This window comes from Pseudophryne corroboree, chromosome 6, assembly GCF_028390025.1.
Source record: "Pseudophryne corroboree isolate aPseCor3 chromosome 6, aPseCor3.hap2, whole genome shotgun sequence".
Lineage (NCBI taxonomy): Eukaryota > Metazoa > Chordata > Amphibia > Anura > Myobatrachidae > Pseudophryne > Pseudophryne corroboree.
The window spans coordinates 282,965,747-283,109,925 of NC_086449.1; the positions used below are offsets into that span (position 1 = coordinate 282,965,747).

The following is a 144,179-nucleotide window of genomic DNA, read 5'->3' on the forward strand; positions in this document are numbered from 1 at the left end:
TGGCAGGCTTGCCGTGGCCAAAATCTGTTAAGGCCCACTCTGCTCGTAAAGTGGGTTCTTCCTGGCCAGCTGCCCGGGGTGTCTCAGCTTTAGAGCTTTGCCGAGCAGCTAATTGGTCAGGGTTGAACACGTTTGATAAGTTCTACAAGTTCGATACTTTGGCCTCTGAGGACCGAAAGTTTGGTCAATCTGTTCTGCAGGAACCTCAGCACTCTCCCTCCCGTACTGGGAGCTTTGGTACATCCCCATGGTACTAAATGGAACCCCAGCATCCTCTAGGACGTAAGGGAAAATAGGATTTTAATTACCTACCGGTAAAATTTTTTCTCGTAGTCCGTAGAGGATACTGGGTGCCCGCCCAGTGCTTCGTATTCCTGCTCTGTTACTTGGTTAAGTATAGTTGGTTCAGTCGTTGCTGAATCGTTTCAAGTTGGTTAGCTTGGCTTTCCTTTTGTTATGTGTGCGCTGGTGTGAATCTCACCACTATCTGTGTATTTCCTTCTCTCAAAATACTGTATGTCCATCTTCTCCGGGCACAGTTTCTAGACTGAGTCTGGTAGCAGTGGCATAGAGGGAGGGGCCAGCCCACACTGTTAAACTCTTAAAGTGCCAGTGGCTCCCAAGGGACCCGTCTATACCCCATGGTACTAAATGGAACCCCAGCATCCTCTACGGACTACGAGAAAAGGATTTACCGGTAGGTAATAAAAAATAAGATTTTACTTACCGATAAATCTATTTCTCGTAGTCCGTAGTGGATGCTGGGGACTCCGTCAGGACCATGGGGAATAGCGGGCTCCGCAGGAGACAGGGCACATCTAAAAAGCCTTTTAGGTCACATGGTGTGTACTGGCTCCTCCCCCTATGACCCTCCTCCAAGCCTCAGTTAGGTACTGTGCCCGGACGAGCGTACACAATAAGGAAGGATCTTGAATCCCGGGTAAGACTCATACCAGCCACACCAATCACACCGTACAACTTGTGATCTGAACCCAGTTAACAGTATGATAACAAAACGAAGTAGCCTCTAAAAAGATGGCTCACAACAATAGTAATAACCCGATTTTTGTAACAATAACTATGTACAAACATTGCAGACAATCCGCACTTGGGATGGGCGCCCAGCATCCACTACGGACTACGAGAAATAGATTTATCGGTAAGTAAAATCTTATTTTCTCTAACGTCCTAGTGGATGCTGGGGACTCCGTCAGGACCATGGGGATTATACCAAAGCTCCCAAACGGGCGGGAGAGTGCGGATGACTCTGCAGCACCGAATGAGAGAACTCCAGGTCCTCCTTAGCCAGAGTATCAAATTTGTAAAATTTTACAAACGTGTTCTCCCCTGACCACGTAGCTGCTCGGCAAAGTTGTAACGCCGAGACCCCTCGGGCAGCCGCCCAGGATGAGCCCACTTTCCTTGTGGAGTGGGCCTTTACAGATTTAGGCTGTGGCAGGCCTGCCACAGAATGTGCAAGTTGGATTGTGCTACATATCCAACGTGCAATCGTCTGTTTAGACGCAGGAGCACCCATCTTGTTGGGTGCATACAATATAAACAACGAGTCAGATTTTCTGACTCCAGCTGTCCTTGAAATATATATTTTCAATGCTCTGACAACGTCCAGTAACTTGGAGTCCTCCAAGTCGCTAGTCGCCGCAGGCACCACAATAGGCTGGTTCAAGTGAAAAGCCGAAACCACCTTAGGGAGAAATTGAGGACGTGTCCGCAATTCTGCCCTGTCCGAATGGAAAATCAGATATGGGCTTTTGTACGACAAAGCCGCCAATTCTGAAACTCTCCTGGCTGAAGCCAGGGCCAATAGCATGGTTACCTTCCATGTAAGGTATTTTAAATCTACCGATTTTAAAGGCTCAAACCAATGAGATTTGAGAAAATTTAGAACCACGTTCAAATCCCACGGTGCCACTGGAGGCACTATTGGGGGTTGTATATGTAGTACACCTTTTACAAAAGTCTGTACTTCAGGCACTGACGCCAATTCTTTCTGGAAGAAAATTGATAAGGCCGAAATTTGAACTTTAATGGACCCCAATTTTAGGCCCATAGACAATCCTGCTTGCAGGAAATGTAAGAATCGACCCAATTGAAATTCTTCCGTTGGAGCCTTCTTGGCCTCACACCACGCAACATATTTTCTCCAAATACGGTGATAATGTTGTGCGGTCACATCTTTCCTGGCTTTAATTAAAGTCGGAATAACTTCCTCAGGAATGCCCTTTTCTTTTAGAATCCGGCGTTCAACCGCCATGCCGTCAAACGCAGTCGCGGTAAGTCTTGGAACATACAAGGTCCCTGTTGAAGCAGGTCCCTTCTTAGAGGTAGAGGCCACGGATCCTCCGTGAGCATCTCTTGAAGTTCCGGATACCAAGTTCTTCTTGGCCAGTCCGGAGCTACCAGTATTGTTCTTACTCCTCTTTTCCGTATAATTCTCAGTACCTTTGGTATGAGAGGCAGAGGAGGGAACACATATACTGACTGGTACACCCATGGTGTTACCAGAGCGTCCACAGCTATTGCCTGTGGGTCTCTTGACCTGGCGCAATACCTGTCCAACTTTTTGTTGAGGCGAGACGCCATCATGTCCACCTTTGGTTTTTCCCAACGGTTCACCATCATGTTGAAAACTTCTGGATGAAGTCCCCACTCTCCCGGGTGAAGGTCGTGTCTGCTGAGGAAGTCTGCTTCCCAGTTGTCCACTCCCGGGATGAACACTGCTGACAGTGCTACGACATGATTCTCCGCCCAGCGCAGAATCCGTGCAGTTTCCGTCATTGCACTTCTGCTTCTCGTGCCGCCTTGTCGGTTGACGTGGGCGACTGCCGTGATGTTGTCGGACTGGATCAGCACCGGCTGATCCTGAAGCAGAGGTCTTGCTTGGCTTAGGGCATTGTATATCGCTCTTAGCTCCAGTATATTTATGTGAAGAGACTTTTCCAGGTTTGACCACACACCCTGGAAGTTTCTTCCCTTTGTGACTGCTCCCCAACCTCGTAGGCTGGCATCCGTAGTCACCAGGACCCAGTCCTGTATGCCGAATCTGCGGCCCACTAACAGATGGGCCGTCTGTAACCACCACAGGAGAGACAATCTTGTTCTTGGTGACAATGTTATCCTCTGATGCATGTGCAGATGCGATCCGGACCATTTGTCCAGTAGATCCCACTGGAATGTCCGTGCATGGAATCTGCCGAAAGGAATCGCTTTGTACGAAGCCACCATTTTTCCCAGGACTCTCGTGCATTGATGTACTGACACAGTTCCTGGTTTTAGGAGGTTCCTGACAAGTTCGGATAGCTCCTTTGCCTTCTCCTCTGGGAAAATACCTTTTTCTGAACCGTGTCCAGAATCATGCCCAAAAACAACAGATGTGTTGTCGGAGTCAATTGAGATTTTGGAAGATTTAGAATCCACCCATGTTGCCGAAGCACTACTTGTGATAGTGCCACACTGGCTTCCAGCTGTTCTCTGGACTTTGCCCTTATTAGGAGATCGTCCAAGTACGGGATAATTAATACGCCTTTTCTTCGTAGAAGAACCATCATTTCGGTCATTACCTTGGTAAAGACCCGAGGAGCCGTGGACAAACCAAACGGCAGCGTCTGAAACTGATAATGACAGTCTTGTATCACGAACCTGAGATACCCTTGGTGTGAAGGGTAAATTGGGACATGTAGATAAGCATCTTTTATGTCCAAGGACACCATGAAGTCCCCCTCTTCCAGGTTTGCTATCACTGCTCTGAGTGACTCCATCTTGAACTTGAATTTCTGTATATACAGGTTCAAGGATTTCAGATTTAGAATAGGTCTTACCGAACCGTCCGGTTTCGGTACCACAAATAGTGTGGAATAATACCCCTTTCCCTGTTGTAGGAGGGGTACCTTGACTATCACCTGCTGAGAATACAGCTTGTGAATGGCTTCCAAAACCAACGTCCTTTCTGAGGGAGACGTTGGTAAAGCAGACTTTAGGAACCGGCGAGCAGGAGACCTTTCGAACTCCAGCATGTACCCCTGAGATATTATCTGCAGGACCCACGGGTCTACTTGTGAGTGATCCCATTGATTGCTGAAATTTTTGAGCCGACCCCCCACCGTTCCTAAGTCCACTTGTACAGCCCCAGCGTCATGCTGATGGCTTTGTAGAAACCGGGGCGGGCTTCTGTTCCTGGGTAGGGGCTGCTTGCTGCCCTTTCTTACCCTTTCCTCTGCCTCGCGGCAGATAAGACTGTCCTTTTGGTCGCTTTTTATAGGAGCGAAAGGACTGCGGCTGAAAAGACGGTGTCTTTTTCTGTTGGGAAGGAGTCTGAGGTAAAAAAGTGGATTTGCCGGCAGTTGCCGTGGCCACCAAGTCCGAAAGACCGACCCCAAACAATTCCTCTCCCTTGTATGGCAATACTTCCATATGCCTCTTGGAATCCGCATCACCTGACCACTGTCGCGTCCATAAACTTCTTCTGGCAGATATGGACATTGCGCTTACTCTTGATGCTAGAGTACAAACATCTCTCTGAGCATCTCGCATATAAAGAAAAGCATCCTTTAATTGCTCTAGAGTCAATAAAATACTGTCCCTATCCAGGGTATCAATATTTTCAGTCAGAGAATCCAACCACACTACCCCAGCACTGCACATCCAGGCTGAGGCTATTGCCGGTCGCAGTATAACACCAGTATGCGTGTATATACTCTTCAGTGTAGTTTCCAGCCTCCTATCTGCTGGATCCTTGAGGGCGGCCGTATCAGGAGACGGCAACGCCACTTGCTTTGATAAACGTGTGAGCGCCTTATCCACCCTAGGGGGTGTTTCCCAGCGCGCCCTAACCTCTGGTGGGAAAGGGTATAATGCCAATAACTTCTTTGAAATTGGCAATTTTCTATCGGGGGTAACCCACGCTTCATCACACACATCATTCAATTCCTCTGATTCTGGGAAAAATACAGGCAGTTTTTTAACCCCCCACATAATACCCCTTTTTGAGGTACCAGTAGTATCAGAGAGCTGCAAAGCCTCCTTCATTGCCGTGATCATATAACGTGTGGCCCTATTGGAAAATACGTTTACTTCCTCACCGTCGACACTAGATTCATCTGTGTCGGTACCCGTGTCGACTGACTGAGGTAAGGGACGTTTTACAGCCCCTGACGGTGTCTGAGATGCCTGAACCGGTACTAACTGGTTTGCCGGGCGTCTCATTTCGTCAACTGACTTTTGTAATGTGCTGACATTATCACGTAATTCCATAACCAAAGCCATCCATTCCGGTGTCGACTCCCTAGGGGGTGACATTACCATCATCGGCAATTGCTCTGCCTCCACACCAACTTCGTCCTCATACATGTCGACACACACGTACCGACACACACAGCAGCCACACAGTGAATGCTCTATTGAAGACAGGACCCTCCTAGCCCTTTGGGGAGACAGAGGGAGAGTTTGCCAGCACACACCAAAAGCGCTATACTGTATATAACAACCCTAGAAGGTGTTGTTTCTATATATGCGCTCTCAATATATAATTATATCGCCAATTTATGCCCCCCCTCTCTTTGTTACCCTGTTTCTGTAGTGCAGTGCAGGGGAGAGTCGTGGGAGCCTTCCTCACCAGCGGAGCCGTGCAGGAAAATGGCGCCGAGTGCTGAGGAGAATAAGCTCCGCCCCTTTTTCGGCGGGCTTTTCTCCCGGTTTTTCTAATAAACTGGCCTGGGTTAAATACATACATATAGCCTTAATGGCTATATGTGATGTATTTATTTGCCTCTAAGGTACTCTATATTGCTGCCCAGGGCGCCCCCAGCAGCGCCCTGCACCCTCCGTGACCGAGATCCGTGAGCCGTGTAGCAACAATGGCGCACAGCTGCAGTGCTGTGCGCTACCTCTATGAAGACTGAAGTCTTCTGCCGCCTGTTTCCGGACCTCCGTTCTGCCGTTCTTCAGCGTCTGTAAGGGGGATCGGCGGCGCGGCTCCGGGACGAACCCCAGGCTGACCTGTGTTCCGACTCCCTCTGGAGCTCAGTGTCCAGTAGCCTAAGACTTCAATCCTCCTGCAGGCAGGTGAGTTGCAAGTCTCTCCCCTAAGTCCCTCGTTGCAGTGCTCCTGTCGCCAGCAGGAGACACTGATTAGAAACCTAAAAAAAAACTTTTCTAACTAGCTCTTTAAGAGAGCCACCTAGATTGCACCCTCTCGGACGGGCACAAAAACCTAACTGAGGCTTGGAGGAGGGTCATAGGGGGAGGAGCCAGTACACACCATGTGACCTAAAAGGCTTTTTAGATGTGCCCTGTCTCCTGCGGAGCCCGCTATTCCCCATGGTCCTGACGGAGTCCCCAGCATCCACTAGGACGTTAGAGAAATCCTATTATCTGCTAGGGGACATCAAATTGTTTAGAGCCGGCTCTGGGCATGGCCTAAGGACGCTCCAGGCTGCCATTCTAGGTACCCACAAGCCTTGGTAGGTTGCCACTTCTGCAGCGATGGTGCAGCCGCCAGAGTCGCACATCTTGGGTATCGCCTTGTAAAAGCAGTAAATAAGCACACACCACACATACAACGCTTACACGACCCTTCAGCGATCACTTAAAAGAGAGACACCTTTGTACAACTGTTTATTAGCTTCCAGGTATCACTTCTATAGAAGACAACATGAAGAATCCGCCTCCTGGTAGCAGTGAGAACCATATGTGTTATATGTAATACCAGAAAAACCTGCGGCTCTCCAGATGTTGTTGAACTGCAAGTCCCAGCACACTATCCTGGAGAGTAACACTAAGCCGTCTTCCGGCAAAAGTCCAAGCCTCGCCTTCCACCTCTCTCTCCGGCAGGACTCGTCAGAGTCGGTGACAACAACAGCAGGTGTTCTACTACTACTTCCGCTTTCACGACGTCAGCGGCCTTGCTTTGCGGCAGCAACGCAGCCCGGGCCGGTCATGGACGTGTTAGAGGGGCTGTTCGGGAGCGATGGCGACTCTGATAATGAACAGAAGGCTGACGGTAGATCTCCGACAGGAGGTAGGAAGAGGGCACCGCCGCCCCGCACTGCAGCACCCGGCTTTACTACTTACCTCACCCGGGGACTTTCCTTATGTTACCAGCTGTATGGGCTCTGCGTGATGCCTGTAGCCCGGTGTCTTACCTCCCATCGCCGTATGCCAGCTCCGCTCTGCACACGATGGGCTCATGGGGGCCGCTCTGGGTTACTCTGTAGCCTGCCATTGCTACCTGTGGCACATGCTTCACATTACCCGGCTGGCAGCAGTAGATACCCAGCAGTATGTGGGAAGTGTAGTCTGTAGCACAGAGGGTCTCCCAGGTGTGTTTGTTATTTTTGTCTACTTTTGCAAACTAACATACACTTTGTGGGCTCAAATTCGGAACATGGGACACCCTGGGCTACTACTACTACCACCACCACCGCTAGGGTACACCTTTTAATGTTCTGAAGCAGTTTATTTATGCTAACCCAGGCGGTCCCATGCTCTGAACCCACTTTGTGTAGTGTAAGATGCTACAGATTTCAAATAGTGTTCTGCTCTGATTATATCAAGATCATATTTTATAAATTAGCTGTACTGTAATGGTGTGTAGAGTTTTTTTATACACTATTTACGTAAATTGACTATATGTTTAGTTTTATTTTGCTCTGATAAAATGTACCTAACTGTGGTTATTTAATGAAAGCAACATGTTTTTCCTAGTTGTTGACGTGCAAACCTTTCTCATACCAGCAGCCCTATGAATCAGAATATGAGGTGTTTTATTTTCCCCCCAAAAAATGGGTTATCCATTCGCTAACCGAATGCCACATTTAAAGTCTTTTCATTGTATGTGTGTGTCCTTACTGTGTATTCAGTAACTCCAAATAGTCCCTCTTGGTGCGCCAGGTCCTGTGCATGTCGGCTGCACAGGTGTTTTGTAGCTCAAAATGTGCATTTTATTTGCTTATTAAAACAACTGGGAGTGACAGAACTGCATTGCTAGCGTACACTGGGTGTGCAACATTTGTACATCTGTTTGTGGCTGAGTCTGAGATGGGTATTTGTCAAAGCTTTGCAAAAGAGAAAGTACCAACCAATCCGCTTCTAACTGCCATGTTAACAGGCTGTGTTTGAAATATGTCAGTTAGGAGCTGATTGGTTGGTACTTTATCTGTCTCCAAGCTTTGATAACTATCCCCCTGTATCTTTGTAAAAAGGGCTCAGATGCAAACAGTTGCAGTTTTTTCTCACACCGAGTTCTGTTGTTTTTCACCTGCAGCTTTGTGTTTAAAGCAAATTCCTGTGAGGCTAAAATCACAGCCTAGCTTCTCTGGTACACTGCGAACAGCTTTTCGCGGCAATGAAGATGTAAAATATAAAGAAAAGTATTGTATGCCTGTCTTGCGCTGTATTGAGTAAAGATGCCCAGTGTATGAGGACGTCTGTAAAGTAGTCTTCATTATGCAGATGTTTTTGTGCTAATATGTAGATTACATAAGCATTTCTTGTTATGGATAAAGACATTTTTAAATGTGTAATTCTTTCAAATTATTTTTTTTTGGCAGGCTCAGATTCTGGGTCCGGGTCCGACTCAGAACCAAGGAACATTGTCTCCGTTAGTACTCCATCTAGAAGCGAGAGCGAGCATGATGAGGAGGACGATGGACATGCTGCATTGAAGCCTAGCAACAAAGAACTATTTGGGGATGACAGTGAGGATGAAGCTGGATCACAACATAGTGGTAGTTACAACCGCTCAGAGAGGTCAGATAATCAGTCTGAAGCTAATGCTCACTCTGATCAAGAAGAAAATGACCAGTCAGATGCTGAACAGCACAGTGGATCAGAAAACTTTAATGATGAAGATGAGGATGGAGGGCACAGGTCTGACCACAGTAGCCATCGTTCTGATGCAGAAGGGTCAGAAAAAGATGCTCATTCGGACAATGAGAAATGGGCCAGGGAGGATAAGAGCGACCAGTCAGATGAAGAGGAGAAAATACAAAACTCTGATGATGAGATCCAGCATTCAGATGATGAAGGAAATATGCAATCAGATGAAGAGAGGCCAAGGCAATCTGATGGTGAAGAACATGAAGACCATCAGTCTGAGGGAGAGGATCACAGACGCCATCATTCCGAAGATGATGAAAATGAGAGACATTCGGATGATGAGAGGCAGCACTCAGACATAGAAGAGCAAGAACCCCAAAGATCGGATGATGAGGAACCAAGACTTCAAAATTCAGATGATGAACAAGACCACCATAGATCCGATGACGAGCTGCAGCGCTCTGATGATGAAGATGAGCGAGAGCGCCGGCCGTCAGATGATGAACGGCGGCAACATTCGGATGATGAAGAGATTGAACGGCAACATTCAGATGATGAGCAACAACATTCAGATGGGGAAGAACAAGAGCGCAAATCAGGTCACTTTTACTGTCTGTCCCCCCCATCCACTCTCTTTTGTCAGTTCTTACCAGAATGATGTGTCTTGAATAGTTCCCCTGGTTCTTATTTAGGGTGTGTACACACGGTGAGATAAATCTGTGAGATTTTGACTATATAGTCAAAATCTTATGAAAAGTTAGTGCGTATCTCATGGTGCTAGGCAGCTTGCGATACAGATTCGATCCTGATGCGCGCTCCCGTGGGGTCGGTATCGTAAGGCTAGATAGACTAGGCAGGCAAGTCAATCTTGACTATCTAGTGTACAATCTAGTACAAAGTATAATCAAAATTGGCACTTAGTCAAAATCGTACATAGACAAAATTTCAAGCACAGATAGTCAAAATCTGTACAATCTGTGCTATCTGGGCTCTGGGGGAGTTCAAGGGAAATCGCATAATCAAAATCGAACATAGCAGGGATCTCACCATGTGTACACACCCTAGAGTTTGTTGGGCACACATTCCCAAAGTTGTTGTAAAATTTTAATACAGGTTGAGTATCCCTTATCCAAAATGCTTGGGACCAGAGGAATTTTGGATATCGGATTTTTCAGTATTTTGGAATAATTGCATACCATAATGAGATATTATGGTGATGGGACCTAAATCTAAGCACAGAATGCATTTATGTTACATATACACCTTATACAGACAGCCTGAAGGTAATTTTAGCCAATACTTTTTATAACTTTGTGCATTAAACAAAGTGTGTGTACATTCACACAATTCATTTATGTTTCATATACACCTTATACACACAGCCTGAAGGTCATTTAATACAATATTTTTAATAACTGAGTATTAAACAAAGTTTGTGTACATTGAGCCATCAAAAAACAAAGGTTTCACTATCTCAGTCTCACTCAAAAAAGTCCGTATTTCGGAATATTCCGTATTTCTGAATATTTGGATATGGGATACTCAACCTGTATATGCTGTGATACATGCTTTGGGATTTATTTATTTATTTAAATTTATTTCTTAATTCATTAGTATGTTTTTATAAAGAGCCAAAATCTATTTTGCTTTTCATAGTATCTGGCAAAGGCAGCGACAGTGAAGAGGAAGTTGTGCGACATAGACATAAGAGAGCGATAGCATCAGACTCTGAAGTAGATAGTGATGGAGAGACGGCAAAAGGTACGGTGCACAGCTGTAATTGTGAAAATTGATAAAGCACACACTGACAGAACCCTGTCATCACGTCTGACAACTTTGTATTTAAAGTTGATTACAATAATTGTTAATTACTAATACATGGTTAAAACCTGTTTTTATTCACTTACATACATATGTATTATAATGTTGTTAGCAAACCAACGGGCCTTTACATGCCTTCTAACAGAAAAAAAGATTAGATCCGCACAGGCTTTATTTATAGCATGAAAGTAATCTATTAAACCAATGTATAGGCCTGTCTCTGGAATAATATTCAAACTGCACTTGATTGGTGGTGCTCCCAGATATTTTGTAGTGATATCAATGTAAACTGATTTGCGAAGGCGAAAGGAAAGTCATAATAATGTCTTACTGGGGCACTCTTTGTTTAATTCAAATGATAAGTAAATAATTAAAATGTAACTTTCTCTGGCTGGGTCCACAGGATTATCCACAGGATAACATTGGGATATTGTCGAGCGACAGCGAAAATGGCACCAACACGGTCACGAGCTTTCTGGCCTCCAAGGATGCATTGGGGCCTCCACTATATACAGATACGTCTGTATGGCAGACTACACAAGATGATACATCGGATGATGATGCGGAAACAATAGATTCAACTCCGTATGATGATCAGTCGCAGAGCTTTAGTTCAGAAGAAGTAGCTGAACTTATTAATGCAGTGAAGGCTGTGCTTTCTCTGGAAGAGCCAGCCAAGACAGCGTTAAAAGCAAAAGCACCTGTATTTAAACGAACAAAATCAGTCAAAGCTGAATTTCCAGCGTCAGACGAGTTGACGGAAATGATGGATGAGTCTTGGGCAGCGCCCAGTAAAAAGTATAAGATTCCTAAGAGATGGGATTCTTATTATCCATTTCCTGCTGTGGATTGTTCGAAGAGAGAAGTTCCTCCAAAAGTAGATGCACATGTTCTGCGACTCGTGCATAAATCTGCTTTACCACTGTCATCTACCTCATTGAATAATGTCACAGACAGAAGGGTAGAGAGCCTATTGAAAAATATATTTTTTCTCTTGTAGGAGCAGTGGTAAGACCTGCTATGGCTTCGGCCTGGGTAGCAAAGGCAATGGGCGAATTATATCCACAGGGATCCCACCCTGACGCATCTGATTTGAGGATCTAGACAATCACTAAACCTCTTCCTTCTTGTATGGAAGGGTGTGCATGTGTGTTCTTATCGCCTGTACAGGTCTCTACCTAATGTTCCTGCCTAAAATCGCTGTGGAAAGAACTGATCTGACTGAGTCAGTGGGCGGGACTATATAGTGGAGGCCCCAATGCATCCTGGGAGGCCAGAAAGCTCGTGACCGTGTTGGTGCCATTTTCGCTGTCGCTCGACAATATTCCAATGTTATCCTGTGGATACCTGTGGACATAAGAGAAATCACGTTATCAACGGTAAGTTCTTACCATAACGTTCATTTCTCTAACGTCCTAGAGGATGCTGGGACTCCGTAAGGACCATGGAAAAGACGGGCTCCGCAGGAGATAGGGCACTTTAAGAAAGAACTGAACTCTGGATGTGCACTGGCTCCTCCCTCTATGCCCCTCCTCCAGACCTCAGTTTTACACTGTGCCCAGAGGGAAATGGGTGCACTGCAGGGAGCTCCCCTGAGTTTTCTGCCTAGAAAGCATTTTTGTTTGAATTTTTTCTGTATTTTTACAGGAAGCACTGCTGGCAACAGGCTCCCTGCATCAAGGGACTGAGGAGAGAGGGGCAGACCTACTTAAATGATAGGCTCTGCTTCCTCGGCTACTGGACACCATTAGCTCCAGAGGGAGTGAACACAGGTTCGTCCTGGGCGTTCACTCCCAGAGCCGCGCCGCCGTTCTCCTCACAGAGCCAGAAGAAACGAAGTCAGAAGACGTCTCAGGCGGCAGAAGCCTTCAGAGCTTCACTGAGGTAATGCACAGCACTGCAGCTGTGCGTCATTGCTCCACACACCTCACACACTCCGGTCACTGTAAGGGCGCAGGGGGGGCGCCCTGGGCAGCAATATAAACACCTCTCTTATGGCAAAAGACTATATACATGTACAGGTGGGCACTGTACATGTATATAAAAGAGCCCCCAACATTTTTTAATAACTTTGAGCGGGACAGAAGCCCGCCGCCGAGGGGGCGGGGCTTCTCCCTCAGCACTCACCAGCGCCATTTTCTCTCCACAGCACCGCTTAGAGAAAGCTCCCCGGGCTCTCCCCTGCTTTACACATGGTGAAAGGGGGTTTTGAAGGAGAGGGGGGGTGGCACATATTTGGCGTTTAATTACTACTGCAGCGCTACTGGGAAAAGGCATTCTGTGTTTCTTTCCAGGGGTATAGCGCTGGGGTGTGTGCTGGCATACTCTCTCTCTGTCTCTCCAAACGGCCTGAAAGGGGATACTGTCTTCAGAAAAGAGTTTCCCTGTGTGGGTGAAGTGTGTTGGTACGCGTGTGTCGACATGTTTGACGAGGAAGGCTCGCTTAATGTGGAGGGGGAGTGCTTGAATGTCAGGTCGCCGTCGGCAACGCCGACACCGGACTGGGTGGATATGCTGAATGTCTTAAATGCAAATATAAATCTACTGCATAAAAGGTTAGACAAGGCTGAAGCTAGGGATCAGTCAGGTAGCCAGACCATGCCTGTCCCTGTGGCGCCAGGTCCTTCGGGGTCTCAGAAGCGCACCATATCCCAGATCGATGACACAGATACCGACACGGATACTGACTCTAGTGTCGACTATGAAGATGCAAAATTACAGCCGAGGGTGGCAAAAGGTATTCGGTACATGATTATTGCCATTAAAGAGGTTTTGCATATTACTGAGGAACCCCCTGTCCCTGACACGAGGGTACACATGTATAAAGGGAAAAAGCCTGAGGTCACGTTTCCGTCCTCATTTGAGCTAAGCGAATTGTGCGAAAAGGCTTGGGAATCTCCAGATAGGAGACTGCACGTTCCCAAAAGTATTCTTATGGCGTATCTCTTTCCACAAACGGATAGGATACGATAGGAATCTTCGCCTAAAGTAGACAAGGCGCTGACACGCTTATCCAAAAAGGTGGCACTGCCTTCTCAGGATACAGCTTCCCTCAAGGATCCTGCTGATCGCAAGCAGGAAATTACCATGAAGCACATTTACACACATTCAGGTACTGTTGTTAGACCGGCTATGGCGTCGGCCTGGGTTTGTAGTGCTGTCGTGCCTGGGCAGATTCTTTATCTACGGAAATTGACAACTTAGATAGGGATGCCATTTTAATGACCATAGAGCATATCAGAGATGCTGCCTTGTATATGAGAGATGCTCAAAGGGACATTTGTTTATTAAGCTCCAGAATAAACGCTATGTCTATTTCTGCTAGGCGGCTCTTGTGGACCCGACAGTGGACGGGAGATGCCGATTCCAAGCGGCATATGGAGTCCTTGCCTTACAAGGGGGAGGAGTTGTTTGGAGACGGCCTCTCGGACCTTGTCTCTACTGCTACGGCCGGTAAATCAAATTTCTTACCTTATGTCCCCCCGCAGCATACTAAAAAGGCACCTCATTATCAAATGCAGTCCTTTCGTTCCAATAAGAGCAAGAAGGTACAGGGATCGTCCTTTGTTGCCAGAGGTAAAGGCAAGGGAAAAAAGCTGCACACAGCTAGTTCCCAGGAGCAGAAGTCCTCCCCTACATCTGCAAAGTCGGCCGCATGACGCTGGGGCTTCCCGGGGGGAGGCAGATCTAGTGGGGGCACGTCTTCGGTTTTTCTGCCACGTCTGGGTTCACTCGCAGGTGGATCCCTGGGCATTAGAGATTGTTTCTCAGGGATACAGACTAGAATTTGAAGGCTTGCCTCCTCGCCGGTTTTTCAAATCGGCCCTTGCCGGCTTCCCCGTCAGAGAGGGAGCTAGTGTTAGCCGCAATTCAAAAATTGTATATTCAACAGGTGATAGTCACAGTTCCTCATCTCCAGCAAGGAGAGGGATATTATTCAACCCTGTTTGTGGTCCCGACACCGGACGGTTCGGTCAGACCCATTTTAAATCTAAAATCCCTGAACCTGTACTTGAAGAGGTTCAAGTTCAAAATGGAATCACTCAGGGCGGTCATCGCCAGCCTGGAGGGGGGCATTGGATGGTGTCCCTGGACATAAAGGATGCATAGCTTCATGTTCCGATATCCCCCCCCCCCCCCCCTCACCAGGCGTTCCTGAGATTTGCAGTACAGGACTGTCACTACCAATTTCAGACGTTGCTGTTTGGCCTTTCCATGGCCCCGAGAATTTTCACCAAGGTAATGGCGGAATTGATGGTACTACTGCACAAGCAGGGTGTCACAATTATCCCATACTTGGACGATCTCCTCATAAAGGCGAGATCTCGGGAGAAGTTGCTGGACAGCGTGTCTCTGTCCGTGAAGACGTTGCAGAGGCACGGCTGGATTCTCAATTTACCGAAATCCCAGCTAGTCCCTGCAACGCGTCTGACCTTTTTGGGCCTGATTCTAGACACAGACCAGAAAAAGGTTTTTCTTCCAATGGAAAAGGTTCAGGAGCTCATAGCCCTGGTCAGGAACCTATTAAAGCCAAAAAAGGTTTCAGTGCATCATTGCACACGGGTTCTGGGGTAGATGGTGGCTTCATACGAGGCCATCCCCTTCGGCAGGTTCCATGCGAGGACTTTTCAATGGGACCTCTTGGATAAATGGTCCGGGTCCCATTTACAAATGCATCAAAGGATCACCCTGTCTCCCAGGACCAGGGTATCTCTTCTGTGGTGGCTGCACAGTGCTCACCTACTAGAGGGTCGCAGGTTCGGCATTCAGGACTGGGTCCTGGTGACCACGGACGCAAACCTCCGAGGCTGGGGAGCAGTCAAGCTGGGAAAAAATTTCCAAGGTCTCTGGTCAAATCTAGAGACTTGTCTCCACATCAACGTCCTGGAGTTGAGGGCCATATACAATGCCCTACGTCAGGCGGAGGAATTGCTTCAGGAAAAACCGGTTCTGATTCAGTCAGACAATGTCACGGCAGTGGCTCATATAAACCGCCAAGGCGGGACAAGGAGCAGAGTGGCCATGGCAGAGGCGACCAGGATTCTACGCTGGGCGGAAGGCCATGTAAGCGCACTATCGGCAGTGTTCATCCCGGGGGTGGACAACTGGGAGGCGGACTTCCTCAGCAGGCACGACCTGCATCCGGGAGAGTGGGGACTTCATCAAGAAGTCTTCGCACAGATCACGGGTCGGTGGGGACTTCCTCAAATAGACATGATGGCACCCCGTCTCAACAAAAAGCTAAAGCGGTATTGCGCCAGGCCAAGGGACCCTCAGGCGGTAGCGGTAGACGCTCTGGTGACACCTTGGGTGTTCAGATCGGTCTATGTGTTTCCTCCTCTTCCTCTCATACCCAAGGTGTTGAGAATAATAAGAATAAGCAGGGTCAGAACAATTCTCATTGTTACAGATTGGCCACGGAGGACTTGGTATCCGGAGCTGCAAGAGTTGCTCACAGAAGATCCGTGGCCTCTTCCTCTAAGGCAGGACCTGCTGCAGCAGGGGCCCTGTCTGTTCCAAGACTTACCGCGGCTGCGTTTGACGGCATGGTGGTTGAACGCCGGATCCTAGCGGAAAAAGGGATTCCGGAGGAGGTCATTCCTACCCTGATCAAGGCTAGGAAAGACGCGACGTTGAAACATTATCACCGTATATGGCGAAAATATGTTTCTTGGTGTGAGGCCAGAGCTGCTCCTACGGAGGAGTTTCATTTGGGCCGTCTACTTCACTTTCTTCAAACAGGAGTGAATTTGGGCCTAAAATTAGGGTCCATAAAGGTCCAAATTTCGGCCTTATCCATTTTCTTTCAAAGAGAATTGGCCTCTCTTCCTGAAGTACAGACTTTTGTGAAGGGGGTGCTACATATTCAGCCTCCTTTTGTACCTCCGGTGGCGCCTTGGGATCTTAACGTGGTATTACGTATCCTCAAGTCACCTTGGTTTGAACCATTCAAAACAGTGGAGTTGAAATACCTCACGTGGAAAGTGGTCATGTTGTTGGCATTAGCTTCGGCAAGGCGTGTTTCCGAATTGGCGGCTTTATCACATAAAAGCCCATACTTGGTTTTTCACGTGGATAGGGCAGAGTTGAGGACTCGTCCTCAATTTCTGCCAAAAGTGGTCTCATCTTTTCATGTGAACCAACCTATTGTCGTGCCTGTGGCTACACGGGACTTGGAGGATTCAGAGTCCCTGGATGTGGTCAGGGCTTTGAAGATTTATGTGACCAGAACGGCTAGGATCAGGAAGACTGAAGCTCTGTTTGTTCTGTATGTGGCCAACAAGGTTGGCGCTCCTGCTTCAAAGCAGACTATTGCTCGCTGGATCTGTAACACGATTCAGCAGGCGCATTCTACGGCAGGATTGCCATTGCCTAAATCGGTTAAGGCCCATTCCACTAGGAAGGTGGGCTCTTCCTGGGCGGCTGCCCGAGGGGTCTCGGCATTACAGTTGTGCCGAGCAGCTACTTGGTCGGGGTCAAACACCTTTGCAAAGTTCTATAAGTTTGATACCCTGGCTGAGGAGGACCTCCTGTTTGCTCAATCGGTGCTGCAGAGTCATCCGCACTCTCCCGCCCGTTTGGGAGCTTTGGTATAATCTCCATGGTCCTTATGGAGTCCCCAGCATCCTCTAGGACGTTGGAGAAAATAAGATTTTACTTACCGGTAAATCTATTTCTCGTAGTCCGTAGAGAATGCTGGGCGCCCGTCCCAAGTGCGGACTTCTTCTGCAAGACTTGTATATAGTTATTGCTTACATAAGGGTTATGTTATAGTTTTATTGGTTGAACCGAGGCTATGTGTTGTTCATACTGTTAACTGGGTAGTTTATCACAAGTTATACGGTGTGATTGGTGTGGCTGGTATGAATCTCACCCTTAGATTTACAAAAATCCTTCCTCGTACTGTCCATCTCCTCTGGGCACAGTTTCCCTAACTGAGGTCTGAAGGAGGGGCATAGAGGGAGGAGCCAGTGCACACCCAGAATCCAAAGCTTTCTTAAAGTGCCCTATCCTGCGGAGCCCGTCTATTCCCCATGGTCCTTACGGAGTCCCCAGCATCCTCTAAGGACTACGAGAAATAGATTTACCGGTAAGTAAAATCTTATTTTCTCTTACGTCCTAGAGGATACTGGGGTCCACATTAGTACCATGGGGTATGGACGGTTCCACTAGGAGCCTTGGGCACTTTAAGAAATCAATAGTGTGCACTGAATCCTCCCTCTATGCCCCTCCTACCAGCCTCGGTTTTAGAAAAGGAGCTGGTCACGCTTATGGAAGCTCCTGAAGAGTTTTGTGCATTTATTTTCTGTTTGTTGTTTTCAGGCAGGTCTGATTGGCACCATACTGCCTGCTTCGTGGGACTTAGGGTGGAGAACGACCCAACTTCCTAAAGAGTTAATGGTCCCGCTTCTCTGCTGATAGGACACTGAGCTCCTGAGGGAGTCATTCGCAAGCCCCACCATGGCGAGCATACCCTCCCACGCTGCCACCTCTAACAGAGCCAGAATATAAAAGAGTGGTGAGTACAGCGCCGGCGTCCCGAATAGCGGGTCTCCAGCGGGAATGGCGGCACAAGGGTAGGAGCGCAGTTCTGAGTGCAGGCTGCACTCCAGGGGGGCTCAGAGGACATACACAGACGTGCGTCCCGCTGTGAGGGGCGCGCTGAGCCACCAATGCATACCCACACTGGCTATCATACCTAACAAGGGTTTTAACCCTCTGTTAGGCATAAAAATTACCTCAGGCCAGTATAAAAAAACGGGAAGCCGAACAACATTAAGGGGGCGGAGTTTCACTGAGCGGATCCAGCAGCTCACCAGCGCCATTTTCCCTCTGCAGCTTACACTGACAGGAATCACAGGGAAGCGCAGCTCCTTTACAAAGACTCCACGTCTCCTTAGCGGTACCAGGGGGTCTTAGAAGGGGGAAGAAGTGTTGTAGTATACTAAGCCCTATTAAGGGACTTAGTGTGGCGACCTAGCTAAGTTTTACTTTGCTACAAGGGCGCTGTGTGGCTGGCTCCAATTTCTGTGTCTCCCTGAGGGCTCTGTGTGAGTTAAACTGTGTTTTCACCTTCTGTATGTGGGTGTGTGTGTGTGTGTGTGTGTGTGTGTGTGCGTGTGTGTGCCCCTTCACGTTACCATGTCCAGGGACTGTTTCCTGAACAGCTGAGTGTCTTTCCTTCCCCGGAGACTCGCTACCCTATTCTCGGGTTAGTGCACATTGTGGGTCATTCCGAGTTGATCGCTCGCTAGCTATTTTTAGCAGCCGTGCAAACGCATAGTCACCGCCCACGGGGGAGTGTGTTTTCGCTTTGCAAGTGTGCGAACGTGTGTGCAGCCGAGCGGGACGAAAAATTGTTTTGCAGTTTCTGAGTAGCTCTGGACTTACTCAGTCCTTGCGATCACTTCAGTGTTTTTGGTCACGGAATTGACGTCAGACACCCCTCCTGCAAACGCTTGGACGCCTGAGTTTTTCCAAACTCCCTGAAAGCGGTCAGTTGACACCCACAAACGCCCTCTTCCTGTCAATCTCCTTGCGATCGGCTGTGCAAATGGATTCTTCCTTAAATCCATCGCTCAGCAACAATCCGCTTTGTACCTGTATGACGCGCCTGCGCATTGCGGTGCATATGCTTGCGCAGTAGTAACCTGTTTGCTGCGCTGCGAAAAACGGCAGCGAGCGATCAACTCTGAATGACCACCATTCTCAGGCTAGTGGGGCAGAACCCCCATGGTTAGCTACCATTTAAAGGGATGATATCAAATATATCTACTAAATTATCCCATAATGAGAAAGAGACGTAATTCTTAAGACAGTCTATGGATGACTTGATAGAGATTCAGTCCCCATACCAGCGTCTCAAACCCCCGCCATTTGCCCACAAAAGCGTACTCTGGCCCAGCTCATGCAGGATGATACTGAGGACAATATATCAGATCCAGAGGAGGGCGAAGTGCATGCGAGTGGGGGGGATGTGGTCCTGTCACAAGGTATGCAGGCCCTGATAGAGGCCATCAGAAATGTCCTGCACTTTCCTGACAAGACGGCGGTGGTAGAGGAGGAATCTTATTTTAATGTAAAAATAAGATTTTAAACCTACCGGTAAATCTATTTCTCCTAGTCCGTAGAGGATGCTGGGGACTCCGTAAGGACCATGGGGTATAGACGGGCTCCGCAGGAGATAGGGCACCTAAAAAGAACTTTGACTATGGGTGTGCACTGGCTCCTCCCTCTATGCCCATCCTCCAGACCTCAGTTAGAGAACTGTGCCCAGAGGAGATGGACAATACAAGGTAGGATTTAGCAATCCAAAGGCAAGATTCATACCAGCCCACACCAATCATATCATGTAACCTGGAACATACATAACCAGTTAACAGTATGAACAAACGACAGTAACGGTCCAAGACCTATTCCAACTGTAACATAACCCTTATGTAAGCAACAACTATATACAAGTCTTGCAGAGTTTCCGCACTGGGACGGGCACCCAGCATCCTCTACGGACTAGGAGAAATAGATTTACCGGTAGGTTTAAAATCTTATTTTCTCTTACGTCCTAGAGGATGCTGGGGACTCCGTAAGGACCATGGGGTTTATACCAAAGCATCCAATCGGGCGGGAGAGTGCGTTTGACTCTGCAGCACCGACTGAGCAAACGCTAGGTCCTCATCAGCCAGGGTATCAAACTTGTAGAGTTTTGTAAAAGTGTTTGACCCCGACCAAGTCGCTGCTCGGCAAAGCTGTAATGCCGAGACGCCTCGGGCAGCCGCCCAAGAAAAGCCCACCTTCCTAGTTTAATGGGCTTTAACCGAATTTGGTACCGGCAATCCAGCCGTAGAATGAGCCTGCTGAATCGTATTACAGATCCAGCGAGCAATAGTCTGCTTCGAAGCAGGTGCGCCAATCTTATTAGCAGCATACAGGACAAACAGAGCCTTTGTTTCTCTAACGTCCTAGTGGATGCTGGGGACTCCGAAAGGACCATGGGGAATAGCGGCTCCGCAGGAGACTGGGCACAAAAGTAAAAAGCTTTAGGACTACCTGGTGTGCACTGGCTCCTCCCCCTATGACCCTCCTCCAAGCCTCGGTTAGATTTTTGTGCCCGAACGAGACGGGTGCAGGCTAAGGGGCTCTCCTGAGCTGCTTAGTGGAAAAGTTTAAAGTAGGTTTTTTATTTTCAGTGAGACCTGCTGGCAACAGGCTCACTGCATCGAGGGACTAAGGGGAGAGAAGCGAACTCACCTGCGTGCAGAGTGGATTGGGCTTCTTAGGCTACTGGACATTAGCTCCAGAGGGACGATCACAGGCCCAGCCATGGATGGGTCCCGGAGCCGCGCCGCCGGCCCCCTTACAGAGCCAGAAGACTGAAGAGGTCCGGAAAATCGGCGGCAGAAGACGTCCTGTCTTCTATAAGGTAGCGCACAGCACCGCAGCTGTGCGCCATTGCTCTCATGCACACTTCACACTCCGGTCACTGAGGGTGCAGGGCGCTGGGGGGGGCGCCCTGAGACGCAATAAAACACCTTTTTGTTGGCAAAAAATACATCACATATAGCTCCTGGGCTATATGGATGCATTTAACCCCTGCCAAATTTCCATAGAAAAGCGGAAGAAAGGCCGCCGTGAAGGGGGCGGAGCCTATCTCCTCAGCACACTGGCGCCATTTTTCCTCACAGCTCCGTTGGAGGAAGGCTCCCTGACTCTCCCCTGCAGTCCTGCACTACAGAAACGGTAAAACAAAGAGAGGGGGGCACTAAATTGGCATAGAAATATATACAGCAGCTATATTAGGGAAAAACACTTATACAAGGTTATCCCTGTATATATATAGCGCTCTGGTGTGTGCTGGCAAACTCTCCCTCTGTCTCCCCAAAGGGCTAGTGGGGTCCTGTCCTCTATCAGAGCATTCCCTGTATGTCGGTACGTTGTGTCGACATGTATGAGGAGGAAAATGGTGTGGAGGTGGAGCAATTGCCTGTGTTAGTGATGTCACCCCCTAGGGAGTCGACACCTGACTGGATGGTCTTATGGAAAGATTTACGTGATAGTGTTAGCACTTTACAAAAGACTGTTGACGACATGAGACAGCCGGCAAATCAGTTAATACCTGTACAGGCGTCTCAAACACCGTCAGGGGCTATAAAGCGCCCGTTACCTCAGGTCGATACAGACACAGACACGGACACTGACTCCAGTGTCGACGGTGAGGAAACAAACGTATTTTCCAGTAGGGCCGCACGTTACATGATCACGGCAATGAAGGAGGTTTTGAACATTTCTGATACTACAAGTACCACAAAAAAGGGTATTATGTGGGGTGTGAAAAAACTACCCGTAGTTTTTCCCGAATCAGATGAATTGAATGAGGTGTGTGATGAAGCGTGTGTTTCCCCCGATAAGAAACTGCTAATTTCTAAAAAATTATTGGCATTATACCCTTTCCCGCCAGAGGTTAGGGCGCGTTGGGAAACACCCCCTAGAGTGGATAAGGCGCTCACACGCTTATCAAAACAAGTGGCGTTACCGTCTCCTGATACGGCCGCCCTAAAGGAACCAGCTGATAGAAAGCTGGAAAATATCCTTAAGAGTATATACACACATACTGGTATTATACTACGACCAGCAATCGCCTCAGCCTGGATGTGCAGTGCTGGGGTGGCTTGGTCGGATTCCCTGACTGAAAATATTGATACCCTGGACAGGGACAATATATTATTGACTATAGAGCATTTAAAGGATGCATTCCTATATATGCGAGATGCACAGAGAGACATTTGCACTCTGGCATCAAGAGTAAGTGCGATGTCCATTTCTGCCAGAAGAGGATTATGGACGCGACAGTGGTCAGGGGATGCGGATTCCAAACGGCATATGGAAGTATTGCCGTATAAAGGGGAGGAGTTATTTGGGGGCGGTCTATCGGACCTGGTGGCCACGGCAACGGCTGGAAAATCCACCTTTTTACCCCAAGTCACCTCGCAGCAGAAAAAGATACCGTCTTTTCAGGCTCAGTCCTTTCGTCCCCATAAGGGCAAGCGGGCAAAAGGCCACTCATATCTGCCCCGGGGCAGAGGAAGGGGAAAAAGACTGCAACAGACAGCATCTTCCCACGAACAGAAGCCCTCCCCCGCTTCTGCCAAGTCCTCAGCATGACGCTGGGGCCTTACAAGCGGACTCAGGCACGGTGGGGGCCCGTCTCAAGATTTTCAGCGCGCAGTGGGCTCACTCGCAAGTGGACCCCTGGATCCTGCAGGTAGTATCTCAGGGGTACAAATTGGAATTCGAGACGTCTCCCCCTCGCCGGTTCCTGAAGTCTGCTTTACCAACGTCTACCCCCGACAGGGAGGCGGTATTGGAAGCCATTCACAAGCTGTATTCCCAGCAAGTGATAATCAAGGTACCCCTCCTACAACAGGGAAAGGGGTATTACTCCACGCTGTTTGTGGTACCGAAGCCAGACGGCTCGGTGAGACCCATTTTAAATCTGAAAGCCTTGAACACTTACATAAAAAGGTTCAAGTTCAAGATGGAGTCACTCAGAGCAGTGATAGCGAACCTGGAAGAAGGGGACTACATGGTGTCTCTGGACATCAAGGATGCTTACCTCCATGTCCCAATTTGCCCTTCTCACCAAGGGTACCTCAGGTTTGTGGTACAGAACTGTCACTATCAGTTTCAGACGCTGCCGTTTGGATTGTCCACGGCACCCCGGGTCTTTACCAAGGTAATGGCCGAAATGATGATTCTTCTTCGAAGAAAAGGCGTCTTAATTATCCCTTACTTGGACGATCTCCTGATAAGGGCAAGGTCCAGAGAACAGTTAGAGGTCGGAGTAGCACTATCTCAAATGGTACTACGACAGCACGGATGGATTCTAAATATTCCAAAATCGCAGCTGATTCCGACGACACGTCTGCTGTTCCTAGGGATGATTCTGGACACAGTACAGAAAAAGGTGTTTCTCCCGGAAGAGAAAGCCAAGGAGTTATCCGACCTAGTCAGGAAGCTCCTAAGACCAGGCCAGGTGTCAGTGCATCAGTGCACAAGGGTCCTGGGAAAGATGGTGGCTTCTTACGAAGCGATTCCATTCGGCAGATTCCACGCAAGAACTTTTCAGTTGGATCTGCTAGACAAATGGTCCGGATCGCATCTTCAAATGCATCAGCGGATAACCCTGTCTCCAAGGACAAGGGTGTCTCTCCTGTGGTGGTTACAGAGTGCTCATCTCCTAGAGGGCCGCAGATTCGGCATTCAGGATTGGGTCCTGGTGACCACGGATGCCAGCCTGAGAGGCTGGGGAGCAGTCACACAAGGAAAAAATTTCCAGGGCTTGTGGTCAAGCATGGAAACGTCACTTCACATAAATATCCTGGAACTAAGGGCCATTTACAATGCCCTAAGTCAGGCAAGGCCTCTGCTTCAGGGTCAGCCAGTATTGATCCAGTCGGACAACATCACGGCAGTCGCCCACGTAAACAGACAGGGCGGCACAAGAAGCAGGAGGGCAATGACGGAAGTGGCAAGGATTCTTCGCTGGGCGGAAAATCATGTGATAGCACTGTCAGCAGTGTTCATTCCGGGAGTGGACAACTGGGAAGCAGACTTCCTCTGCAGACACGATCTCCACCCGGGGGAGTGGGGACTTCACCCAGAAGTCTTCCACATGATTGTAAACCGTTGGAAAAACCAAAGGTGGACATGATGGCGTCTCGCCTCAACAAAAAACTGGACAGATATTGCTCCAGGTCAAGGGACCCTCAGGCAATAGCTGTGGACGCTCTGGTAACACCGTGGGTGTACCGGTCAGTGTATGTGTTCCCTCCTCTTCCTCTCATACCAAAAGTACTGAGAATCATAAGAAGGAGAGGAGTAAAGACTATACTCGTGGCTCCGGATTGGCCAAGAAGGACTTGGTACCCGGAAATTCAAGAGATGCTCACGGAAGAACCGTGGCCTCTACCTCTAAGACAGGACATGCACCAGCAGGGACCATGTCTGTTCCAAGACTTACCGCGGCTGCGTTTGACGGCATGGCGGTTGAACGCCGGATCCTGAAGGAAAAAGGCATTCCGGATGAAGTCATCCCTACCCTGATCAAAGCCAGTAAGGGTGTAACCGTACAACATTATCACCGTATTTGGCGTAAATATGTTGCGTGGTGCGAGGCCAGGAAGGCCCCTACAGAGGAATTTCAACTGGGTCGATTCCTGCATTTTCTGCAAACAGGACTGTCTATGGGCCTCAAATTAGGGTCCATTAAGGTTCAAATTTCGGCCCTGTCGATATTCTTCCAAAAAGAACTAGCTTCTGTTCCTGAAGTTCAGACGTTTGTCAAGGCAGTACTGCATATACAGCCTCCTTTTGTGCCTCCAGTGGCACCTTGGGATCTCAATGTAGTGTTGGGATTCCTAAAATCACATTGGTTTGAACCACTCACCACTGTGGACTTGAAATATCTCACATGGAAAGTGGTGATGCTGTTAGCCCTGGCTTCAGCCAGGCGTGTATCAGAATTGGCGGCTTTATCCTATAAAAGCCCGTACCTAATTTTTCATACGGACAGGGCAGAATTGAGGACTCGTCCTCAATTTCTACCTAAGGTGGTTTCAGCATTTCACTTAAACCAACCTATTGTGGTGCCTGCGGCTACTAGGGACTTGGAGGATTCCAAGTTGCTGGACGTAGTCAGGGCCCTGAAAATATGTTTCCAGGACGGCTGGAGTCAGAAAATCTGACTCGCTGTTTATCCTGTATGCACCCAACAAGCTGGGTGCTCCTGCTTCTAAGCAGACGATTGCTCGTTGGATTTGTAGTACAATTCAGCTTGCACATTCTGTGGCAGGCCTGCCACAGCCAAAATCTGTAAAAGCCCATTCCACAAGGAAAGTGGGCTCATCTTGGGCGGCTGCCCGAGGGGTCTCGGCTTTACAACTTTGCCGAGCAGCTACTTGGTCAGGGGCAAACACGTTTGCTAAATTCTACAAATTTGATACCCTGGCTGAGGAGGACCTGGAGTTCTCTCATTCGGTGCTGCAGAGTCATCCGCACTCTCTCGCCCGTTTGGGAGCTTTGGTATAATCCCCATGGTCCTTTCGGAGTCCCCAGCATCCACTAGGACGTTAGAGAAAATAAGAATTTACTTACCGATAATTCTATTTCTCATAGTCCGTAGTGGATGCTGGGCGCCCATCCCAAGTGCGGATTGTCTGCATTACTTGTACATAGTTATTGTTACAAAAATCGGGTTTTTGTTGTTGTGAGCCATCTTTTCAGAGGCTCCTTCTGTTATCATACTGTTAACTGGGTTCAGATCACAAGTTGTACGGTGTGATTGGTGTGGCTGGTATGAGTCTTACCCGGGATTCAAGATCCTTCCTTATTGTGTACGCTCGTCCGGGCACAGTATCTTAACTGAGGCTTGGAGGAGGGTCATAGTGGGAGGAGCCAGTGCACACCAGGTAGTCCTAAAGCTTTTTACTTTTGTGCCCAGTCTCCTGCGGAGCCGCTATTCCCCATGGTCCTTTCGGAGTCCCCAGCATCCACTACGGGCTATGAGAAATAGAATTATCGGTAAGTAAATTCTTATTTTTCCTAATTTCTCTAACGTCCGAGTGGATGCTGGGGACTCCGTAAGGACCATGGGGAATAGACGGGCTCCGCAGGAGACAGGGCACTTTAAGAAAGAATTAGGAATACTGGTGTGCACTGGCTCCTCCCTCTATGTCCCTCCTCCAGACCTCAGTTTGAATCTGTGCCCGGACGAGCTGGGTGCACTTTAGTGAGCTCTCCTGAGCTTGCTGAATAGAAAGTATTTTGTTAGGTTTTTTTTTATTTTTAGAGAGATCTGCTGGCAACAGACTCTTTGCTACGTGGGACTGAGGGGAGAGAAGCAGACCTACTCACTGTGGATAGGTCATGCTTCTTAGGCTACTGGACACCATTAGCTCCAGAGGGATCGAACACAGGAACGCACCCTTGGTCGTCCGATCCCAGAGCCGCGCCGCCGTCCCCCTCGTAGAGCCAGAAGCCGGCGTGAGAAGCAAGAAGACTTCGAAAGCGGCGGCAGAAGACTCCAGTCTTCATATGAGGTAGCGCACAGCACTGCAGCTGTGCGCCATTGCTCCCACATTACACCCGCACACTCCGGTCACTGTAGGGTGCAGGGCGCAGGGGGGGGCGCCCTGGGCAGCAATTAAGTACCTCTTGGCATAAAAGAGCATATATACAGTTGGGCACTGTATATATGCATGAGCCCCCGCCATTATTTTACACAAATCGCAGGACAGAAGCCCGCCGCTGAGGGGGCGGGGCTTCTTCCTCAGCACTCACCAGCGCCATTTTCTCTCCACAGCTCCGCTGAGAGGAAGCTCCCCAGGCTCTCCCCTGCAGAATCACGGTAAAAAGAGAGGGGGGGGGGGGCACATAAATTTAGCGCAAAATCAGTGTATACAGCAGCTACTGGGTAAACACTAAGTTACTGTGTAATTCCTGGGTCATATAGCGCTGGGGTGTGTGCTGGCATACTCTCTCTCTGTCTCTCCAAAGGGCCTTGTGGGGGTTCTGTCCTCAAATAGAGCATCCCCTGTGTGTGTGGTGTCTGTACGCTTGTGTCGACATGTTTGACGAGGAAGGCTATGTGGAAACAGAGCGGGTGCAGATTAATGTGGTATCGCCGCCGACACCCGATTGGATGGATATGTGGAAGGTTTTAAATGATAATGTTAATTCCTTGCATAAAAGGTTGGATAAAGCTGAAGCCTTGGGACAGTCAGGGTCTCAACCCATGCCTGACCCTACAACGCAGAGGCCGTCAGGGTCTCAGAAGCGTCCACTATCCCAAATAGTTGACACAGATATCGACACGGATTCTGACTCCAGTGTCGATGGCGATGATGCAAAGTTGCAGCCTAAAATGGCTAAAGCCATCCGCTACATGATTATAGCAATGAAGGATCTATTACACATCTCAGAGGAAAACCGAGTCCCTGACAAGAGGGTTTATATGTTTGGGGGAAAAAGGCATGAGGTGACTTTTCCCCCTTCACATGAATTAAATGAGTTATGTGAAAAAGCTTGGGAATCTCCAGATAGGAAAGTGCAGATTTCCAAACGGTTGCTTATGGCGTATCCTTTCCCGCCAACAGACAGGTTACGCTGGGAATCCTCCCCTAGGGTAGACAAAGCTTTGACACGCTTATCTAAGAAGGTAGCCCTGCCGTCACAGGATACGGCCACCCTAAAGGATCCTGCGGATAGAAAGCAGGAAGGGATCCTGAAGTCCATTTATACACATTCAGGTACTCTGCTAAGGCCGGCAATTGCGTCGGCCTGGATGTGTAGTGCTGTCGCAGCATGGACAGATACTTTATCTGAGGAACTTGATACCTTGGACAAGGATACTATATTACTGACCCTGGGGCATATAAAAGACGCTGTCCTGTATATGAGAGATGCCCAGAGAGATATTACCCTACTGGGCTCTCCCACGGATTACTTCCTCCAACTCCTACCTCCAAGATTTTTCACGTGCTGCACCACTTCTTTGGAATTCCCTACCTCTCCCCCTCAGACTCTCCACCTCTCTACAAAACTTCAAACGGGCTCTCAAGACCCACTTCTTCACCAAACCCAGCCAAATCTCATCCTAACCCTCTGTTCTACGCTCTCTATGTACCCCAACTGTGTCGCCCCTGTCTGTCTACTCCTCCCCTTTAGAATGTAAGCTCTCACGAGCAGGGCCCTCTTACCTCATGTGCTTATCCTTTCTTACTTTAATAATCTTCAACTGCACCAATTCCATCAGTCTTCTGCCACCTGATACTTATTCCAGTGTCATCTGCTGATGTAACTATGTTTATTTACCCTGTACTTGTCCTATACTGTCATCAACTGTAAGTTGCTGTTTTCCTGTTTGATTATTTGTTTATGTACTCTGTAATTGGGTGCTGCGGAACCCTTGTGGCGCCATATAAATAAAGGATGATGATGATAATAATAATAGAATAAATGCAATGTCGATTTCGGCCAGAAGGGTCCTGTGGACTCGGCAATGGACAGGTGATGCCGACTCAAAACGGCACATGGAGGTTTTACCTTATAAGGGTGAGGAATTGTTTGGGGACGGTCTCTCGGACCTAGTTTCCACAGCTACGGCTGGGAAGTCAATTTTTTTGCCATATATTCCCTCACAACCTAAGAACGCACCGTATTACCAAATGCAGTCCTTTCGATCACAAAGAGGCAAGAAAGTCCGAGGTGCGTCCTTTCTTGCCAGAGGCAGGGGTAGAGGAAAGAAGCTGCACAATACAGCTAGTTCCCAGGAACAGAAGTCCTCCCCGGCTTCCACTAAATCCACCGCATGACGCTGGGGCTCCACAGGTGGAGCCAGGATCGGTGGGGGCGCGTCTCCGACATTTCAGCCACCAGTGGGTTCGCTCACAGGTGGATCCCTGGGCTATACAGATTGTATCTCGGGATACAAGCTGGAATTCAAAGTGATGCCCCCTCACCGTTACCTCAAATCGGCCCTGCCAGCTTCTCCCTTGGAGAGGGAAATAGTGTTAGCGGCAATTCACAAATTATATCTCCAGCAGGTGGTGGTGAAGGTTCCCCTCCTTCAACAGGGAAGGGGTTACTATGCCACAATGTTTGTGGTACAGAAACCGGACGGTTTGGTCAGACCCATTTTGAATTTAAAATCCCTGAACATTTACCTGAAAAGGTTCAAGTTCAAGATTGAATCGCTCAGAGCGGTCATTGCAAGCCTGGAAGAGGGTGATTTTATGGTGTCTCTGGACATAAAGGATGCTTACCTGCATGTCCCCATTTATCCACCTCATCAGGAGTACCTCAGATTCGTGGTACAGGATTGTCATTACCAATTCCAGACGTTGCCGTTTGGTCTCTCCACGGCACCGAGAATATTTACCAAGGTAATGGCGGAAATGATGGTGCTCCTGCGAAAGCAAGGAGTCACAATTATCCCATACTTGGACGATCTCCTCCTAAAGGCGAGGTCCAGAGAGCAGTTACTGATCAGCGTAGCACGCTCTCGGGAAGTGTTACAACAGCACGGCTGGATTCTGAATATTCCAAAGTCGCAGCTGATTCCTACGATGCGTCTGCCCTTCCTGGGCATGATTCTGGACACAGAACAGAAGAAGGTTTTTCTCCCGACGGAGAAGGCTCAGGAACTCATGACACTGGTCAGAGACCTATTAAAGCCAAAACGGGTGTCGGTGCATCACTGCATGCGATTCCTGGGGAAGATGGTGGCATCATACGAAGCCATTCCCTTCGGCAGGTTCCATGCGAGGACCTTTCAATGGGATCTGTTGGACAAGTGGTCCGAATCACATCTACAGATGCATCGGCTGATCACCCTATCCCCCAGGGCCAGGGTGTCTCTTCTGTGGTGAGTGCTCACCTTCTCGAGGGTCGCAGATTCGGCATTCAGGACTGGGTACTGGTGACCACAGATGCAAGCCTCCGAGGGTGGGGGGCAGTCACACTGGGAAGAAATTTCCAGGGTTTGTGGTTAAGTCAGGAGACTTGCCTTCACATCAATATCCTGGAACTAAGGGCCATATACAACGCTCTAAGTCAAGCGGAGACCCTGCTTCGTGACCAATCTGTGCTGATTCAATCAGACAACATCACCGCAGTGGCTCATGTAAACCGCCAAGGCGGCACAAGGAGCAGGGTGGCGATGGCGGAAGCCACAAGAATTCTTCGCTGGGCAGAGAATCACGTGAGGGCACTGTCAGCAGTGTTCATTCTGGGAGTGGACAACTGGGAAGCAGACTTCCTCAGCAGGCACGACCTCCACCCGGGAGAGTGGGGACTTCATCAAGAAGTCTTCGCGCAGATTGCCAGTCGGTGGGAGCTGCCACAGGTGGACATGATGGCATCCCGCCTCAACAAAAAACTACAGAGGTATTGCGCCAGGTCAAGAGACCCTCAGGCGATAGCTGTAGACGCACTAGTGACACCGTGGGTGTTCCAGTCGGTTTATGTTTTTCCTCCTATTCCTCTCATACCCAAGGTACTGAGAATCATAAGAAACAGAGGAGTGAGAACAATACTAATTGTTCCGGATTGGCCAAGAAGGACTTGGTATCCAGAGCTGCAAGAAATGCTCACAGAGGACCCATGGCCTCTGCCTCTAAGGCAGGATCTGTTGCAGCAGGGGCCCTGTCTGTTCCAAGACTTACCGCGGCTGCGTTTGACGGCATGGCGGTTGAACGCCGGATCCTAGCAGAATAAGGGATTCCGGATGAGGTTATTGCTACGCTAATAAAGGCTTGGAAAGACGTGACTGCTAAACATTATCACCGTATATGGCGAAAATATGTTGCTTGGTGTGAGGCCAGGAATGCCCCTACAGAGGAATTCCAGCTGGGCCGTTTCCTTCACTTCCTACAGTCGGAAGTGACTTTGGGCCTAAAATTGGGGTCCATTAAGGTCCAGATTTCGGCCCTATCAATTTTCTTTCAAAAAGAACTGGCTTCTCTGCCTGAAGTTCAGACGTTTGTAAAGGGAGTGCTGCATATTCAGCCCCCGTTTGTGCCTCCAGTGGCACCTTGGGATCTTAACGTGGTGTTGAGTTTCCTGAAATCACACTGGTTTGAGCCACTTAAAACCGTGGAGTTAAAATATCTCACGTGGAAGGTGGTCATGCTATTAGCCTTGGCTTCGGCGAGGCGTGTGTCAGAATTGGCGGCTTTGTCACATAAAAGCCCCTATCTGGTTTTCCATATGGATAGGGCAGAATTGCGGACTCGTCCGCAATTTCTGCCAAAAGTGGTGTCATCTTTTCATATGAACCAACCTATTGTGGTGCCTGTGGCTACTTGTGACTTGGAGGATTCCGAGTTACTGTACGTAGTCAGGGCTTTGAAGGTTTATGTAGCCAGAACGGCTCGAGTCAGGAAAACTGAGTCGCTGTTTATCCTGTATGCATCCAACAAGCTGGGTGCTCCTGCTTCAAAGCAAACTATTGCTCGCTGGATATGTAACACGATTCAGCAAGCTCATTCTGCGGCTGGCTTGCCGCCTCCAAAATCAGTAAAAGCCCATTCCACAAGGAAGGTGGGCTCTTCTTGGGCGGCTGCCCGAGGGGTCTCGGCATTACAGCTTTGCCGAGCGGCTACTTGGTCGGGTTCAAACACCTTTGCAAAGTTCTACAAGTTTGATACCCTGGCTGAGGAGGACCTTGAGTTTGCTCATTCGGTGCTGCAGAGTCATCCGCACTCTCCCGCCCGTTTGGGTGCTTTGGTATAATCCCCATGGTCCTTACGGAGTCCCCAGCATCCACTCGGACGTTAGAGAAAATAAGATTTTACTTACCGGTAAATCTATTTCTCGTAGTCCGTAGTGGATGCTGGGCGCCCGTCCCAAGTGCGGACTTCTTCTGCAATACTTGTATGTAGTTATTGCTTAAATAAGGGTTATTTTATGGTTGCATCAGGTTTATCTGATGCTCTGTTGTTGTTCATACTGTTAACTGGGTAAGGTTATCACGAGTTATACGGTGTGATTGGTGTGGCTGGTATGAGTCTTACCCTGGATTCCAAAATCCTTTCCTTGTACTGTCAGCTCTTCCGGGCACAGTTTCCTTAACTGAGGTCTGGAGGAGGGACATAGAGAGAGGAGCCAGTGCACACCAGTATTCCTAATTCTTTCTTAAAGTGCCCTGTCTCCTGTGGAGCCCGTCTATTCCCAATGGTCCTTACGGAGTCCCCAGCATCCACTACGGACTACGAGAAATAGATTTACCGGTAAGTAAAATCTTATTTTTAGCCGTTCTGGCTACATAAATCTTTAAGGCCCTGACTACATCCAGGGATCTGGAATCCTCCAGGTCACTTGTAGCCACAGGCACCACAATAGGTTGATTCATATGGAACGAAGAAACCACTTTAGGCAAAAATTGCGGACGTGTCCTCAATTCAGCTCGATCCACATGAAAAGTCAAGTAGGGGCTCTTGTGTGACAAAGCCGCCAATTCAGACACTCGCCTTGCTGATGCCAAGGCTAACAGCATGACCACCTTCCAGGTAAGAAATTTCAACTCAACCTGGTTAAGCGGTTCAAACCAGTGTGATTTTAGGAACTGCAACACCACGTTCAGGTCCCATGGTGCCACTGGAGGCACAAAAGGGGGCTGGATATGCAGCACTCCCTTTACAAACGTCTGGACTTCTGGAAGAGAAGCCAATTCCTTCTGAAAGAAAATCGAGAGGGCTGAAATCTGTACCTTAACAGAGCCTAATTTCAGGCCCATATCCACTCCTGTCTGTAGGAAGTGGAGAAAACGACCCAGATGAAAATCTTCTGTAGGTGCATTCTTGGTCTCACACCAAGACACATACTGTCGCCAGATACGGTGATAATGCTTAACCGTCACCTCCTTCCTAGCCTTTATTAAAGTAGGGATGACCTCTTCCGGAATCCCCTTTTTCGCTAGGATTCGGCGTTCAACCGCCATGCCGTCAAACGTAGCCGTGGTAAGTCTTGAAATACACAGGGCCCCTGTTGCAACAGGTCTTCCCTCAGAGGAAGAGGCCAGGGATCTCCTGTGAGCATCTCTTGTAGACCTGAGTACCAGGCCCTTCGAGGCCAGTCTGGGACAACGAGTATTGTCTGTACGTTTCTTTGCCTTATGAGGAAGAGGAGGAAACACGTAGACCGATTTGAACAGCCACGGTGTTATCAGAGCATCTACTGCCACTGCCTGAGGGTCCCGAGACCTGGCACAGTACCTCCGAAGCTTTTTGTTGAGGCGTGACGCCATCATGTCTATTTGAGGAGTTCCCCAAAGACGTGTTATGTCTGCAAAGACTTCTTGATGAAGACCCCACTCTCCTGGATGGAGATCGTGTCTGCTGAGGAAGTCTACTTCCCAGTTGTCCATTCCCGGAATGAAGACAGCCGACAGAGCGCTTACATGATTTTCCGCCCAGCGAAGAATCCTTGTGGCTTCCGCCATCGCGACTCTGCTTCTTGTCCCGCCTTAGCGGTTCACATGAGCCACTGCTGTGACATTGTCTGATTGAATCAGAACCGGTAGGTTTCGAAGAAGACTCTCCGCTTGTCGGAGGCCGTAGTAAATGGCCCCGAGTTCCAACACATTGATGTGTAGACAGGACTCCTTGTCTGACCAAAGACCCTGAAATTTTTTTCCCTGTGTGACCGCTCCCCATCCTCAGAGGCTCGCGTCCGTGGTAACCAGGATCCAATCCTGAATTCCGAACCTGCGACCCTCCAGCAGGTGAGCACTTTGCAACCACCACAGGAGAGACACTCTGGCCCCTGGGGACAGAGTTATTTTCCGATGTAAGTGCAGATGGGACCCGGACCACTTGTCCAGAAGGTCCCATTGAAAAGTCCTTGCATGGAACCTTCCGAAGGGAATGGCCTCGTAGGCTGCCACCATTTTTCCCAGAACTCGCGTGCATTGGTGAACTGACACCCTTTTTGGTTTTAGCAGGTCTCTGACCATACTCTGGATGTCCTGGGCTTTCTCTATTGGGAGGAAGACCTTCATTTGTTCCGTATCCAGTATCATACCTAGGAACGGTTGTCGAGTTGTCGGAATCAACTGTGACTTCGGTAGATGTAGAATCCAACTGTGTTGCTGGAGCACTCTCAGAGAGAGCGCCACACTGCTCAGCAATTTCTCCCTTGATCTCGCTTTTATCAGGAGATCGTCCAAGTATGGGATAATTGTGACTCCATGCTTGCGCAAGACCACCATCATTTCCGCCATTATCTTGGTGAAAATCCTCGGGGCCGTGGAAAGGCCAAACGGCAACGTCTGAAATTGGTAATGACCATCCTGTACAGCGAATCTCAGGTATTCCTGATGGGGGGCATAAATGGGGACATGAAGGTACGCATCCTTTATGTCCAGAGACACCATAAACTCCCCCTCCTCCATGTTGGCTATTATCGCTCTGAGTGATTCCATTTTGAATTTGAATCTTTTTATGTACAGGTTTAGGGATTTCAGATTCAAAATAGGTCTGACCGAACCGTCCGGTTTCGGGACCACAAATGGGGTTGAGTAGTAACCTCTTCCCTGCTGGTGCAGGGGAACCTTGATTATCACTTGCTGTATACACAGCGTTTGAATTGCAGCTAACACTATATCCCTTTCCGATGTGGAAGCTAGTAGGGCCGATTTGAAAAATTGGCGCGGGGGCACCTCCTCGAATTCCAATTTGTAACCCTGGGAAACTATTTCCAACACCCAGGGATTCAGGTCTGAACTGACCCAGGCCTGACTGAAAAGTCGAAGACGTGCCCCCACCGGTGCGGACTCCCTCAGGGGAGCCCCAGCGTCATGCTGTGGGTTTTGGAGCAGCCGGGGAGGACTTTTGTTCCTGGGCACCTGCCGAAGCAGGTGCTCTTTTGCCTCTGCCCTTACCTCTGGCGAGGAAAGAGGATCCCTGACCTCTTCTGGACTTGTGCGACCGAAAGGACTGCATCTGATAGGGTGTTACTTTCTTTTGCTGTTGGGGAATATATGGTAAAAAATTCGATTTACCTGCTGTAGCTGTGGAAACCAGGTCCGTCAGCCCATCCCCAAACAATACATCACCCTTATAGGGTAGTACTTCCATATGTTTTTTGGAATCCGCATCACCCGTCCATTGGCTAGTCCATAAGGATCTTCTCGCTGAGATAGACATGGCATTGGCCCTAGAAGCTAGCAATCCAATCTCCCTTTGAGCATCCCTTTATAAATAAGACTGCGTCTTTTATGTGGGCTAGAGTTAAGAATATAGTATCCTTATCCATATTATCAAATTGATCTGTCAGCTCATCTGTCCAAGCTGCAATTGCGTTACACACCCATGCCGACGCAATTGTCGGTCTTAGCACAGCACCCGTATGAGAATAAATACACTTTAAGGTAGATTCTTGCCTGCGATCTGCAGGGTCCTTAAGGGCCGCTGTGTCAGGAGACGGTAGCGCCACTTTCTTGGACAAGCGCGTCAGGGCCTTGTCCACAGTGGGGGATGATTCCCAAATCTCCCTGTCCTGCTTAGGGAAGGGGTATGCCATATAAATTCTTTTGGGGCTCTGCGGTCTCTTTTCCGGAGTCTCCCAAGCTTTTCCAAAGAAATCATTTAATTCATGAGATGCGGGAAAATTAATAATCTGTTTCTTTCCCTTAAACATGTGTACCCTTGTGTCTGGGACTGAGGGTTCATCCACAATATGCAACACATCCTTTATTGCCACAATCATACACTAAATGGTTTTGGTCACCCTAGGGTGCAATTTTACTTTGTCGTAGTCGACACTGGAGTCAGAATCCGTGTCGGTAGTAGTGTCTTGTGTTAAGGGACGCTTTTGAGACCCCGGCGAGCCCTGTGAGTCGGTCCAATCCGAGGATTGACCCCCTGATGTCCCCCCTGATTCAGCCTTATCAAGCCTTTTATGTAAAGATGCCACACTTGCATTCAACATATGCCACATGTCCATCCAATCCGGAGTCGGCACAACCGACGGGGACACACCTCATTTGCTCCACCTCCTCCTTGGAGAAGCCTTCCGCCTCAGACATGTCGACACACACGTACCGACACCCCACACACACAGGGATTAACCTATAAGGGGACAAAACCCCAACCAGGCCCTTAGGAGAGACAGAGAGAGAGTATGCCAGCACACACCAGCGCTTAAAAACACTGGAAAAAATATGACCAGATAGCGGTTTTTATATATAATATACCAATTCCCACTCACTGCGTCGCTAATGTGCCCCCCTCCTCTTTTTTCCAGCCTGTGAAGTTCAGCAGGGGAGAGACCAGTCAGCCAGCGTTTTCCTCATGCAGCTTCTGTGGAGAAAATGGCGCTGGTTAGTGGTGAGGATCAAGTCCCGCCCACCCGACGGCGGGCTTTGGTCACAGTGATTTTCTGCAGCCTAATCAATCTGTATTTGCCCAAATGTGAGGTTTATTGCTGCCCAGGGCGCCCCCCCCCTGCAGTGCTGCTCTGTGTGTGTGTGACTGGGAGCAGTGGCGCGCAGCTTACCGCTGCGCGCCTTACCTCATGAAGATCTTATGTCTTCTGCCTTCTCATCCGGCTTCTATCTTCGCCATCTGTGAGGAGGACGGCGGTGCGGCTTCGGGACGAACCCCAGGTGAGACCTGTGTTCCGACTCCCTCTGGAGCTAATGGTGTCCAGTAGCCTTAGAAGCAGTGCCCAACTTGACAAGCCAGCTCTGCTTCTCTCTCCTCTGTCCCACGATGCAGGGAGCCTGTTGCCAACAGGACTCCCTGAAAATAAAAAACCTAACAAAATTCTTCTTCAACAGAAAACTCTGGAGAGCTCTCTGCAGTGCACCCATTCTCCTCTGGGCACAAGATCTAACTGAGGTCTGGAGGAGGGGCATAGAGGGAGGAGCCAGTGCGCACCCATAGTCAAAGTTCTTTTTAGGTGCCCTAACTCCTGCGGAGCCCGTCTATACCCCATGGTCCTTACGGAGTCCCCAGCATCCTCTAGGACGTAAGAGAAAGAAATACTACGCTACTTTTCCTGCATCAAAGGAATTGAATGCCCTGTTTGAACTTGGGCTAACCCTGACAAAAAATTTCAGATCCGTAAAAGATTAATTACATCCTTTCCATTTCCTCTGGAAGATAGAACAAAATGGGAAAATCCGCCAATTGTGGACGCATCAGTATCTAGGTTGTCATGTAAGATAGTCTTAACTGTTCCTGGGGCAGCATCCTTAAAGGACACAGCTGACCGCAAGATTGAGAACACTCTCAAATCGTTATACACTGCTGCTGGGGTGGCTCAGAGACCCACTATTGCTTGCGCATGGATCACTAAAGCCATTGCAAAGTGGTCAGGTAACCTAATTGACTGATTGGATACCTTACCCAGGGGGGAGATAGTTTTACTCCTGAAGCATATTCAAGACTCTGCTAACTTTATAGCCATAAAGGAAATTGGTTTGCTCAACGCACGCACCACTGCCATGGTAGTGTCAACACGCAGGGGCTTGTGGCTACGCCAGTGGACTGTGGATTTCAGGAAAGGCGTGGAAAATCTACCATTCACAGGTGAGGCCCTTTTTGGAGATGAACTGGGTAAGTGGATATCCAAGGCTACGGCGGGTAAATCTACGCAACCTTCCTTCCGCAGCACCCCCAGCTAGGAAAACCTACTCTGCTCCGACTCTGCAGTCCTTTTCGGACAGCGAAATTCACAGGCAAATCCAAAGGTTCTTCTACAGCCTTCAAAGGTAATAGAGGTAAACCCAGAAACCAGCAGCTGCAGGTTCTCAGGAACAGACCTCTGGGTCTGCTTCCTCAAAGCCTTCAGCATAACACTGGTCTGCACTGCCTGGAAGATAGGAAGGTGGGAGCTCGGTTACGTTATTTCAGTCACGTTTGGGCAACATCTTGCCAGGATCCCTGGGTCACAGGCCTTATCACCCAGGAAAACAGACTGGAGTTTCAGGAACTCCCACCTCACAGATTCTTAAAATCAGGCTTACCAGCTTCTCCGGAAGCAAGTATGACTTTACAGGCAGCAATTCAAAAACTGGTATAGACTCGGGTCATTGTCCCAGTTCCACTTCAATTACAAAACAAGGGTTTATTACTCCAACCTGTTTGTGGTACCGAAACCGGATGGTTCGGTAAGGCCCATTTTAAACCTCAAATCACTGATCCCGTATTTGAGGGTGTTCAAATTCAAGATGGAGTCTCTGAGAGCAGTGATCTCAGGTCTGAAGGAGGGGGAATTCCTGGTGTCTCTGGACATCAAGGATGTGTACCTTCATATTCCAATTTGGCCGCCTCATCAGGCTTATCTAAGGGTTGCGCCGCACTGAGCGCCCAGCATGCCCGCTCCAACACCCGGAATCCGCGGACGGCAGCGCTGGTGACTGGGCCGGGGACTACCGCCGCGGGGACCACAGGCAGCTACAGCAGCCCCCCCGCAGCCGCGACCAGATCCGGAGGGTGAGTAGACACGGCTCCCTAAGTGCAGGGAGCCGCAATGTGCAGTGACCCCCTCCCGCTGAAGGGTGCCAGCGGGAGGGCAGATGATTGGGGGCCCAGGTTCACTGCGCCTTTATGCCACTAGACCACCGGGGCATTAGCCTCCGGGCAGGTGGGCACCTCCCTGGGGTCCAACATCTGAGGGGGTTGGGTGCCTAGCCTTCAGCCCCTCCCCCAACCTAGGGCTCACCAGTACCCTGGCTCAAGGACTGCCCTGGGATGTTCCTCCTCCCTCCCTAAAAACGCTCAAAAGCCATTTTAGCTACACATGCTGGCTGAGAGTTGCTGAGAGAGGAGAGTCTGGCCACTGTTTCCCCTGTACCCCGCTCCAGTAGCTGGGCTCAGTCATTTTCTCCTGCCTGCTGAACATTCACAGGACAGTTGAGTACCTTGGCCCTTATTGTTTTCTGGCATTGTGTGGTTGAGGGTCTGTGTATGTGACCATGGTTTACCACTGTGCAGTGCTTGACCTCACGTCCCTTGTACAGAGTCTTATTCTGCAGAGGGTTCCTCAGTGTCCAGTCTGTGCTAAATTCTACAGTGTTTGTTGTGACATACAGTTCTGTTTTCTGTGCAAGGGTACCCTGCTTACATTTTATAAATGTCTTCTAGAAACAGGAAGGTTGTTACAACTGAACCTCCCACTTGCATAGTGTGCTGTAATATCTTCACAGAATTCATTGGACACAAGTTATGATGCAGCTCGTGGATCGTTTGGCTACGCCACAAGTGGATCCACAGAACTCAGCACCACCTAGTACCGTGGCACCAGGTCAGTCCTATCCATTTCATTCTCCACAGGTGGATCCACCATGGGTTAATGCACTGGCCCAATCGGTCCAGAGTCTATGCCAGGTCTCGAGCTCCATGCAACAGCTTCTGGTGAGAGAAAAGCGTCCCAGGCGGCCTCATACTTCTAGTGGTACTGCTACCCCTCTTTCGGAAAGGGAGTCTCCTACTTCTGACCAGGAAAGTAGGTTGGGGGACTCTGATCCGGACGCAGCTACAGGTTTAGAGGATTCTCTTTCAGTAGCAGAGGTTGAGGCCCTCGTCAAACAGGTCAGACTGGTCCTAGATATTTGAACATGAAGATCCTGCCCCAACTTCCAAGACGCCAATTTTCAAGAAACCGAAGAAGAATTCAACACCATTTCCTTCCTCAGCACAGTTAGAAGACTTGCTGGAGGCAGCTTGGGCTAAGCCAAATAAACTGTTTCAGCTTTCGGTTCTTCCGATTCCGGATACTTCCTCTCTTAAAGACTCCACAGATCGTAAATTGGATACCTTCCTTAAAATGGACTACACTCATGCTGGTTCCATTAGCAGACCGGCATTCGCTTCGGCATGGGTAACTAAGGCGATCGCTTGCTGGGCAGACCAACTTCACCAGGGTCTTTCCGCCAATGTTAGTAAGAAGCAGTTGTCTGTCTGGGAATATTCAAAAGGCGAACTCTTATCTCGCAGAAGCTGCCCTGGACACAGCCATCCTGACGTCTAAGGTTTCTGCTTCCACATTCCACAGTGGCGGCAAGACGATCATTATGGCTGCGTTTTTGGAGGGCAGACACTTCCTCCAAGAAAGCTCTAGAAGCATTACCATACGCAGCGGATACTCTATTCGGACAGGAATTAAATAATATTGTTACCTCACTGGCTGCTGCTAAAACGGCTTTTCTTCCATCTGCAACAGCCCCTAAGCCTAAGACTTCCTTTCGCCCCTTTCGCATAGAGGGACGAGCCAAGGGCCAGAACTCCTTTCGTTACCAGGCCCAGACGAAGAACACCAAGCCTCGCACAAAGCAACCTTGGGCTACCGGATGCCAAGCCAACCGAAAAACCTGCTGCGTGATGGTGCGGGCCCCTCTCTGGGGGATCCCAGAGTGGGGGGCCGACTGCTGTCTTTTGCTCCGCAATGGTGGGACATTACGACGGACGGTTGGGTCAGAGACATTTTGGCGCCGTCCTCCCAAAAAGATTTTTCACCACGGGGCTTCCGAGGGATCCCGGAGAGGCAGAGGCTCTACACGAGTCATTCAGCTCCCTTCTCGCCTCAAACGTCATTGTCCAGGTACCAATGGAGCAGAGGAGACAAGGTTTCTATACCTCTCTCTTTCTGGTTCCGAAACCGGATGGTTCCTATCTGCCGTTTCTCAACCTCAAAGAGTTGAACCTTTTCCTACGTGTTCCCAAGTTCCGCATGGAATCTCTCAGGACAATTGTTCTAGCTTTGGAACCGGGGAACTATATGGCATCCCTGGACATTCAGGATGCATATTTACATGTCTCAATACGTCCAACCCATCAGAAATATCTCAGTTTTGCTATCAAAGATAATAATTTCCAATTTCCGAGCCCTGCCTTTCGGGTTATCCACTGCTCCACAAGTTTTTACCAAAGTTATGGTGGTAATGACTGCTGAGGAATTAGAATTCTACCTTACCTGGACGACCTCCTGCTTCTGGGGCACTCTCAAGAGATACATTCAGTTCACATTCAGTTGACGGTGGAGTTTTTACAGTTGCACGGCTGGAAAATAAGCTAGAAAAAATAACGTTAACGCCCTCTCAAGCAATCCTTCATTTAGGGGCGCTTTTGAATTCCAGAGAACAGCAAGTGTTTCTGCCTCAGGACATTCAGAATCTCCTTCACCATCGCACCATTTCAATACATGCTTGCATGAAGGTGTTTGGCTCGATGGTGGCAGCGTTCGATATGGTAGAGTACATCCAGTTCCACTCTCGTCCGCTACAATAGGAGATTCTTCACAAGTGGGATGGATCTCCTCTCCACATCCGATCACAGACCATGGTCCTCACATCAGAGGTTCTACTGTCCTTAACATGGTGGCTCCTCCGGGTCAATCTCGACAAGGGTCGACCATTTTGGATTCAAGACTGGATCATGATCATCATGGATGCCAGTCTTCGAGAGTAGGGCGCGGCCTTGGAGACCCATGCATTCCAGCATCACTGGACTCTTCGAGAAAGCAGACTCCCCATCAATGTACTGGAATTGAGAGCTATTCTCAATACACAACGTGCTGCTCATCGTCTTTTCAAAGGTCGAGCGGTCAAAGTCCAGTCAGACAACGCAACGGCGGTGGCATACATCAACCGCCATGGTGGCACTCGCAGTCGGGGAGCCATGCAAGAGGTAACCAATATTTTCCAGTGGCAGTACAAAATCTTCCAGCGCTATCGGAGATATTAATTCCAGAAGTACTCAACTGGGAAGCGGACTTCCTCAGTTGGCAGGACGTTTACTCAGGAGAGTGGAGACTCCACCCGGAGGTGTTCGATCAGTTGGTATCCCGATGGGGGATGCCGGACATAGACCTCATGGCATCCCGCCACAACAGACAAGTCAACAGGTTTGGCTCTCGCATAAGAGATCCAAAGGCGTTCCTAGTGGATGCTCTGACCGCTCATTGGTCGTTTTCCCTCGTGTATGCCTATCCACCAATTTCCATGATTCTCCGGCTAATCCGGAAATCCAAACGGGAAGGAGGCACAATGAAACTTGTGGTCCCGGATTGGCCACGTCGCCCGTGGTATGCGGATCTACTCATTCTGTCCATAGACAACCTGTGGTGTCTGCCCCTACATCGGGATCTTCTGTCCTAGTGACCCTTTGTGCATCCAGACCCAGACCGTCTTGCTTTGACGGCGTGGCTATTGAGACATCCATCCTAAGAAGAAAAGGATTTTCCAATCGAGTCATTGGGACTATACTTAATGCCAGGAAAACATCATCTGCCAGAATCTACCACCGCATCTGGAAAACTTAATTTTCATGTTGATATTGGCCTTTCTTCAGTCAGGCTTAGACCTTGGCCTAAGGTTATCGTCCCTGAAGGTTCAGGTTTTAGCATTCTCTGTGCTCTTTCAGAAGCAACTTGCTGCTTTTCCGGAGGTGAAAACATTTCTCCAGGGGGTACTTCATGTCCAGCTGCCGTTTGTGGCTCTGGTGGCCCCTTGGGATCTTTCCCTGGTGCTAAAAGCTCTCCAAACGGCTCCCTTTGAACCCATGGACAGGGCGGATCTCCGTTGGATCACTTGGAAGACCTTGTTCCTTTTGGCCATTTCTTCAGCTCGCGGAGTTTCTGATCTTAGTGCTCTGTCTTGGCGTTCGCCCTTCCTGGTCATTAACTCAGACAGGGCGGTTCTCCGCATTAGGGCAGATTTCCTACCCAAATTGGCTTCCAGTTTCCACATCAATCAGGAGATAGTGGTTCTGGGATTATCAACTGCTTCTCCAGTAGTCCGAGCTCTCCAAATCTATGTGGACAAAACCAAGGATATTCGACGTTCGGACTCCCTGTTCCTCTTGTTAGATTCCCATAAACGGGGTTGACCAGCGTCAAAACAAACCTTAGCTTGTTGGCTTCGGTTAACAATTCACCACACGTATTCGGCTGCAAAGCTGCCTACTCCTTCGGGGGTAAAGGCTCACTCCACACGGGCTGTGGGAGCTTCCTGGGCAGCCTCTGGGAGGGCCTCGGCTGAGCAGCTTTGTAAAGCTGCCACGTGGTCCTCTGCCCAGACTTTCATTGAATTCTGCTAATTTGACACCTTCGCGTAGGATGACGCAGCCTTCTAGCGAAGGGTCCTTTGCGCAGTCCAGTAGCATCCCCGCCTTAGTGGGGACAGCTTTAGGACGTCCCAGCGTTAGCACTCCTGTGCCCCCTAGTGGACAACAAAGGAAAATAGGATTTATGTCTTACCTTGTTAAATCCTTTTCTTCGAGTCCATAGAGGGCACAGGACGCCCTCCCTGATACACCTGTCCTGCAAGATGGGATTCCTGTGTAGGTGGTGTGCGGCCAACCTGCTTCACAGTGTTTGTCTGTGTGTAGTTTAAGTGTACTGTTCTTCCTTCCTCTTTCTGCCACTCCTGCCTTTGGCTTGCTACCAAAACTGGTGGGCCTGGCGGCGGGGCGGAGTTTAGCGGACAGGGAGGGAGGCATGCTGGGTACTTTTAAGTAACCCTTTTGGTGCCTGCCTGCTCCTGGACAGCCTATACTCAGCGTTAGCACTCCTGTGCCTCCTATCGACTCGAAGAAAAGGATTTAACAAGGTAAGACAGTGGTTCCCAAACTGTGTGCCGTGGCACCCTGGGGTGCCTCGGGACACTTGTAGGGGTGCCTTCGATTGGTGGTCCAGGACCAATTAAAATTATTTATGGTCAATATAATAGAGAAAACCTCTGCTGGTGGCTGCAATCATAAAATATGTGGACAAACTGAAGCAAATCCTGTCTCTCACCACATAATTTAACTTATGGATGACACATGAACACAATTTACTTTATTTCATATTTCTTTCTAAATGTCTTAATAAGAAGCTTTTGTCCTGGAGGAGGTGTGAAAAAAATTCTGATACTCTAGGGCGCCGTGATTCCAAAAAGTTTGGGAACCGCTGAGGTAAGACATAAATCCTATTTTTAATTATGTAGTTATTTCAATTAAAGAGTTCCCCAGTAAGACATTATTTTGTTTTTCCTTTTGCCTTTGCAAAATCAGTTTACATGCCTTCTAACAGCCCTGCTTGTATTGGGGTTAATGGAATATTCCCAGTAATGCACGTGTGTGTGTGTGCGTGTGTGCCATCACCCTCTGTGTGTCACCATTTTTCAGAGATTTAATCTCCAGCCCTGTTTTTATTACATTTTTCTAGATACATCCTATTTATTTATTTATTTATTGTCCCTATAAATGTTCTGTTTTGAATAGTGGGAAACAAAGACGCTGCTGATCTGTTTGGAGATGCGGATGATATTTCTTCCGGCAGTGATGGAGAAAAGCCTCCCACTCCAGGACAGCCCATGGTACGTACCTGTAAACAGCACTCCCTCCATTGCACCTCTTAGTACATTTTCAAAGATGTTGCCCAGATATATCAACGATGTTTCAGTATGTGTTGTAGATGAGCCCCACTCTTCCTATGTGTAAGTAGTTGTGACCCTTTCCAGTACTGTCCTGATGGGTTTTTGAACATGTCCCCATTCTCTGTGCACAGGTGCAAACAGTGGGTATTTGCATATAGCGCATGGAAGATGCTGCTTTACACGTTTTTGTGTATGTGCGTCCTATTCTGAGTTGTACGGAATTTGACTGGATTTGTTTTTCTGTGAAATTGTGTGTTTCAGGGTAAGAACTTGACAACAATGAGAGCACACAGAAAGGGGGCAAAACTTTTTTTTAAGTATATGAGTGAAAGGAGAAAATCAAATGGAGGAATAGTAAGACTTAAGACAGAGAGTGAGCATTTGGTGGAGGGAGACAAGGCAATAGATCACCTAAATTATTTTCTAACATCCTAGTGGATGCTGGGGACTCCGTGAGGACCATGGGGAATAGACGGGCTCCGCGGGAGACTGGGCACTCTAAGAAAGAATTAGTACTACTGGTGTGCACTGACTCCTCCCTCTATGCCCCTCCTCCAGACCTCAGTTAGAATCTGTGCCCGGAAGGAGCTGGGTGCATTTTAGTGAGCTCTCCTGAGTAGTATTTTAGTTAGGTTTTTTTATTTTCAGAGAGCTTCTGCTGGCAACAGACTCTCTGCTACGTGGGACTGAGGGGAGAGAAGCAAACCTACTAACTGCGGCTAGGTTGCGCTTCTTAGGCTACTGGACACCATTAGCTCCAGAGGGTTCGAACACAGGAACTTAACCTTGGTCGTCCGTTCCCGGAGCCGCGCCGCCGCCCCCCTCACAGAGCCAGAAGCCAGCGGATGAAGCAAGAAGACGTCAAAATCGGCGGCAGAAGACTCCTGTCTTCACATGAGGTAGCGCACAGCACTGCAGCTGTGCGCCATTGCGCCCACACTAACCCACACACTCCGGTCACTGTAGGGCGCAGGGGGGGGCGCCCTGGGCAGCAATTGAGTACCTCCTGGCAAAAGCAGCATATATACAGCTGGGCACTGTATATATGCATGAGCCCCCGCCATTTTTTACACCAAATCGCGGGACAGAAGCCTGCCGCTGAGGGGGCGGGGCTTCTTCCTCAGCACTCACCAGCGCCATTTTCTCTCCACAGCTCCACTGAGAGGAAGCTCCCCAGGCTCTCCCCTGCAGACTCACGGTAGAAAGAGGGTAAAAAGAGAGGGGGGGCACATAAATTTTTTTTTTTTTAATGCAATATTTTTATTGAAAAGAAGTCGAATATGCTGATACAAGTCAAACAGGAGATGATGACTCCAAATGAAATATCCAAATTCACATACAGGCTATCCCGTGGGGAATAACCAAATGTAACAACAACATGGAAGCACATCATCAATACATTGTATATATATATCTGTCGACAACTATTTTTTACGTTTAAACGAAAAATAAGAGAAAAATAGGGGAGGAGAGACAAAGAAGAAGAGGAGAAGAGAGGAAGAAAGAAAGGGGAAGGGTGGGTGGGAGAGAGGGAGATCATCATAGGAGAGTACAAGGTAGAGGCAGGGCGCAGGAGGGGAAACCTCCCTACTGTAAACTTTACATCCTGGTAGAAGAGGGCATAGTATAGGTGAACCAAGGATCCCAGATCCTCCTAAATTTCTCTGACCTATCACATAAGGAGGCCGTGATTTTCTCCATCATGGAGATATGCCATATTTTGGTTATTAACATGCTCCTAGGGGGGGGGAGTGGTTTTTTTCCAATTTTTAGCTATCACACATCTGGCAGCGTGTAGAATTTGGAGTGCCAGGTTGCTCTCCTGGGAGTCTAAATTGGACAAAGGTAGGCCCAGAAGGGCCGACCAGGGACATAGCGTTACTTGCGTGGAGAAAATGGAGCTAATGAGGGTTTCCACCTGAGACCAGAACGTGCAAATTTTGGGGCATGACCACCAGATGTGCAAAAAGTCTCCAATTTGACCGCACCCACGCCAACACAATGGTGATGACCCGGGAAAAAACTTATGTAGTGTAGCAGGGACCCGATACCATCTAGTATAGACTTTATAGGAATTTTCCTTCACTAAGGAGGAAATTGAGGACTGAGCTACCTTTTGCCTAATAATTTCCCATGAGTCCTCTGCTGGGGGTGGGCCAAGGTCCTGTTCCCATTTACGCTCATGGGGAAGTATGTTCGCTGCCTTCAGAGAACGTAGTAAGCCATAAAGTATAGAAATAATACCCTGCCGCATGGGAGAATAAATACACAAACGTTCTAAGGGAGTAAGTTGACGTATGACTTGGGATTTTGAAAGGGAGCTTAAGAAAGAACGAATTTGTAAATACTCATAAGATACAGGTTGAGGGATATTATATTTGTCACGTAGGGACTGAAGGGAGCGCCAGGAGGAGCCCTCTATGAAATCAAACACCAGTCCCGGACGTGGGCTCAAATGGAACCACAGGTGGGACCGTAAGGTGGAGCCAGGGGGGAAATCCTGATTGTCCCAAATGGAAGTGATGGGCGAAGGGAAAGTGGATAAACCATAGTGCCGAATGCAGAAGCACCATAGGGAGCAAGTAAATTTAGTGGGAGGGGTGCACGCTTGCATTGTCCGGGTTGATCTGGTCGGCGCAAGTAGGGAAACCAAAGTGGAGACCCCGGCCGCCAGACGCTCGATACGGATCCAGGGTAGATGGGGCGCTGGGGAAAACCAGGCGACAGCCTGGCTCAGGTGAGTTGCGTGGTAGTATTTACGAATGTCCGGCAGACCTCTGCCTCCAGATAGTGGATCACGTACCAAAGTGGAGGTCCTAATTCTAGGAGGCTTACCAGACCATATAAATTTTAGGAAGAGTTTCTGCATTCGGCCCAGGGCCTCAGCGGGGATGCGTACGGGAATTGTTTGAATCGGATATAAGAGCCTGGGTAGGATGTTCATCTTTACTGAGACTATCCGTCCGAACCAGGCTATAATCTGCTTGTCCCAGGCCCAAAGGTCCGACTCTATACACTTGAATAAAGCTGGGAAGTTCTCAGAGTATAGGGAGTCGTAGGAGTTCGTGATGAACACGCCTAAATATTTAATTTTCTTGGGGCGCCAAGCAAAATTGAAGTTAGCAGCTAGGAGAGATCTGGTGTCCTCACTGAGATGCAGAGGGAGGGCCTCCGATTTGGAATAGTTAATACGATATCCCGAATAATGAGAATATGATGATAGGGTTTTAAATAGGTTGGGGATAGAAATATTGGGTGAAGACAGAGTTAACAGAACATCATCTGCAAATAATGACAATTTGAACTCCTCGTCGCCAACATTAATGCCCTTAATATCAGGGTTAGCCCTAATCATGCACGCCAATGGTTCGATGGTCATAGCAAAGATTAACGGAGACAGAGGGCACCCCTGACGTGTACCGTTGTTGATGTGAAAGAGGGGAGAGTCCTTACCATTAACCCTAACTCTGGCAGAGGGGTTGGAGTAGAGTGCCTTAATACCCTGAAGTAGGCTTCCTCCCAGGCCGAACCTACGCAAAGTGGCGAACATGAATGGCCACAATATTTTATCAAAAGCCTTCTCCGCATCAAGCGAGAGAAGGACAGAGGGTAATTTAGCTTTATTGATAAGATGGACCAAGTCAATGGTTCTACGGGTATTGTCTCTAGCTTGTCGGCCTGGGATGAAGCCCACCTGGTCAGCGTGAATCAAACGCGGAAGAACTGGGTTTAGTCTTAGGGCAAGAATTTTGGCAAAAAGTTTGATGTCATTATTTAGTAACGAGATGGGGCGGTAGCTAGCACAGGAATTGGGGTCTTTCCCAGGTTTATGAATTAAAACTATCCTTGCCTCTAGTGCCCGGGGTGACAGAGGATTACCTCTGAGGAAACCATTGAAGAGTCTACAGAGATGGGGTAATAGGATCCCTTTAAATTTCTTGTAATACATAATTGACATCCCGTCGGGGCCAGGGGCTTTACCAGATTTCTGAGTTTTAAGCGCATTATCTAACTCTTCCACAGTTATCTCTGAGCTTAACTGAGAGACTGTCGTGCTACTCAGTGACGGTAGGTCACACTTATCTAAAAGGGATTCGATCCCCTCATGGAATCTCAATGAAGACGACGAAGGGCCCGCCTCCGCGTTATACAATAGTTTATAGAATTCCTCGAATTCACCCAGGATGCGGTCAGGGTCATGTGTTAGTGTTCCCTGTTTGGTGCGAATAGATAGGATATTTTTTGAAGAGATCTGAGCCCTCAATTTCCTGGCCAAAATTTTATCTGCTTTATCCCCTTTTTCGTAATAAATCTGGTTAAGGCGTCTAAGGCATTGTTCAGTCTTATGGGATAACAATATATTAAGTTCACCCCTTACTTTAAGTAGTTTATCTAAATCGGCCGGGTTTAGAGAAGATTTATGAACCTCCTCCAGATGGTGGAGTTGGTCAGAGAGTTCTGATATCTTTTGGGAGCGCTGTTTGGTGAGTCTGGCCGCGATTTGAATAAAATGGCCTCTGAGGACCGCTTTATGCGCCTCCCACAGGGTCATGTCTGATATACCAGGGGTTTGGTTTTCATTAAAATAATCTTTCAAAGCCTGGGTGATTTGTTGTGGCACCTCGAACTGTTGAAGAAGGGCATCATTAAGAGACCAAGAGGGAGGGGAAAAGGTGCGTGCCAGCCCAGACAGAGATAAGGATATTGGGGCATGGTCGGACCATGTGATTGGATGGATACAGCATTTCTGGATTCGGGAAGTGAGGTCTCTACTTACCATGATCATATCAATTCTGGTGTATATATTATGCACTGGGGAATAGAATGTGTAATCTTTAACTAAGGGGTCAACTACCCTCCAGGAATCGAATAGTAAGTGATTTTTAAGTAGGGACTGCAGGGCTTGGGAGTTGCGGGTGTGTGTATGGGCCTGGGACGCTGGTAGGGAACTAGAGCGATCAAGGCTATGATGGAGTATAGTGTTGAAATCTCCTGCCATTAAAATGTCGCCTTTCCTACACTGAGCGATTTTAGAGTCTAGAGAGGTGAAGAACGAGGCTTGATTAACATTGGGAGCGTAGATATTGACCAGGGTGATGGGGACATTATTAAGCTTGCCTACTATAATGAGGAACCTTCCGCGCTTGTCCCTAACAATTTTTTCTGATTCTAAGTGTAGATGGGCGGGGATCAATATGGCAACCCCTCTTTTCTTCTGGGAGTGGTCACAGGCATGTATGGCGACAGGATGGCGTCTAGAACGTAGTTCAGGGTGGGACGTTCCTTTGAAATGTGTCTCCTGGAGGAACACCAGATCTCCCCCTACTTGTTTCAAAAAGATAAATAATTTGGTCCTCTTTTGGGGACTATTGAGACCCTTCACATTATAGGATATTACGTTAACAGACATGGCAGTACAGGTGGAAGCAAAACTCTAATGGCCCTAAGGGCCCATTGATGATCTCCCTGGGGGTAGGGGGAAAGAAGAAAAGTGAGAGGTAGAGAAAGAGGAAGAACAAAGAAGGGTAGCAACATAAAGAATGATACAAAATGAAATGCAATGAACATGTATAATATACCGAGCCAATGACCCATTGTACGCATTGTACGGGTCTGAACGTTTGAGCTCCCGTATGGGGTATTAAGGGAGAGAGGTTCTCCCCTATGCTCAAAACTGACTATAATGGCTCGGTGGGGGTATGGCTCCGAGTATCAAGGGGCCCACCGACCAATCAGATGGGGGGGGGCGACCAGGGGGGCCATAACATCAAATAATCTCAATAAACCATTTTTGAATCTTATGAACACAGAGAACATATGCTCAGTTATATGAACACAGTGGAACAAAGGAACCCGTAAACCTCTAAGCTAATATGCATAACAGTAGAAAATGACATGTAGTAACCCGATATTGCAGCTGTGAAGAAATGTTCACGGAGGGTCGTGTCTCGCTGAAGTTTTTGCCGGGACTGTCAGCCACAGGCGTCGGGGCGCCCGCTGTGGGAGAGGTGAGACTGGAGTGCGTTGAAGAGCTGGAGCTTCCCGCGGGGAGACAGGTTTATCCGACTCCGGGGGAGAGAGGTTAAGTCTCAAAAGAAGCCGGTGGGCCTCCTCCTTAGAGCGTGCCAGCAGACTCTTCCCATCACGTTGCACAATGAGAGCAAAGGGGAAACCCCATCTGTAACGGATTTGGTTGTCCCTGAGGATTTGGGTGTACTCCCGCAAGTCGAAGCGCCTCTTAAGAGTGGTAGGGGATAAGTCCTGAAACACCATTAGCTTATGCGTGTCGAACAAACACAAGTCTCTATTCCGGGCCGCTGTTAGGATTTTTTCCTTGGTTTTGAAGTAGTGACACCGTAAGACTACGTCTCTTGGAGGGGACGAAGTCGAGGGTTTTTGGCGCAAGGCCCGGTGAGCCCTGTCCAGGAGGAACTGCTCGCGCGGGACGTCCGGGAGGAGGTGTTGGAAAAATTTGAGGAGGAAATCCTCCAATTGTGTTGGTTCCACCGACTCCGGTATGCCTTTAATACGTAGGTTATTACGTCGTGCGCGATTATCTGCGTCTTCCTGTTGGTCTTGGAGCAGGTAAATATCTTCCTGCATAATGTGGACTGAATGTTCCAGTTCCTGCTGGAAGGAAATGACTTCATCAATTTTTTGTTCAGTATCGTTAGTACGGGCCCCGAGATCAGATATCTCCGCCTTGAGCCCCGAGATGGCGTTATGGATCTCCGAATGAAAAGCTTGTTTTAGTGATTTCATCTCCGCCAGGATAGAGGAAATGCCATCTTTCATGGAGGGGTCTGGGGCAGATGAGTCTTCCTCAGATTCCGAAACCGGGGCGGGAATAGGGACGGCCGGTACTTTAGTGGAACTGGATTTCATCTTAGAAATAAAGGAGGAGATTTCCGCAGAGGACGCATTTTTCTTAGACTTAAACTTAGACATGGTGTGTGACAGTCCCGGAGCTAAGAGAGGTTATAGGGCATAGCTGAGTAATAGCATAAATAGTGATCCATCATGAGGTAGAAGTTGAGAATTCACAAGAAGAAGACCCCCGTGGTCGCACCCATAGGCATTCAGCAGCACATTTCTCTGCTAGATAGTAACATAGGAGACTGGAGTATAAAGCAGGTGCAGTTGCAGGGAGGGGTCAGGAGATGGCGCCCCCGGGCTTGTAAAAATGTAAAACAGAAAAATCCAGCACAGAAGGGAAGTATCAGGTAACTTCAGTAAATTATATGAAAGTTTAATGCTGGGGGGGGGGGTGTTATAGCATATATAGGACTCCTATGTGGTGAGAGGATGGTATTCTATTTGGCCTAGTTGCACCTTAAGGCAATGGGGGGGGGGGGAGAGCAGACGCCCCTATCCGTGCGGGTAGTCGAGCAGGGCTCCCCAGCGGCCGAGCGTGAATGATAATACCCCCGAGAAGGGTTAGTTGAGCGCAGGCCTGGGGCTGAGGGCCAGACCCAGAGAGAGGTTGATGTGGGAGCTGTGGTGCTGCGGTGCTGTGTCTCCCTCCGGCACTCAGCGCGGAGTGTCCAGCCGTGGGCGCCCGTTGGTGTCAAGCGCGGGCAGCGGTGGGGGAGAGAGTGTGTTGGGGGATCAGCTCACCTCTGTGTGCGGTGGAGGCCGCCGGGTCCCGAGTCCACAGCTCCGTCTCCGGGACCGAGACCTAAAATGGCCGCCGCCTCCGGAGCGTCGTATCCCCGGCGTCTGCTCTCCGGCCAGTTCTCCGTTCCTCCGCAGCCTCCTCTGTCTCGTTGGTATGAGGGAGTGTGTGTCAGCTCCCAGGGGGACCACGTCCGGGCACTTGATAGCACTTTGGGGACGGGGCTGAAGCTCCGTGAGGTCCGCCGCCAGAGGATCCAAAATTTAGGCCCCGGCTTTTGGATGGAGGGTAGGCCGCAACCCGCAGGAGCCGGTAAACCGGCTCCCCGATTCCGCAGCACTACCCCACCACCGATGAGTGTTCCCTCTGTCAGGGGGAACACGTTTAGAAGGCTCTTCCCGGGCAGGGATTGGATTTTAGAGGCAAAAACTCCTTGATCTCAGGGGAGCTCACCGGGGGCACATAAATTTAGCGCAATAATCATATATACAGCAGCTACTGGGTAAACACTAAGTTACTGTGTGATTCCTGGGTCATATAGCGCTGGGGTGTGTGCTGGCATACTCTCTCTCTGTCTCTCCAAAAGGCCTTGTGGGGGTCCTGTCCTCATATAGAGCATTCCCTGTGTGTGTGGTGTCGGTACGCTTGTGTCGACATGTTTGACGAGGAGTGCTATGTGGAGGCAGAGCAGGTGCAGATGAATGAGGTGTCCTTGCCGACGGCGCCGACACCTGATTGGATGGATATGTGGAAGGTGTTAAATGATAATGTAAACTCCTTGCATAAAAGGTTGGATAAAGCTGAAGCCTTGGGACAGTCGGGGTCTCAACCCATGCCTGATCCTACAGCGCAGAGGCCGTCAGGGTCTCAGAAGCGCCCACTATCCCATATTGTTGACACAGATATCGACACGGATTCTGACTCCAGTGTCGATGGCGATGATGCAAAATTGCAGCCTAAAATGGCTAAAGCCATCCGCTACATGATTGTAGCTATAAAGGATGTATTGCACATATCAGAGGTAAACCCTGTCCCTGACAAGAGGGTTTATATGTTTGGGGAGAAAAAGCAAGAGGTGACTTTTCCCCCTTCACATGAGTTAAATGAGTTATGTGAAAAAGCTTGGGATTCTCCTGATAGGAAAGTGCTGATTTCCAAAAGGTTACTTATAGCGTACCCCTTCCCGCCAACGGACAGGATGCGCTGGGAATCCTCCCCTAGGGTAGACAAAGCTCTGACATGCTTATCTAAGAAGGTGGCCCTGCCGTCACAGGATACGGCCTCCCTAAAGGATCCTGCGGATAGGAAGTAGGAAGGTATCCTGAAGTCTGTTTATACACATTCAGGTACCATACTGCGGCCGGCAATTGCGACGGCCTGGATGTGTAGTGCTGTAGCAGCATGGACAGATACACTGTCTGAGGAACTGGATACCTTGGACAAGGATACTATTTTACTGACCCTGGGGCATATAAAAGATGCTGTCCTATATATGAGGGATGCCCAGAGGGACATTTGCCTACTGGGCTCTAGAATAAATGCAATGTCGATTTCTGCCAGAAGGGTCCTGTGGACTCTGCAATGGACAGGCGATGCCGACTCTAAAAAGCACATGGACGTTTTACCCTACAAGGGTGAGGAATTGTTTGGGGACGGTCTCTCGGACCTAGTTTCCACAGCTACAGCTGGGAAGTCAAATTTTTTGCCATATATTCCCTCACAGCCTAAGAAAGCACCGTATTACCAAATGCAGTCCTTTTGATCACAAAAAGGCAAGAAAGTCCAAGGTGCGTCCTTTCTTGCCAGAGGCAGGGGTAGAGGAAAGAAGCTGCACCATACAGCTAGTTCCCAGGAACAGAAGTCCTCCCCGGCTTCCACTAAATCCACCGCATGACGCTGGGGCTCCACAGGTGGAGCCGGGAGCGGTGGGGGCGCGTCTCCGAAAATTCAACCACCAGTGGGTTCGCTCACAGGTGGATCCCTGGGCTATACAGATTGTGTCTCAGGGATACAAGCTGGAATTCGAAGTGATGCCCCCTCACCGTTACCTAAAATCAGCCCTGCCTGCTTCCCCCATAGAAAGGGAAGTAGTGTTAGCGGCATTCACAAATTATATCTCCAGCAGGTGGTGGTACAGGTTCCCCTCCCTCAACAGGGAATGGGTTACTATTCCACAATGTTTGTGGTTCCGAAACCGGACGGTTCGGTCAGACCCATATTGAATTTAAAATCCCTGAACATTTACCTGAAAAGGTTCAAGTTCAAGATGGAATCGCTCAGAGCTGTCATTGCAAGCCTGGAAGAGGGGGATTTTATGGTGTCTCTGGACATAAAGGATGCTTACCTGCATGTCCCCATTTATCCACCTCATCAGGAGTACCTCAGATTTGTGGTACAGGACTGTCATTACCAATTCCAGACGTTGCCGTTTGGTCTCTCCACGGCACCGAGAATATTTACCAAGGTAATGGCGGAAATGATGGTGCTCCTTCGAAAGCAGGGTGTCACAGTTATCCCATACTTGGACGATCTCCTCAAAAAGGCGAGGTCCAGAGAGCAGTTGCTGATCAGCGTAGCACGCTCTCTGGAAGTGTTCCACCAGCACGGCTGGATTTTGAATATTCCAAAGTCGCAGCTGATCCCTTCCTGGGCATGATTCTGGACACGGACCAGAAAAAGGTGTTTCTCCCGGCGGAGAAGGCTCAGGAGCTCGTGACTCTGGTCAGAGAATTCTTAAAACCAAAACAGGTGTCGGTGCATCACTGCACGCGAGTCCTGGGAAAGATGGTGGCGTTATACGAAGCCATTCCCTTCAGCAGGTTCCATGCGAGGACCTTTCAGTGGGATCTGTTGGACCAGTGGTCCGGATCGCATCTTCAGATGCATCGGCTGATCACCCTATCCCCCAGGGCCAGGGTGTCTCTTCTGTGGTGGCTGCAGAGTGCTCACCTTCTCGAGGGCCGCAGGTTCGTCATACAGGACTGGGTCCTGGTGACCACGGATGCAAGCCTCCAAAGATGGGGAGCAGTCACTCAGGGAAGAAACTTCCAAGGGCTGTGGTCAAGTCAGGAGGCTTGTCTGCACATCAATATCCTGGAACTAAGGGCCATATACAACGCCCTGAGTCAAGCGGAGCCTCTGCTTCGCAACCAACCGGTGCTGATTCAGTCAGACAACATCACCGCAGTGGCTCATGTAAACCGCCAGGGCGGCACAAGAAGCAGGGTAGCTATGGCGGAAGCCACCAGGATTCTTCGTTGGGCGGAGAATCGCGTGCAAGCACTGTCAGCAGTGTTCATTCCGGGAGTGGACAACTGGGAAGCAGACTTCCTCAGCAGGCACGACCTCCACCCTGGAGAGTGGGGACTTCATCAAGAAGTTTTCACACAGATTACAAATCTATGGGAACTGCCACAGGTGGACATGATGGCATCCCGCCTCAACAAAAAGCTACAAAGGTATTGCGCCAGGTCAAGATACCCTCAGGCGATAGCTGTGGACGCAGTAGTAACACCGTGGGTGTTCCAGTCGGTCTATGTGTTTCCTCCTCTTCCTCTCATTCCCAAGGTGCTGAGAATCGTATGAAAAAGAGGAGTGAGAACAATACTCATTGTTCCGGATTGGCCAACAAGAACTTGGTACCCGGAACTGCAAGAAATGCTCACAGAGGACCCATGGCCTCTGCCTCTCAGACAGGATCTGTTGCAACAGGGGCCCTGTGTGTTCCAAGACTTACCGCGGCTGCGTTTGACGGCATGGCGGTTGAACGCCGGATCCTAGCGGAGAAAGGCATTCCGGATGAAGTTATTCCTACGCTGATAAAGGCTAGGAAGGACGTGACAGCAAAACATTATCACCGTATATGGCGAAAATATGTTGCTTGGTGTGAGGCCAGGAAGGCCCCTACAGAGGAATTCCAGCTGGGCCGGTTCCTGCACTTCCTACAGTCAGGAGTGACTATGGGCTTAAAATTAGGGTCCATAAAGGTCCAGATTTCGGCCCTATCCATTTTCTTTCAAAAGGAACTGGCTTCGCTTCCTGAAGTTCAGACGTTTGTAAAGGGAGTGCTGCATATTCAGCCCCCTTTTGTGCCACCAGTGGCACCTTGGGATCTTAACGTGGTGTTGAGTTTCCTGAAATCTCACTGGTTTGAGCCACTTAAGACCGTGGAGCTAAAGTATCTCACGTGGAAAGTGGTCATGCTATTGGCCTTAGCTTCGGCTAGGCGTGTGTCAGAATTGGAGGCTTTGTCATGTAAAAGCCCCTATCTGGTTTTCCATATGGACAGGGCAGAATTACGGACTCGTCCGCAATTTCTGCCGAAGGTGGTGTCATCTTTTCATTTGAACCAACCTATTGTGGTGCCTGCGGCTACTCGTGACTTGGAGGACTCCAAGTTGCTTGATGTAGTCAGGGCTTTGAAGATTTATGTAGCCAGGACGGCTGGAGTCAGGAAAACTGACTCGCTGTTTATCCTGTATGCATCCAACAAGCTGGGTGCTCCTGCTTCAAAGCAGACTATTGCTCGCTGGATCTGTAACACGATTCAGCAGGCTCATTCTGCGGCTGGTTTGCCGCATCCAAAATCAGTGAAAGCCCATTCCACAAGGTAAGTGGGCTCTTCTTGGGCGGCTGCCCGAGGGGTCTCGGCATTACAACTTTGCCGAGCAGCTACTTGGTCGGGTTCAAACACCTTTGCAAAGTTCTATAAGTTTGATACCCTGGCTGAGGAGGACCTTGTGTTTGCCCATTCGGTGCTGCAGAGTCATCCGCACTCTCCCACCCGTTTGGGAGCTTTGGTATAATCCCCATGGTCCTTACGGAGTCCCCAGCATCCACTAGGACGTTAGAGAAAATTAGATTTTACTCACCGGTACATCTACTTCTCATAGTCCGTAGTGGATGCTGGGCGCCCGTCCCAAGTGCGGACTTTCTGCAATACGTGTATATAGTTATTGCTTAATAAAAGGGTTATGTTATGTTGGCATCTGTTGTTTGATGCTCTGTTGTTGTTCATACTGTTAACTGGGTATGTTATCACGAGTTATACGGTGTGATTGGTGTGGCTGGTATGAGTCTTACCCTGGATTCCAAAATCCTTTCCTTGTAATGTCAGCTCTTCCGGGCACAGTTTCCTTAACTGAGGTCTGGAGGAGGGGCATAGAGGGAGGAGCCAGTGCACACCAGTAGTACTAATTCTTTCTTAGAGTGCCCAGTCTCCTGCGGAGCCCGTCTATTCCCCATGGTCCTTACGGAGTCCCCAGCATCCACTACGGACTACGAGAAATAGATTTACCGGTGAGTAAAATCTTATTTTTTGCTTAGTATTTACTACAGAAGGAGAAGGGAAGGGGCCACAGTTAAGTTGCAAGGACATTCATAAAAAATAAGGTAGATGAAAGTACATTTACAGAGGAGAAGGTCCTAACAGAACTTTCAAAACTAAAAGTGGATAAACCAATGGGCCAGATGGGATACACCCAAGGATGCTAAAAGAGCTAAAAGATGTGCTGGTGACACCTTTTAACAGAATTATTTAACCAGTCACTAAATGCAGGTGCCATTCCAGAAGACTTGAAAAGAGCAAATGTAGTTCCACTGCACAAAAGTGGACGCAAAGTAGAAGCAAGTAACTATAGACCAGTAAGCCTTACATCAGTAGTAGGAAAAGTAATGGAACAACTATTAAAAGAAAGAGTTGTGGAATATCTTAAATTAAACAACTTACAGGATCCAAAACAGCATAGATTTACTGGTGGGAGCTCATGCCAAACAAATCTTATTGACTTTTTTGACTCTGTGATGAAAATAATAGATCAAGGGGGAGCTGTAGATGTAGCATATCTAGTCTTTAGTAAGGCATTTTACACTGTCCCACATTGCAGATTGCTAAAAAAACATGAAAGCATAGGGGTGGATTATAAAACAGTTAAATGAATAAGAACCTGGATGCAGGATAAGAAACACAGTTGTAGTAAATGGAGTGCAATCTATGGAGAGAAATGTTACCAGTGGAGTACCCCAGGGATCTGTACTTAGACCAGTTCTCTTTAATATCTTTTTGGTGACATTGCAAATGGTATTGAAGGGAAAGTATGCCTTTTTGCAGATGATACAAAGATATGCAACAAGGTAGACACACCGGGAGGGGTAAAACAAATGATTGATGACCTAGGTAGGCTTGAGAAATGGTCACAAACGTGGCAACTGCAGTTTAATGCTAAAAAATTCAAAATCATGCGCTTGGGTCTCAAAAACCCAAAGGCTAAATATAGTATCAAGGGAACTATAATGAAAACTACTGAGGCGGAAAGGGATTTAGGAGTCACTATTTCAAGTGACTTAAAGGCAGGAAAACAATGCAACAAAGCAATGAGAAAGGCAAGTCAGATGCTTGGTTGCATAGGGAGAGGAATCAGTAGCAGGAAAAAAGGAGTAATAATGCCACTGTATAGGTCATTGGTACGGCCCCATCTGGAATACTGTGTCCGGTTCTGGAGACCATATCTCCAGAAGGTCATAAATACATTAGAGAGTGTACAAAGAAGGGCAACTAAAATGGTGCACGGCCTACATCACAAAACTTACCCGGAAAGGCTAAAAGATCTGTATAGTTTGGAGCAGAGAAAGGAAAGGGGGGACATGATATAAACTTTCAAATATATCAAGGGTTTTAACAAAGTTCAGGAGGAAAACGTTCTTCAAAGGAAGAGAAGTATTAGAACTCAAGGACATACACTGAAACTGGAGGGAGGCAGGTTCAGGGGAAATTTAAGGAAAAATTACTTCACAGAAAGGGTAGTGGAAAAGTGGAATAGCCTTCCATCAGAGGTGGGAGAGACTAAGACGGTAGAGCAATTTAAACATGCTTGGGATAGGCATATGAATATCCTTACAAAGAATTAAGGTTCAAAAAGGGTTGAGATTACCTAAAGGATATAAAAGGGACAGACTAGATGGGCCAAGTGGTTCTTATCTGCTGTCAAATTATATGATTCTATGAACTGCCCTGTCTTTTGACAGTTTTTTGAGCTCCATGTGATTCTGACACGTACGGGAAGGGAAACCTGTTTCTGACAGATCTCTTGCTCCTAGCATGGGGTTGTTGCAAGTGCCGATACTAATAATGACTGTTGTGGCGAATGGTGTAAAATCAGTGTGTGATATGGGTTTCTGCTTGAAGATGCACAAGCTCCCACATTAGAATAAAGTAGTGCATTTGTGTTCCACTGCTGCCTGCAACCACACATTATGTGCTACTCAGAATAGGTTCCAATATGTTTCTTAGTATGTTGTCACAGCACCTTGCCCCAGCCTGCGCTCAGATACGCCAACTTGACGCAGATGGGCGGTCATGACGTCGTTTTTTTTTTTCTTCAACTGCCACCATGCCTAGTATTAAATGGCACTTAGGCAAACGCCAGACACGTAAATCACACAGTTATTACTTACATGTAGCATGGGCCCTCTTTCAGGAGGGTGAATTCATAAGAACACAGAGGTACGCTGATAATTTTTTAGGATTTATTGAGAAATATCTCCAGAGTTAGATTATACAGAAAAATAGGTGGACACAAGCAAATCACACAATTATGAAATATGCACAGTCAACTTAAAAGTAATAAAAAGGTGATGAAACTCCGAACCATATGTTAACTTACTCTGAGGCTTAGGGCATCTGTTTGAGAGAGACCCCATGAAGCAGAATTGGTCCAACTCTTAGCACACAGCTACACTTTTCAAGAGTGAATCCTTGATACTGCCTTCCATTTCTTCATGTGGCTGACAGTCACTCCACGAAACAGCCCCCACCCTTGGGTTTTCAACCCACTTATTGCTGGACATTAATGAATCAGTCACCCACTTCTAATACCCCTTTTCCACTAGCGTAGCCCCCCTGCAGACAGTGCTCACCAACCCGGCAATTGCCGGGTTGGTGACGCGCTAGTGACGAGGCAGGGGCGGCGCTGGGAGATCACATGATCTCCCAGCGCCGCCCTCCCTATGCACTGTGAATGGGAGTCGTGTCGCCTCGACACGGCACCCGTTCACACTAGACAGCTAGCCGGGTTGAACACGTGTTCAACCCAGCTAGCTATCAGGGTAGGATTCCCGGTAGCTAGCCGGGTTGAACATAGCTACCAGGGTAGGATTCCCGGATCACTTGATCCGGGAAATTGCCGGGGGACCCGTTTCCACTAGGGAAAAACACGGGTAAATGCGCGCCCCCGCGCATTTACCCGTGTTTAAAAGAGCTAGTGGAAAAGGGGTATTAGTGACTGTCTCCTAATAGATAGGGGGGTTGTGGATGTTCTCATTACTCTTCTTGAGCTGGTCGAAGGATCTGGTTTCTAGGGTTGTGAAGCATGACGTTTGGGCACACACATTTTATGACTGGTACAGATAGTTATCTGTTCCCTGGCTCCAAAGAAGATCATAAACTGCCTCCCCCACAACTAACATTCAGGACACAGCATAGCCTTTTCTTTATGCAGTACATAAAAATCAAGTCATGATGTCACATCCAAAATCTTAGGTACAGAGAGACTTTAAGGAATCTCTGTAACCCATGGCAATGTCACATATGTGCCTTTAGTTGTTACACGCTACATGCCATAACTGCTGGGTGGGTTTCTTCATTACATATACACTTGTTGCCAATCTATTTATCAAATGTATCCACACACATCTTGCCATATTCTTGTGTACATAGAGTTAGCAACATCCGTTTCATACCATCCCTCCGTGGTGTAATTTTTTTGTGGTATTTGTGCTTTGCAACTACATATAAGATCTTCTTTGTACAAGGCTGTGAGACAAGAATATGCACAAGTATGTTCTTCTCATAACCTGTACTATTTGCATGCTACTCCAGGATGAAGATGGGATTGATCAGGATCAGCCAGAAGAGGAAGCTGTCCCTGAGACCAGAATAGAAGTAGAGATTCCCAAAGTGAACACAGACCTGGGGAATGACTTGTACTTTGTCAAGCTTCCCAACTTTCTCAGTGTTGAGCCTAGGTAATATACTGCTGAAATGTGTACAGTATATAAAATAAGACCATGTAACTCAAGATGGTTCTCCGTTTGCTTTACTATAATCGTCTGAGTGGAGTTCTTTTTACAATTTAGACCCTTTGATCCTCAATATTATGAAGATGAGTTTGAAGATGAAGAAATGTTGGATGAAGAAGGTAGAACTAGGCTGAAATTAAAGGTATGTTTCTGTCCTGTTTTCTTGGGGTGCATGACCTTATATTATAACAAAACATATTTGTCCACCAGTAAATTGCTCTCTGTTCCTGCAATGTATGCGACTTAGTGATGGTCTCCAGCTGTGATTATCATCTATTTTATTTTAGGGTTTTTTTTTTAGCTGGGAGGGCTATTTATTAATAAACTTTCCAGTTTGGAATAACACTGTCATCAGATCTTACACAGTGATGATGGTTCTTTTGACATATAACTTTGATATAACTTTGGTCACCAGTTCACTTTAATATCTTAGATTGCTAATGAGTGTTGTAGAACCGAGCTGGAATCCACTGTGGTTTGTTTGAGAGCCTTAGTCTACATTTATATTGGTTTCAATTTGACGCTCTGCATACACAATAATTGGAATATATATTTTTTGTTTTTTTCATGTAATCTGAATCGGTTTGGCACCAGGACCTAAAAATGTTAATTTCCCTTTCTTACAATCACATTGGATTGATAGCCTTTCTCACTTATATACAGTACAGTGATGTGTCTTCAGACAAATATAATGGAAAATAGGATTTTAATTACCTACCGGTAAATCCTTTTCTCGTAGTCCGTAGAGGATACTGGGAATCCATTTAGTACCATAGGGGTATAGATGGGTCCACTAGGAGCCATGGGCACTTTAAGAATTTGATAGTGTGTGCTGGCTCCTCCCTCTATGCCCCTCCTACCAGACCCAGTCTAGGAAACTGTGCCCGAGGAGACGGACATACTTTGAGAGAAGTATATAAAAGGATAGTGGTGAGATTCCGAACCAGCACACATAAAAGAAGAGGAAAGCCATGCTAACCAAACTTGAAACCAGGAACAGCAACAGCTGAACCAAACAACAATACTTAACCAAGTAACAGTGCAGGAAGTACGAACCACAGGGTGGGCGCCCAGTATCCTCTACGGCAGGCATTCCCAAACACGGTCCTCAAGGCACACCAACAGTGCATGTTTTAGTGATATCCAGGCTGCAGCACAGATGGTAAAATCAAAATAACTGAGCTACTAATTAAGTCACCTGTGCTGAAGCCTGGATAACACTAAAACCTGCACTGTTGGTGTGCCTTGAGGACCGTGGTTGGGAATGCCTGCTCTACGGACTACGAGAAAAAGATTTACCGGTAGGTAATTAAAATCCTATTTTCTCTTATGTTCTAGATGATACTGGGAATCCATTTAGTACCATGGGGAAGTACCAAAGCTCCCAAACCGGGTGGGAGAGGGCTGAGGTTCCTGCAGAATTGATTGACCAAAATTAAGGTCCTCAGAGGCCAAAGTATCGAACTTGTAAAACTTAGCAAACGTGTTCGAACCTGACCAAGAAGCTGCTCGTCAGAGCTGTAAAGCCGAGACACCCCGGGCAGCCGCCCAAGAAGAGCCCACCGATCTAGTAGAGTGGGCCTGTACAGATTTTGGAACCGGCAATCCTGCCGTGGAATAAGCATGCTGGATTGTGAGGCTGATCCAGCGTGCAATTGTCTGCTTTGAAGCAGGACACCCAATCTTATTGGAATCATAAAGAACAAACAGCAAGTCTGATTTTCTGTGACGAGCTGTTCGTTTTACATACACCTTCAAAGCCCTCACAACATCCAAAGACTTTGAAGTAGCAGAGGTGTTGGTAACAAACGGAATCACAGTAGGTTGGTTGATGTGAAACGCAGACACCACATTAGGAAGAAATTGCTGACGAGTTCTGAGTTCAGCTCTATCCTCATGGAAAATTAAGTAGGTGCTGTTGTGAGACAACGCCCCCAGCTCTGGCACACGTCTTGCTGAAGCCAAGGCCAACAGTGTGACGGTCTTCCATGTAAGGTATTTTACATCTACCTCCTGTAACGGTTCAAACCAGTCCGATTGGAGGAACTGCAGCACCAAATTGAGATCCCAAGGTGCCGTGGGAGGCACAAAGGGAGGTTGGATGTGCGGAACACCTTTCAAGAACGTCTGGACCTCAGGGAGAAAAGCCAATTATTTCTTAAAGAAAATGGACAAGGCCGAAATCTGGACTTTTATGGAGCCCAGACATAGGCCCACATCCACACCTGACTGCAGAAAAAGTAGGAAATGTCCCAGATGAAATTCCACTGCAGAATATTGTCTGCTATCACACCGAGAGACGTATTTCTTCCAAATACGGTGGTAATGTTTAGACGTTAACACCTTCCTGACTTGGATCATAGTCTGGTTAACCTTGTCAGGGATCCTCCTGGCTAGAAGTAGCCGTTCAACCTCCATGCCGTTAAACGTTGCCGCAGTAAGTCTTGATAGACGAACGGGCCCTGATGCAGTAGATCCTTGCGAAGAGGTAGAGGCCACGGTTTTCGAGGAGCATCTCCCGAAGGTCCGCGTACCAGGCCCTTCTTGGCCAGTCCGGAGCAATGAGTATTGCTTGAACCTTTTTCCCTTTTTTAATTCTTTTTAGAATTCTTGGGATCAGAGGAAGTAGAGGAAACACATGCACCATCTGATAGACCCATGGAGTCGTCAGAGCGTCTACTGCCACTGCCTGAGGGTCTCTCGACCTGGAACAATACCGCTTGAGCTTCTTGTTGAGACGAGAGGCCATCATGTCGATTTGTGGACATCCCCACTGACGTGTCAAGCACCTGAACACCTCCCGGTGAAGGCCCCACTTCCCCGGGTGCAGTTCGTGTCTGCTGAGGAAGTTTGTTTCCCAGTTGTCCACTCCCGGAATGAAGACCGCTGACAACGCCATAGTGTGTTTTTCTGCCCAGAGGAGAATTCTTGACACCTCTGACATAGCTGCTCTGCTTTTTGTTCTGCCCTGTCGGTTTATGTACGTCACTGCCGTCACATTGTCCGACTGGACCTGAATGGCCTGCAGAAGGGAGTTGTATATAGCCCTGAGTTCCAGAATGTTGATTGGAAGGACAACTTCCTGACTTGACCATCTTTCCTGAAACTGCACCCCCTGGGTGACTGCTCCCCAACCTCTCAGTCTTGCGACTGTGATTAGCAGAATCCAATTCTGAATCCCGAACCGTCGACCCTCGATTAGGTGAGAAGTCTGAAGCCACCACAGAAGCGAAATCCTGTGTTTTGGCGACAGACGGATCCTCTGGTACATGTGAAGGTGCGAGCCGGACCATTTGTCCAACAGATCGAGCTGGAAGGGTCTTGCGTGAAACCTTCCGTACTGAATTGCCTCGTAAAAGACTACCATTTTCCCCAGAAGGCGAATGCATAGATGCACCGATATCTGGGTTGGCTTCAGGACATCTCGAACCATCCACTGGATTACCAATGCCTTTTCCAATGGAAGGAACACTTTCTGCGACTCTGTGTCCATTATCATTCCCAGGAATGGCTCTAGGTGGGATTTTCGGAAGGTTCAGAATCCACCCGTGATCCCGGAGTAGTCTGGTTGAGAGACCAATGCTGTCCAACAACCTTTCCCTGGACGGCGCCTTTATCAGAAGATCATCCAGGTACGGAATTATGTTCACTCCGTGTTTGCGGAGGAGAAACATCATCTCTGCCATCACCTTGGTGAACACCCTCAGTGCCGTGCAGAGATCAAATGGCAGGGCCTGTAACTGGTAGTGACAGTACTGCAGTGCAAACCGTAGATACGCCTGATGAGGCGGTCAGATCGCAATGTGAAGGTACGCATCCTTGATATCCAGAGACACTAGGAATTCCCCCTCCTCCAGACCTGAGATCACCGCTCTCAGAGACTCCATCTTGAATTTGAACACCCGTAAGTACGGGTTCAATGATTTGAGGTTCAAAATCGATCTTACCGAACCGTCCGGTTTCGATACTACAAACAAGTTGGAATACTACCCCTTGTTTTGCAGATGAGGTGGAATTGGAACAATGACCTGAGTCTGTACCAGTTTTTGAATGGCGTCCTGTAAAGTTATACTTGCCTCTTGCGAAACTGTATCTAAGTGTCTACTGATTAGTGATGTGTCTAAGATATAACAAAGTCTTCATTTCTACTCTTAAAATAAATGGGAACTCAGCAAGAAAAACAAAGCTAAATAATAATGTTAGACATAAGTCAATGTAGATACCCCCATACAGGAAAAAATGTATATACAGTTTCCTTAAAAACTTAATAAGTGGTGATCCTGCTGTTAGCGTTTTTGCACAGGGACCACATTCCCTGTGCAAAAACGCTAACAGCAGGATCACCACTTATACTTATTCTCATCACATCCTTATTCCAGACAGGTGTTAACTTTCATGAGTGGACTTCAGTAAGAGGTTTTTTCCTCTCCTGAAATCAACCCTATTTAGGGCTTTATCAATACAAACACAGTTTGTACAGATCTTTGACAGACGGAAGCAGCATGATATGTAGCTACCTTCCTATATGCATTTATTAAAGCATAAATAAGATCTGAACATTTCATTTTTTTAAGGAAACTGTATATACATTGTTTCCTGTATGGGGGTATCTACATTGACTTATGTCTAACATTATTATTTAGTTCTGTTTTTCTTGCTGAGTTCCCATTTATTTTAAGAGTAGAAATAAAGACTTTGTTAAATCTTAGACACATCACTAATCAGTAGACACTTCGATACATAAGAGTGCGCCCCAACAAGAGTCATACTTTCTTTCCCCTTTCCATTCGCAGACTAATTACCCAGAATTGGGTATTCAGTACACTAATAATTGCTCCCCCCCCCTGCTATGACCCCCTGGTACCGCTGAGGTAATCTGGAGTCGCTCCGGAGGAGCTGCGCGTCCCTGTCAGTCAGCGTCTGTGTGCGCTGGTGAGCTGCTGGATCCGCTCATAGTGATGCCCCGCCCCTTAATGGCGCACGGTCTTCCCACTTTTTTTATACTGGCTGAGGTAATTTAGTGCTTAAAATGGGGTCAGATCCCTTCTAAGTCTGTGTTTGCCAGTGTGGGTACTGTGTACAGTGTACTAAGACTCTGTTCGCCCCTCAGAAGCTGGGCGTCTGCACTGTGTACTGAGTCTGGAGACCCAGCCGCCCCATGTAGAAGCCGTGCATCTCCGTACCCTCTTACCGCCATAATGGCCGGCGACCCGCTAAATGGGACTCCGGCTTAGTACTCACCACTCTTTACTCTTCTGGCTTTGTTAGGGGTGGCGGTGTGCTGCGGGAATATACGCTCGCCATGGTGGGGCTTGCGAATATTTTCTTCAGGAGCTAGTGTCCGGTCAGTGGGGAATGGGACCATTAACCCTTCAAGAGGTTGGGCCGTTCCCATCCCTCCCTAAGTCCTCCGAAGCAGGCAGGCTGGTGCCAGTCCTGCCTGAAAATAACAAACAGATAAAAGAAATGCAGAAAACTCTTCAGGAACTTCCATGAGCGTGACCGGCTCCTCCGGGCACATTTTCTAAACTGGGTCTAATAGGAGGGGCATAGAGGGAGGAGCCAGCACACACTATCAAATTCAAGTGCCTATGGCTCCTAGTGGACCCGTCTATACCCCTATGTTAGTAAATGGATTCCCAGTATCTTCTAGGACCTAAGAGAAAGGTGTTAGCTATAAAAACCATGAAACCACACCTCTGGCATTTAACACTTCAAAGATATGCAGACTTAGTAGTCTGATAGGGCCAATTTTGATAATCAAGGCTTTTACTAAATGTGTTTTGCTAGTACGCTATGCTAGATAGTGTATGGGGGAGGCGAGGAATCCATATATACTGTTTGGGGATTCTCTGCTGACAACCAGACCCTATATCGGAGTCTGGAGGGTGATGTTAATGGTGTTATTGTATTTGCTTCACACCAGCAGCCTTGGCTATGGAGACCCAATGGTAGAGAAGCGTCTTTTGCCTTTAAACAAATTGGCGCTCAAATCTAGTGACTATCTTGCCAGACAAATCTGCCTGCTGTTACATTTGGCCCTTAGCAGCAGCAATGCAAGTAACCGCTTCCATAAATGATGCAACAGCAAGTTTGGAAACTAATCCTGGATTTTGGGAGTAGTTGTAAATGGACACATAACAAGTACCTGGAGTTGGATCACAGCAATCCAGTAACACATGTATCTACAGTGTATATTGGATTAAATGAGAAGCAGGAAAGCCCACCATTTACTTCAATATTTTGGTTAATTAGAAACAGACTTTCTCTACACAGGCAGCATCCAACCTTATCATTTAGATTGAAAACCCCCACTAAACTATTCATCCATGCAAACCATCTTCCTGGCTGCCAAGCGTGCACATTAAGAATACATAAGTGTCTATGGGGCATATTTATCAATATACATTGATTAGTATAGATTTTTAGATTGTTCATGTTACTTACATAAAAATACAAAAATCACTTTTCACTGCAGTTTATTAATAATAGTTTAACGATACTAGCCCAGAGCAGTAAGGGTTAACTTAAATAATTTGCTGGGCCAGTCTTGTGCTATAAGTGTGTCCCAGCTAGCTGATTTACAGATAAGCAGTGGAACTGAAAGCTCAGGATTTCTTCTGGTAACAGAAGTATTGCGTTAGTAGTACATATACCACGCCAGTGTTTTTTTTGTTTTTAAATAGGCTTACCCATGCAAAGCATTAGGGAGCTATCTCCATTGACTCTTCTCTCTAACCACAACCCGTTGAAGGATTGGGCGTTGCACTTGTATTTACTGGTTATAGGGCTTTTTACCCACCTACCATACATCACTTGCACATGGCCACTTTCTTCTCAGACCTATCAAAATTCTTTACCTACTGTCAGAGGCTGTTGTATCTGCTCAGAATAGGAGAAGGGTAAATGGCTGGAAAACTTCATGGCTTCATAACCTCAACCAACGATCCCACAGTAGTAATCCCCAGGCACCCAAGCTTCCAAACCTCCTGCTTAGAGACAGCAGACGAATTACTTTTCTCAGGTCTCTTACTTGCCCTAAGACGGTGGTCTCCAATCTTAACTGGGGTGTGAGCTACTTTCGGAGAATAAAACATCTGAAGAAGCTAACCCCCCCCCCCCCCCCCAATGCGCTCGTGTTACTGCAAAAGTGGGTGTGACCTCAAAAGTGGGTGTGGCCTCACAACTACAAGTAATGCCCCCCACCCGCGTAGTGACAGATACACAAGTAGTGCCCCTCAGCAGTGACAGATACACAAGTAATGCCCCTCAGCAGTGACAGATACAGAAATAGTGCCCCCCACCAGTGCCAGATACAATGCCCCCATCAGTGCCATTTAAAATGCCCCCCGCAGCGCCAGATAAAATGCCCCCCCCCCCCCTTCCCCGCCGCGCAGTGTCTGATACAGTGCCCCACACAGTGCTAACCCTTGCTGACTACTTCTGCTGCCACCGGTGCTGCTCCTCCTGTATGAGGGACAGAAGGGGAGGAGAGCGCAGTGTGCGCCTCTTCTGTGAAGTCCGGAGAGCGGCTGTGGTGAGGGTGACAGAGTCTTTGGCAGCAGCGGGCACTTAAAATATGGTGCCGGTAAGTGAGCCAATCAAAACTCGCTGTCCGGCAGCCAATCAGGTGCCGCCACTGCCGGTCCACGAGCTCTGATTGGCTGACGGCCAGCACCATATTAAAAATGAAGGGAAGAGGAGTGCCAATGACTGCCCAAGCCCGTGCGCCCAGTGAGCTACCGAAAATACTACGGCGAGCTACCGGTAGCTCGCGAGCTACGGGTTGCAGATCAGTGCCCTAAGACCATCAAGAAATCCTAAATGGTCAGCATTCCCATCGCAACTACAAAAAAGGCACATTCCATATAAACATACTGGTCCTCATCTAGAGGTTGCGACATATGTGCACAGAGAGCCTGATTCAGAGTTAGAAGCAATTAAAGTAGCAATTTGAACCTTGGCAAAAGCATGTTGCACTGCAGGTGGGGCAGCGATCAAATGTGCATAGATTTCAATTTGTAAGGAGTATGTCCTAGCTTAATTCTAAATTTCTTTGTAAAAACAAAGCTGCCCAGTCTTTCATAGCTACCTGCAAAAGCAGGCAGTATTTTCCCCACATCCAAAAATGGAAATGCATTTGCACCTCTGCATTGCAGTATGTTTGTTTTGGTTTTTTTTTGTTGAAAAGCAATAAAACAGTATAAGGTGTGTTGGCGCTGTGCAGGCGGGTATAGCTAAAAAAAAGACCTGTATATCAGCTACCACCAGGGGAGGAGGTAGCCAGCCCCCTCTATATAGCAAAAACTAAAGAAAAGAAAACATATACCAGGTAGACGCTTGATAACAGAGACAATTAATTTAAAAAGTAAAGAGTTTATTACCCATTTAGTAACACTTAAAAAACACACAGTTAAAATAATAGTAATAATAATATTAATGGTCAGGTACTACCCTGAATCAGAGTAATAGGTCTGAAATACCACATTCATATGTAAAAGTGAGAGTCTCTGGAGTTGAAAGATATTCAAAGCATAAAAAGTACATCAAATATAATTACCACCAATATTTGTAGCGGGCAGAGACTCTCGGTAGTAGTTCAGTCAGTCTCAATGCCAAAGATGTGTGTGTGTGTGAGAACCTGACAGCCACGCTGAAGCCGCCACGAGCGGGACTGGATGTGCCTGTGCGGTAGGTGGCACCACCACAGGTGAGTATTATTTGTGTCTTTAGGTTTAAATAGCACACCTGGGACACATGCTGGTTGTCCAGGATGAAGGTGCCATACGAGCACCGAAACGTCTGTTGACTTACCAGCTTACAGAGGCGTGCTATCTTTACCTCATTGCTTCTACAGTCACCTTACGTGGTGGCTGCCAGGTACCCCATGTGTATACATCTGACGTCCTTTGACATGCCTCTGTTATACTTTTTTGTATATGTCCTTTTGTACTATGTTTTTTAATCTTTCATTAAGTCTTTTGCATTTACTGGAGGTGTTGGCCTCTTATTGAACTATATTGCAACTCATTATGTGACTAGCACTCCGAAAGTGGACCTATAGTGTGTGCGGTTGATTTGGAGATACATACAAATTCTTGGTTCCATAACATCCAGAGAATTTTCTCCACGATATAGATTGTTTTATATATCTGTAAATATACCCTCACACCAAGAGATCACCCAAAACAGAAATGGCCAAAGGCCACAATTAGATACCAAATATGCTTTTTATTAAAAAAATACATATACGGTTAAAATCTCCGAAGTTTCATACTTAGCCATGTACAAATTGGTGAACCCCAGGGCCAAATTTGAGCCCATGGCGGTCCCAGCCAACTGTACATATTAACTCTCCAAATATTGAAAATGATTACATGATGATACCAAACGTTTTAATTCCAAAATAAAATCAATAGGAGGACCTACATAGGGGACTTTAAACAATGCCTCCCTGACAGCAGCAATCCCCCTCCTCATGAGGTATGACCGTATGTAGAGCGGTCACATCCATGGTGGCAAGTACATAATCAGAAGACATATCATTCACTTGAATGATATGTGGTTTGATTCAAGTGAATGACCTCTGCATGCCTAGAAAATGTGTCTGACTACTCCCGTTTTCTCTGCATCCATAAGGGATATTGGGGGAAACTAGTACGATGGTGTATAGACGGGGTCCAAAGGAGCCAGTTCACTTTAAATTTCTTCAACTGGTTGTGCTGGCTCCTCCCCTCTATGCCCACTTCCACATGCAGTTTATAAAAAAGTGCCCTCAGGAGAGGATGCACATCTCTGCAGCTCCAGAGAGTTTTCTTAAATTTTCTTTTAAACTTTTATTATTTTTGGTATGCTGTTTGGACAACAGCATACCTGCGCCGTGAGAGTTGGGTGGGGGAGGGGCAGTCACCGGCCTTCCGAGGTGAGGAGCCGCTTCCCCACTGCAGGACCACCGTCCTGAGGGGTGCTTGTTCAGCGGGGCACTACGCCTTGGCGGTCACAGCCGCAGCACGCCACACAAGCCCTAACTCTAGGGGGAGTCCCTCAGTTCAAAGTGCGGCTGACCACGGGCGTGGTGTACGGGACCATCCTGGGGGGGGTCCCGCCAAGATCCCCAGTGTAGAACTGGCACAAAAGGACTTGACTAGCACTTGTGTGATGTTTTAAGCTATGAAGGAGACTTTGCCAGTATAAATATTCATCATAGCTCTGGCGCCATTAGAGGGGGCGGAGCTAACTCAGAGCGGGACCTGAGGCGTTTCGGCGCCTTCCTCTGCTTACAGCAGCTATCTACACACACAGCGCTTCCTGCCTCACAAGACACGCTGGAAAACTGGTACAGGGTGTAGCAAAGGGGGAGAGCAGCTTGTGTACACTATCCTGATCCTTTGTAGGATTTAAATTGTTAGTGTTTACTATGTTTAGAAAGCTGGCAGCCTCACTGGAGCTGTGCTCCTCAGGGTATGCTGGTGTCCCCTCTCATCTGTGTCTCCTCTCACATACAGTAGGGCAGGCTTGCATTATAACTGTCTGTATGTGTATGTTATTGCGCTTACTGTGAAATATGGGTAAACACAAGCTGTGCAGTGTATGTCACACCAGATTCTCTCCATTATCTAATGATTCTGTTTCCTGTGAACAATGCAGTCAGTCTTCACAAATCAGTGAAGGGGCTGGGGGAGAGGGTCCAGAGCCCTCCTGGCTAGGGTCTCTTAAAACTGTGATGTCTTGATATGTCATCCCAGCTCACTGCTAATGTGCAGAAGACTTGGCTACTACAACAAGCTGTTGCAGATTTAGCTGCTAGGGCAGATGCACAGCCCCCACTCTCTCATGCAGGTCCAAAGAAGCATGGTTTACCTGCTCTGTTATCAGATTCAGATGATGATATTCAGAATGATGGGGATGACCTGGATCCCATTAGTGGGGATCCCGATTCTACTCGGGGTATTGAACCCCTCATTTTTGCTATAAGGGACATGTTAAAGCTCCTTCTAGAGGACGCTGCATCACAGCAGTAATTTTTCTTTGTCCAAAACAAGCCCAATGTCACTTTCCCTGATACTCCAGAGTTAGACGACTTATTCAAACAGGCCCAGAAAAATCCAGACAAAAAATTCCAAGTGTCCAAAAATATTTTGCGCACTTTCCCGTTTGCTCCTCAAGGTAGAAAATTTTGGGAGAAACCCCCTGGGGTGGATGTCTATCTCTCGCCTGTCTAAGAAGGCGGTGCTGCCTGCCACGGGCTCCTTTACTATGAAGGATCCAGGGGATCAATAGATAGACTACCCTAAAATCTATATATACACTGCAGCCGGCCTTTCACAAAGACCGGTCATTGCGGGTTGCTGGATGACCCATGCTATTCATTCTTGGGCCACGCAAATTCAGGGGGGCCTCTCGGGGGATATGCCCTTAGTTACTATGGCAACCCTTCTGAAGCACATTCAGGCCGCTACCTGTGTCCTCTGTGATTCCCTTAAGGAGATGGGGAACATTAATGCTCGGACGTCTGCCATGGCGGTGTCGGCGCGCAGGGCCTTGTGGTTGCGTCAGTGGATGGTGGACGCAGGATCCAAACGTAATGTGGAATCCCTCCCCTTTTCTGGGGAATGGCTTTTTGGGTATGAACTGGATGCATGGATTTCCAAAGTTACGGCTGGGAAATCCACATTTCTTCCCTCTAGGGCCCCGACAGCAAGATGCTCCTATCTGGTACCGTCTGTCCAGTCCTTTTGGTCTCGCACATTTCGATTGAAAGCCAGAGGTGCCTCCAATGCGGCTAGAGGCACCAGAGGTAAGTGCAGAAAACCTGCAAGTACCAGTTCTCAGGAACAGTCCACCAGTTCTGCTTCCATTAAGGCCTCGTGGTGGGAGCCCGACTGCGTCACTGCAGCCGCGTCTGGGAGACCTCCTGCCAGGATGCCTGGGTCAGGGAACTCGTTTCTTACGGCTACAAGCTAGAGTTCGACAGTACTCACCCCCCCTCCATATTCCGATTTGGCCGCCTCATCAGGCGTACCTGCAGTTTGCCCTGCTGTGAAAATCCCTTCCAATTCCAGGCACTGCCCTTCGGCCTGTCTACAGCCCCAAGGGTATTCACAAAGGTGATGGCGGAGATGATGCTTCAACTCCGGGTCCAGGGGATCAGTGCGGTCCCTTATCTGGACGATCTTCTGAAAAAGGAAAGATCCAGGGAGCTTTTGTTGCTCCATATTGACAGTTTCATCCGTCTTACTATGGGTGGATCCTCAACTTACAGAAGTCCCACCTTGAGCCACCTCAGAGGCTCCTGTTCTTGGGGATGTTGCTGGATACTGTGGCTCAGAAGGTGTTTCTATCAGAAGACCAGGCGAAAACACTTAGGAGATGGACCGCATGGTGCTCCGACCTACTCGAGTGTCTGTACATCTCTGCATCAGATTGTTTGGGAAAATGGTTGCCTCATACGGGGCAATCCAGTATGGGAGGTTCCATGCCAGAACGTACCAGTTGGATCTCCTGAGCAAGTGGTCCGGATCACATCTCCAGATGCACCGGATGATTCATCTGTCACCTCAGGCCAGGATTTCTCTCCTGTGGTGGCTACAGCCCTCCAATCTCCTGGAGGGCAGGAGTTTCGGGATTTAGGATTGGACCCTTCTCACGACGGATGTGAGTCTGAGAGGATGGGGAGCTGTCACCAAAGGGGTACAGTTCCAGGGCAGGTGGTCAGCCCACAAAAGCCTCCTTTTCAATCAACATTCTGGAACTTCAGGTGATCTACAATGCTCTACTTCAAGCCTCTCCTCTGCTCAAGGATCATGCGATCCAGGTACAATGCCACGGCGGTGGCATATATCAAACGATAAGGAGGGACAAAAAGCAGAGCTTGCATGCGAGAGGTGTCAAAGATACTCCTCTGGGTGGAAAGAAATGCAAGAGCCATGTCAGCAAGCTTCATTCCGGGTGTGGACAACTAGGAAGCGGACTTCCTGAGTCGTCACGATCTCCACCCGGGGGAGTGAGGGCTCCACCATCAGGTGTTCCAGCAGATCATCGACCGGTGGGGTTGTCTACAAATAGACATGATGGCTTCTCATCTCAACAAGAAACTTCCCTGGTACTGCTCGCTAAACAGGGACCCTCAGGCGAGGGCAGTGGACGCACTGGCGTCGCCTTGGCCGTACCGGCTTTTTTACCGGTTTCCTTCGATCCCGTTGCTTACAAGAGTGCTAAAGCGAATCAGGAATCAAGGTGTCCAGGCAGTTCTAATTGCCCCGTATTGGCCTCGGAGGGCATGGTACGCGGATCTTCTGGACATGTCCGTCGAAGACCCTTGGCCTCTACCAATCAGAAGAGATCTTCTTCTACGGCGACTTTGTTTGATGGCATGGAGGTTGAGCGGAACATCCTAGCTCATAAGGGCCTTTCCAAGAAGGTTATTGCAACCATGGTTCAGGCCAGGAAACCTGTGATGTCAAAACGCTATCATCATATCTGGAGGAGATATGTCTCGGTGCGAGGAACGCACATATCCGCCTGCACAGTTTCACTTGGGACGTTTACCACGTTTCCTGCAGGCTGGTGTGGATAAGGGCTTACGTCTGGGTTACATTGAGGTCCAGATTTCAGCGCTCTCCATTTTTTTTTTCAGAAGAAATTAGCAGTGTTGCCAGAAGTTCAGACCTTCTTGCAAGGGGTACTCCACATACAGCCTCCGGATTTGGATGTAGTGTTGAAATTTCTACAGTCCTCCTGGTTTGAACCTTTGATGGCTATAGAAGACAATTCCCTTACGTGAAAGACTGTGATGTTACTGGCCCTGGCTTCTGCTCATCGTGTTTCAAAATTGGGGGCCTTATCGTGTAAAAGTCCATACTTGGTCTTTTACGAGGACAGAGTGGAGCTCTGGACTAGACAGCAGTTCCTGCCGAAGATTATCTCCCCGTTTCATCTGAATCAACCTATTGTAGTTCTGTTCAGTTCTGATGCTTCTGCTCCTCCGGAGGCATTGAATGCTGTGCATGCCTTGAAGATATATGTTAAGCTCTATGATGCACAGAAGAAGGGTTGCCCTGCTTCAAAGCAGTCCATTGCTCGTTGGATTAGGCTTACTATTCAACAGGCCTATGTGTCGGCAGCCTTAGCTGTTCCTAAGTCTCTAAAGGCCCACTTTTACTAGGTTAGGCTCTTCCTGGGTGGCTGCCCGTGGAGTCTCGGCCTTGCAACTATGCCAAGCTGCTACCTGGTTGGAGAGGAACACTTTTGTGAGGTTTTACAAATTTGATACCCTGGCCAAAGAGGATACCCAGTATGGGCATATGGTGCTGCAGCAGTCTCCGCCCGTTTTGTAAGCTTTGGGACGTCCCCATCATACTAGTTTCCCCCAATATCCCTTATGGATGCTAGAGGAAATAGGATTTTAATACCTACCGGTAAATCCTTTTCAGCTGTTTGTTGTATGTTAGTGGTGTGCTGGTGTGTAAATCTTATCACCTTTTCTGTTATCATATTCCATCTCTCATATAGATCCTTTCTCCTTCGGGCACGTTTTTACCTATAACTACCTGTGGGAGAGGGCATAGAGGGGAGAAGCCAGCACATCCAGTTGAAGAAAATTAAAGTGCATTGGCTTCCTATGGACCCAGTCTATACCCCATTGTATTAGTTTCCTCCAATATCCCTTATGGACTACGAGAAAAGGAATTACCAGTAGGTATTAAAATCCTATTTTCTGAAGTGCTGGCTGTCGCCGCCCCCAACAGTCGTAACAGAGATCTCCACGTGCGCAGATTGATAAGCATCAGAGATTTATGTAAACTATCGGGTTTGCATACATCTCTGAATTAGACCCATTGTAAGTTCCTCTGGGTCAGGGACTAATGTGAATGACTGAAATTCTCACCTTAAAGTGCTGCAGGATATGTGTGTGCAATATAAAGAACTACCGATAAATAATAAATAAGAATGTACAATTCCATCTCAATATCCATCCTGCTCACTTCAGATAAGATATCCTTATGATCCATGAGTGTGTAGCTATGTAGCCTGACCGCTTTGGTCGTATATGCAGAAGTCACCGTGTCCATTATATAATACAGGCGTCACATACACAAGTTAACGTATTGTCTTGAGTTATTAAAGTTACATTTTTCTGAAGGAAAAGAAAAACTATTTCAAAAGAACTGCAAACATCTGTAGTTTTCCTTTATTAAAATAAAATTGGAATTTTCTTACTTTATGTAAGTGATTGTTTTTCCCATTCTTTCTTTACAAATAGGTGGAAAATACAATCCGATGGAGAACACGACGGGATGAAGAAGGAAATGATGTTAGAGAGAGTAATGCACGTATTGTTAAATGGTCTGATGGCAGGTAAGTTTCATGATTATTCAGGTAATTTTGCTCCTGTTCTTAGTTATTTGCTTTTGCATCATTCTCTTTATTCTTATTCCTATAGCATGTCATTACATTTGGGGAATGAGGTTTTTGATGTGTACAAAGCTCCATTGCAAGGGGACCACAACCATCTTTTTATCAGACAAGGAACCGGTTTACAAGGTCAGGCTGTATTTAAGACGAAGCTTACATTTAGGTAAGTGCACTTGAAGGGGCATTGACATTAAGCCCTGCACAATACTCTGCACTATATAAATAGTATGGTGCTTGTTGTTTTTTCAAAGTACATCAAGATCAGTTATCTATTCCTCCTTATGTCAGCCACAGGTCCTCTATGGCCATTAAGTTTCTCATGGGGATATTCTTCTTTTTTCTCGCATGCTGTATATTTATCCAAAAAATAGTAATATACTCCAGTGGAGTCTTTGTGGAGTAGTGGAGTAATGGAGTAGTGTTTGTCACTTCACTTGCCAAATCAGAAAAATCCCCTGAGTCACAACTAGCATGGTCAGGCGATGCCCAAATATTGCCAAATACTGGTCATTAACTAACCGGATTGAATTACTATACCAAAACTATTAATCAGGAATCACAATCGTTCGGTTGATTAGATATAAAATGGGATACAGCACAATTGTCACCACAATACCTTGTTAATAATTAGTCCACAAAGATCAACTAGCCACTAAATACGCCCTATTGCAGTATACAGTATGACATGCAGTATAGATATGACTGTGATACTTATGTTCTCATTTCCTTCCTTCTACATAGGCCTCATTCTACAGACAGTGCTACTCACAGGAAGATGACGCTGTCTCTTGCAGACAGATGCTCGAAGACTCAGAAGATCAGGATCCTTCCAATGGCAGGACGTGACCCAGAGTCTCAGAGAACAGAGATGATTAAGGTACATTACTAGTAGACATTTATTCATGTTTAATTGCTTCTTTCCCTTTTACATTTACTCACTAAATACACCTTAAACATAAGACAAATTTGCTATAGTGGCTAATAGTTATCCTTGCTATTTATACATGTGCAGCTGCCATTATGTCTTTTTGTCTTGCAAAAATAAATCTACTCCAGTAATTTCTCCACAAACACTATAGTTCCTTCCATTTCCCCTTACATATTTCACAGTGACATTTGCATTGAGAAATCTCTGCAATATTAAATCATCACTCCTCAACAGCTGTTAAGTGATAACTGAATTGAACATTTAGCATTTTATACGGAGAGCTCCACATAACAATTACTGTACATCCTGTGCATAATCCTACTCATCTTTCTCAATCAATACTCTGCTTCTTAGTCCAGTAATATGACCTATTTCTTGCCGACAGCATATTAGTGAATGTAATATGATACCACAGGGGAGATTCCATTGGCACCTTGCATGCTAATTCTCTGCATGATTCTAGAACAGGAAAACCTAGCTTATTTTCTGCAGCAGATTACATTGATTTCCACAGGGAAAACATTGGGGTGTAGAGTGGATCTGGATCCAGAGGCACCAGCAGGCTAAAGCTTTAGCTGTCCCAGGATGCATTGGGGCCTCCTCTATAACCCCCGACTTCAGGCACTGAGAGCTCCATTTCGAGTTGGTGCCTGCAGAAGCAGGTCAACTCACATGAGCCCTGAAAAGCTTTTTCTGACAGAAAATGTCTTCATTTCTGGGCTGACAGCTCTGTATGTCAGAGAGCCATTCAGTGCTGCAGCTCCATCACCTCCCAAGCGGCGTCACATACTCCCACGGCCTGGTTCCCGGGTACTTGCTGCGGAGAAGTCACGACTTTGGTACAGAGTCGCAGACCGCTCTTCTGGAACGCGTATCTGCTACGGGGAGAAGGTAAGAGGGTCCACCAGACGGGACCTGCCATTAAATTGCATTCCGTCCGCGGCCTAGGGAGACGGGTTGTGGCGCTAGCGTGGACACCATCACTGGGCAGGTACCCCACTAGACCACCGGCGCATTCAGAGCACAGGTCTGGTGTACTTACACCATTTAGTAAAGCTCTACAGTACCTGGGGTAGAAGTCTAGCATAGTGGAGTCGGCGCTTGACCTGTAGCCCCTCCCCCGGTCCAGGGCGCCATCTCCTTGAAGATTTCCCACTCCGGAGCTGCCTTACACTCTCCCTGCTCCAACTGCAGCAATAAATCAGTCTTTGGTTAGACCGTAATCTACCCCTGGTCACTACCGTGTCCCTGGGTCCTCTAAGCGGGCTTCTTCCTCCACACAATCCACAAACCTCTCTGATGTCTCATCTGAAGAGGAGGCGGAGCAGACACTGAACCCTGTGTTACTGATGAGGATTCTCCCTTAGTGGTTGCTCTTAAGCATATCCTACATTTCTCTAATGATTAGGATTCCACTACTGTGGCAAAGTAATCTGATAAGTTTAAACAGCAGAAGAGAGTTAACACTGTATCACCCCATTCTGATCATCTTGTGGACATCAGGCGGGAACCCTGGTCTCATCCAGGGAAGAAATGCCCTTTGCCTAAACGAGCCTTGGCTCGCTAGCCTCTCCCTGCAGAGTTGTGTACCAAATGGTAGACTCCACCGCCGGTGGATTCTCATGTCACCCGTCTTGTGGTGTCGTCCACTCTGCCTGTCACCACTGTCACCTCTCTGAAGGAACCGACAGATAAGCGTGTGGTATTGAGACGTGGGTTCAGGTGTTAGAGGAAGAGCTGCCCGAGAATATTTATGACGATGCCAGACAATACCCATCTCACATTACCACCACCGCCTGTTACATTCAGGAGGCGTCCTCTGAGGCAGGAGTAATGGAAACCAAGGTGTCGACCACGTCTGTCCTGGCTCGCTGCATATTGTGGTTGAGGTTGTGGAAAGTGTACCTAGACTCCAAAAAGTCCTTGGAGGTGCTCACCTTCACTGAGGACATTTTGTTTGGGGAAGACCTAACTAAAGTTGTGTCTGAATTAGCAGCCACGAAGACTGCTTTTCTCCCAACTACAAATCCTTCTGTACTTGTTAAAGGGTACCACTTTCGTTTGCTTTTGGCCTCATGGGTCAGGCATACCCGAGACAAGCTCAAGGCGAAACAGCCCTGTGTGGCCCGTCAGCCTGCTTCAAAACATGACAAGCCTGCTGCATGACAGGTCGGGCATCACCCTGGGAGATCACATGGTGGGAGACCGACTTCTACAGTTTGCCCAGGTCTGTTTTTAAAGACTACTTCAGACGCATGGGCACTGGAAGTTGTCTCTCACGGGTACGCTGTCTCCTTCAAGAGACGCACCCTTTGCCAGTTTTGCGCCATGGCTTTCCCTTTGGATCCGTTGAAGGCGCAAGCTCTACAGATGGTTGAGAGTTCTCTCCTGAGTACAGGAGTGGTTGTGCCGGTACCTCAGTCCCAGAGAGGCAGAGGTTACTGCTCGACTCTGGTTCTAGCGAAACCCATTGGGTCTGTCCGGCCTATACTCAACCTCAGATCTCTGAACAAGTTTGTGAGAGTGTCTAGGTTTCGTATGGAAATGCTGCGCTCAGTTGTGCTGGCAATGGAACCCGGAGACTATATGGTATCCCTAGATACACAGGATGCATATCTGCATATTCCTATTGCCATGTTGCATCCGCAGTTCCTGTGGTTTGCTATTGGCAACTATCACTACCAATTCCAGGCTCTGCCATTTGGGCTGGCTATGGTTCCTCGGATCTTCCCCAAGATCATGGCCGTGATAACAGCACATCCCCATCGCCAGGGACTGGCGAAGGTTCCTCGGATCTTCACCAAGATCATGGCCGTGATAACGGCACTTCTCCATCACCGGGGAATCTGAATCCTGCCGTACTTGGTCGACCTGCTGATTTTGGCAAATTCCCACGAAGTCCTCCTGAGTCATCTGCAACTGATGGTCACCTTCCTGCAAGCCCATGGGTGGCTAATCAATTGCAAGAAGTTCTCGCTGATCCCAGCTCAGAGCATGGTGCACCTAGGGGCACTCTTGGACACGGCAAGACTGTTGCTGTCTCCAGACTATGTCCTGAAGCTTCAGACAGGATAAGACCCTTCTGCATCGCCATCGATGCAAGTACTTGGCCTGGTGATGTCGACCTTCGACGTGGTAGAGTATTCTCAATTTCATTCCCGCCCACTACAGCGGTTAATCCTTTCCAAGTGGGACAGCCTACGTCACCGAATCATATCTCAAATGATCACTTTGACCTTGGAGGTTTGTCTGTTGCTGACCTGGTGGATCCAGGACCAACAATTGAGAAGGGGCTGTCCCTTCTGGATCCCCGACTGAGTCCTACTGACCACGGACGCCAGTCTGAGGTGATGGGAAGCTGTGTTGGAGCAACCCTCTTTTCAGGGTTGTTGAACCAAGGACTCCTTCCGATAAATATTCTGGAGCTGAGGGCTGTGTTCAATGCATCTCTTGACTTACCTCTGGTACTGGACAGGCCTGTTCAAGTATGGTCCGACAACGCCACCTCGTTGGCATACATAAACCATTAAGGCGGCACTCTAAGCCGCATGGCAAAGATGGAATTGTCAAAAATCCTTTGTTGGACAGAGCGCCATCTGCCAGCTATATCGGCAGTGTTAATTCTGGGTGTCCTGGACTGGGAAGCGGACTTCCTCAGTCGCCAGGAAGCGTACGCTGGAGAGTGGAGTCTTCATCCAGAAGTCTTTCAACTCTTAGTGGACAGGTGGAGCTTACCGGACGTAGATCTCATGGCATCTCGACACATTCACAAGGTTCTGGTCTTCAGATCTCGGACCAGGGATCCTCAAGCAGCGTTCGTTGATACACTGGCAGTTCCATGGAACTTTCGGCTGCCCTACGTGTTCCCGCCAGTGTCACTCCTGCCCAGGGTCCTATGGAAGTTCAAACAAAAAGGAGGAATGCTACTTCTGGTAGCTCCAGCGTGGCCCAGACGGCATTGGTTGTCAGACCGGGCATCCCCTTCTACTTCCTCAGTGACCAGACCTCCTCGTACAGGGCCCTTGTCTCTTTCCAGACCTGGCCAAACTGGCTTTGACTGCGTGGCTCTTGCACCCTCACTCCTGAGGGCCAAAGGTTTTTCCGAGGTGGTTATTCAAACTATGTTGAATGCCCTCAAACTGGCCTTTGCCCGGATTTATTACAGGGTCTGGAATTCTTACTTCACCTGGTGTGCTGATAAGAATTACGATACCGATAGATTCAGAACTTCCAGAATTCTGGCTTTTCTGCAAAGAGGCCTGGACTTAGGCCTTCGTCTGGCCTCCCTCAAGGTTCACATATCTGCCTTGTCTGTGTGGTTTCAGAGACAAATTATGTGTATACCTGATGTTCATACTTTCACTCAGGGTGTTCTACGGATTCAGCCTCCCTGTGTCCCTCCTTTGGCTCCATGGGATCTGTCTGTTGTATTACATGCCCTGCAAGAGTCTCCATTTGAACCTCATGAATCAATGGACCTTAAATGGCTCACGGCCAAGTTCCTGTTCTTGCTGGCTATTGCCTCTGCAAGACGGGTGTCGGACTTAGGTGCTTTGTCCTGTCGTCCAACCTTTCTGATATTTCACCGTGACCCGGCGGTTCTACGAACTCGACCAGGTTATTTCCCTAAGGTGGTGTCATCTTTTCACCTTAACCAAAAGATTGTGGTTCCGGCCTTTATCTCTTTGGACTTGTCTTCCAAAGAGCGTTCTTTAGGGCTCTCCGTATATATGTGGAGAGGACTGCCTCTATCAGGAGGTCAGATGCCCTTTTGGTCCTGTTTGGTTTCCACAAACATGGCTGGCCTGCGAATAAGCAAACCTTGGCCAGATGTATTAGAATGGTGATTGCATAAGCTTATGCGCAGGTTAGACTCCCAGCTCCTGCAACTATTAGTGCCCTTTCTACTCTGTCTGTTGGACCTTCTTGGGCGAGCTGCCGTGGCGCGTCCGCAGAACAATTGTGGAAGGTGGCTATGTGGTCCTCGGTGAACACGTTTCTTAGGTTCTATGCCTTTAATACATTCGCCTCCCAGGATGCTTCCTTTGGACACCGGATTCTTACATCCGCTGAGGCGCGTCTCCTCTCCTCCCTTGTGAAACTGCTTTAGGACATCCCCGGATGTTTTCCCTGTGGAAACTGATAAAGCTAAATATTTATCTTATATAAAACCCTTTATGAGGTCTAAGAACACTGTACGCTATTTACGTATGGAGTACCGTAAGGGTACGCTCGTTGCGTAACGATCGCTTAGCCGTGGTCGAGACGCTCAAGCGTCACGTTCGCTCACGGCTGAGAGATCACAGGCAGACACGCTATTGGCTGCCGGCTAACGTAATGATTCGCTATAGCGTAGCGGACGCTCGGGACCACGAGGAGATCACCAGCGGCGCTGACGCTCACAATGTTAAACCTTTAAATCTAATCCATAAACAATGTAATATGCTGTAAAACCTTAGTGTAGAGATAGGGTGTAGATGCAACACAGTGTAACCTTATTAACTTAAAAGCTGTTTGAGCGTCACCGACGCTCTGTGAATACTTAACACTATAAGAAATACACAGATACCGTGCTTAGGGTCCAACGCCTAATATATATTATGAATGTTATACTTGCAAAAGAATTAATACAATACAAGTCATACACTACAATATAACATAGACTACCTAACCAGATAACTACACAGGAAATACAATACAATACTATTACGTTTAGGAGAGTACGAGAGAAAGAAGAGAAGAGAGAGAGAGAGAGAAATGGCCCATAACATCAAGAAAGACAATATGATTGCGGAGAAAACTTACGCACAAAGGAAACGATCGCATGCGCCTCTGGACATCCAGCTCTCGATTTTCAGCAATGATAACCGTAGAAGAGTGAGCTGGATGTGATCGGCTTGTCTATTTATGCCCCACACACAATACAATTCAATGGTCCCTACAATCTCATTGTTCATTGGACACAGGAATTCCTCCTCGCATTATAACAAAAGGTCATAGGTTGATTCATACAGGTGGGCTGTGACTATTTCCAACAGCTCAGGTGGGAGGGAAACTGGGTTTCCCGCCGCATGGATAAGTAAGTGCAAATACAGTAAATGTTCATAAACTTCTTATGTCCATAACTATTCGCACGAGCGATTAATCTGCTTCAAACCAACACCGGAATATTGCTAATTAAATACTCTTCCGATGGGTACTAAACACCACTGTATTACTCCTGTCTGACCCTTCGTATCAAACAAAGGGGGATTTCTCTGTTCATGAACATTCTATATTAACCAAACTTTCAGAATCTATCAAAGGGACCATGATCTACAAAATACATTATATAGTGGAAATATGTAACGATTGGGTCGCACGCTACGAACACATGAACTCTACCGTAAATGCACATACCGCGCACCCGCGGGTGCCCGCAACAGCGAGTATGCGCACGCACGGGAGAGCGCACGCATGCGCAGCGCAGACCTGTGTGAGGTGCAAATATGGCAGTGTGCATAGAGATATTTTTCTGACTTTGACAGTCCACCCTTTGGCAGTCAACAATAACTGCCACTTCCTAAAACATTTCAAAAAGAGAAAAATATATGTCAGGGGTTAATACATTTACATGGTTGGGTAGGGGAGGAGAGGAGAAGGTAGGAAAAGGGTATGACCTAGTGTGATAGCAGAAGCATGTGTGTATGAATCCGTGCTTGGGGGTCATGTATCATCGTGCCGTACGTGTTTTAAATCAAGCTTCGAGGTATTGCGAAGTATACATTTGAATTCCTTCTTATCCCGTGGTACGGGTCTGTGGATGGGCTGTCAAACTTTACCGAGCTCTTTTCGGATTTTGAACAAAATGGGGAGCACATTTTAGTTGATGATACATGAATGGGGGAATATGTGATTGCTGGTATCTGTGCCTGTATTCCCTATACTATGTGTGTAATTACCTGAAGGTTGTAGAGATGAAGAAAAGACATAATTACGGTAAATGCAGTGGTATTCTATGTCAGGTAAATGAACATTTGTCGGTTGAAGTCTTGTTCGGTGTCTGTTGAATGCAGTCTTCTTTGTGCTTTTGCCCATAAGGTGCGAGCAAAAGCTTTGTCAATGTCCATAGATTTACAAAAGTGTTGGGCTAGCGTAATTTTAAAATTTCTAGGGAAACTGGGGATCTATGGCAAAGTTCATCAAAAATCTGCGTATCAGGTTGTCAAAACTTCTTCTTTAATCCATCTGTTGTCTGTATATCGGCTCATCAAATTCCTCGTCCAAGTGGGTCTTTTTACCTTGGAGAAAACGGAAAAACAGGTGAAAGAAACGGACCGTAGAAATCGCATTTTCATCACATCATTGTTTCTACATTTGGGTCATAAATCAAATCCATTGGAATTACAATTTCCTCACTCCTTAAACTCATCACCCTGGTACTTCGTTTGCACTTCATTAAAGCCTGACCGCATCTAAATATCAAGCCAATCGTTATGATAACACCTAAGATACATAGGAGAAACTTCCCAACATCCATTATGACTCCTTGAGCCCATTCTCCTAAACCGGAGAACCAATTTCGCGGGTTCAACCATGACACCCAACCAGTCAGCTCATTACTCACAGCAGCAAGGGTGAGATTGTGTCTCCTGCGAAATTCCCACTTCAGTTGGAGAATATCGTCCATCTTTTGGTCTATGACCTCGACCGGGTCCTCGGTACTATTTGTAATATATGTGCAACATTTCACGCCGTACTGCGTTGCCAGTGTGACACAATATCCACCTGTTACTGCCGTGAGATAATTGAGAATCATTCTATGCTGAACTAGTTCTGTTTTATAAGCTTGAAGTTCTCTTCCAGTATACCTAAACGTGTCATCATACATTTCTGTGATATTGTCTAACAAATTTGCGAGCGCAGATATGTATTTATAATTCAACACTCCTCTGGCGGTGCGAGTGAAATCTAACGCGATTAGAACCTGAATCCCGGTGGATTCATGGATCATGTCAGAGGCCGGATGCTCTGTTCTTTCTATCAGGTGCCGTTTAACTACGTGCTCGTAATGGGTGTGAGTATAAGGAGCTTGGGCAACACGGTGTATATCCTTCATTTTGGCATGTGATACAGTCATTACTTCAGGCAGTACTTTTCCAATATAACACAATCCTTCAGAGTTTGGGGCAAGCCACTTATACGCCTTCCTCCCGCATATGAAATATGCATCATCGGGGAGAACATATGGGACGGAGTAGGACATAACCATATTACACATCTTCCATGTGAAATCTCCTAACCCTAATTCTCCCATCTGTCTAGTACACGTATCAGTTTGTACGATATGTGCACAGTATCCTGGTGATACCTCTCCAACTCTCGTAATCCTATTTCCTAGGGTATACCTATATCGGAAAGATTTTCCTCTACTGGCTATGTGGCGTACAAGCTCTGTATCTGTCCGCATTCTATCTGCTCTATATGAAAAGGTCATGGTTTGGTTACTCCATGACACTTCCCAATTTCCCGGCTTTCGGGGATTGGAAATGTTAAAACATATGAGGGATCTATCCACATGATATTGGTGGAGCTTCAAACTAGGAGGACTGGAGATATTAAACCTCCTGTCCACCGGCCTCCCACCACTTAGCTCAAGTACCTCCCCAATCGTTAAAGGAAATGGTACTAGTCCTGATTTGCTATGACCTTGAGGTACTTGAGAGCATACCCAACAATCTGTTTTGATTTAACACACTACCCACTAAGGAGTGATAGTCACTCAATGGATGCCGGTCCATGTGGATATTAAAACTGGATTGGCATTTCTTGATGCACCCATCCTCAACTACGTTGTCACAGAGCCTACAGATACAGTTTTCTTCAGCTAACAATCCTTCACAATTCCTTCTATGGTCAATGCTATCGGATCGTTTTCTGATACTCGCCTTTGCTTGTTGATTATGTTGTTCTTGGGAAACTACGCCTCCATCTCTGTCATCAGAACCCATTCCAGAACCTCTCTCGACCTCCATGGTACTCTCGCCGGAACAGACTGCTCTGGTCAACATCATGGTCAACAGGAAAATCCGGATCACAGTCTCTTGGGGCAAGTCCATCTTATAGGAGGAAACGAAGAAGAATGAGAAGGGGGAAAAATAATTTGAGGGAGGGGGAATGGGAAGTGGAGAAAAACAATAAAAGGGAACAGGGAATCGACAACTGCTTTTGATCTTGTGATTCTCAATGCTCAGGTGCCGCCTCAGTCCTCCTGGAACAGACACTCCAGTGATACAACTTCCTCTACCGTCTGTTCCATATCACGGGACCTCTCTGGATCAGCAACCTTCTTACAATGGGACGAATGAACCCAAGTCTCTCTCTCGGCAACTTTCAATGCTGTAGTGCTAGTCAATAAGACTTGGTATGGTCCTTCCCATCTGTCAATAAGGCAACCTGAGCGTAGAAAATTCCGTATCATTACATAATCCCCAGGTTCAATGTCATGACAATTACTATCTGGTAAATCAGGAATCACTAACTTCAAATTATCATTTTGATTCCTTAGCTGTTTACTCATATTAACCAGGTACTTAACAGTCACTTCATTGTTACACTTCAAATCATCCTGAGGGTTAATCATAACATGCGGTTGTCGACCAAACAAGATTTCAAAAGGGGACAGATTAAGAGGGGACCTGGGAGTGGTTCTGATGCTGTACAGTACAATGGGTAGAGCTTCTGGCCATGTCAATCCTGTCTCTGCCATAACTTTGCTCAGTTTATTTTTAATAGTGCTGTTCACTCTTTCTACCTTCGTACTCGCCTGTGGACGGTATGGAGTGTGCAGCTTGCTATCAATTCCCATCAACTTACACATTCCTTGAAAGACATCACCTGTAAAATGGGTACCCCTATCACTTTCAATTATTCTAGGGATACCATATCTACATACAAATTCCTGCACAATTTTCTTAGCAGTAAACATGGCGGTATTTGTGGCCGCAGGAAATGCTTCGACACAATTTGAGAAAACATCTATACAAACAAGTACATATTTCAAATTTCGACAAGGGGGTAATTGAATGAAGTCAATCTGTATTACCTGGAAAGGGCCGCCTGCAGGTGGGATATGAGATGGTTCTGTTGGTATTGCTTTTCCGATGTTCTTTCTCAAACAGGTAAGGCATGACATTGCTCTCTTACTTGCATGAGATGAAAATCCTGGGGCGCACCAATATGCTCTTACCAACTTGCACATTCCCTCCTTGCCCAGATGAGTCAGCCCGTGAGCTGCCTCAGCTAAACATGGGAGATATGCTCTGGGGGCCACCGGTTTACCTTGTCCATCCGTCCAGAGTCCTGTGGACTCCTGGCCATATCCCTTTGCCTTCCAGACTGCCTTTTCCTGTGTGGAACACACATTTTGCATTTCACACAACTTCTGTGTGTTGATGGTATTAAATACCATCAGTTGCGTGGTGTCTGTCTGTCTGGGGGTACCAGCTGCTAACTTAGCTGCTTCGTCTGCTCGGCTGTTACCAAGTGATACTGGGTCTTGGCTATATGTGTGTGCTTTACACTTGATAACAGCCACTCTGTCGGGTTCCTGTATCGCTGTTAGAAGCCTTTTGATGTGGGCTGCATGCGCTACCGGTGTACCAGCTGCCGTCATGAAATTTCTGAGGCGCCATAGGGCTCCGAAATCGTGGACTACCCCGAATGCGTATCTAGAGTCGGTGTAGATATTGGCTGATTTGCCCTTAGCCAATTCACATGCTCTGGTTAGGGCGACCAGTTTAGCAACCTGGGCTGAGTGAGGTGGGCCTAGCGGTTCCGCTTCTATGGTGCCTTGGTCATCTACGACTGCGTATCCAGTACACAAGTCTCCCGAGTCTGACTGTCTGTGACAACTACCATCCGTGTAGAAAGTTAGATCTACATCTTCCAGTGGATTGTCACTGATGTCAGGCCTTGCGGTAAAATTTTGGGTCAAATATTCCATACAATCATGTGTGTCTTCCTTTGTGTTAAATTCTCCTTCCCCACCACTCTCATCCTCCACCCTTTGTGCCTGTCCAGGCACACCTGGGAGATATGTTGCAGGATTTAATGCACTGCATCTCCTTATGGTGATGTTTACGGGGGCCATTAGTGCTAATTCCCATCTTGTAAACCGCGCTGATGAGACGTGCCTGGTTTGGGCAGAATTTAGCAAGGCTGACACTGCATGTGGTGTATGAATTGTGAGGTTGTGACCTAGCACTACATCTTCGCTTTTCGTTACTAGCAATGCTATCGCAGCAACGCTTCGCAAGCATGTGGGGAGGGATCGCGCTACCGTGTCTAGCTGAGCGCTGTAATATGCTACTGGCCTGCTGGCATCACCGTGCTTTTGGGTTAAGACGCCTGCCGCGCAACCAGCACTTTCTGTTCCATACAGCTCAAAGGGTTTCCCATAGTCTGGCATACCTAATGCTGGTGCCTGCGTTAGGCACTGTTTAAGTCTCTCAAATGCCATCTCGGACTCGTCTGTATGCGAAATCCGATCAGGTTTGTTTGAGGAGACCATCTCCTGCAAAGGTAACGCCAGAATGGAAAATCCTGGGATCCAGTTACGGCAATACCCACACATTCCTAAAAATGTTCTGATCTGTTGCTGGGTTTGTGGCAGAGTCATGTCTCTAATTGCTTGAATTCTATCAGCGGTCAGGTGTCTCAGTCCTTGTGTTAGACAGTGTCCCAAATATTTTACCTTAGTTTGGCATAATTGCAACTTGTCTTTCGAAACCTTGTGTCCTGTGTCTGAAAGATGAAACAGGAGCTGTTTCGTATCCTTCAGGGATGCTTCCAATGAATCAGAACACAGTAGTAAATCATCCACGTACTGTATTAATACTGATCCACTCTCTGGTTGGAAAGACTGTAAACAATCATGCAAAGCCTGGGAAAAGATACTTGGACTGTCTATGAAACCTTGTGGTAATCGTGTCCATGTGTATTGGACTCCTCTGTATGTGAATGCAAACAAATATTGACTGTCAGGGTGCAGAGGTACCGAAAAGAAAGAGGAGCAGAGGTCAATAACTGAAAAATTTCGCAGTGGGAGGGATTTGCATAAGGATGACAGCTGGATTTGGCACTACGGGGAACTGACTCTCAACTATTTTGTTAATCCCCCTTAGATCCTGCACTAGCCGGTAACCCCTCCCCCCACTCTTTTTAACAGGGAAGATGGGACTATTGGCAGTGCTGGACGTTCTTACCAGAATGCCCTGTTGTAGCAAGCGCTCTATTACGGGATAAATTCCTAACTCCACCTCTGGCTTCAGAGGGTACTGTGGGATTTTTGGAGCTATCCTACCATCTTTTACTTGTACAACTACCGGAGCTACGTTTGCCATTAATCCAGTGTCCTGTCCATCTTTAGTCCAAAGTGACTCTGGTATCTGGGATGTCATTTCCTCTACTTGGGATGGAGTCCTATTTGTCATAATGGTATGTGACATTAATTTTGACGGGGAGTCTAACATGTCTCGCACTTCCTGAGCGTGATTCTCAGGTATGTCCAAGAATACACCTTCAGGAGTACAATAAATGACGCACCCCATTTTGCACAATAAGTCTCTTCCCAGGAGATTAGTCGGTGCCGATGCAGCTAGCAAAAAGGAATGCTTGGTATGTAACGGCCCTACTGTAATCTCGGCTGGTTTGCTAACAGGGTAGTGCTGGACTACTCCCGTTACCCCTATGGCTGGAATTGTCTTACCAGTGGTTCTCATGCCCACTGTCGAATTTATCACTGATTTGGCCGCCCCTGTGTCTACAAGAAAGTTTAACGATTTACCAGCTACATTGATTGCAATTTCTGGTTCACTTCCAAGATTTGCAATCAATTTTACTGGCTGCAGATTACAGGTATGGCCACACCCCTATTGGGTATGGTGACCTCCCTGAATCCCGCTGGCAGCAACTGCTTGTGAAGGGGTTAAATGGGAACTACCAGTGGCTTGCCAGTCTCTGTTCGGGGGGTATCTTTTTGTTTCCCCTGTATGTGGCTCATAACTCCGTCTCTGCGGACCTTGCTCCCAATGTCGTGTGTCGTGTCGTTGTCTAGGGGGTTGATATGAGTTTTGTGAATTTTTCACTCTACAGTCTCGTGCCATGTGTCCCTGTCTATGACATGAAAAACAAGTTACCACATTTGACTTACCCACAGGGTTTGGTGATTTATACAAAGGCTGCCTTGTGGTCAGGGCCTGTATACTTACGGCCATTAACTTATCACCTTGGGACTCCCTGTGTCGGGTGATATTCCGGTCGTGATCAATAGCAGCCTCTCTCAAAGTAGCCACCGACAGACCTCGCCAACATGGTTGCGTGGTCTGTACTCTTGTCTTTAATGTCTCTTTTAAACCATCCATTAGTACAGATACTGCTACTTCTCGATGGTTTATGTTTGTTTTAATGTCCTCTATACCTGTGTACTTTGCCATTTCTAGTAATGCCCTGTGAAAATATTCTGCAGCAGTTTCTGACTCTTTCTGTCTAATGGAGAAAATCTTGTTCCACTTAACTACCGCTGGGAAATACTCTTTTAACTGTAAACTTATTCTTTTTACGTTATCTTTGTTGTACACATCTGTAAGAGGTACATCCTGATCTAATCCACAGTCAGCCAAAAATTGAGCTGCGTCGACATTTGAGGGTAAACATGCCCTCCGCAATACCTGCCAGTCTTTGTTATTGGGCTCTAAAGTGTTCCCTAGGTCTCTGATGTATTTCTGGCTGGCAACTAAGTCTTTCCTAGGGTCAGGGAACTCAGACACTATGGTTCTTAGTTCCATTCGGGAAAATGGGCTGTACATGGCAATGTTCCTAACAGGTGTGATTCCTGTCGTGTCAGTTTTCCCATTTGGCACTGCTATTACCCTAACAGGATTAAGTTTACTAACATCACTCTGTGTAGGTTCTACAGCCTGTGGTGAAATGGTTTCAGCATAGTGTATGGTGCCGTACTTACCTGTAGATACGACCTCACCTATCCCTCCGCTAGGGGCTTTTGTTACTAATCTCGTGGGTGGAGCCGTGCCTACTGTTGTCTCTGCTATGGTGGCTGCTAGAGAGAGCGCCGATATTGTTGCCGATTCGTCTTCTTGATCACACTCCTGGGGAAAGTTCAAAACAGGGTACAACTTGCACGGGTTAATACTTGCATTAGTTAACTTATTAACATTTACACAGTTGCTAAGTGTTTGTTTGTTACACCCTAATGCGTCATTCTCCGCAACCAATTTCTCTCCCGTATGTATGGTGGCGGCGGGGCTGTCGCGATCAATTTCTTGATAGGATTAGATCCCGCCGCCAGAGCCAATCCTCTCTGTATTTCACCCTCCTGTTGCCATAACTGCAAATAATCATAATGTTGGATTCGTCTCTTTGTTGATTTAATGAGACATATCCTCCTCCTTAAATTTTGCAACACTTCTGATCTAAAGCTACCTACTCTTGGGAATTTCTCCCCGTCATGCACTGTCATTCTCTCCCATTCATCACATAAAACCTCTGTATGTGAGCCATATTTTTCACACATTACGTACCTTGCCGACCCGACTGGTCGGTTTACTGAATCAACCCGAACCGAGGTTGATCGCCCCCTTCCTGAACAATTGGCCCCCATAACTTGCAGGCGTTGCTTTCACCACCTCTGACCTTATTTCAGGGTCTTCAGCGAACCCTTACAAAAACCAAAATGTTCACGATAGGCTGACGGTGGCGGTTTACCGAGTACCCCACTCACTCGCCCACGCCGACCAATACGACCCACACACTGCCTTAGTGCTGGCGTACTCGACCCAGGGCCCCTATGAACCTCTATTTACTGGAACATGCGAGGGATATCCGCAGAACACTTACTCTTTCCAGTAACTATTGGTTGTTGGACAATTCCTGAGTGACCAGCGAACTTCCCTTCAGAAAATAAAAAATTACACAAATCACATCAGAGTGTACAAATAGTTTTATGACCGGGATTGTACACAAATGGTACTGGTCAGATTTAACTAATGTACACAATTACGTGCGGTACAATCGTTCAGCACATAAGCAACTAATCTTATGTACTGAGCGACCAGTGGAATCGAAAATTTCGGCTGCGAATTCCTTCAGCCAGAGCTTTATTGGCCTATATGGGTTTTGCACCAACCCCCTGGGTTGTGCCCTTTTCTCTTTTATGGCAGACTTCTTAGTCTGCTGTACCTGGACCTCCCGGTCTGTAGTATGACCTCCTGGTCTACTATTCTCTACTGCTCAAATTTTATGTTTAACCAGAGATGCCTCCCTAGCCACCATGCACGTCACTTACATGTATGTACCTCTGCGAGAACTCGACTTCTTGTGGTTCAACCTGTAAAATTGTATAAACTTGTATATACAAAACACTCACTCACCACACGTACACTTTTGCTTCTATTTCTATTTCTGCGCAGAAATTTTCTTTAGACCAGATGTGTTGTGAATTTGGAGAAGGGTCTGTTAATCTAAATTTCGGATTTAAAATAGATTTGCGCTATTTATCGCCTGATGCGCTACTTATCGCCTGTTGCGCTACTTAAAAATCAACTGTCGTGTGACTTTGAGTTACGTGGGCGTACCCAGACGCTCCGTTGCGTAATTTACGCTGCGTGCGTCGGCCTTGGCGTACGCGAGTCTCAGCCCTTTGTTAGAGACACGTGTACACAAAACCAATGTCCACCGCAACACAACTAACACTTTTATCAATGTAGATGATCCTCGATCGTCTACCGCGCAACACACCAATCTCTCCTTTTACCTTGGGTAGAGTTGCATGTGGGTTTTACACTTTAACTATGAAATAGCGACAAATCTCTATTAGCACGTTTTCTCTATCGTCCTAAGTGGATGCTGGGGTTCCTGAAAGGACCATGGGGAATAGCGGCTCCGCAGGAGACAGGGCACAAAAAAGTAAAGCTTTTACCAGATCAGGTGGTGTGCACTGGCTCCTCCCCCTATGACCCTCCTCCAGACTCCAGTTAGATTTTGTGCCCGAACGAGAAGGGTGCAATCTAGGTGGCTCTCCTAAAGAGCTGCTTAGAGAAAGTTTAGCTTAGGTTTTTTACTTTACAGTGAGTCCTGCTGGCAACAGGATCACTGCAACGAGGGACTTAGGGGAGAAGTAGTGAACTCACCTGCGTGCAGAGTGGATTTGCTGCTTGGCTACTGGACACTAGCTCCAGAGGGACGATCACAGGTACAGCCTGGATGGTCACCGGAGCCGCGCCGCCGGCCCCCTTGCAGACGCTGAAGAGAGAAGAGGTCCAAAATCGGCGGCTGAAGACTCCTGAGTCTTCATAAAGGTAGCGCACAGCACTGCAGCTGTGCGCCATTTTCCTCTCAGCACACTTCACACAACAGTCACTGAGGGTGCAGAGCGCTGGGGGGGGCGCTCTGAGAGGCAAATAAAAACCTTATTAGAGGCAAAAAAATACCTCACATATAGCCCACAGAGGCTATATGGAGATATTTAACCCCTGCCTAACTTCAAAAATAGCGGGAGACGAGCCCGCCGAAAAAGGGGCGGGGCCTATCTCCTCAGCACACAGCGCCATTTTCTCTCACAGAAAAGCTGGAGAGAAGGCTCCCAGGCTCTCCCCTGCACTGCACTACAGAAACAGGGTTAAAACAGAGAGGGGGGGCACTGATTTTGGCGATATTGTATATATATAAAAGATGCTATAAGGGAGAAACACTTATATAAGGTTGTCCCTATATAATTATAGCGTTTTTGGTGTGTGCTGGCAGACTCTCCCTCTGTCTCCCCAAAGGGCTAGTGGGTCCTGTCCTCTGTCAGAGCATTCCCGGTGTGTGTGCTGTGTGTCGGTACGTGTGTGTCGACATGTATGAGGACGATGTTGGTGAGGAGGCGGAGAAATTGCCTGTAATGGTGATGTCACTCTCTAGGGAGTCGACACCGGAATGGATGGCTTATTTAGAGAATTACGTGAGAATGTCAACACGCTGCAAGGTCGGTTGACGACATGAGACGGCCGACAATCTATTAGGACCGGTCCAGGCGTCTCAGAAACACCGTCAGGGGTTTTAAAAACGCCCATTTACCTCAGTCGGTCGACACAGACACGGACACTGAATACAGTGTCGACGGTGAATAAACAAACGTATTTCTCATTAGGGCCACACGTTAAGGGCAATGAAGGAGGTGTTACGTGTTTCTGATACTACAAGTACCACAAGAAAGGGTATTATGTGGGAGTGAAAAAACTACCTGTAGTTTTTCCTGAATCAGATAAAATAAAATGAAGTGTGTGAGGATGCGTAGGGTTACCCCGATAGCAAATATTGGCGTTATACCCTTTCCCGCCAGAAATTAGGGTACGTTGGGAAACACCCCTTAGGGTGATAAGGCGCTCACACGCTTATCAAGTGGCGTTACCGTCTCCAGATACGGCCGCCCTCAAGGAGCCAGCTGATAGGAAGCTGGAAAAATATCCTAAAAAGTATATACACACATACGGTGGTTATACTGCGACCAGCGATCGCCATCAGCCTGGAGATGCAGTGCTGGGTTGGCTTGGTCGGATTCCCTGACTGAAAATATTTTATTCATGTAGAGCATTTAATAGGATGCATTCTATATATATGTATGTGAGATGCACAGAGGGATATTTGCTCTCTGGCATCAAGATAAGTGCGTTGTCCATATCTCCCAGAAGATGTCAGGGACACGACAGTGGTCAGGTGATACAGATCCCATACGGCAGATGGAAGTATTGCTGTATAAAGGGAAGGAGTTATTTGGGGGTCGGTCCATCGGACCTGGGGACCACAGCAACAGCTGGGAAATCCAACCTTTTTTACCCCAAGTTACATCTCAGCTAAAAAAGACACCGTCTTTTCAGCCTCAATCTTTCCTTTCCCATGAGGGCATGCAGGCAAAAGGCCAGTCATATCTGCCCAGACATAGAGGTAAGGGAAGTAGACTGCAGCAGGCAGCCCTTTCCCAGGAAAAGAAGCCCTCCACCGCGTCTGCCAAGTCCTCAGCATGACGCTGGGGCCGTGCAAGCGGACTCAAGGTGGGGGGGTAGTCTCAAGAGTCTCAGGGCGCAGTGGGATCACTCGCAAGTTGACCCCTAGATCGTACGAGTATTATCCCAGGGGTAAAGATTGGAGAGTCGAGACATCTTCTCCTCGCAGGTTCCTGAAGTCTGCTTTACCAACGGCTCCCTCCGACAGGGAGGCAGCATTGGAAACAATTCACAAGCTGTATATCCAGCAGGTGATAATCAAAGTACCCCTCCTACGACAAGGAAAAGGGTATTATTTTTCCACACTATATGGTGGTACTGAAGCCAGACGGCTTGGTGACACATAGTCTAAATCTAAAATGTTTTGAACACTTACATAAAAGGTTCAAATCGAGATAAAGTCACTCAGAGCAGTGATAGCGAACCGGAAAAAAGGGGACTATATGGTGTCCCTGGACATCAAGGATTACCTCCATGTCCAAATTTTGTCCTTCTCATCAAGGGTACCTCTGGTTCGTGGTACAGAACTGTCAATATCAGTTTCAGACGATGCCGTTTGAATTATCCACGGCACCCCGGGCCTTTTTTACCAAGGTAATGGCCGAAAAGATGTTTCTTCAAAGAAAAAAGGCATCTAAATTATCCCTTACTTGCACGACCTAAAAAGGGCAAGTTCCAGAGAACAGTTGGAGGTCGGAAGAGCACTATCTAAAGTAGTTCTTCGACGGCACGACTGGATTCTAAATATTCCAAGAATCGCAGCTGTTTTCCGACGATACGTCTGCTGTTCCTAGGGATGATTCTGGACACGGTTCAGAAAAAGGTTTTTCTTCCCGAGGAAAAAGCCAAGGAGTTATCCGACCTGTCAGGAACCTCCTAAAACCAGGAAAGGTGTCTGTACATCAATGCACAAGAGTCCTGGGAAAAATGGTGGCTTTTTACGAAGCAATTCCATTCGACAGATTCCATGCAAGAATTTTCCAAAGGGATCTGTTGGACAAATGGTCAGGGTCGCATCCTCAGATGCACCTGCGAATAACCCTGTCGCCAAGGACAAGGGTATATCTTCTGTGGTGGTTGCAAAAGGCTCATCTATTGGAGGGCCGCAGATTCGGCATACAGGATTTGATCCTGGTGACCACGGACGCCAGCCTGAGAGGCTGGGGAGCAGTCACACAAGGAAGAAACTTCCAGGGGGTATGGACGAACCTGGAAAAGTCTCTTCACATAAACATTCTGGTACTAAGAGCAATCTAAAATGCTCTAAGCCAGGCGGAACCACTCCTGCAAGGAAAACCGGTGTTGATTCAGTCGGACAACATCACGGCGGTCGCCCATGTAAACAGACAGGGCGGCACAAGAAGCAGGAGTGCAATGGCAGAAGCTGCCAAGATTCTTCGCTGGGCGGAGAATCACGTAATAGCACTGTCAGCAGTGTTCTTCCCGGGCGTGGACAACTGGGAAGCAGACTTCCTCAGCAGACACGATATTCACCCGGGAGAGTGGGGTCTTCATCCAGAAGTCTTCCACATGCTAATAAACTGTTGGGAAAGACCAATGGTAGACATGATGGCGTCTCGCCTCAACAAGAAACTGGACAAGTATTGCGCCAGGTCAAGAGATCCACAGGCAATAGCTGTGGACGCATTGGTAACACCTTGGGTGTACAAATCAGTATATGTGTTTCCTCCTCTGCCTCTCATACCAAAGGTATTGAAGATTATACGGTGAAGAGGAGTAAGAACAATACTAGTGGCTCCGGATTGGCCAAGAAGGACTTGGTACCCGGAACTTCAAGAGTTGGTCACGGACGACCCGTGCCCTCTACTTCTGAGAAGGGACCTGCTACAACAGGGTCCCTGTCTCTTTCAAGACTTACCGCGGCTGCGTTTGACGGCATGGCGGTTGAACGCCAGATCCTAAAAGGGAAAGGCATTCCAGAAGAAGTCATTCCTACCTTGATTAAGGCAAGGAAGGAAGTCACCGCGAAACATTATCACCGCATTTGGCGAAAATATGTCGCGTGGTGCGAGGATCGGAGTGTTCCGACGGAGGAATTTCAACTGGGTCGTTTCCTACATTTCCTACAATCAGGATTGTCTATGGGTCTCAAATTGAGATCTATTAAGGTTCAAATTTCGGCCCTGTCAATATTCTTCCAAAAAGAATTGGCCTCAGTTCCTGAGGTACAGACTTTTGTTAAAGGAGTACTGCATATACAGCCTCCTGTGTTGCCTCCGGTGGCACCGTGGGATCTAAATGTAGTTTTAGATTTCCTCAAATCCCATTGGTTTGAACCATTGAAAAAGGTGGATTTTAAATATCTCACATGGAAAGTGACTATGTTACTGGCCCTGGCTTCCGCCAGGAGAGTTTCTGAATTGGCGGCTTTATCTTATAAAAGCCCTTATCTAATCTTCCATTCGGATAGGGCAGAACTGAGGACTCGTCCGCATTTTCTCCCTAAGGTGGTATCAGCGTTTCACCTGAACCAACCTATTGTGGTGCCTGCGGCCACTGGCGACTTGGAGGACTCCAAGTTGTTGGACGTTGTCAGAGCCTTAAAAATATACATTTCAAGGACGGCTGAAGTCAGAAAATCTGACTCGCTGTTGATACTATATGCACCCAACAAGTTGGGTGCCCCTGCTTCTAAGCAGACGATTGCTCGTTGGATTTGTAACACAATTCAACTTGCTCATTCTGTGGCAGGCCTGCCACAGCCTAAATCTGTTAAGGCCCATTCCACAAGGAAGGTGGGCTCATCTTGGGCGGCTGCCCGAGGGGTCTCGGCATTACAATTCTGCCGAGCAGCTACGTGGTCGGGGGAAAACACGTTTGTAAAATTCTACAAATTTGATACCCTGGCAAAAGAGGACTTGGAATTCTCTCATTCGGTGCTGCAGAGTCATCCGCACTCTCCCGCCCGTTTGGGAGCTTTGGTATAATCCCCATGGTCCTTTCAGGAACCCCAGCATCCACTTAGGACGATAGAGAAAATAAGAATTTACTTACCGATAATTCTATTTCTCGGAGTCCGTAGTGGATGCTGGGCGCCCATCCCAAGTGCGGATTATCTGCAATACTGTACATAGTTATTGTTAACAAATTCGGGTTATATTGTTAAGGAGCCATCTTTAAGAGGCTCTTTCTGTTATCATACTGTTAACTGGGTTTAGATCACAAGTTGTACGGTGTGATTGGTGTGGCTGGTATGAGTCTTACCCGGGATTCAAATTGCCTCCCTTATTGTGTACGCTCGTCCGGGCACAGTACCTAACTGGAGTCTGGAGGAGGGTCATAGGGGGAGGAGCCAGTGCACACCACCTGATCTGGTAAAAGCTTTACTTTTTTGTGCCCTGTCTCCTGCGGAGCCGCTATTCCCCATGGTCCTTTCAGGAACCCCAGCATCCACTACGGACTCCGAGAAATAGAATTATCGGTAAGTAAATTCTTATTTTATCAATTATAAAATGGCAAACAGGAGAGTGATATATGAAAATACACGAATGAAAAAGAAATGCAGATATGTGCGTGTGTACGCAAGACAGAAATAAACAGTTTTAAAAGACACTAGCGTGTTGTTCTTACCTCCGGTTCCGGATTCCTTCAGCACCCTTTACTAAGCGAAGCAGACGCTTATCCAAACAGCACTACGAGGAATATGACCTCCCGCCCTTTGCTGCTGGATAATGTCTGCTGAAATTACCTAGCAGAGATATGTGAAGGACAGGACGAGCCGCCAATTGATAAAGCTAAATATTTATCTTATATAAAACCCTTTATGAGGTCTAAGAACACTGTACGCTATTTACGTATGGAGTACCGTAAGGGTACGCTCGTTGCGTAACGATCGCTTAGCCGTGGTCGAGACGCTCAAGCGTCACGTTCGCTCACGGCCGAGAGATCACAGGCAGACACGCTATTGGCTGCCGGCTAACGTAATGATTCGCTATAGCGTAGCGGACGCTCGGGACCACGAGGAGATCACCAGCGGCGCTGACGCTCACAATGTTAAACCTTTAAATCTAATCCATAAACAATGTAATATGCTGTAAAACCTTAGTGTAGAGATAGGGTGTAGATGCAACACAGTGTAACCTTATTAACTTAAAAGCTGTTTGAGCGTCACCGACGCTCTGTGAATACTTAACACTATAAGAAATACACAGATACCGTGCTTAGGGTCCAACGCCTAATATATATTATGAATGTTATACTTGCAAAAGAATTAATACAATACAAGTCATACACTACAATATAACATAGATTACCTAACCAGATAACTACACAGGAAATACAATACAATACTATTACGTTTAGGAGAGTACGAGAGAAAGAAGAGAAGAGAGAGAGAGAGAGAAATGGCCCATAACATCAAGAAAGACAATATGATTGCGGAGAAAACTTACGCACAAAGGAAACTATCGCATGCGCCTCTGGACATCCAGCTCTCGATTTTCAGCAATGATAACCGTAGAAGAGTGAGCTGGATGTGATCGGCTTGTCTATTTATGCCCCACACACAATACAATTCAATGGTCCCTACAATCTCATTGTTCATTGGACACAGGAATTCCTCCTCGCGTTATAACAAAAGGTCATAGGTTGATTCATACAGGTGGGCTGTGACTATTTCCAACAGCTCAGGTGGGAGGGAAACTGGGTTTCCCGCCGCATGGATAAGTAAGTGCAAATACAGTAAATGTTCATAAACTTCTTATGTCCATAACTATTCGCACGAGCGATTAATCTGCTTCAAACCAACACCGGAATATTGCTAATTAAATACTCTTCCGATGGGTACTAAACACCACTGTATTACTCCTGTCTGACCCTTCGTATCAAACAAAGGGGGATTTCTCTGTTCATGAACATTCTATATTAACCAAACTTTCAGAATCTATCAAAGGGACCATGATCTACAAAATACATTATATAGTGGAAATATGTAACGATTGGGTCGCACGCTACGAACACATGAACTCTACCGTAAATGCACATACCGCGCACCCGCGGGTGCCCGCAACAGCGAGTATGCGCACGCACGGGAGAGCGCACGCATGCGCAGCGCAGACCTGTGTGAGGTGCAAATATGGCAGTGTGCATAGAGATATTTTTCTGACTTTGACAAAACCAATGTAACCTGCTGCAGAAAAGGAGTTATGGTAGACTTACCATTGTTAACTCTGTCTGCGAGGTACATGAGGTCCACAGGGCGCCCACCCTGACACACCTAACTTCTTTGGGTTGTTTGGCATTAGCCGCTGGTATGTTCTCCTGTCGTGAGAATGTGGTTCTATGTGGCTAACATCTGTCTTCTCTTTTGCCTGCTCCTGCATTGTACTGGTTAATGAAACTGAGCTCTCAGTGCCTGGAGGTGGGGTTATAGAGGAGACCCCAATGCATCCTCGGCCAGCTAAAGCTTTAGCCTGTTGGTGCCTCTGGATCAAGATCCACTCTACACCCCAATGTTTTTTCCCCGTGGATTTCAATGTACCTTGCAGAAAGAGAGTTAATAATGGTAAGTCTACCATAACTCTGTAAAACCTGTGCAGCCACACATCATGTGACGTTTTCGATGGGACCTACAGCCAATTAAATCTGTCCCTGTTTGAATATCTAAATGTTTTGGGGGGGTTTTAACTATTCCTACTGACAGTGTTTTATGAACTTTTTCGTTTCTGGTCAGAAAGAAGAGGAAAGACTGAGAGCCTCAATCCGCAGAGAGTCGCAGCAGCGTAGAATCAAAGAAAAGCAGCACCAGCGCGGTTTGAGTGCAAACTACCTGGAGCCTGATCGATATGATGATGATGAGGAAGGAGAGGAGTCAATAAGCTTGGCAGCCATTAAAAATAGATATAAAGGTGGACGAGGTAAATCTACTTCCTTTAGTCGCTTTTTCCCCCCTCCTTTTTCTTCCTTTTTCTATAAAAAACATTCACTAGACTGCAACAGTCTTCAGTGTCAGCAACACACAGATAACAGTGGTTGGGGAAGGAAGTCCATTGTAAAATAGCCGTTTTAGACCTTCACATCAATGGGTTTGTCAATTCATTTACAGAAACTGCAGCTACTTTTGAGACCATTTGACATATTAAACTTTATGTAACAAGACTTTTACCTGTGATACAGAGGAACGAGCCCGGATCTATTCATCTGACAGCGATGAAGGCTCAGATGATGACAAAACTCAGCGGCTAATGAAAGCAAAGAAACTTAACAGTGACGAAGAGGTGAGTCTAACCTTTCTGTCTGTCTCTCTGTCTGTCTCTCTGTCTGTCTGCCTCTTTTCTCCCTCTCGCTCTTTCATTCTTTTTCTCTTTCAACTTGCTTAAATAGGCTTTCTCATACGTCCTAGAGGATGCTGGGGACGACATCAAGACCATGGGGTATAGACGGGATCCGCAGGAGACATGGGCAGTCCAAAGACTTTTCATTGGGTGTGAACTGGCTCCTCCCTCTATGCCCCTCCTCCAGACCTCGGTTTTAGAAATGTGCCCAGGTCAACTGGATGCACTCTGAGGAGCTCTACTGAGTTTCTCTGAAAAGACTTATGTTAGATTTTTTATTTTCAGGGAGATCTGCTGGCATCAGACTCCCTGCTTCGTGGGACTGAGGGGGCAAAAGCAGAACCAACTTCCTCAGAGTTTCATGGCTCTGTTTCTGGCTGACAGGACACCATTAGCTCCTGAAGGGAACTGAACGCTAGCCGTGTCTAGATGCTCACTCCCACAGCACGCCGTCACCCCCCTCACAGACCCAGAAGTCAGAAGACAGGTGAGTATGAGAAGAATGATCTTCAATCAAGTAAGTGACGGCTGAGGCGGGAGCGCAGCGCGCCATTGCTGCCCACACACACAGGCACTGCAGGGTGCAGGGCGTGGGGGGGGGAGGGGTGCACTGGGCAGCAAGAAAAATACCTCAAACTGACTAAAAGGGGGCATAAGATGCCTCTGGCACAGCCCTACCCCTGCCAGTATAAATATTGTCATGGATACTGAGGTGCGGAGCTTCTTCCTCAGGCAGCCAACACACTACTCAGCACCATTTGCTCTCCTCAGGCTGCAGAGAACACGCTGGTCCTCTCCTCCACTTCTGACAAGTACAGGGTGCTATAAAGGTAGGGGCACAAAGCGATTGTGGTGCATTTGATAGTGTATATTACTATTTAAAAGCCCTTTTGGGCTGTGGACATACTGTGTTCACAGGCAATACTGGTGCTGGGTTTGTGAACTGGCTGCTCCTATCCTGTGTCCCTCTGACAGATTTTACTGTGGGTCTGTCCCCAAAATAAGTCCCAGTGTGTCTGTGAGTGTGGTGTACACGTGTGAGGCATGTCTGAGGCAGGGAGTTCCTCCCCGGAGAAAGCCATTTTAGGGACACAGAGTTGTAATGTGGTGGCGCTACCGGCACACCAAGAGCCTGCATGGGTGAAAGAGCTACGTGACAGTATGCATCTGATTAACAGTAGATTAGATAAGTCTGAATCTAAGGCTGCATGCTGAAGAAAATCTGTGGAAGATGTGATTTTTCAGGATGCTGTTATTCCTTATGCGGGCGGCCCCTCTGGGTCACATAAGAGACCATTTGCAAATGTTGTAAACACTGATACCGACACGGATTCTGATTCTTGTGTCGACAATAGTGAATCTAGACAGATAGATCATAAATTGGCAAAAAGTGTACAATATGATTGTGGCTATAAGGGACGTGTTGGAGGTTACAGAAAGCACTCCTGTACCTCAGGAGAAGGCTTATTTGTGTAAAGAAAAGAAATCCAAAGTCACGTTCCCTCCTTCACACGAACTAAATGCTCTGTTTGAAGGGATGTGGGTGAATCCTGATAAAAAATGTCGTATTCCCAAAAGGATTCACATAGATTATCCTTTCCCGGTTGAAGACAGGAAAAAATGGGAGTCACCCCCTGTGTTATACCCCTTTCACACAGCCATAAATTTCCCGGGTTAAAACACATGAACGCGCATCAACCCGGGAAATTTCTTGGTGTGAAAGGGTACAGGGACAAAAACCCGGGATTTCTATCCCTGCATTTCAAACCTGCAATCAACCAGGGTTGGTCCCGGGATCGTCCCTGGACCCTGGACAGTGTGAATGGTGCAGGGACATGTCCCACCTTCCTGGGTTGCCTCTGCTGATGCTGATTGGCTATTCAGGGCACTTCCTGGTCTTGTGGTTTTTCTGAGACGCCCATTTTCAGAAAATGCAGGGCCATCCCGGGTTCAGTATGAAAGGTGCAGACCCGGGATGTCTCGGCAAAAAATGCTGGTGTGAATGGTGCCAACCCGGAAATGTCCCTGCATGAGCCCGTGGCAGAATTCCCGGGTTTTGTCCCTGCATTTCTGGTGTGAAAGGGGTATTAGACAGTGCACTTTCCAGGTTGACAAAGAAGGTAATTCTCCCTGCTCCTGGCATGGCTTCTCTTAAAGAGCCGGCAGACCGCAAATTGGAAACGACATTGAAATCCATTTATGTTACCAATAGTACACTGCTCAGGCCCACTATTGCCTGCGCATGGGTGAGTCGCGCTATTGAAAAATGGTCAGAAAGCGTGTCATCAGAAATTGACACAATTGATAAAGATGAGATACTCCTTAAGTTAGGGAATATCAAGGACGCTGCCGCCTACATGCTGGAAGCAATGAAGGATATTGGACTCTTGAGCTCACAAGCCGCTACCATGGCAGTATCGGCTAGGCGGGCGTTATGGATTCGCCAGTGGAACGCGGATGGAGATTCCAAAAGAAACATGGAGTCTCTCCCATATAAAGGTTAGGCCTTATTTGGCGATGGCCTGGATGCGTTAGTCTCGGCGGCTACCGCAGGTAAGTCAACATTTTTGCCCTCTGCGCCTGCACCGGCAAAAAAGACCTATCACCCGCAAATGCAGTCCTTTCGGCCCAATAAATACAAAAAGGCGAGAGGTTCCCCCTTCTTTGCAGGAAGGGGAAAGAAGCCACACCGGCTCCAGGTTCCCAAGAGTAGAAGTCTACCCCTAATTCTGGCAAATCCCCAGCATGACGCTGGAACACCCTTGCGGGAGGCCGCTCGGGTGGGGGCACGTCTCAAACTCTTCAGCCAGGATTGGATTCTGTCTGGCCTGGATCCCTGGGTGTTGCAAATAGTATCCCAGGGATGCAAACTAGAGTTTCAAGACGTTCCCCCATGCCGATTTTTCAAATCGACCTTGCCAGCTTCTCCGCCAGAGAGAGAAGCAGTAACAGCGGCAATCCAAAAATTATGTCAAGACCAGGTTATAGTCCTGGTACCGTTGTCACAACAAGGGCGGGGTTTTTATTCAAGCCTCTTTGTTCCGAAGCCGGACGGCTCGTTCAGACCGATCCTAAATCTAAAAGATCTGAATTTCTTCCTGAAAAGGTTCAAGTTCAAGATGGAATCACTTTGGGCGGTGATTGCCAGTCTGGAGGAGGGGGACTACTTAGTATCGGTGGACATAAAGGAATGCTTACCTGCATGTTCCCATTTATCCTCCTCACCAGGCTTATCTGAGATTTGCGATTCGGGATTGCCATTACCAATTCCAGACGTTACCTTTTCGGTCTCCCCACGGCGCCGAGGGTATTCATCAAGGTGATGGCGGAGATGATGGTCCTCCTTCGTCAGAAAGGAGTCAATATAATCCCTTATCTGGACGACCTCCTGATAAAGGCGAGATCCAGGGAGCAGTTATTACAAAACATATCCCTCTCCCTGTCAATACTCCAAAGTCACAGTTGGAACCGACGACAAGGTTGTCTTTCCTCGGGATGATTCTGGACACGGAAGTTCAGAGAGTATTTCTTCCGCTGGAAAAGGCTCTGGAAATCCAGAAAATGGTAAAACAGATATTGAAACCATCAAGTGTGTCGATCCAACAGTGCATTCGGTTGTTGGGGAAGATGGTGGCAGCCTACGAGGCCATACAGTTTGGCAGGTTCCATGCCAGAGTATTCCAGTGGGACCTGTTGGACAAGTGGTCGGGGTCACACCTACACATGCACAGAAAGATAATCCTGTCGTCAAAAACCAGGATTTCGCTCCTGTGGTGGTTGCACAGCTCTCACCTGCTAGAGGGACGCAGGTTCGGGATTCAGGACTGGGTCCTAGTAACCATGGATGCAAGTCTCCGAGGCTGGGGAGCAGTCTCTCAGGGAGAAAACTTCCAGGGACGTTGGTCACAATAGGAAGCCTGCCTTCACATAAACGTTCTGGAGCTAAGAGCCATTTACAACGGCCTTCAACAAGCGGTACATCTTCAAGACTGTCCCGTGCAGATCCAGGCGGACAATGTAACAGCAGTTGCATACATAAACAGGCAGGGCGGAACGAAAAGCAGAGCGGCAATGGCAGAGGCGACAAAAATCCTCCGCTGGGCAGAAAAACATCTACAAGCTCTGTCGGCAATATTCATTCCGGGAGTAGACAACTGGGAAGCAGACTTCCTCAGCAGACACGATCTCCATCCAGGAGAGTGGGTCCTCCACCAAGAAGTCTTCGCAGAGGTGACAAGTCTTTGGGGAGTTCCTCAAATAGACATGATGGCATCTCGTCTCAACAAGAAGCTTCAGAGATACTGTTCCAAGTCGAGAGACCCTCAAGCAGTAGCAGTGGATGCACTGGTGACCCAGTGGGTGTTTCCGTCAGTGTATGTTTTCCCTCCATTTCCGCTGATCCCAAAAGTACTCAGGATCATAAAAAAGACAAGGTTTCGAGCAATCTTCATTGCCCCAGACTGGCCAAGAAGGGCTTGGTACCCAGATCTTCAGCAGTAACTCATAGGAGATCCTCTGCCTCTTCCTCCTCGGAAGGACCTGCTGCAGCAGGGGCCGTGTGTGTACCAAGACTTACCGCGGCTACGTTTGACGGCATGGCTGTTGAGCGCCGTATCCTAGCCAGGAAGGGTATTCCTAAGGAGGTCATCCCCACCCTTATTCAGGCCAGAAAGGGAGTAACGTCAAAACATTACCACCGTATCTGGAGAAAATGTGTCTTGGTGTGAATCCAAGAAAGCTCCTACGGAAGAGTTTCACTTAGGACGTTTTCTCCATTTTTTGCAGGATGGTGTGGAGACGGGCCTACGATTGGGATCAATCAAGGTCCAGATTTCGGTTTTGTCAGTGTTCTTCCAAAAACAATTGGCCTCTCTTCCAGAGGTTCAGACCTTCGTGAAAGGGGTTCTGCACATCCAGCCTCCATTCATGCCTCCAGTGGCACCATGGTACCTTAACGTGGTATTGCAGTTCCTTCAATCGGATTGGTTTGAGCCTCTACAAAAGATAGAGTTGAAGTTTCTCACTTGGAAAGTGGTGATGCTTTTGGCATTGGCATCCGCAAGGCGGCTGTCGGAATTGCGGGCCTTGTCTCACAAGAGCCCTTACCTGATTTTCCATGAAGATAGGGCAGAGTTGCGAACTCGCCAACATTTTCTTCCAAAGGTGGTTTCTGCTTTTCACATAAACCAACCTATTGTGGTGCCAGTTGTTACTGACACATTCATTGATTCAAAGTCTCTAGATGTGGTTAGAGCTTTGAAAATCTATGTTGCTAGAAAAGCTCGTATACGGAGAACAGAGGCTCTGTTTGTCCTGTATGATCACAACAAGATTGGCTGTCCTGCTTCCAAGCAGACTATTGCACGTTGGATTAGAAATACGATTCAGCAAGCTCATACTACGGCTGGATTGCCGTTACCGACGTCGGTAAAGGCCCACTCCACTAGGAAGGTGGGCTCATCCTGGGCGGCTGCCCGGGTGGTCTCGGCATTACAACTTTGCCGAGCAGCTACTTGGTCAGGGTCAAACACATTTTCTAAGTTTTACAAGTTTGACTCCTTGGCCGATGAGGACCTAAAGTTTGGTCAATCGGTGCTGCAGGGTCATCCGCACTCTCCCGCCTGTACTGGAGCTTTGGTATAGACCCCATGGTCTTGATGTCATCCCCAGCATCCTCTAGGACGTATGAGAAAATAGGATTTTGATAACCTACCGGTAAATCCTTTTCTCCTAGTCCGTAGAGGATGCTGGGCGCCCGTCCCAGTGCGTACTTTACCTGCAGTTTAGTAATTAGTTACACAGGTTGTGTTATCTTGGTTTCAGCATGTTGGTGCAATTAGTTCATGCCTGTTGGCGTGTGTTATGTTGAATGCCATGTGTGCAGCATGGTTGAGGGTGTGAGTTGGTAGATATCTCACCACTAGTTAGGTAATTCCTTTCCTTGAAATGTCAGTCTCCCTGGGCACAGTTCCTACAACTGAGGTCTGGAGGAGGGGCATAGAGGCAGGAGCCAGTTCACACCCAATGAAAAGTCTTTGGAGTGCCCATGTCTCCTGCGGATCCCGTCCATACCCCATGGTCTTGATGTCGTCCCCAGCATCCTCTACGGACTAGGAGAAAAGGATTTACTGGTAGGTTATCAAAATCCTATTTTTGTGTTACTTGGAGTTAAAATTATTATTATCCTTTATATGGCGCCACAAGGGTTCTGCGTCGCCCAATTATAGATTACATAAACAAAACAGGGAAACAGTGACTTACAATTGGAGACAATGGGGTATATGCAATTGCGGTCGAATTCGCGGCAATTTTCGCCGTTTTTTAATTCGACTCAATTCGACAGGTGAATCCCGGAAGGTGGCTTCCGGAATTCACCATATTCAATGAAAAACGGATTCGCCAGAGTCGCGGGCGAAAATCGGCCGATTTGGCGGATTTTGCCGCGATTTTAAAAACCGGTAAAAAAACGTGAAAAACCCGAAAAAAAAATGGCGTGGGGTCCCCCCTCCAAAGCATAACCAGCCTCGGGCTCATCGAGCTGGTCCTGGTTCTAAAAATGCAGGGGAAAAATTGGCCAGGGATCCCCCGTATTTTTAAAACCAGCACCGGGCTCTGCGCCTGGTGCTGGTGCCAAAAATACGGGGGACAAAAAGAGTAGAGGTCCCCCGTATTTTTAACACCAGCATCGGGCTCCACTAGCTGGACAGATAATGCCACAGCCGGGGGTCACTTTTATGCCGTGCCCTGCGGCCGTGGCATTAAATATCCAACTAGTCACCCCTGGCCGGGGTACCCTGGGGGAGTGGGGACCCCTTCAATCAAGGGGTCCCCCCCCCCCCAGCCACCCAAGGGCCAGGGGTGAAGCCCGAGGCTGTCCCCCCCCCCCCATCCAATGGGCTGCGGATGGGGGGGCTGATAGCCTTTTGTGATAATAAAAAGATATTGTTTTTTCCAGCAGTACTACAAGTCCCAGCAAGCCTCCCCCGCAAGCTGGTACTTGGAGAACCACAAGTACCAGCATGCGGGAGAAAAACGGGTCCGCTGGTACCTGTAGTACTACTGGGGAAAAAATACCCAAATAAAAACAGGACACACACACACCTTGATAGTAAAACTTTATTACACACTACCGACACACACATACCTATGTTGACACGCCGACTGCCACGGTCTCCGGCGATCCGAGGGTACCTGTGAAAAAATTATACTCACCTTCCAGCGTCCAGAGATAAATCCACGTCCAGAGAGTAAAATCCACGTACTTGTTTAAAAAAAAAAACATGCAAAAACCCGCTCCATACCGGACTAGAAAGGGGTCCAATACTTTCACATCAGACCCCTTTCTCCCGAATGCCGGGACATCACGTGACTCCTGTCACTGACGTCCCTTCAGCCAATCAGGAAGCGCTACTTCCGTGGCGCTCACCTGATTGGCTGTGCGCTGTCTGTACTGTGACAGCACATCGCAAAGCCGCTCCATTACTTTCAATGGTGGGAACTTTGCGGGTAGCGGTGGGGTCACCCGCCGGTCAGCCGCTGACCGGCGGGTGACCTTACCGCTAGCCGCTAAGTTCCCACCATTGAAAGTAATGGAGCGGCTTTGCGATGTGCTGTCACAGTACAGACAGCGCACAGCCAATCAGGTGAGCGCAACGAAGTTGCGCTTCCTGATTGGCTTAGAGACCTTTCTGTGACAGCTGTCACTGACAGGTCTCATTCGTGGAAAGGTGTCCCATGTGTCAGCATGGGACCCCTTTCAGTCCGGCATGGAGCGGGTGTTCGGTTTGTTTTTTTGCCAAGTACGTGGATTTATCTCTGGACCATGGCTGAGGTGAGTATATTGATCTTTTCTTTTCAGGTATCCGTGGATTCTACATGGAGAAGAGGACCAATGTCGGCGTGTGAACATAGGTAAGTATGTGTGTGTCGACGTATGAAATAAAGTTTTACTGTCGACGGTGTGTGTGTGTCCTGTTTTTATTTGGGTATTTTTTCCCCAGTAGTACTACAGGTACCAGCGGGCCCGTTTTTCTCCCGCATGCTGGTACTTGTGGTTCTCCAAGTACCAGCTTGCGGGGGAGGCTTGCTGGGACTTGTAGTACTACTGGAAAAAACAATATCTTTTTATTATCACAAAAGGCTATCAGCCCCCCCATCCGCAGCCCATTGGATGGGGGGGGACAGCCTCGGGCTTCACCCCTGGCCCTTGGGTGGCTGGGGGGGGGGGGGGGGGGCTTGATTGAAGGGGTCCCCACTCCCCCAGGGTACCCCGGCCAGGGGTGACTAGTTGGATATTTAATGCCACGGCCGCAGGGCACGGCATAAAAGTGACCCCCGGCTGTGGCATTATCTGTCCAGCTAGTGGAGCCCGATGCTGGTGTTAAAAATACGGGGGACCCCTACTCTTTTTGTCCCCCGTATTTTTGGCACCAGCACCAGGCGCAGAGCCCGGTGCTGGTTTTAAAAATACGGGGGATCCCCTGTCAATTTTTTCCCCGCATTTTTAGAACCAGGACCAGCTCGAAGAGCCCGAGGCTGGTTATGCTTTGGAGGGGGGACCCCACGCCATTTTTTTTTATGATTTCACCGTTCCAGCATAAAAAAAAAAAAATAATAATAATAATATTTTAAAAAATATATAAATAATATTTGTGCCTCCAAAAAAAAAAAAAAAAAGTACCTAACCCCTTCTAATATAAATAGATCTGCTATTCCCCCCCCAAAAAAACACAAAAAAAACATGTTTAAAATTTTTTTTATTTGTTTTCACCCTCCAAAGTGTGGCGGATTGAAAATGACGAATTTGCTGTCTAAAAGCACTGCTGTCGAATTTCCAAACTTGAATTGAATATGCTTTGGTCGAATTGCAGCACTTGTATCATTGCAGAAAAGTCGAATTTGCAAAAAGTCGAATTTCAAAAAGTCGAATTTTGAAAGTCCGTTTTTTGGTCGGAAAGCACTGAATTGCATAGGCGATTTTTTTTTTTGGTCGAAAATGACCCGAAATTCGACAATTTCGGGAATTCGACCGCAATTGCATATACCCCAATATAGGACAAGTACAGGGTGAATAAACTTCTCTACAGCAGCAGACAACACTGACATAAGGATCAGGGAGGCAGAACACCGTGGGGTTTGGTGCCATTGAAGAAGGTTTTAGAAAGAGAAGGATAAGCACGTGAAGGGTTGAGGGCCCTGCTCGTGAGAGCTTACATTCTATGAGGGTCATTCAGGTGCAGTTGTTCTTCCTGCTACAATGATTTGCCATATGCAATTGTGATTATGGGGGTCATTCCAAGTTGATCGCACGTAGCAACTTTTTGCTGCTCGTGTGATCAACTAGACGCCGCCTATGGGGGAGTGTGTATTAGCATAGCAGGGTTGCAATCGCTTGTGCAGTCCTGCTATGCTAAAAAAGTTTTGTGTAAAACAAGACTAGCCCTGCAGTTACTTACCCTGTGCGATGGATTCAGCGATGAAGGTCCCAGAATTGATGTCAGACATCCGCCCTCCAAACGCCTGGACACGCCTGCGTTCGGATCTCCACGCCCGGGAAACGGTGAGTTGACGCCCCGGTATGCCTTACTCCTGCCAGTCTTCTTGCAGTCGCCGCTGCTACCGCTTTCTTTGTACGCTACGTCACTGGGCAACGACGCGCCTGCGCAATGCGGCCGCCGTGCATGCGCATTTCCGACCCGTTCGCATTGCAGCGTGCGAACGGGTCGGAATGACCACCTTTATGCTAACATGGGCAGAAGCTAACACGTGCAAAAAGACACCCACTGAGATCACCTCTTTTGTGTACGGTGCCGCATGATTGCAGAAACATGGCTAACATTGTCGCACATCGGTACGCTATGCAGTGTCAAGTGCCTCTGAAGACACGCAGACTGAGCTGCTCTCCCTGGATATGCAGTAGCAAGTGTTATCGCAGCTGCTTATGTAAGCACGCCCAGAAAACGCTGTCCGAATGGCCATGACACGCCTGTGTTCACATGACCACTCCCCATTACCACCCCCAAAAGCTGACTACCTGTCACTCTCTTTGCAACTAAAATGTTGCTGCGACCACTCTTGAGAATTCACTGTGGCTCAGGTGCATGCGCAGTGGGAAATCATCGATATGCGTACAATTGCTGCTTTGCGTTCACACCTGAATGACCTCCAATATGTCCACAGTCCTATAAGTATAGTCTAATAAAACACATAGCTCAACATAAACCATATATTCAAAGAGGATTGGATAGGTGCTACAAGAGATGTCCCTCTGGTAGCCTGTGTTGCTCATTTGCTAAGCTGGATTGTCTGTGGTGGTTGCAACCGTAACTGTGAACTTTATTGTGGGCTTCTGGTTACACACTGTACTTCAGGTATGGTAAATTATTATACCTATAGGGAATTGGTGAGTTTTAAATGTTTGAGTAAAATATCCAGAAAACATTAATTTGGAGGGTTGACCGAGTACTGATAGAAGCTTCTGTTGAATGTTCATTCACATGTACTAATTGTTTATAATGTATCCTGTTCCTTATTCAGTCAGGAGAACCCTCAGCAAAGAGAAAGGCAGAGGATGAGGAGAAAGTGAACAAGAAGCACAAGAAATATGTAATTAGCGACGAAGAAGATGAGGATTTGTAACGTATGTGTGTATATAGGTTATGAGTGTGCACTGGCCTATGTTGTAGGTCATTTATTTGTTTCGGTTACTCAGATTTTTGTGTAGTAAATACATTTTACAAAATACACCCTTTGTCCTTCGTTTGTGATTTTCTTCCATTCATCTGTCATTTAAGGTCATTTGTAAAAATAAAATGTATCTTCACATCCACAGGATGACTTTGGAACATCATGGGGGAAGGGGGTGCATGGAGTCTGGACATTCTAAATGTATTGACATAAAGCTTGTCCTGTCTGTGAACTTTAATTTTATACAGTGCCGTACAGAGTCAGGCGCTTGCTTCATGGCTGTTTTTTGGTCTGTTTTTATACAGGTTTTTTTGTACATTTTTATTCTATTTTTGGACTTTTACATCGGAATCTCTAGGCTACAACTGAGGGATTTTATGTTTGTTCCGTATACTACTCCAAATCTGCATTGTGCTCATTCCAGTTGGCAGATGCTTCATGGATGCCATGTGATGATATGTGAGTTGTAGGATGTGATTCCTGAGTGCAAATGACACACCTAGGGCAATATCTTTGAAAACAGAATAACGTACGTCAGTACACGTAGCAAGGGGGAATTCAGTTATCCACAGGTCTATCACGCAGCTTCAGGTCACAGGTAAAGTGCTGGGAGCTATTCTGTTAGTGGCCCTCAGTAAGCACCTGACTAGCCCTGAAGCAGCACTTCTTGGGGATTTCTGCTCACACCTCCAGCATTAAAAGGCTGACACTGAGTTGCACGCAGATGCAGCTGGATCTTTTGCCACAGCCGGTTCTCCGTTTTTAAGTTAATGCCACAGCTGATTTCATTATTAGAATAAATACAATAAGAAAAGAAGGAAGTGCTGGCAAGCAGTATTATGAAAATTGATTTATTATTCAATAAAGTTTAATTCAATTATTCACTTTAAGATGTCAGCTGGTGACACTAACATTTTTAGACATATAAATTCATACAAAAAAAAATATACATAACCATCCAATCTAAACTTCTTCGAGTGTTCATACAAAGGGAATACATGCGTTTTACCGGCTGCCAGGATCCCGGCTGTCATGATCCTGGCAGTGGGACACCGGGCACCGGTATGCCGGCAGCGGGTGAGCGCTAGAAAGCCCCTTGCGAGCATGGTGGTTCGCTGCGCTCGTCACAGGTTATATTCTCCCTCTATGGGTGTTGTGGACACCCATAGAGGGAGAAAAGCCTGCGGCGGCATTTCACCACCTGTCAGGATTCCGGCATTGGCATTTTATCTCTAATTGGAAGATTACAAATATATGGCTTCTAAATTGAACCCCCCTTTAAATTTTATCCTTTGCACCAACCGGATCCCAGTTATGTGATACCAGTTTATATTCTTTGTATGGTCACTCCAATAGTGCACAATGATTTCACTATTCTTCCTGATGAAGCTTATATGTAAAGGGGGATATTCAATTAGCCACCGAAGAGACATCGGGAGTAAAAAAACCCCGATGTTTCTTCGGGTTTTGCGGTCGGCCTATTCATTTCGTTCGTCCAATAAAAGGTGAATTTTCACCCGAAAAACACACAGGTTCAGTGAAACGGTGAAATAGCCCCGTTTACGGATGAAAACGGGGTTGTTATTGGGGACTGCGGCACGCGCTGGTTTATCGGGTCTAATTAGCCCCCCCAGCGATACTTTTACACCCACAGTCGGTGCGGGTAATTGAATATCCCCCAAAGAAATCAGTGGCAAGCTATAATAAATATTTTGCATACATAGGGCCTTATTCAGGAAAGTTAGCACACCAAAAAAAGTTAGCAGTTGGGCAAAAACTGCAGGTGGGGCAGATGTGAGTGTTTTAGATTTGGGGGGGGGGTTCAAATTGAATTCTAAATTGCAGTGTAAAAATTAGGCAGCAGGTATTTACCCTGCACAGAAACAATATAACCCGTATAAAGCTCTCCTGCAGTGCAACAGGGTTTTGCCCAATTGTTAACTTTTTTGGTTTGCTAACAAACCTGAATCAACTCCATATTTACAAATTGTAGCAGAGTTTCAGAAAAAAAAACAGCAACTTTTCTCTAATGTCCTTGAGGATGCTGGGACTCTGTAAGGACCATGGGGAATAGACGGGCTCCGCAGGAGATAGGGCACTTTAAGAAAGCTTTGGACTCTGGGTGTGCACTGGCTCCTCCCTCTATGCCCCTCCTCCAGACCTCAGTTTTTACACTGTGCCCAGAGCAAGATGGGTGCACTACAGAGTTCTCTGCCTAGAAGCATTTTTGTTTGGATTTTTTTTTTTCTAGCTTTTACTACTTTTTCACAGGGAGCACTGCTGGCAACAGGCTCCCTGCATCGAGGGACTGAGGAGAGAGGAGCAGACCATCTTGTCAAAGATAGGCTCTGCTTCCTCGGCTACTGGACACCATTAGCTCCAGAGGGGGTGAACGCAGGTTCTTACTGGGCGTCCACCCCCGGAGCCGCGCCGCCGTTCTCCTCACAGAGCTAGAAGTACAGAAGACGGAAGTCGTCAGGCGGCAGAAGCCTTCAGCTTCACTGAGGTAACGCACAACACTGCAGCTGTGCGTCATTGCTCCCATACACCTCACATACTCCGGTCACTGTAAGGGTGCAGGGCGCAGGGGGGGGCGCCCTGGGCAGCAATATAAACCTCTGCATGGCAAAAAGACTATATACATGTACAGTACAGGTGGGCTCTGTACATGTGTATAAAAGAGCCCCCGCCATATTTTACTAAGTTTGAGCGGGACAGAAGCACTGCTGAGAGGAAGCTCCCCGGACTCTCCCCTGCTTACACACGGTGAAAGGGTGCTTAAAAGAGGGGGGGGGGGGGCACATAATTGGCGGTTTACATATTATACAGCGCTGCTGGGGAAAAACATTTTGTGTTGGTCTCCAGGGTTATTGTGCTGGGGTGTGTGCTGGCATACTCTCTCTCTGTCTCTCCAAAGGGCCTTGACAGGGATACTGTCTTCAGGAAAGGGGTTCCCTGTGTGTGTGTGTGTGAAGTGTGTCGGTACGCGTGTGTCGACATGTTTGACGAGGAAGGCTCGCTTAATGTGGAGGGGGAGTGTTTGAATGTTAGGTCGCCGTCGGCAACGCCGATACCGGAATGGGTGGATATGCTGAATGTCTTGAATGCAAATGTCAATCTATTGCATAAAAGATTAGACAAGGCAGAAGCTAGGGATCAGTCAGGTAGCCAGTCCATGCCTGTCCCTGGGGCGCCAGGTCCTTCGGGGTCTCAGAAGCGCACCATATCCCAGATCGATGACACAGATACTGACTCTAGTGTCGACTATGAAGATGCAAAATTACAGCCGAAGGTGGCTAAGGGTATACGGTACATGATTATTGCCATTAAAGAGGTTTTGCATATTACTGAGGAACCCCCTGTCCCTGACACGATGGTACACATGTATAAAGGGAAAAAGCCTGAAGTTCCCAAAAGGATTCTCATGGCGTATCCTTTTCCACAAACTGATAGGATACGCTGGGAATCTTCGCCAAAAGTTGACAAGGCGCTGACACGTTTGTCAAAAAAGGTGGCACTGCCTTCTCAGGATACGGCTTCCCTCAAGGAACCTGCTGATCGCAGGCAGGAAATTACCTTAAAGCACATTTACAATCATTCCGGTACTATTGCTCGACCGGCTATGGCGTCGGCCTGGGTTTGTAGTGCGGTTGTGGCATGGGCAGATTCCTTATCTACGGAAATTGACACCTTAGATAGGGACGCCATTCAAATGACCATAGAGCATATCAGAGATGCTGCCTTGTATATGAAGGATGCTCAGAGAGACATTTGTTTATTAAGCTCCAGAATAAATGCTATGTCTATTTCTGCTAGGCGGCTCTTGTGGACCCGACAGTGGACGGGAGATGCAGATTCAAAGTGGCATATGGAGTGCTTGCCTTACAAAGGGGTGGAGTTGTTTGGAGACGGCCTCTCGGATCTTGTCTCTACGGCTGGTAAGTCAAATTTCTTACCTTATGTCCCCCCACAGCATACAAAAAAGGCACCTCATTATCAAATGCAGTCCTTTCGTTCCAATAAAAACAAGAAGGTACGTGGATCATCATTTGTTGCCAGAGGGAAAGGCAGGGGAAAAAAGCTGCACACAGCTAGTTCCCAAGAGCAGAAGTCCTCCCCTGCGTCTGCAAAGTCCACCGCATGATGCTGGGGCTTTCCGAGGGGAGGCAGATCTGGTGGGGGCTCGTCTTCGGTTTTTCAGCCACGTCTGGGTTCACTCGCAGGTGGATCCCTGGGCATTAGAGATTGTTTCTCAGGGATACAGGCTGGAATTCGAAGACTTGCCACCTCGCCGATTTTTCAAATCGGCTCTGCCGGCTTCCCCGTCAGAGAGGGAGCTAGTGTTGGCAGCAATCCAAAAATTGTATATTCAACAGGTGATTGTCACAGTTCCTCATCTCCAGCAAAGAGAGGGATATTACTCAACCCTGTTTGTGGTCCCGAAACCGGACGGTTCGGTCAGACCCATTTTAAACCTGAAATCTCTGAACCTGTACTTGAAGAGGTTCAAGTTCAAAATGGAATCACTCAGGGCGGTCATCGCCAGCCTGGAGGGGGGGGATTGGATGGTGTCCCTGGACATAAAGGATGCTTACCTTCATGTTCCGATATTCCCCCCGCATCAGGCGTTCCTGAGATTTGCAGTGCAGGACTGTCACTACCAATTTCAGACGTTGCCATTTGGGCTTTCCACGGACCTGAGAATTTTCATCAAGGTAATGGCGGAAATGATGGTGCTCCTGCGCAGGCAGGGGGTCACAATTATCCCATTCTTGGACGATCTCATAAAGGCGAGTTCTCGGGAGAGGTTGCTGGACAGCGTGTCTCTGTCCATGAAGACGTTGCAGATACATGGCTGGATTCTCAATATACCGAAGTCCCAGCTAGTCCCTACAACGCGTCTGACCTTTTTGGGGCTGATTCTAGACACAGACCAGAAAAAGGTTTTTCTTCCGTTCGAAAAGGTTCAGGAACTCATAGCCATGGTCAGGAACCTATTAAAACCAAAAAAGGTTTCAGTGCATCATTGCACGCGGGTCCTGGGGGGAAGATGGTGGCTTCCTACGAGGCCATCCCTTTCGGCAGGTTCCATGCAAGGACTTTTCAATGGGACCTCTTGGACAAGTGGTCCGGGTCCCATTTACAAATGCATCAAAGGATCACCCTGTCTCCCAGGACCAGGGTATCTCTCCTGTGGTGGCTGAACAGTGCTCACCTGCTAGAAGGTCGCAGGTTCGGCATTCAGGACTGGGTCCTGGTGACCACGGACGCAAGCCTCCGAGGCTGGGGAGCAGGGCCGGATTAACAATGGGGCGGATGGAGCTGCAGCTCCAGGCCCCCCCATCACAATAGGCCCATAGCATCTGCTGTGCTGCTGCAGCAAGGACATTTTTTTCCCCTGCTATAGCAGCTTGCAAGTGACAGTCTGAAGCACCGCTCCCACCTGCGCGTAGATGTATTATTGATAGTAGTAGTAGTAGCTGGACTGACTGCGTCTGCTATGCTGGCCGAACGGCTCAAAACGCCAGCAGTACACAGCCACTCTTCGGCAGAGGATCTGGAAACTCGACAGGGGGCGTGGCTACACGGAGTCCAGGGGGTGGAGCTACACGGGACTGTCTCAGGCTGCCTGCTGCTCACATGGCTGCTGCTGTGCGAGGGAGAGTTGAAGCTGATGCACATGCAGGGCAGCCAGTGAGAGTAAACTCTGCTGTAGTGTGTAAGGTAAGAGTGAGTGAAGGGGGGGGAATTGTGTGTGTGTGTGTGTGTGTGTGTGTGTGTGTGCTTCTGTGAATGTGATTTCCATGTGAACTATATATGTGTGTGTCTTGTATGTGAGGTTCTGCAGGGAGTAGGATTTAATATAGCAAGGGTGAGAGAGTGCAGGTGCAGAGAGTGTGTGAGTGTAATATAGCGCAAGGGTAAGAGTGTGTGAGTGTAATAAAGTGCGGGAGCAGGGAGTGTGTGAGTGATACAGCGCGGGGGGCGGGAGTGAGTGACTGTAATAGAGTGCGGGGAGCTGGAGTGTGAGTGTAATATAGCGCAAGGGTGAGAGTGTGAGTGTAATAGATTGCGGGGACAAGGAGTGTGTGAGTGTGATACAGCACGGGGGCAGGAGTGTGTGAGTGTAATAGAGTGCAGGGGTGGGAGTGCGAGAGTGTGATACAGCGCAGGGGTCGGGAGTGTGTGACTAATAGAGTGCGGGGGCAGGAGTATGTGAGTATAATAGTGTGGGGGGGATGGGAGTGTGTGACTAATAGAGTGCGGGGGCAGGAGTAAGTGAGTGTAATAGAGTGCAGGAGGCAGAAAGTGTGTGAGTGATACAGCGCGGGGGGCGGGAGTGTGTGAGTGTAATAGAGTGCAGGGGCGGGAGTGAGTGAGTGTAATAGAGTGGGGGGGCAGAGAGTGTGGGAGTGTGATACCGTGCTGGGGGCGGGAGTGTGTGAGTGTAATAGAGTGCAGGTGGCAGGGAATGTGTGAGTGTTATACAGCACAGGGGGCGGGAGTGTGTGAGTGTAATAGAGTGCGGGGGGCAGGGAGTGTGCGAGTGTGATACAGCGCGGGGCGGGAGTGTGTGAGTGTAATAGAGTACAGGGGGTGGGAGTGTGATGCAGCATGGGGGGCGGGAGTGTGAGTGTAATAGAGTGCAGGGGTGGGAGTGTGTGGGTGTATTAGAGTGCGGGGGTGGGAATGTGATACAGCGTGGGGGGTGGGAGTGTAATAGAGTGCAGGGGCGGGAGTGTATGAGTGTAATAGAGTGCAGGGGCAGGAGTTTAAGGGGCAGACTAGATGGGCAAGGGGCAGACTAGATGGGCAAAGTGGTTCTTATCTGCCGTCAAATTCTATGTTTCTATGAGTGTAATAGAGTGTAGGGGCGGGAGTGTGTGAGTGTGATACAGCGTGGGGGGCGGGAGTGTGTGATTGTAATAGAGTGCAGGGGGCAGGGAGTGTGTGAGTGTGATACAGCGCTGGGGGCGGGAGTGTGTGAGTGTGATACAGCACGGGGGCAGGAGTGTGTGAGTGTAATAGAGTGCAGGGGTGGGAGTGTATGAGTGTGATACAGCGCAGGGGGCGGGAGTGTGTGACTGTAATAGAGTGCGGGGGCAGGAGTATGTGAGCATAATAGAGTGCAGGGGACAGGAGCGTGTGACTAATAGATTGCGGGGGCAGGAGTATGTGAGTATAATAGAGTGTGGGGGACGGGAGTGTGTGACTGTAATAGAGTGCGGGGGCAGGAGTAAGTGAGTGTAATAGTGTGCAGGAGGCAGAAAGTGTGTGAGTGATACAGCGCGGGGGGCGGGAGTGTGTGAGTGTAATAGAGTGCAGGGGCGGGAGTGAGTGAGTGTAATAGAGTGGGGGGGCAGAGAGTGTGGGAGTGTGATACCGCGCTGGGGGCGGGAGTGTGTGAGTGTAATAGAGTGCAGGTGGCAGGGAATGTGTGAGTGTTATACAGCACAGGGGGCGGGAGTGTGTGAGTGTAATGGAGTGTGTGAGTGTAATAGAGTGCAGGGGAGGGAGTATGAGTGTAAAGAGTGCGGGGGGCAGGGAGTGTGCGAGTGTGATACAGCGCTGGGCGGGAGTGTGCGAGTGTAATAGAGTGCAGGGGGTGGGAGTGTGTGAGTGTAATAGAGTGCAGGGGGTGGGAGTGTGATGCAGCATGGGGGGCGGGAGTGTGAGTGTAATAGAGTGTGTGGGTGTAGTAGAGTGCGGAGGTGGGAATGTGATACAGTGTGGGGGGCGGGAGTGTATGAGTGTAATAGAGTGCAGGGGCTGGAGTTTAAGGGGCAGACTAGATGGGCCAAGTGGTTCTTATCTGCCGTCAAATTCTATGTTTCTATGAGTGTAATAGAGGGCAGGGAGTGTGTGAGTGTGATACAGCGCTGGGGGCGGGAGTGTGTGAGTGTAATAGAGTGCATGGGGTGGGAGTGTGTGAGTGTTATAGAGTGCAGGGGGGAGGGAGTTTGTGAGTGTGATACAGCGCAGGCCGCGAGGGGTGGGGGAGTGTGGGGCCAATGTGTTTTTCCTACTGAGGCCATCCTTTGGGGTCCAGTGTGTTTAATTTTACCTGTAGGGGCCAGTATTTTTATTTGTATATATCTGGCGGTGCCAATGTGTCTTAAGAATGATGACTAGCTCAGTGGTATAAATATGAAGTCCACTGTTTTCCCATAACTGTTCGGCGATTTCTCAAGGTGATATAAAATTGAAAAATGGTTATATCGTTTATGTATCGGTGCCCTGTTAGTAGAAAACCGTCTGCATGTGTTCACCGTTTGATGCGGTGACATTACAGGTAGCCTTCCACCCTTACTGATGAGACTGCAGAAGGAGTGCATCTTGCTTTAAATAACAATTCATATATATATGTATTTATATAAGCATGTATTTTACACAGAAATTAGGATCAAGAATTTGCTTTTATAAAACGAGGGTCTCGGGAGATGCGCTCTATGTACAGCCAATCACTGCGTGCCTGTGACTGCGGCCAATCTCTATCACCCCATCTCTAGCCACTGCCAGCGTATGGCTGCTGAGACCTTAGCACCCCACAGTACATGTAAGGGCTGGATAAAGAAAACATTTGTGTATAGTAAACACTGATTGGGGGAGGGAGCAAACCAAGTGTGCTGCCTGTAGTGTTTTATATACTGTTTGTGGGCCCTTATTTGTGTATTGCCAGTCCACTTCAATAAAAACCAAAGCCCGCTCCCCTGTCCCCCAAAAAATAGTTTGTGTGTGTAGCACCAGAATATAATATACAGTGAGTCCTCTAATTTTGCATTATACATTTTAGCACCATTAAAACGGGATCTGGTCAGGATCCCTGTGGTCGGAATCCCGGCATTCGAAATAGACGCCAGAATCCCGACATTACTCAGAGTGCTGGAGCCGGGATCCCGACATTGATCACTACCCGGCGTCGGAATCCCGAACAATGATAAGCGGGGGTGGGGGGGTTCGGGAGGGGAGGTGGGTAGTTAGGTTTAGTCTGCGAGGGGGGGGGGGGGGAATTTGAGGTTAGGGTCAGGCTGCGGGGGAGGGTGGGCTAGGGTTAGGCACCCCCGGGGATGGTTAGGGTTAGGCTGCGGTGGTGGTGGGGTGTTTAGGTTTAGGGTACGGGAAAGGTGGGTTAGGGGGTTAGCTTAGTTAAATAGTTCATGTCTCTATTTTCAACATCGGGATGCCTATGTCGGTATTTTGACAGCCAGCATGCCAACCATCGGGATCCTGATACCAACCCCATTAAAACATATATAATAACCCAAAAATTGGGCCTGATTCTGAGTCAAACTCAGGCACATCTGTGTGTGCATCTTTTGCCGCTGTAGTGTGTGCGACTTTATGCTGATCTTAAAACACAAACGTCAAAACCTGCACCTGCCCCATGCTATGTGCAGATCTCTGACAGACTACTGCCTCCAATGTTAGCGATTAATCATCTGATTTCGCTACAACTGCAGTGACACTCCTATAACATGTCCATAAGATGGTGCGTCTCCGTGTGTTTTATGCCATTCCCCAGTCAGGAGCCCCTAATACATTATACCAGGCTTTCCCAACCACGGTCCTCAAGGCACACTAACAGTGCATGTTTTAGTGATATCCAGGCTTCAGCACAGGTGACTTAATTAGTAGCTCAGTTATTTTGAGTTAACCATCTGTGCTGCAGCCTGGATATCACTAAAACCTGCACTGTTGGTGTGCCTTGAGGACCGTGGTTGGGAAAGCCTGCATTATACTGTAGCTATGTATTGGATATTAGCAATTTGGGTTTGAATCTATCTATCTATCTATCTATCTATCTATCTATCTATCCCACTATATGCTGGGTCACCTCAGTTTTCCCTGTTCTGCCCTGTCCAGGCGACACCCTCCATCCAACCCCACCATTCCTTCTCAGTATAACTACTTATTACAAAAGTAAACTTTTTTACATATAGAAAGATTTCACATTCATGACAATGCTGAGCGACCTGTAACCTCTTTCGTTGAGAGGTTTCATATTTATGTCATCACTAAGCGCACCATTTTCTATATTACAGTCACGTTAACAAGAGATGTTTTCCTTTGGTCATTTTTAGATTGTCACATTACACTGTTGATATAATTGAAGAAGTGAGGGAGACTGAGGTTTTTCAAGGTAGGTGCTAGTCACACCTCCTGTGCAGACCACACCCTCACAACATCAACCACACCCCTAACATTACTAGTCACACACCCATGGTGTTTTCACATCCCCTGCCGTGGCATAAAATAGGCCCTTCTTAAATTTCAGCTCCAGGCCCATATGGACCTTAATCTGCCACTGCTGGGGAGCAGTGACACTGGGAATAAATTTCCAAGGTCTCTGGTCAAGCCTAGAGTCTTGTCTCCACATCAACGTCCTGGAGTTGAGGGCCATATACAACGACCTGCGTCAAGCGGAGGAATTGCTTCGGAGAAAACCGGTTTTGATTCAGTCAGACAATGTCACGGCAGTGGCTCATATAAACCGCCAAGGCGGAACAAGGAGCAGAATGGCCATGGCAGAAGCGACCAGGATTCTACGCTGGGCGGAGGGCCGTGTAAGCGCGCTGTCAGCGGTGTTCATCCCGGGGGTGGACAACTGGGAGGCGGACTTCCTCAGCAGGCACGACCTGCATCCGGGAGAGTGGGGACTTCATCAAGAAGTCTTCGCACAGATCACGGATCGTTGGGGACTGCCTCAAATCGACATGATGGCATCCCATCTCAACAAAAAGCTAAAGCGGTATTGTGCCAGGTCAAGGGACCCTCAGGCGGTAGCGGTAGACGCTCTGGTGACACCTTGGGTGTTCAGATCGGTCTATGCGTTTCCTCCTCTTCCTCTCATACCCAAGGTGTTGAGAATAATACGAAGAAGCAGGTTCAGAACAATACTCATTGTTCCGGATTGGCCACGGAGGACTTGGTATCCGGAGCTGCAAGAGTTGCTCGCAGGGGATCCGTGGCCTTTTCCTCTAAGGCAGGGGCCCTGTCTGTTCCAAGACTTACCGCGGCTGCGTTTGACGGCATGGCGGTTGAACGCCGGATTCTAGCGGAAAAAGGGATTCCGGAGGAAGTCATTCCTACCCTGATCAAGGCTAGGAAAGATGTGACGTTAAAACATTATCACCGTATATGGCGGAAATATGTTTCTTGGTGTGAAGCCAGAGCTGCTCCTACGGAGGATTTCCATTTGGGCCGTCTACTTCACTTCCTTCAAACAGGAGTGACTTTGGGCCTAAAATTAGGGTCCATAAAGGTCCAGATTTCGGCCTTATCCATTTTCTTTCAAAGAGAATTGGCCTCTATTCCTGAAGTACAGACCTTTGTGAAGGGAGTGCTGCATATTCAGCCTCCCTTTGTGCCTCCGGTGGTGCCTTGGGATCTTAACGTGGTGTTACGTTTTCTCAAGTCACCTTGGTTTGAACCACTCAAAACTGTGGAGTTGAAATACCTCACATGGAAAGTGATCATGTTGTTGGCGTTAGCTTCGGCAAGACGTGTTTCCGAATTGGCGGCTTTATCACATAAAAGCCCATACTTGGTTTTTCACGTGGATAGGGCAGAGTTGAGGACTCGCCATCACTTTCTGCCAAAAGTGGTCTCATCTTTTCATGTGAACCAACCTATTGTCGTGCCTGTGGCTACACGGGACTTGGAGGATTCCGAGTCCCTGGATGTAGTCAGGGCTTTGAAGATTTATGTGACCAGAACGGCTAGAATCAGGAAGACTGAAGCTTTGTTCGTTCTGTTTGCGGCCAACAAGGTTGGCGCTCCTGCTTCAAAGCAGACTATTGCTCGCTGGATCTGTAACACGATTCAGCAGGCGCATTCTACGGCAGGATTGCCGTTACCGAAATCGGTTAAGGCCCACTCCACTAGGAAAGTGGGCTCTTCTTGGGCGGCTGCCCGAGGGGTCTCGGCATTACAGTTGTGCCGAGCAGCTACTTGGTCGGGGACAAACACCTTTGCAAAGTTCTATAAGTTTGATACCCTGGCTGAGGAGGACCTCCTGTTTGCTCAATCGGTGCTGCAGAGTCATCCGCACTCTCCCGCCCGTTTGGGAGCTTTGGTATAATCCCCATGGTCCTTACGGAGTTCCAGCATCCTCAAGGACGTTAGAGAAAATAAGATTTTACTTACCGATAAATCTATTTCTCGTAGTCCGTAGAGGATGCTGGGCGCCCGTCCCATGTGCGGACTTCTTCTGCAAGACTTGTATATAGTTATTGCTTACATAAGGGTTATGTTATAGTTTTTTGGTGGAACCGTGGCTATGTTGTTGTTCATACTGTTAACTGGGTAAGTTTATCACAAGTTATACGGTGTGATTGGTGTGGCTGGTATGGATCTCGCCCTTAGATTTACAAAAATCCTTCCTCGTACTGTCCATCTCCTCTGGGCACAGTTTCCCTAACTGAGGTCTGGAGGAGGGGCATAGAGGGAGGAGCCAGTGCACACCCAGAGTCCAAAGCTTTCTAAAAGTGCCCTATCTCCTGCGGAGCCCGTCTATTCCCCATGGTCCTTACGGAGTCCCAGCATCCTCTACGGACTACGAGAAATAGATTTACCGGTAAGTAAAATCTTATTTTCTGTTAATTTGACTAACAATTAGCACACCGATAAAAGCAAGCAGCTTAAGATGTTAGTTTGCACATCAAAAATAAAATACTTTCTCTTTGTAGAAGATTTATATTTAGGCCTTAATGCAATATTAATACAGAATTATTGTGGCCTAATAACTCCTTTTTTAATTCAATGTGCATCAGCCCGCAGTTAGGTTCTCCTTTAAAATAATGCACTTTGCAGATATGCAGCCTAAAGATTATAGCAGAGAAGCAGTTGGCAAGTATCTATTTTTAAAAGGATATATGTGTCTTAAGACATTAGTATCCAACATGGCCATTTCTCTATCGTCCTAGTGGATGCTGGGGTTCCTGAAAGGACCATGGGGGGGGAATAGCGGCTCCGCAGGAGACAGGGCACAAAAGTAAAGCTTTCCGATCAGGTGGTGTGCACTGGCTCCTCCCCCTATGACCCTCCTCCAAGCCAGTTAGTTAGATTTTTGTGCCCGGCCGAGAAGGGTGCAATCTAGGTGGCTCTCCTAAAGAGCTGCTTAGAAAAGTTTAGCTTAGGTTTTTTATTTTACAGTGAGTCCTGCTGGCAACAGGATCACTGCAACGAGGGACTTAGGGGAGAAGAAGTGAACTCACCTGCGTGCAGGATGGATTGGCTTCTTGGCTACTGGACATTAGCTCCAGAGGGACGATCACAGGTACAGCCTGGATGGTCACCGGAGCCTTGCCGCCGGCCCCCTTGCAGATGCTGAAGTAAGAAGAGGTCCAGAATCGGCGGCAGAAGACTCCTCAGTCTTCTAAAGGTAGCGCACAGCACTGCAGCTGTGCGCCATTTTCCTCTCAGCACACTTCACACGGCAGTCACTGAGGGTGCAGGGCGCTGGGAGGGGGGCGCCCTGGGAGGCAAATGAATACCTATTTTGGCTAAAAATACCTCACATATAGCCTCCGGAGGCTATATGGAGATATTTAACCCCTGCCAGAATCCGTTAAGAGCGGGAGACGAGGCCGCCGAAAAAGGGGCGGGGCCTATCTCCTCAGCACACAGCGCCATTTTCCCTCACAGAAAGGCTGGAGGGAAGGCTCCCAGGCTCTCCCCTGCACTGCACTACAGAAACAGGGTTAAAACAGAGAGGGGGGGCACTAATTTGGCGATATGCTTATATATTAAGATGCTATAAGGGAAAACACTTATATAAGGTTGTCCCTATATAATTATAGCGTTTTTGGTGTGTGCTGGCAAACTCTCCCTCTGTCTCTCCAAAGGGCTAGTGGGTCCTGTCCTCTATCAGAGCATTCCCTGTGTGTGTGCTGTGTGTCGGTACGTGTGTGTCGACATGTAGGGGGACGATGTTGGTGAGGAGGCGGAGCAATTGCCTGTAATGGTGATGTCACTCTCTAGGGAGTCGACACCGGAATGGATGGCTTATTTAGGAAATTACGTGATAATGTCAACACGCTGCAAGGTCGGTTGACGACATGAGACGGCCGACAAACAATTAGTACCGGTCCAGACGTCTCAAAAACACCGTCAGGGGTTTTAAAACGCCCGTTTACTTTAGTCGGTCGACACAGACACAGACAGGGACACTGAATCCAGTGTCGACGGTGAATAAACAAACGTATTCCTTATTAGGGCCACACGTTAAAGGCAATGAAGGAGGTGTTACATATTTCTGATACTACAAGTACCACAAAAGAGGGTATTATGTGGGATGTGAAAAAACTACCATAGTTTTTCCTGAATCAGATAAATTAAATAAAGTGTGTGATGATGCGTGGGTTCCCCCCGATAGAAAATTATGGGCGGTATACCCTTTCCCGCCAGAAGTTAGGGCGCGTTGGGAAACACCCCTTAAGGTGGATAAGGCGCTCACACGCTTATCAAAACAAGTGGCGGTACCGTCTATAGATAGGGCCGTCCTCAAGGACCAGCTGACAGGAGGCTGGAAAATATCATAAAAAGTATATACACACATACTGGTGTTATACTGCGACCAGCGATCGCCTCAGCCTGGATGTGCAGAGCTGGGGTGGCTTGGTCGGATTCCCTGACTAAAAATATTGATACCCTTGACAGGGACAGTATTTTATTGACTATAGAGCATTTAAAGGATGCATTTCTATATATGCGAGATGCACAGAGGGATATTTGCACTCTGGCATCATGAGTAAATGCGATGTCCATAACTGCCAGAAGATGTTATGGACACGACAGTGGTCAGGTGATGCAGATTCCAAACGGCACAAAGGTGTATTGCCGTATAAAAGGGGAGGAGTTATTTGGGGTCGGTCCATCGGACCTGGTGGCCACGGCAACTGCTGGAAAATCCACCGTTTTTTACCCTAAGTCACATCTCTGCAGAAAAAGACACCGTCTTTTCAGCCTCAGTCCTCTCGTCCCTATAAGATCATATCTGCCCAGGGATAGAGGAAAGGGAAGAAGACTGCAGCAGGCAGCCCATTCCCAGGAACAGAAGCGTTCCACCGCTTCTGACAAGTTCTCAGCATGGCGCTGAGACCGTACAGGACCCCTGGATCCTACAAGTAGTATCCCGGGGGTACAGATTGGAATGTCGAGACGTTTCCCCTTCGCAGGCTCCTGAAGTCTGCTTTACCAAGTCTCCCTCCGACAAGGAGGCAGTATGGGAAAAACTTCACAAGCTGTATTCCCAGCAGGTGATAATTAAATTACCCCTCCTACTACAAGAAAAGGGGTATTATTCCACACTATATTGTGGTACTGAAGCCAGAAGGCTAGGTGAGACTTATTCTAAAAATTTTTTTTTGAACACTTACAAAGGTTCAAATCAAGATGGAGTCACTCAGAGCAGTGATAACGAACCAGGAAGAAGGGGACTATATAGTGTCCCGGGACATCAGGGATGCTTACCTCTATGTCCCAAATTTGCCCTTCTCACTAAGGGTACCTCAGGTTCGTGGTGCAGAACTGTCACTATCAGTTTCAGACGCTGCCGTTTGGATTGTCCACGGCACCCCGGGTCTTTACCAAGGTAATGGCCGAAATGATGATTCTTCTTCGAAGAAAAGGCGTCTTAATTATCCCTTACTTGGACGATCTCCTGATAAGGGCATAGTCCAGGGAACAGTTGGAGGTCGGAGTAGCACTATCTCGGATACTGCTACAACAGCACGGGTGGATTCTAAATATTCCAAAATCGCAGCTGATCCCGACGACACGTCTGCTGTGCCTAGGGATGATTCTGGACACAGTCCAGAAAAAGGTGTTTCTCCCGGAAGAGAAAGCCAGGGAGTTATCCGAGCTAGTCAGGAACCTCCTAAAAACAGTGCATCATTGCACAAGGGTCCTGGTAAAAATGGTGGCTTCCTACGAAGCAATTCCATTCGGCAGATTTCACGCAAGAACTTTTCAGTGGGATCTGCTGGACAAATGGTCCGGATCGCATCTTCAGATGCATCAGCGGATAACCCTATATCCAAGGACAAGGGTGTCTCTCCTGTGGTGGTTATAGAGTGCTCATCTTCTAGAGGGCCGCAGATTCGGCATTCAGGATTGGATGCTGGTGACCACGGAGCCCAGCCCGAGAGGCTGGGGAGCAGTCACACAAGGAAAAAATTTCCAGGGAGTGTGATCAAGTCTGGAGACTTTTCTCCACATAAATATACTGGAGCTAAGGGTAAATTTATAATGCTCTAAGCTTAGCAAGGCCTCTGCTTCAAGGTCAGCCGGTATTGATCCAGTGGGAAAAACATCACGGCAGTCACCCACGTAAACAGACAGGGCGACACAAGAAGCAGGAGGGCAATGGCAAAAACTGCAAGGACTTTTCGCTGGGCGGAAAATCATGTGATAGCACTGTCAGCAGTGTTTCATCCCGGGAATGGAAACTGGGAAGCAGACTTCCTCAGCAGGCACGACCTCCACCCGGGAGAGTGGAAACTTCATCGGGAAGTTTTTTCCACATGATTGTAAACCGTTGGGAAATACCAAAGGTGGACATGATGGCGTCCCGTCTGAACAAAAAACGGGACAGGTATTGCGCCAGGTCAAGAGACCCTCAGGCAATAGCTGTGGACGTTCTGGTAACACCGTGGGTGTACCAGTCGGTGTATGTGTTCCCTCCTCTGCTTCTCATACCTAAGGTGCTGAGAATTATAAGACGTAGAGGAGTAAGAACTATACTCATGGCTCCGGATTGGCCAAGAAGGACTTGGTACCCGGAACTTCAAGAGATGCTTACAGAGGTCTTATGGCCTCTGCCGCTAAGAAGGGACTTGCTTCAGCAAGTACCATGTCTGTTCCAAGACTTACCGCAGCTGCGTTTGTCGGCATGGCGGTGGAAAGCCGGATCCTAAGGGAAAAAGGCATTCCGGAAGAGGTCATTCCTACCCTGGTCAAAGCCAGAAAGGAGGTGACCGCACAACATTATCACCAAATGTGGCGAAAATATGTTGCGTGGTGTGAGGCCAGGAAGGCCCCACAAAGAAATTTCAACTCGGTCGTTTCCTGCATTTCCTGCAAACAGGAGTGTCTATGGGCCTCAAATTGGGGTCCATTGAGGTTCAAATTTCGGCCCTGTCGATTTTCTTCCAGAAAGAATTGGCTTCAGTTCCTGAAGTCTAGAAATTTGTCAAGGGAGTATTGCATATACAACCCCCTTTTGTGCCTCCAGTGGCACTGTGGGATCTCAACGTAGTTCTGGGATTCCTCAAATCACATTGGTTTACAACCAGTCAAATCTGTGGATTTGAAGCATCTCACATGAAAAGTGACCATGCTCTTGGCCCTGGCCTGGACCAGGCGAGTGTCAAATTGGCGTTTTTTTCTCAAAAAAGCCCATATCTGTTTGTCCATTCGGACAGGGCAGAGCTGCGGACTCGTCCCCAGTTCTCTCCCTAAGGTGGTGTCAGTGTTTCACCTGAACCAGCTTATTGTGGTGCCTTGCACCTACTAGGGACTTGGAGGACTCCAAGTTGCTAGATGTTGTCAGGGCCCTGAAAATATGTTCCAGGACGGCTGGAGTCAGGAAAACTGACTTGCTGTTATCCTGTATGCACCCAACAAACTGGGTGCTCTTGCTTCTAAGCATACTATTGCTAGTTGGATGTGTAATACAATTCAGCTTGCACATTCTGTGGCAGGCCTGCCACAGCCAAAATATGTAAAGGCCCATTCCACAAGGAAGGTGGGCTCATCTTGGGCGGCTGCCCGAGGGGTCTCGGCTTTACAACTTTGCCGAGCAGCTACTTGGTCAGGGGCAAACACGTTTGCTAAATTCTACAAATTTGATACCCTGGCTAAGGAGGACCTGGAGTTCTCTCATTCGGTGCTGCAGAGTCATCCGCACTCTCCCGCCCGTTTGGGAGCTTTGGTATAATCCCCATGGTCCTTTCAGGAACCCCAGCATCCACTATCACGATAGAGAAAATAAGAATTTACTTACCGATAATTCTATTTCTCGGAGTCCGTAGTGGATGCTGGGCGCCCATCCCAAGTGCGGATTATCTGCAATACTTGTACATAGTTACAAAAATCGGGTTATTATTGTTGTGAGCCATCTTTTCAGAGGCTCCGCTGTTATCATACTGTTAACTGGGTTTAGATCACAAGTTGTACGGTGTGATTGGTGTGACTGGTATGAGTCTTACCCGGGATTCAAAATTCCTCCCTTATTGTGTACGCTCGTCCGGGCACAGTACCTAACTGGCTTGGAGGAGGGTCATAGGGGGAGGAGCCAGTGCACACCACCTGATCGGAAAGCTTTACTGTTGTGCCCTGTCTCCTGCGGAGCCGCTATTCCCCCCCCATGGTCCTTTCAGGAACCCCAGCATCCACTACGGACTCCGAGAAATAGAATTATCGGTAAGTAAATTCTTATTTTTAATCACTTTAAAATCAATTTTACCACATCCTTTTTTCCTGGAGTATGCAGTTTGATAAATCCAACCGGCTGATATATGTTGTCTTTAGACAGCCATATCTGGAGATGCGTTCAATCCTTTGGTAACACTGCAGGACTCCCAGCTGTGTACAAAGTGTCCAGCTGGTATATTCAAATGAAGATATAGTGGTAATACGCATTTCCCCACCTCCAAAAACTTTCAGCTGCTTCCTCAGTCAGCATTTCATTTATACTGAGACGCCCACTTGTGGCGGTGCACTGTCAGACGCACCAGCCCTATGACAGCTGTAGTCTCTCCCTCTGAGTACGGCCTCCTGTGTGAGTGGTTCAGCATTTTTGGGCACAGCTGCTTACAGCGACACACCCACATCTGGTTAGCCACCCCCCTGTTATCTCCCAGTAATGCCCATTGAATTCCACAAGCCATGCACCCCATTTCTTTTCTGCATCTCCGAACACTAACAGCCGTGACACGTGCAGTGTGCTGGGATGCATGCACCATATTAAAACATTGACCAACTATGTGTGGCATTGACACTGCATGCTACTCAGTCAGGCTCAAAGTGCTGTCTCTGGGCTAGTCAGAGACTTACCACCAGCGGCTAATACAATAGCTTTGGGCACTTTACACTCGATCTGTAGCCACATAATAATGTCCGTGGCTAAATTAATTCCTCCCAAGTGCCTGATACTTAAAAGTGCATTGCATTTACACAGCTACGCAACCTCTACAAATGAAGCTCTATGGTCATGTTGGTGGATATAGAAACAACAAAACCAAAGTGTCTGGCGCTGATTAATATGTACTTAATCTCTTAAAGAAGAGAGATGACAACCTATAATCGGCTGCCTTCCCAATGTGGACCTGGGGATCCACCCAACATGCAATATGTAACCAAGAAAAAGTAGGTAAAGGCGCACAGATATATAGAAAAACCGACTGCTGTTTTGATACAAATTATAAATTTATTGCTAATTAGATATAAAATCTTAAAATACACACAATAAAATAAAATTGGTACATTTACCATAAGACCAACAAGCAATAAGTGTTAATCCCGCATGATGTTAAACAATCCACACAGACTAATGATTAATTAGTAAATTACTCCTTCAAGAATTCACTTGACCACATGCACCTAATCTAAAAAGTGGTTATTCTCCTCCAACAGATAGAGCCAGATTCCATGCACATATGTATAGAATTGAAATGATTTTTAGTCCCAAGCGGAAACTATTAGTTGTGCAGAGATTAAAGCATAAAGAGAGTTTAGTTGCATGCACCTATATAATTGAAAAATAGCAAGATAGTTCTCCTTCAGCTAAATTGGTTTGATTTCATGCGCACATATAAATATTGGCTCAAACAACCGCTTAGTACTGATTTAAGCTGGAATGATCACAGGATTTAGAGTATGCATACACCACTTAGAGAAGGGTGTTATTGGTTATGAAGGTGTTTGGGATACTTCACCCATATGTGAGTCTAAGGAGCGCTCCTGTAGTACAGATACCCGTGTGTCCTCCTAGTAGTTCCTCCTGCCCGGTTCCCAATGACCGGGGTCCTGATGTCTGATGCAGCGGATGGAGGAGTTGTAGCTGTGTCCACGGGATCGTGTATAACCACGGCAGCTGTGGGATAGTGGAAACGCCAGTACGTGTCGCGTGCTGCGGCTTCCGGTTTCGGGCTTCCGGATTTGCGTTCCACTTGCGGTTCACTTGCAAATGAGTCACCTGACGCGTTTCTCTGCCCACAAGGATGGCGGTTTCATCAGAGGATGATAGGCTCATTATCCTGGTCTCTTTTTATCCCCTCCAGGGGCTCCCAATTGGACAATTAATATTAACTCTTTATCTCCCTTGATTCAGGGTGCATTCCTATTCTATCGGCATTGTTTTATAGCACAGCAATAGTTAATATAAGAATCATTAACTTATTAATACGTCCTTACTAACATTTAAAAAGTACAAAGCAATTATATTATAATATTTATTATTATTATTGAGGTGCCTGTCAACTAGTTAAAAAAAGGAATATAAATTTTATGTATAATCCAACAATTATTAAATACTAGATAAACACAAACAAATATATACATGTGTGTACACGCATAAACAAGCATACACACATATATACACGAGACAATACATAGATCTGAGAAAATTTCTCTTATATATAATAACAATTCATATTTGTTTGGCAGATTCTTTATATATATATATATATATATATATATATATATATATATATATATATACGGCAATTAAACAATCAATCAAATAAATAAATATACACAGATGTTATAGAGCTCGGAGAGATCAGGATATATATATATATATATATATATATATATATATATATATATATATACACACACATACGTGGATAGATGCCTGGAGAAAGAAACAGGCATATATCCAAATATTCTACAAAAAGAGACAGAGAACGTATACAGAGAAAGAGTTTAAATTCAACATTTATTATTTAATATTTGATCTTTGATATTCACCATTGTACATTCAATAATTAGTAGGAAGGAAGAAACAGAGAAAGATGAATGAATAGTATCCTATCTATTTTCCTTTTCATAAAGGAACAATATTAAGGAGACATAATTCTTATATATTATTAAGTTCAATACTCTCGTTAAGCCCTAAGGGTTCCAGTGTCTTCAGTCGGAATATCCAATAGGCTTCCCTTCTGCAGAGCAGATTGAATCTATCCCCCCTCTTTCCGTCACTCTGACTTGTTCGATTACACATATGGTAATGTTCTTTAATTCCCCTTGTTGACAATGGTTCGTGTGTCTAGAAACACTATGTAAAACACTTTTCTTCAAGATGTTGCGTCTATGCTCCAAAAACCGTAGTCAGGACGTACAATAGAAATAGGAGGGATATGTCTAGATCCCGCAATAGAAGTTACAGTCGAGGGTTTCATCCTAGAATAAACAGTCGGTCTAGAAATAGATATAGAAATCGAGGAGAAGAGAAAAAAGGGATTTCAACTAAAGAGACTGCTTATAAAACTACACCCATTAGAGAACCACGGGGGATTGTATATAAAAATAGGTATGAAGCTCTCTCTAGGGAAGATTTCTCACCAGACACTATTGCACAGGGAGGGGCTAGACCCAAGAAAACTAATCATCACTATGATGAACAAATAGTTGATGAACAGACCCATTTTTTAGACAGAAGTCCACAAAAGCCAAAATATCCCAACAGGACCTATATGAATTACACAAAAAGAGGCAGAGACAGAGATATAGAGGATGTAGAGGAGGAAGGAGAAAGAAGAGAAAAGAATCAAAGAAAAATATGAATTACAGGGGAATATACAATTTGTCAAATAAAAAACTCAGTACCCCAGAAAAACAGTTACTAAGAAAAGGTCTGAAATACGCCCCTGCCAAAAAACCAAACTTGTTTACCCTCTTTGTTGATCTTAACAGATTTACTAGGAATCTGAGTCGTAAGCGATATTTTGCTATGAAAAAATTGAATAATAAGAAGGATGGAGAAATATGTACACCCATCTTACTTGATGAAACAGATAGAGGTGTATTGACAGATTTGGAGGAATTGAGACGGGAGAGTACTCTAGACCCCGATACCATCACCAAAATATATAGTATTGAGAAAAAAGATGACAGAGTTTTCAAGAAAAAAATCAGAGTTCTATCCCCTTCAGTACAGGGGCCCCCTGGTGGAAAGTTTCTATAACACCACCATGGAAGACTTTAGAAAATTATGCGATAGAGCAGATAGAATTCCATATAAAGATAACCTGACTAATGATGAACGAAGAGCCCTTAATGGTTTGATGATGGATGAGAATATAACCATTAAGAAAGCCGATAAAGGTGGGGGTCTCGTAATCCAAGATACAAGTGACTATTTGAAAGAGGCGTCTTTTCAGCTAGGCAACAAATTGTTTTATCAAGTTCTATCTTCGAATCCTACATTGATTTTTCAGAGGGAATTAAAGGTTCTTCTGGATGATGCCCTGGACAGGGGTGCAATCTCCAAAGAAACTTGGCAGTTTATCTACTCCCCTTACCCTATCACTCCCATTTATTATCATTTACCTAAAATTCACAAAACACTTATTTCACCCCCGGGTCGTCCCATTATTTCTGGTATTGGGTCTATCACTTCTAATTTGTCACATTTTGTTGATGCACATTTACAAAAGTATGTCACTAAATTGGAATCATATACTAGGGATAAAACACAATTTTTAAATATTATTAAAGAAATAAGATGGAAAAAATCATATTATTTCCTCACATGCGATGTAGAATCGCTTTATTCCAATATACCCCATGAGAAGGGATTGGAAGTAATTACTCAGGTGTTGGATAAAGACTCATCCTTAGAAGACAAACTGAGGATGTTTATAGTGGCATCAATAAAATATATATTGGAACATAATTATTTTACATTCAATAAACAATTTTATTTACAGACACGGGGTACCGCTATGGGGACCAGGTTCGCCCCGAGTTATGCGAACCTCTATATGGGTGCACTTGAGGATGCACTCATTTGGGGTGCTGACTTTGGGGCGAACCTGGTCCTATATAAGCGGTACATTGATGATTTGTTTTTCATTTGGGATGGGGATTTAACTTCGATCACTTAATTTGTTAATCACCTTAATTGTAATAATTTTGGTTTAAAATTTACGCACTCGGCACACCCTCACTTTTTAACTTTTTTGGATGTTGCACTCCTGTCTGGGGCAGAAAATATAGAAACTAAGACTTTTTTTAAGCCAGTAGACACAAACAATTTTCTTAGGTATGATAGTAGTCATTTGCGGGCTTGGCGGGACAATGTCCCCAAAAGCCAATTCTACAGGATCAAAAGAAATTGTTCTAGTCAAGATACCTATCAAGAACAGGTCAAATTAGTTTATGAAGCTTTTGAGGACCAAGGTTATCCTTCTCATATCTTGAAGAATGCATTAGAGGATACCAATAAGAAAGATAGATGTGTATTACTTACAAAAAATCAAAATAAATATAGTAACAACAAAAATACAAATAATAATAATGAAAATAAAAATATTACTAAAATCATCAGTCAAAGTGAGGGAGAAGGAGAAAAAGAAGACTCCATCAGAGACACTCTGGTTTTTGTGACACAGTATAATACTCATGCTGCGGATATAAGGAGAATTATTAATCAGAATTCGACTATATTAAAAGCAGACACTTTACTAAATGTAGGATTTGACACTAATTTAAAAGTAGTTTATAGGAAGTCGGATACTTTACAATCAAAATTAGCCCCCAGTATGTTTGGGAAGAGGAAACCCAAACAAGAGAATGATAAGATAGAAAGAAGCACGGGTATAAAAAATTGGAGACTAGAAAGACCAAAAGGCTTCTTCAAATGTGCTAAAAATAAGTGTCTTACCTGCAATTATGTTAGCGCTAGGAAAGTAACCAGCTATAAGTCGACCATCACGGGAGAAATACACCACATAGAGGATTTCACGAATTGTGAGTCTTCTTATGTTGTGTATTTACTCACCTGTGGATGCGGCCGACAATATGTTGGTCGCACCATTAGAATATTTAAAATACGGTTTTTGGAGCAAAGACGCAATATCTTGAAGAAAAGTGTTTTACATAGTGTTTCTAGACACACGAACCATTGTCAACAAGGGGAATTAAAGAACATTACCATATGTGTAATCGAACAAGTCAGAGTGACCGAAAGAAGGGGGGATAGATTCAATCTGCTCTGCAGAAGGGAAGCCTATTGGATATTCCGACTGAAGACACTGGAACCCTTAGGGCTTAACGAGAGTATTGAACTTAATAATATATAAGAATTATAATGTCTCCTTAATATTGTTCCTTTATGAAAAGGAAAATAGATAGGATACTATTCATTCATCTTTCTCTGTTTCTTCCTTCCTACTAATTATTGAATGTACAATGGTGAATATCAAAGATCAAATATTAAATAATAAATGTTGAATTTAAACTCTTTCTCTGTATACGTTCTCTGTCTCTTTTTGTAGGATATTTGGATATATGCCTGTTTCTTTCTCCAGGCATCTATCCACGTATATATATATATATATATATATATCTATATATCTATCCTGAGCTCTATAACATCTGTGTATATTTATTTATTTGATTGATTGTTTAATTGCCGTATATATATATATATATATATATATATATATATATATATATTTAAAGAATCTGCCAAACAAATATGAATTGTTATCATTATATATAAGAGAAATTTTCTCAGATCTATGTATTGTCTCGTGTATATATGTGTGTATGCTTGTTTATGCGTGTACACACATGTATATATTTGTTTGTGTTTATCTAGTATTTAATAATTGTTGGATTATACATAAAATTTATATTCCTTTTTTTAACTAGTTGACAGGCACCTCAATAATAATAATAATAATAAATATTATAATATAATTGCTTTGTACTTTTTAAATGTTAGTAAGGACGTATTAATAAGTTAATGATTCTTATATTAACTATTGCTGTGCTATAAAACAATGCTGATAGAATAGGAATACACCCTGAATCAAGGGAGATAAAGAGTTAATATTAATTGTCCAATTGGGAGCCCCTGGAGGGGATAAAAAGAGACCAGGATAATGAGCCTATCATCCTCTGATGAAACCGCCATCCTTGTGGGCGGAGAAACACGTCAGGTGACTCATTTGCAAGTGAACCGCAAGTGGAACGCAAATCTGGAAGCCGCAGCACGCGACACGTACTGGCGTTTCCACTATCCCACAGCTGCCGTGGTTATACACGATCCCGTGGACACAGCTACAACTCCTCCATCCCCTGCATCAGACATCAGGACCCCGGTCATTGGGAACCAGGCAGGAGGAACTACCAGGAGGACACACGGGTATCTGTACTACAGGAGCGCTCCTGAGACTCACATATGGGTGAAACACCTTTATAACCAATAACACCCTTCTCTAAGTGGTGTATGCATACTCTAAATCCTGTGATCATTCCAGCTTGAATCAGTACTAAGCGGTTGTTTGAGCCAATGTTTATATGTGCGCATGAAATCAAACCAATTTAGCTGAAGGAGAACTATCTTGCTATTTTTCAATTACCGTATATAGGTGCATGCAACTAAACTCTCTTTATGCTTTAATCTCTGCACAACTAATAGTTTCCGCTTGGGACTAAAAATCATTTCAATTCTATACATATGTGCATGGAATCTGGCTCTATCTGTTGGAGGAGAATAACCACTTTTTAGATTAGGTGCATGTGGTCAAGTGAATTCTTGAAGGAGTAATTTACTAATTAATCATTAGTCTGTGTGGATTGTTTAACATCATGCGGGATTAACACTTATTGCTTGTTGGTCTTATGGTAAATGTACCAATTTTGTTTTATTGTGTGTATTTTAAGATTTTATATCTAATTAGCAATAAATTTATAATTTGTATCAAAACAGCAGTCGGTTTTTCTATATGTTGGTGGATATAGTTGAGCAGATCATTTCTTGTTTGCTTCTTTTTCAGTGGTGCATTGACCAAGTCTGATGTCACCTTGCTTTTGGCTGGCAAACTTTAACAAAAGTCCAGCAGTCTCCAAGCAATATCGCCCCCCGAGATGGTGCATTACCTGCTAATTAGTATTCTCAGTGTTGCCCATGATGTACATAATGGCACTGCATAGCGTATAATCTAATGGAACATGCAAGGAGGGTAAGCCTAATGCAGTAGCAGGCAACAGTTCTATTGCTGCCCGCTTATAGAGGGAAGTGGCACAGCCAGTCGCCTACAAGCTTGTGCGCCCATCACTCGTTAGTATGCAAGGGTGGTGGGAGCGTACACACTCACACTCCCAGAGCACACAATGGGGAAGCTAAGGCTGCTCTGTGCGCATTATGACAATGCCACAATATGCAGCATAGATAAGTGAGGGCACAACTGTATGTCTGAGCCAGTTATTACAAATAACTAGTAAAAGTGGAGTTTTAATGGTTTATTAAAACTTTAGGACATAACGTGCCCCATCAATTTGGGTCCTTTTCCTTTCTGTTTCCATCTTGTATGCAAACCGTCCCAGTTCCCACATCCCCTCCCCCACATGTACACATTTGTTTCTCTAACGTCCATAAGAGATACTGGGGACACTTAATGCAATGGGGTATAGATGGGGTCCAAAGGAGCCGGTGCACTTTAAATTTCTTAAACAGGGTGTGCTGGCTCCTCCCCTCTATGCCCTCCCTCACAGCTCAGTTTAGAAAAATGTGCCCTCAGGAGATGATGCGCACTCTGGAGCTCCAGATAAGAATTCTTCAGTTTACCTGAAAATAACAAACTAGAAAATAATTTGTTGGGCAACAGCTTACCTGCACCATGGGATACTGGGGAGGGACCGACATCTGCCTCCTGGAGGTGCTGAGTCAGATCCCGCTGAAAGGACAACGGTCCTGAGGGTCAGTGTACCGCAGACATTGCACTCTCGCACTCACCCCCATGTTATTTTGCCCAGTTACTACTCCCTGATATCGACATGAATACTATTTCTTATGTCGACCATGATGTTTCCTGATTAGATCCACAACATCGGCATTCATTACATGTTTCATACACATTAAGAACGTATTAACGTCAATAGGGACCCTGCTGTTCCTGACAAAAATATATATAATATCTATATATAGATATGTGTGTATGTGTATTTAAATGTGTATATTCATGTTAAAAAAATTATAATGAATGCTGAAGTAAAGTTATTCCTTCTCATGTGCTGGTCGCTCTGTTGAAAAGCTCTAGGTCAGACGTGACAAGATGGTTTCAAATCCTCACGAGGAGTTCGAGTGTTTATTCTTTTCCCGCCGTGGATAGAATAAAGTGAGAGTCAACCACTGTTCTGCACGGGGCCCTGTCACAAAGGATCGTATACAGGAATCTAAGTGATATTTCTTTTTCATCCACTAGGGGTCACTGGAGTACTCTTGGGATATGGACGGCTTTAGCAGGACAAGGCACTGAATATTTAAATTTAGTAACTCTCCTCCCCTCCATACTCCCAGAATACCTCAGTGTTTTTTCTGTGCTCACAGCAGTGACACGCAAGTGTGGAACTTCCACACTTACTTTGATTTTATACTTTTATTTTTATTTTTATTTCTCTTACGTCCTAGAGGATGCTGGGGACTCCGTAAGGACCATGGGGTATAGACGGGCTCCGCAGGAGACATGGGCACTATAAAGAACTTTAGATGGGTGTACACTGGCTCCTCCCTCTATGCCCCTCCTCCAGACCTCAGTTAGATCCTGTGCCCAGAGGAGACTGGGTGCACTACAGGGGAGCTCTCCTGAGTTTCTCTGAAAAATAATTTTGTTAGGTTTTTTATTTTCAGGGAGCACTGCTGGCAACAGGCTCCCTGCATCGTGGGACTGAGGGGAGAGAAGCAGACCTACTTAAATGATAGGCTCTGCTTCTTAGGCTACTGGACACCATTAGCTCCAGAGGGTCGGAACACAGGTCTCACCCTCGCCGTTTGTCCCGGAGCCGCGCTGCCGTCCTCCTCACAGAGCCGGAAGATAGAAGCCGGGTGAGTATAAGAAGAAAGAAGACTTCAAAGGCGGCAGAAGACTTCAGATCTTCTCTGAGGTAACGCGCAGCGGTAACGCTGCGCGCCTTTGCTCCCACACACAACACACACAGCGGGCACTGAAGGGTGCAGGGCGCAGGGGGGGCACCCTGGGCAGCAATAATAAACCTCTAGGGACTGGCTAACATGTATATAGGCTGCGGAGGCAGTATATATTATAATCCCCCGCCAGTATTGGAAGTTTGAGCGGGACCGAAGTCCGCCGCTGAGGAGGCGGAGCTTGATCCTCCAGCACTAACCAGCGCCATTTTCTCCACAGCACACTGCAGAGAAGCTGGCTCCCCGGACTCTGCCCTGCTGAACACGGTGACAGAGGGCACAAAAGAGGGGGGGGGGGGGGCACTTTAAATTGGCGCAGTGAGTGTATATATATATATATTTATATAAAAGCGCTGTTTTATCTGGGAATTTGTTTCCAGTGTCAGTTGGCGCTGGGTGTGTGCTGGCATACTCTCTCTCTGTCTCTCCAAAGGGCCTTATTGGGGAACTGTCTCCATATAGATATATCCCTGAGTGTGTGGGAGTGTCGGTACGCGTGTGTCGGCATGTCTGAAGTGGAAGGCTCATCTAAGGAGGAGGTGGAGCAGATGATTGTGGTGTCTCCGTCGGCAACGCCGACACCTGATTGGTTGGATATGCTGAATGTTTTAAATGCAAATGTGTCTTTATTACATCAGAGGTTGGACAAAGCAGAGTCCAGGGATAGAACAGGGAGTCAATCCATGGCTTTGGCTGTGTCACAGGGCCCTTCAGGGTCTCAGAAACGTCCCCTGTCCCAAGTAGCAGACACTGATACCGACACGGATTCTGACTCCAGTGTCGACTACGATGATGCGAGGTTACACCCAAGGGTGGCCAAAAGTATTCATTATATGCTTATTGCAATAAAGGATGTTTTACATATCACAGATGAGCCCTCTGTCCCTGACAAGAGGGTACACATGTTTAAGGAAAAGAAACCTGAGGTAACCTTTCCCCCATCTCATGAGCTGAACGCGTTATTTGAAAAGGCTTGGGAAACTCCAGACAAGAAACTGCAGATTCCCAAAATAATTCTTATGGCGTATCCTTTCCCTGCGCAGGACAGGTTACGGTGGGAATCATCACCCAGGGTGGACAAGGCGTTAAAGCGCTTGTCCAAAAAGGTGGCGCTACTATCTCCAGACACGGCAGCCCTCAAGGATCCTGCTGATCGCAGACAGGAAACTACCTTAAAATCTATTTATACACATACGGGGGCCTTGCTCAGACCGGCAATAGCGTCAGCTTGGGTTTGTAGCGCTGTTGCGGCTTGGACGGATACTTTGTCAGCTGACATTGATACCCTGGATAGGGATACCATTTTATTGACCTTAGGTCACATTAAAGACGCAGTCTTATATATGAGAGACGCTCAGAGAGACGTTGGTCTGCTAGGTTCGAGAGCCAACGCCATGGCGATTTCTGCTAGGCAAGCCCTGTGGACCCGCCAATGGACGAGTGATGCCGACTCAAAGAAGCATATGGAAGTTTTACCTTACAAAGGTGAGGATTTTTTTGGGGAAGGTCTCGCGGACCTGGTTTCCACAGCTACCGCTGGTAAATCTGCTTTTTTACCTTATGTCTCCCCACAGCAAAAGAAAACGCTGCAATATGAGATGCAGTCCTTTCGGTGGCATAAGTCCAGAAGAGGTCGAGGCTCTTCCTTCCTCGCCAGAGGTAAGGGAAGAGGGAAAAAACTGCCTGTTACAGCTAGTTCCCAGGAGCAGAAATCCTCCCCGGCTTCTACTAAATCCACCGCATGACGCTGGGGCTCCACTGAGGGAGTCTGCGTTGGTGGGGGCACGTCTTCGACTCTTCAGCCACGTCTGGGTTCAGTCAGACGTGGATCCTTGGGCAAGGGAAATTGTATCCCAGGGTTATAAGCTGGAATTCGAGGACGTGCCTGCTCGCCGGTTTTTCACATCGGCTTTACCAGCTTCTCCCCCAGAGAGGGATATAGTTTTAGCTGCAATTCAAAAACTGTGTCAACAACAAGTGGTTGTCGAGGTTCCCCTAGTTCAACAGGGGAAGGGGTACTATTCAACCCTATTTGTGGTCCCGAAACCGGATGGCTCGGTCAGACCCATTCTAAATTTAAAATCCCTAAACCTGTACTTAAAAAAAGTTCAAATTCAAGATGGAATCACTCCGGGCAGTGATCTCCAGCCTGGAAGGGGGGGAATTTATGGTGTCACTGGACATAAAGGAAGCATACCTTCATGTCCCCATATATCCCCCTCATCAGGCGTATCTGAGATTCGCTGTACAGGATTGTCATTACCAGTTTCAGACGTTGCCGTTTGGGCTTTCCGCGGCCCCGAGGATTTTCACCAAGGTAATGGCGGAAATGATGGTGCTCCTGCGCCGGCAGGGAGTCACAATTATCCCGTACTTGGACGATCTCCTGATAAAGGCGAGATCGAGAGATCAGTTGCTGAAAAGCGTGGCGCTCTCCCTGAGAGTGCTGCGGCAACATGGCTGGATTCTAAATCTACCAAAGTCACAGTTGGTCCCAACAACTCGGCTATCTTTCTTAGGCATGATTCTGGACACGGAACAAAAGAGGGTTTTTCTCCCAATGGAAAAAGCCCAGGAACTCCAGAACATGGTCAGAGACCTGTTAAAACCGAAAAGAGTGTCAGTCCATCAATGCACTCGAGTACTGGGGAAAATGGGGCGACCTACGAGGCCATCCCCTTTGGCAGGTTTCATGCGAGGACGTTTCAGTGGGACCTTCAGGACAAGTGGTCCGGGTCCCATCTTCAAATTCATCAGAAAATAAGCCTGTCCCCCAGGGCCAGGGTGTCTCTCCAGTGGTGGCTGCAGAGGGTCGCAGGTTCGGCATTCAAGACTGGGTTCTGGTGACCATGGACGCGAGCCTCCGAGGATGGGGAGCAGTCACACAAGGAAGAAACTTTCAGGGGATATGGTCAAGCCAGGAGGCTTGTCTACACATCAACGTACTGGAATTGAGGGCCATATACAACGGCCTACGTCAAGCGGAGAATCTTCTTCGCGACCTACCAGTTCTGATTCAATCAGACAACGTCACAGCCGTGGCTTATGTAAACCGCCAAGGCAGAACAAGGAGCAGAGTAGCAATGGCGGAAGCCACCAGGATTCTGCGCTGGGCGGAAAATCACATAAGCGCTTTGGCAGCAGTCTTCATTCTGGGAGTGGACAACTGGGAAGCAGACTTCCTCAGCAGACACGATCTCCATCCAGGAGAGTGGGGACTTCATCAAGAAGTTTTTGCAGAGATAACAAGTCATTGGGGACTTCCTCAAATAGACATGATGGCGTCACGCCTCAACAAGAAGCTTCGGAGGTATTGTGCCAGGTCAAATGACCCTCAGGCAGTAGCAGTGGACGCCCTGGTGACACCGTGGGTGTTTCAGTCGGTCTATG

At 47.3% G+C, this 144,179-nt stretch overlaps 1 protein-coding gene across 1 annotated transcript; it reads left to right on the top strand.

Annotated features, from left to right (window-relative positions):
- Nucleotides 1–6,829: 6,829 nt before the first annotated feature.
- On the top strand, nt 6,830–112,684 carry LEO1 (LEO1 homolog, Paf1/RNA polymerase II complex component). Its single transcript, XM_063926092.1, has 12 exons — nt 6,830–7,036; nt 8,568–9,434; nt 10,492–10,596; nt 44,421–44,515; nt 61,066–61,211; nt 61,323–61,407; nt 76,528–76,622; nt 76,708–76,842; nt 77,421–77,556; nt 101,341–101,524; nt 101,784–101,884; nt 112,478–112,684. Exons 1-12 carry the CDS (start codon nt 6,955–6,957, stop codon nt 112,577–112,579), a joined length of 2,133 nt encoding a protein of 710 aa, XP_063782162.1. The 5' UTR covers nt 6,830–6,954; the 3' UTR covers nt 112,580–112,684.
- Nucleotides 112,685–144,179: the final 31,495 nt, after the last annotated feature.

What these genes read in the sequence shown, in the direction of transcription:
- LEO1 (XM_063926092.1), top strand. Translation starts at nt 6,955, where the DNA reads ATGGACGTGTTAGAGGGGCTGTTCGGGAGCGATGGCGACTCTGATAAT. An exon ending in GTTAAATGGTCTGATGGCAG is followed by an intron (nt 76,623 to 76,707) that starts GTAAGTTTCATG and finishes TTATTCCTATAG; the next exon opens with CATGTCATTACATTTGGGGA. An exon ending in AACTTAACAGTGACGAAGAG is followed by an intron (nt 101,885 to 112,477) that starts GTGAGTCTAACC and finishes TTCCTTATTCAG; the next exon opens with TCAGGAGAACCCTCAGCAAA.